This window comes from Metarhizium album, assembly GCF_000804445.1.
Source record: "Metarhizium album ARSEF 1941 chromosome Unknown scaffold_2, whole genome shotgun sequence".
NCBI classification, from domain to species: Eukaryota; Fungi; Ascomycota; class Sordariomycetes; order Hypocreales; family Clavicipitaceae; genus Metarhizium; species Metarhizium album.
Window position 1 is genome coordinate 1434868 of NW_024467576.1, and position 134629 is coordinate 1569496.

Here is a 134629-nt window from a genome sequence, read left to right on the forward strand (position 1 = left end):
GGTAATAAAGCCGTCGCCGCACTGACGCAATCGCTCATCTCCTCTCTGAACCTTCACGTATGGACGCTTCGGATTTAGTGACCTCCCAGCTGAGGTGGAACTTTCGCTTCGCCAGGCACACCAATCCAGGATCTGCGGCGAACCAGTTCAACCCGTGCCTGTCTCGACAGGGTTGTATTCATCCAGATGTAGCAAATGGCGGCAAGGCGGCTGGCTCTTCCGTTGCCGTGCCCATTGCCCGCCCGATACCCGCAGTGCGGATGAGACAAATCGGAATATCCGTCAAGAAACGTGGGGTGGGATTGACATATAAGACATTGGCGTGGTATCTTGGTCCCGTGTCTCAATGTGACGACTTGGTTTCCGGTGTCTCGGAGCTGATTAGTTACAATCTCTCCAAGCCGGTTGCGAGCGAAAGCTGCGACAATTCAATTGATTTGAAGCCGACTGGAGGCCCTACAACACACGGCCGTCATGTTGACGTCTCTCGGACTGATTGGGGCAATTGCTGCCATTCTCCCAGGCACATTGGCATGTGGCCACGATGATTGCTACGGACCGATTGACAAGGTTGAAAACGTTCGTCACGTCAAGCGCATGCAGCCCGGCGCTCCCAACGCCACATATGGGCCAAAAGCACCCCTCGAATGGGGCCAAGTCAATTTCCTCCATACCGTGAGTGAGCCGTTCGGAGGCTGGGCTAGGTTGTTGATTGTAGGATATCAATTGACGCAAAGTAGACCGATACCCACGGCTGGCTCCAAGGTCATTTGAAGGAGCCAAACTATGGTGCTGACTGGGGTGACTTTGTCACTTTTAGCCGCCGCATGAAGCAGACAGCCGAAAACATGGGAGTTGACCTGCTTCTTGTTGACACTGGCGATCTTCACGACGGCACTGGTCTGTCGGACGCTACTAAAGAGGATGGCGCCAAGTCGATGCCCATTTTCGACGAAATCGAGTACGATTTGTTGACAATTGGTAAGAATTCGCATGCAAATCTTGAATCTTGGCTAAGCCACACGCAAAGGCAATCACGAGCTCTACGTCAGCGAGGTCGCATACCAGATGTTTGACGACTACTCCAAGAAATGGGGAGACCGCTATGTCACGTCCAACGTAAAAGTTCTCAACCAGAAGACGGGCAAATTTGAGTTTGTGGGCGCCACACACCGTTACTTTACTACACCAAATGGATTACGCATCATGGCTTTCGGTGTTCTCTTTGACTTTACTGGTACGTCCGTCCTCTGGCATTGCTTATTCGAGAACCGAGCGCTTAAGCTGTAGTTGTCCTGTAGGAAACTCCAACGTCTCACAAGTCATCAAGGCCAAGGACATGGTGAAGGAAAGCTGGTTCACTGAAGCGCTTGCCAGCAGGATGCCTGTCGACCTTTTCGTTCTCTTTGGCCACAATCCCGTCCGCGCTACCGACACTTACAGCACCTTCAAGGTCGTGTTCGACGCCATCCGTGCTTCGCATCCGAAGACCCCCGTCCAGTTACTCGGCGGACACAGCCACATCCGAGACTTCGCCGTCTATGATGACAACGCCGTTGGCATCGAGTCCGGCCGGTACTGCGAGACGCTAGGCTGGATGTCTGTCTCTGGATTTGACTTATCCAACAGCGGATTTCATGGAGTCAAGAACCCTCACGGAGTGCCCAACCCTTCTCGACCTGCCAGAGAAGGCGCCAAGTCACCCTTTGTCTATTCCAGACGATACTTGGACTGGAATCGAAAAACCTTCCTCTACCATTCCAAACAATTTGATAGGACGTACGACTATCACTCTGGCTTGCGTGTCACGAACGACATCGCCAAGGAGCGTGAGGAGCTCAAGCTCGGCCAAGTGCACGGGTGTGCGCCAAAAGACTACTGCATCGACTGTGCCCCCTTCACCGATGACAGGAACATCTTCCCCGGGGTGATTTACCCTGCCGTCTCGGCCATTGTTTTGAACGAGACCCGCAAGGACAAGGCTCGCATTATCCTGGGTAACACTGGCGCGATCAGGTTTGACGTGCACAAGGGATCCTTTACTTTTGATGACAACTTCATTGTCTCGCCGTTTAGAGATGCATTTTTTTACATTGCCGACGTGCCTTTTGACAAGGCATCCAAGGTAATCGGCCAGTACGCCTTCACCATCCCTTCCACGGCAACACGTGCTCAATAGAGATGCTTTTGTGCTAAGGTTCCCGCAGACTCAACAAGAGAGTTGTGGACAAGCGTTTTGCTTCGATGCTCGTCGCGAATGATGAATGCACCAACCCGACACTCGGATCCATGAGCCGTCGTGATATGCGTGAACCTCGAGGCATTGTCCGTCGACAAGAAGTTGTCGTTCCCGGTTACAACACCAAGGACGACTGGGGCACTGATGGTACGCTTCTCCCACGCGGCCGAGTCTTTGACACCATTGCTAACGTCAAAATAGGCGATGACACGGAGCACTCTGAGATTCCTAGCTTCAGGATTCCCGGATACTGGGAGGCGCGCGCATCGTTCCCTAAAGACGGCAGCAATCCCGACAAGGTTGACTTGATTTTCTTTGACTTGTACGTTACCAATTATCGCGATTCGTGATTTGCAGCCTACTAAGCGCACAACAGTATTCAGCGCCGCGTCCTTGCAGACCTCGGTGCTGGTTTTACCGCGGACATGGTCCACTGCTACATCAACTGTAGCTTTACGTCGCAGGATTTTCTGTTGCCGTATGCCAAGCTTGCGTGGCAGGATGATGTAGATAACTGCCCCATTTGAGCTTTCATGCTGGGAGAGATGCGGCGTGGCGAGAAAAGGCATACGTTGTTGAAAGTGCGTATGGGAGTGGACGAAAAGGGGGGAATACCTGGAACTCTAGGCTGATATGAAAGGCATATCACACTCGCTGTATTTCGATGCAGTCCAAGGTGGAATTTGTCCAAGTATGGGCTACCTAGTAGTACACGTCACCTTTGATCAAGACCCTCCGAGGGCCGTACGCAGCAACTTGGCGGACAAGATGTTGCCGAAGTCTAGGCGGACGACGAGGCCGTTGGACGTCTTGGAGTGGGGAGGGGAGCAGCAAGTGCGCAGCAGCACAGCAGCACAACAGTCGCCGTTGTGCAACCTGTCAAGGGGGAAAGTGGAGACGATATATGACCTAGAGAAATGAGGGGTAACGTTATTAACTAGTTACTAACTAGTTATTACGGGGCGGACTCGGCCATAGAAACCCAGAAAGAACAAGCATCAATACTACGTTACCCAATGCCCATCCATCATGAGCATCAAAAACCCCAAGGTGCGCAGCGCATTCACCGCCTCCTTCTCCCACCGGCGTCAAGGTTTGACTGTCCCCCTCCAGTGATGCGTCCGTCTTGCATGGCACAAAAGCCGGCCGCCCCTTGTCTCGACTCTTGGGCACGCCTTGATGGCCTCGCGGCCCGACGGCGACGATTGGTCTGCGCCACTCCAATTTCCGGCCCCGAAACGCCGTCTGTTTGTCGTGGTCGCCTTGTTCAACATAAAGGCATGCACCGAGTACGGAGTAGAGTACGGGGTATTCATTGCGTCCATGTCCAGGCACAACAAGCACGCTCGGCTCTTTGGCAGACGCCTTCTTTGAGACTCTGGCCTCACGCCTCTCGCCGTCTTTGACTTGAATGCCGTGCGTCTTTTTGTCGGACCCAAACGCTGCCAGTACAGTACGCACCATCGGCATCGACATCAACCCAAGCAAAGCAGAGCAAAGCAAAGCAGGGCAAAGCAGAGCAGAGCAGAGCAGAGCAGAGCAAAGCAGAGCAGTGCAAAGCAAAGCATAGCAGAGCAAAGCAAAGCAGAGCAAAGCAGAGCAGAGCAAAGCAAAGCAGAGCAAACAAAAAGTCACGTCCTCGCAACCAGAATCACTCATAACCACTCGAATCCCCCTTCTATTCCTCTCCCCTTTGCTCTACTTTTCCTCGACACACAACCTCGACTCGGTCATTCCTTGGGCTTCTCTTCTCCCCTTGCTCATACCATACCATCCATCCATATACCCGCCGACTCAACACCACGCAGAATGCGCTTCTCGGCAGCAGCCCTGACTCTGGCCCTGGCCGCCACCGCCACCGCCGAGCTCGACGCCGTCAAGATCCTCGAGGAGATGATGCCCAACTTCAAGTGCAAAGACACCAAGGAGTGCCGTACCCCCGCGCAGAGCGCCCCCTTCATCGTGAACTCCATGAAGCGCTGGCAAGTCTGCAACCCCAACGCCATGGCCGCCATCGTCTCCCTCATGGCCTTTGAGTCGGGCAACTTCACGTACAAGCACAACGCGTTCCCCGGCCGCCCGGGCCAGGGCACCGCCAACATGCAAATGGCCAACTTTAACCTCCTGTACGCCCAGGACATCCCCGAGCTCAAGGACAAGGTCAGCAACATCACCGACGTCAAGGGCGCGTCCAACGAGACCCTCAACTACATCTTGTCCTTGGTCCAGCCGGACGAGTACAACTTTGGCAGCGGACCCTGGTTCTACCAGAAACAGTGCGACAAGGGCGTCCACGACGCCATGGAGAAGAACGCCGACGAGGGTTTCGCCGCCTACATGAAGTGCGTTGGCGTCCAGGTCACGGACGACAGGAAGGCCTACTTTACCCGCGCCAAGAAGGCCTTTGGCCTGGCTTGAGAGGGCTCCTCTGCTCTGCCCTGCGCTGCGCTGTGCGGGCAAGGCGTGGTCTCTTGGCTTTTTTTCACCTTTGAACCGAGTACATGTTCTGGCTGGCTCTGAATACTCGGTCGGGCACGACGACCCTGGTGGACGTTGAAGCGACTGCCGGTTGCAGTTTGCAGTTGGGAGGATGATGGTGGAGGGAACAATGAAGCAACTTTTCTAGCTCTGTTGACAAACAAAAAAAAAAAAAAAAAATGAAAACGAAAATGAAAATCTGAGCCTCCCCCCCCCTAAAGTCTCCAAAGCACATAGATCCCGATTCGACTTGACCAGCGAGCGTACATCTTTGTAAACAGCCCATGTGGTGTCCCCACGAGCCGTGACGACGTCGAGAACCTCGTTCATGACTCTGGGTCCACGCACCATCACTCAGGACTACTTGGCCAAGTCAATCAGCCCGGGCCGGTCGTTGGAAGAGTCATTCGTTATTCATTCGCCGTTGCTTTCGCTTTCGCTTTCGCTCTTGCTCTTTTTTCTACGCCTATTATACACTCTTGATATCGTGAGCATGTCATGTTCCCTTTGCCACCTCCATTAGCTACAGCTGTGTGTGTGTCGTCAAACGCCTGGCCAGACATGTCCCCCGTGTCGTTGAAATGCTCCTGTAATCTCAAATTCCATGTATATCCACCCTGGGTCTCTCCCGAAGACCATCCCCTGTATTCTATCAGAGCCAAAGAAAAGAAAGAGGGCGAGGAGGAGGAGAAGAAGACGAAGAAGAAGAAGGGCAAAAAAAAAAAAGAAAAAAAAAAGAAACCAGAACACACGCGCCATGGTACCTGTACCTGCCCCAGCCGGCAAATGCAATGAGAGAGAGAGAGAGAAAGTCAACAAGCGGAAAAGCCACCAAAACAATTTCGTCGTCTACGTCATGTGCGAGAGAAACGGACTGAGCATGAGCTCGTCGGCGCTGGGTCGCAGGTCGTGGTTGAGCTCAAACGTCTGCCCGAGGAAAGCCTTGGCCTCCTCGCTGGCGTGCTCGGGAATCGTCGGGGATGCCGTCCCGCCTCCAATCTTGAAGATGGCCTGCAGTTGGCTGCAGTCGGGGAAAGGGTGGTTGCCCGTCATCATCTCCACCACCAGGCAGCCGAGCGACCAAATGTCGGCCTTGAGCGTGTACTCTGTCTGCTTGACAACCTCGGGCGCCATCCAGAACACCGATCCCTGCAGTGACGGCCGGTGTCGGTTGTTCTTGGCGTTGCCCAGAATGTTGGACTGCTCCAGCTTCTTGGAAATGCCAAAGTCGGAAATCTTGATGGTGCCCTTGTTGTCCACGAGGATGTTGGCGCCCTTGATGTCGCGGTGAATAATGTCTCGGCCGTGCAGGTACGACAGGCCCATCAGGATCTGACGGACAAAACTCCGCACCAGAGGCTCGGGCAGCGCGCCATACGAGTTCAGCATCGTCTGGACCGAGCCGCCCGGCACGTACTCGAGGAAGATGTTCAGCCGGTCCGACGACGAGCTGCAGCCCAGGTACTGCACAACGTTGGGGTGCCGCAGGTCACGGAGCAGGTTCATCTCGCGGTTGAGCGCCTCAATCATGCCCCTCTTGCGAGTCTCGCTCTGGCCAGTCGCCCCGGGGGCCGGCATCTGGACCTGCTTCACGGCGAGCAGCTCACCAGTCACGGCATGGAGAGCCAGGTAGACCGAGCCGAACGAGCCCTTGCCGATAAGAGCTCCCTTCATCCACTGGTTGTCGTCCCACGAGTCCCCAGACAGAAAACTCTCAAGCTCCTCGTCCAGTTCACCGCCGTCGTTGGAAAGAGCTTGCCGGATCGACTCGTTGAAGGAGCCCGACCCCGTAGACCCATCGCCATCGTAGTAGCTCGTCATGGCCGTGTTGCCGTCCGGGTCGGTGACGCTGACAGTGGTGGGATCGACAGTGCCGTCGTCTCCGCTCTCGGTAAAGGACACGTACGACTTGCGGTCCGGCTCCAGGGGTGATGATTCTTCTTGGAGGGTGCCCAACGTGGACGAGGCAAAAGAATCTCTGTTGTAGATGCCGGGGATCCGTCCGTGGGAGTCGCGTGTTCGGACCTTGGCGACGTGGGCGGCACCGCTCAGCCACGAGTCGGCAATCGTCGGGATTGGAGGGGCGTCTTGTACGCTCGACGCCAGGCTGATGCTACTCGCAACGCTGAGTCGACTGTTGACCTTGCTCAGCCGGGTCGACCGCCTCATGGAAAGACGAGCAGTCCGGTCAATGTCCTCCCGCCGGTGGTCGGGGAAGTACGAGGTCAGATCAGAGGCGATGAGTTCACTGGGAGGTCGAAGCCCGCCAAACTGGCGAAGACCAGCCTTGCGACGTTGCGCAGCTCGAGCGTCATCAGCCGGATGGGTCCTGTCCACATCCCTGGGGATTTCGTGTGCAAGAGATCGATCTCGGTGCTGGAAGAAGACGGGAGACAGAGGCTGTTGCAGCTGGTCGTTCCACTTCTCCCCCAGGACCTTCTGGACCTTGAGCTGGCTTCTCTTGTCGACCGACTCGATGGCCTTGGTGTGCTTTTGCTGCTCCTCCTCCATGGCGATGGCAGCAGCGCGCTGCAGCTCCGACTCTCCGGGCTCGCCGGCGGGCACGCGCCGCAGAATCAGGCGGTTGCGTTCGGGCCGCCGCTTGTCCTTGATGATGCGCCACAGCTCGGTGTCGCCCAGACGTCTGCACTGACTCGGGTCGGGGTCAATGCCGGTCAAGACCCAGAAGCAATAGTTGCGCTCGTGGTCCTCGCGCAGAGCAAACTTGCGGAGGGTGACACGCATGACGTCTTCGCAAGTGGTGCAGTCAGCAATCTTGACCACTTTGGTGACGCCGCCGGTGGAGATGACGCGAATAACGTCCTGGCCCTGGGGCAGGGCGGCCATCAGCGAGCCATCCATGCTGGAATTGTTTCTCGTATGAGTCGGTACCAGGCGGCCAGCGGCATGGTCCGGAGCTGTTACTGCTGGAGGCCGTGAAGGCTGGCTCTGGCCGACGCTGCTAACGTAGCCAAGACCGGCAGGGAACCGAGCTTGCCGAGCTACCCACGTTTGCACAGTCAGCTGTGTATTGGCGAGTCAACCATGTGCCAGTCGGGTTTTGTCAGCTCACCAGTTTCCAGCGGAGCGGGCACATCGGCTTGCCGCGAGTATCGACGGTTGAGAGAGGAGGAGGCGGCCGAGCGAGGCACAGACGAAGTCTGGGCAGCAAGGGTGGTGGAAGGCAAAGAAGAGTAGGCATCGAGGCCGGAGAAGGAATCCTGGACATGGAAAGAAAAGAGAGCGTGTCAGTGTCAGCCAGCTGGCAGACCCGCAGCTGCGATCGTCTATCCGGTTCACTTCAGACTCACCCGATTGCGCCGCTTCTGATTTGCATACGTCTTGGTCCGCAGCTTCTTGATGCACAGGAAGAGGCGCACTCGATCGCCAACCTTGTCAATTCCCATCTCCTTCAGCACTTCCTTGTCCATTTCTAGGAGGTTCTCGCCGTTGATGTGGTTCTTGCGGAAGATCTTCTCGTAGTCCTCGCAGCTGACGCTTCGAAGGTATTCGCAGACACGGTCCTCATCCCAGCGCCTCACGGAGTCGGCGTCGTCGGCCTCGGAGGGGTCAGACTCGGTCGGGCTGGCGTAGCTCTGCGTGCTGCTCGACATCGGGGGCAGTCTCCTCGAGGTGGACAAGACAGACTGCAGGCTGGAGCCGGGAGGAAGATTCGAGGTGCTGAGGGCGGCCGGGAACGGCGATTTTGACGAAAGCATGGCCATGACGCAAATGATTAAAGCTGTGTATTAGGGGAGAGGGAGGCCGAGCGAGCCGGGTGTGATGAGATATACGGGGTATATCGGTGCGTCCGGGTCAGAGTCGGTGGCCAACCCGCTTCCTGCCAGACGCGAAGGCGGAACGGCGAGGCGACGTTGGCGACGTTGGCGACGTTGGCGATGGTCGCAAGGCCAGGCAGGGCCAACAGCGGGCAGCCAGGAGTCCAGGTCGCTGTCGCTGGATCTATGCTTCCCAAGCTTCTGTGCCGGCAGAGACTTGGAAACAGGGGGTACAGCGGAGCGGTGGTCTGGCCAGCACGGCAGGTCGACGACTCGACGGTGCGATATATAACCGACTTGAGGAGACGGCGGAGACGACGGTTCGTCAACGGCACTCGGGGACGGAGCGTGGATGGAGTATGGAGGATTGATGTGCCAGTTGCTAGTCTCAACTTCTCAAGCGCTCTCTCGGTGAGCAAGCGAGGGGCCGGCGGCAGGGCAGGCGGTGGAGGGGGGAGGAAAAGGGGGGGCAGACGGCTCACAGGGGGTTGCCAGCGCCGGAGGCCGCCACGAGTTGTCCAGACTCCAAATGCTCCAGTGGCCGGCCAGGTGTGCAGCAGCGCACAGCGCACAGCGCACAGCAAACAGGATGCAAAACACTTTGCGACAGGGGTCTGTTCCAGCACCGCCGGCGGCGGCAGCAACTCGACGCAGGGCCGGGCCCGACGTAGCCCGAGGCAGCCCAGCGCGATGGGCGTCTGTCTGGTCTGGGTCTGACAGTCAGTCAAGCCGGTCCATCCAGCCTTGGGCACGAGGCACGACGCGGCCGGGGACACGACGAGACGCCAGGACCGGCACCACCGCTCTCCATTCTCCATCCATTTCATGTCCCGTCGCCGCTGCCTCGACTGGCCAACCCTGTCGCTGCCGCACACCACGCGTCAGCATCAGCATCGGCATCAGCATCAGCGTCAGCATCAGCATCAGCATCAGTATCCGTATCAGTGGCGGGCCGCGGCTGATGGCTCGCCGTGGTTGAAGCCGTGGCCGTGGCCGTGGCCGTGCATCGCGCATCGCGCATCGTGCATCGTGGATCCGCGGAAAAGTTGAAACCCGCCAGCGCCAACGCGAACCGGCACCACCACAGCCGTTCAGACAGCACACGGACACACGGACGCACGGACGCACAGACACACGGACACACAGACACGGAGTGACGTTGTCGGCACGCGCTTGTGGCCGGGGGGCCGGCCATCTTTGCTCTGTTGGTTTGGTCTCGTCGTCGCTCGCTAGTGGCGCGTCTGGACCTGGGACCTGGGACCTGGGGCCTGGACAATAACAACCGCAACCGCAATCGCATGGGCGCGGGCGCGGGCGCGGACGCTCGGCTCTGGTCTCATCATCATCGGTGGCTTTCGGAGTATCATCCAACTACAAGAGCCCGACGTTGAAACACACACATCTGCCTACGATTCATCAGCAAATGTCGGTGAAGAAGCCCATGTGTAGAGGCCGGGATGTGATGCAATTCTCCTCCAGGCCGCTGTCATCTTGGCACGCCGCGGAACCCTTGGGCCAAGACGTCCCGGTTGTCGCATCCGAAGCATGCACGACGATCCTTCACATGATGGATGGACGGATGGACCGAGCACTCAGTAGCTACATACTACTGCCTGCCTGCAGAGCATCACCGATACGGAGTACAGCCGACCATTCCCATGCCCTGCCTGGCCCCTGTTGCTTTGGATGGGCGGCACATGGTCAATCCATGTGCGACGGCACTAACAATGGATGGCGATGATGACAACTACGGAGTACAGCGAGAACAACAATTACAAGAACAATAATATTGATCACGACGATGATAATACTGATACCCCTGTGCTGGTCGCTCGATCTCACTTCCGTGTTAGTGCATACCCGCCCATTCGGCCCTCGGGATGGGCAGCCACGGATTGGCACGGTTTCATGAGGAGAGCAACGTAAAGTTTAAAATGTAAAAAACATGTGAAGTACGTACCTAGTTGATGGCCCCTGCAACGACACAACGTTGAAACGTCTTTGTTGGCCGATGGTCCACGAGCCATCCGCCAGCCTCCATGTCCATGCCGTACCGTGGACGTGGTCGTGTTCGTGCGTGGATGGACTCGCACTCGTGGCAGATGGGGACCCCTGCGGATGCAGTTTCAGTTCTCTTACACACCGAATGCGTACCTAGGTACGGAGTAGGTAGGCACTCAAGGAAGTCTACCGAGTCCGGAGTACTCCCAGAGGTAATACGCGCAGTGCTCGCTCCGCCGTCACAGCCCTGCTTCAGGAGCCGCGTGTGGCGGTTCTATAACTACCTCGTGCCTAGCCGCCCCGGCGGCGCGCGTCATAGTCGGCCTTCTTCGCATCGCCACCTCTCGTGCCAGTTCACCCGTCATGGTCAAGAGAAAGAAGGGGAGAAAAAATTGTACTACAATGCCACCACGCTCGTATGGGCGGCCGCTCCGTCACACTACGGCTTCAGACCCTCAGGCACACAGACAGTTCCTGTCTCTTTGTCCAGCCGCCCTGGGCAGTCGCATGGTCGGCGTCCTGTCTCTTTGATTGCTGCCATGGGGAGTCATGGCTCGTGGCTCACGGCTCACGGCTCTTTCTTCTCCTTTCCGCCGCCTGCAGGATTTCAGGAGACTATTGGCAAGCGACGGCTCCTGATGCGACTCCAGCCCGGTCTGTTTTTCAAGTGGTTTTCCGGTTTGTTTTCTTTCATTCGAATGCCCCTCGGCCCTCGGCCCCGTCTCTGATCCTGTCAGCACTTCTTCCCGTCTCCCGTTCCAGTAGGAGCATCTCGCTCAAACTGCCGTGGTGTTGTACACACAACAAATCTGCACATGGAAAAAATGACGATTGACCACAAGATGCCCAAGACGTCCAAGTGCCCCCCAGCCCCACCCTCGCCCCACAATTGCTAGAGTGTCAAGACCCCCGTCTCCACTTGGGCGGCGTGCGCCCCGCCCCGCGAGGCTGACCAGGCACAGCTCTGCAAATGATTGGCTGCGAGCTCGGATAATATGAAACCGGCAGCGTTTCGGCCTCGTGCGCGGGTGGGCAAAGCTGACCGAGGCTGTCGCACTCGCGGGATTATTATTATTGCTGGTAGTATCAAAGTGGGGCCACGTAAGCCATCCGGCCCCCCTTTGACCTTTGGCCTTTGATCTTTCTACCTTGAAAGCATCTCGACGGCTGCATGGGGTGGCCGAACCCTCCGTCCTCACGACCGCACATGTATTAGTATTGCAGCTTGCAGTGGTAGTTGCGACATCGATAGATCCTGCGCAAGTCGACTATGCACTTGCGGCGTAGCATCAGGCATCTTATCTCCATGAGGACCTCACCTCGCCGTGTCATTCTTTTTTGCCTCGGCAGCTGCCGCCTGGTCGACACGGGAATGAATGAAATGCGAGCCAAACACGAGCTAGAACAGCCCCAAATCGCTGCTACGTTCCATTGAACTCTAAAACGTAAACTCTACTTGCCTGAAACTGAAGATATTCGGACATCTGGACCCTTCGAGATGGCTCCCATGGGGCGAAATCGGGCGAATCTCCAATCCGCGACTTGATCTTGGTCTTACCCCGGACACTTTGGCCCGGGGGATTGACCAGCTTGACGCGACGACGGGCTTCTTCACCACGGGGTATGGGAGCACGGAGTACTTGCCGTAGATGACTAGATCCGGAATACCAAGGTAGTTGGGTTGTTTTGAGTCTTGACCAATGTCAAAAATCTCCTACCGTGCACAAGGTAACTAGTTCCTGGCCCTATCAGGCGTGTGCCTATCCCGTTCCCGCCAACTACTACTAGTGTATTCCGGGGCTACATATCATTCATGTGCACGAGGAGTTGGATTCTAACCCGTGGCCTCCGCATGCCGTGTTCTTGCTTGGCTGCCCGACCAGACTAAACCAAACAAACGCACAAACGCCGGCGCCGGCCTCTCGGATGGCGGCAAACGCAGCCCGCGGCATCAAATACTTTCTCGTTGACCAAACACGTTGAACTTTCGTGTCCAAACCGGCCGTTGACGTCTGCACCAGTGGCAGCTCCGACGACGCGCCCGCCCGGGAATCAAACTTGACTTTCTCCACAGCGGACTTGGGCCCATTCGGCGAGCTTAAAATTCCGAGCGCAGAGACTGCAGTGCAGTGGCTTGTTACATCGTCACGTGCCATGTGCCCGTCATGCTTGGCTCTCTGCTTTTGCGCCTTTCTTTTTGCCGTCTTGCGCGATGGGCCAGCAGTGGCATCAATCTAAACGTTTGAACAAGGCTGCTCCCGAGTCGTTGCCGCTCCACCATGTCCTTGGAAGTTGAGGCCCGAGGGCCGAGATGGAAGCGTAATCGCGGTGTAGGGTACCTTGGCGGATTGCCTGTCTCGGCAATAGGAGGCGATACACGAGTGGATTGGCACGTGGTTCCTCTCATCTCAGGCACCACGGTGCTTTTTTCGTGATAAGGGCCCCGATAGAGAGGATGCAGGGAAATAGACGATGTACTCCGTAGATGAGGTTCCTTTTCCCTGACGACTGTGGCGCGCGCGCGGGCAAATGCCACCACGGCAACAGCGATATCGAGAATGCGACCCGACCCGTGTGATTGTTTTCCAGGCGCGCTTGTTGCTGGTAACGGGCGGAGAAATAGGGAGACATGCGAGAAAATAAACTTTGTCCAACCAGCTGCGAACCTGAGTGAGGCTGTGTGATGCCGGCGGTTGCCATTGATACTGCGGTAATCCGGAACTTCGTCAATGACCTGTCTGGAAACTCCCAACATTCTCGGAACGGTCCATCCGAACGTGCCCCGAAGTCGAGATGGTTGACCCTACAGTCCACAGTTTGCGTCGTATTGTTAAGGGGGAAAGTGGAGGAGTTGTATGACCTAGTAAAATAAGGGGCATTATTATAGGGCAGACTTAGCTAGAAAGACTAAGAGAGAATAAGTATTACTACTACTTAATACTTATTATATATATTATATTTTAGTAATAGAACTAAGACTTTATATTATCTATATTAAGAACTAGCCTTATAGGTAAGTGCGTGTAAGCATTACTAGCATGACATATAAACTAAAAGAGAAAACAAAGAAAAGAAGAAGTTCTCTGTTCCCCTTTTCTTAGACTATTATAAATGTATTAGTCTTAGTATATATTTAATAAGTATCGAATAAAGCGTAATAGACTCAAGCTTACAGCTCGAGTATACACAAGGCACTGCATTAGTGCCTTGTTGATTACTAGACCCTCTAAGCCCTAACTATTAAGCTGAAAGAGTATATAATAAATAAGCTGCCCTAAGCTTAGGGAGGTCATTAAAGGGATAAGCTATGTCCCGCTCGCTAGATTGCGCATAGCTTAGACTATAACATAAATTAGAATTTAGAATTATTTAAAGCTAGTAATAGTTAGTATAATTAGTATTATTAAAAAAAGTTAGTATTAATATTTAAGTTAATATTAGTTTCTCTTCTCTTTAAATTATTTAGTGGGAAAGTAAAGTAAGTTGTATAACTTAGTAAAATAAGAAGTATTATTATAGAGCAGACTTAGCTAGAAAAACTTAAAGAGAATAAGTATTGATACTACCTAATGTCTATTGAATGCATTACAGTGCCTTCCATTCTCCACTTGCGCGATATAGCTAGGCCGAGGCAAGTACTCCATTAACAGCTAGCATACCGGCTTCGTCGTCCTCCTGCTAATACGGTACGCAGGGCGTTGTCCACGACAGGCAACCTTTGAAGTCGGCATCATCCGTCAAAGAAAAATCCATCAGTAAGAACACAAAACGTGGAAGACGTCTCGTCCTGGAAAGCTCGGCCAACCTCGATTCTTGGGCCCGGCGCCTTTTTTTGGGTCTAGGTTATTTTGGTGTGTTCCCGTCAGTTGGGTCCCAGTCAAGCTCTCGCCATACATAGAGAAGGCGATTCAGGCCTTCGTCTCGTCTCAAACATCAGTCGTGGGGAACCTCTGATGTCAGTACCATGGCATCATCCCACGACCAGCCCGTGGTCAGTTTTCTGGGCCCTGTGGCCTCTTACTCGCACCAGGCAAGTTCCCTGACCAGGGCTCAACCAGGTTTGGGCCTCTTGCTGACTCCTTCACAAGGCGGTTCGGCAGGTTTTCCCCGAGGACAAATGGCACTTGAGACCGGTGAGTACCATAGACGGTAAGTCTCCATATCCGAGTGCAAAAGACAGCACCTGATCATCCAACCCTTTGGTCTGAGTTCTGAACCATCCCTATAGACGTGTTTGATGAGGTCCAGGATCGCCGGGTCACTGCCGGCGTAGTCCCTTTCGAGAACTCGACCAACGGATCTGTGGTATTCACCCTAGATAACCTGGCGGACCGGAATGGCCGATACAAGGACGTCACGGTCGATGGCGAAATCTTCGTTGACGTCCACCACTGCCTGCTTGGCCGCAAGAAGCCCTCTGAAAAGTTGGACCAAGCTCACGAAACTTCTGGAGCTTGCGCTCCCGCGGCTGCCAGTCCCAGTCCATCGGTGCTCGACAGTCTCAGCCACATCAGGCGACTGTATTCACATCCCCAAGCATTTGGGCAATGCAATGCTTTCATCTCCACCTATCTCAAGGGCGTCGAGATTATCGACGTGAGCTCCACCAGCAAGGCCGCTGAGATTGTGAGTCAAGATGAAACCGGCACATGGGCTGCCATATCGAACCACCTAGCTCTAAGCCTGTACGGCCTCGACCTGCTGGGCAAAAACATTGAAGATCGAGAGGACAACACCACCAGGTTTCTCGTAATTGGGACGAATCCCTCAGTGCCGGACGACTGGGACTTGCAAAAGCTGTCGATTGCTAGGTCGGGCAGTAAATCACTTGTCTCTTTTACTGTTCCTCATACCGCTCCTGGTGCCTTGGCCGACGTGCTTGGCTGCTTTCGGGAATTCAATCTCAACTTGACGAGCATTAATAGCCGGCCCAGCCTGTTGGCACCATTTCAGTATATTTTTTTCGTCGAATTTGAAGGTCACAGGTATGACGATGCTGATGGCCGAGTGAAGGGGGCCTTGGAAAGGATTAGCCAGGCGGCTCAGAGCTGGAGATGGCTCGGGAGCTGGGAGAGGTACAGGTAGCCTAGTCATCTTGAACAGCCAGACAAAATTAAAGCAAATCGCCAGGTTGAGAACGAAGTGTGCGGAGGTCAGCACACTTCAGAGCCAAATGAAAGCGAAGATGTGTTCTCGCAGCTCCCGCATTGACAGCTGGCGAGAACCTGTTGACACATGCAGGCAACTGGCAAGCCAAGAGAGGCCATGATAAAACAACCTCTTTCAACCATCCTGATGTTTCTTTCCTCCTCCTCCTCCTCATCTCACTCTGGTACCTCCAGCCTGCCATATCTTTCCCAGTCGTTAAGACATTGCTCTGGTCCTCTCCAGGTCTTCATTTTGCCATCAGCATCAACAGACAATATCACTATTGGGTTGCACCACGCTTACCGAAATGGCTATTGTTGATTTACAGTCTAGAGATCACAAAAGTCTTCTAGACTTGATTGACACGCTCCGCGGAAAAGGTGTCGCTCGCTATGTCCCGCTTCCTGAGATCGTTGTTGTAGGGGATCAATCAGCGGGGAAGAGTTCAGTCCTGGAAGCCATTTCTGGCATGTCTTTCCCTGCCAAGGACAACCTGTGCACACGGTTTGCGACAGAGCTCGTTCTTAGACGATCTACAAATGTGGAAGTAAAGATATCGATTCTCCCAGAAACAAGTCGCCCAATGCGCCAGCAAGAAGAGCTGAAGCGATTTCGCCCGGTCGTGGAACCCGGCACCCTGGACCTGTCGCATATTGTTGAACAAGCCAAGTTGGCAATGGGCATTACCCCAACCTCCAAAGCTTTCCGAAATGACACTCTGCGAGTTGAGCTTTCTGGGCCCGACCAGCCTCATCTAACAATGGTCGATCTCCCGGGACTGTTTCAGGCCGGCAACAGCCTACAATCTGACCAAGACTCCGAAACCGTGACGAATATGGCCATCAAATACATGAAACTACCAAGAAGCATCATACTTGCGGTTGTTTCTGCCAAGAGTGACTTCGCGTTGCAGCAGGTTACTCGACTAGCTAGGGGGTATGATCCGAACGGACATCGCACGATCGGCCTCATCACAAAGCCGGATACATTGGACGAAGGCTCAGAGAGCGAAGCAGCATATATTCGTCTGGCCCGAAATGATGACGTGAAGCTGAAGCTGGGATGGCACGTGTTGAAGAACCGTGATTACAAGATGACGCAGAACAAGGCAACCTCGAAGGAGCGCGACGATGCGGAGAAAGCCTTCTTTTCCAGTGGCCCTTGGGCAACGCTTGATCCATCTACTGTTGGTGTCAAAACACTAAAGCCGCGTCTCAGCAATCTGCTGAGAGACCAAATAGTTCTGCAACTGCCCGGCTTAGTGAAGGACGTCGAGTCTGGAATCAAGAAATGCAAACGTCAGATCGAAAAACTTGGTTCACCACGAGAGAGCATAGTCGAGCAACGAGAGTATCTCATCAGTGTGAGCCAGACATTTTCCGATCTGATGAAAGCAGCAGTCAATGGAAATTATACCGATGCATTTTTTGGTAGCTCCAAGTCCGAGGAAGGTTACCAGAAACGTCTTCGGGCAGTTATCCAAAGCTTATTGACCGAAATTAAGGATGAAATGAACGAAAATGGTTGCACCAGACAGATAGTCGATCCTGAGGACCAGCCAGATGATGAAAGCACGATTCTAAGCGACAACCAAGTGCTTAGATCGGCCTACATGGAGGACGTCTCCAAACTGATGGATCGAAATCGTGGTTGTGAGCTGCCAGGAACCTTCAATCACCTCATTGTAGGAGAGCTGTTTTTTGACCAATGCAAGCCATGGGAGGCGATCGCGGAAAGGCTTCTCGGGCAAATCTTGGAGTCAGTCCACCAAGCATGTACATCAGCCGGCGTGCAGGGATGACTGACTAGCAGAAGATGCATGTGGATTGATTGGCAGGGGCGGCACATGCCACTGACTGCCCCGACGCCATTGGCCACTGCCAGTCGCCAAGTCGCCAGCTCTTTCCCGACAGGGACTTGTGGCCCCGGCTGTCGGTGGTTTTGGGGCGAGGCCCAGTGTGGAGAACTGGGGTCGTCCATGAGGCAGGATGAGGATGAGGATGAGGATGAGGATGAGGATGCGGATGGATGAGAGTGGTAGTTGGTACGGAGTAACGAGCAGTTGGCGTGGGAGTCAATTGGCTTGCGGCTGTCGTATCTTGAGTGTCGAAATGTACAAGCGACTTGGACGGCACAGAGAGACATGCGGTTGGATGTGCGACCTCCGGAGTGTCCTTTGTGTACTCAAGTACTCCGTACACGGGACAAGATGTTAAAGGGGGCCGGAGGGCAACGTGGCCCATGGGGCACGCAAGGACGGAAGGGCAATTTCCGAATCTCAAACTACTACATACTCCGTACGCATGCCATGTACGTCGTAACTTGATAACTATACCCCAGTGGCTGCTTCGAGCCATGTTTGCCATCTTCTCATATTGCCAATTGGTCTTGGTATACGGAGCCCGGAGTACGGAGTATGTTGTACTCAAGCCATGTTGCACGGGAATGACGAGACTAAGCTGAAAGTAGCCGCACGCGCGGCAAGCTGGCGTTGCTACGGCTCCATGCTAGCTAGTATTTTGCCCTTTTTACCCCTCTTTCCGCCCTGAGGCACCAGGTCACACGCACTGACGCAGGCAGTTTTGGCGTATTTTGCCTCCCCCGCTCCCGGGCGCGATAATCGTACCTATCCGGTACAAGTATGTAAGAAGCAGGCAGGCACCCAGGTACGCCGCCACTTGGGACGAGGGATGGAGACACGGGCAGGGATCATGGGCCAGTCCATGGGGAATGGATTCACCCCAAGTGCCAGCCAGCACGGAGCCAGCAGCGTGCGGCCGCTGTTGAAAGCACAGCCAAAAGGCTGGGACGGTTCATCAGGCCTGCGATTGATGACCTGGGCAAGGACCTGGAAGCATCGTTCCAAGATTTGCTTCGGCCGTACCAAAACATACACGCAATCACATACAACGAAGCGCTCACAGCGCATGTTCAAAAGGCGCAAGCCGAACGACGACGTCGCAACTTGAAGGCTAGGCTTGACGAATCATATCCCGTTGAGATTGCGGGGTCCCAAAGGTTGACAGTAAGCCGACAAGCAATCTTGGACATGTTCAAGGCTACCGAGGACGCGGATATGAAATCCCATGCCAGTTCCTTGGCTGTGGATTACCTGGAGGCTTATTACAACGTAGGCAATCACACATATTCCATCCCGATAAAGTTGACGAATAACCATGAAATAGGTCTCCCTGAAGAAGTTTATCGACGACATCAGCACCTTGGGGGTAGAGTGTTGCCTGATGCAAAAACTGCGAACTGTCTTTGACCCTCGAGAAATTTACAAGATGAGCGACGCGGTACTTCAACAACTGGCTGCAGAGGACCCGGACGAAAAGCTGGAGCGCTCCCGATTGAAGGAAAAACTGAGCGTACTCGACAGTTGCTTGTACGAACTGAGGAGCTGTGATGGGCTCCGTCCCGGCGCAAAAGGTATTTGTAGGGCAGTGTCAGCCTGTCCGCCCGGTTCTGCAAGCATCACCGAATCCTGAGGACACGGAAGTCGACGACTGACTCGTAATAGGGCCGAAGTCGTTTCGATTGTTTACAAAAAAGCTGATCAAAAGGGAAAGGCCCAGTGAGTGAGGATTTGCATTGCGTTGTTTTGGCGTATTTCCAGAGAGAGTTGACAAGGTATGGAGATGGCGACTGAGCCTGGCATTGACGCACCACTTGGACAACTCACAACTCAACAGAGACGGGGAGGAGTGTTTGGAGAGCCCAATGCATAACGAGGAGTTGCGGACAATTGGTCTTTGAACATGACGAGCTTATGGAAACTCGAGAGAGGGGCATTGAAGTTTTTTTTTGGGTGGTGATCATTAGAAGGGCAATTTGGATCCGTTTGGAATTCAGACTAGATGATTAGTACTTGCTACACTCGGGACTTGGGACTTGCTATGGGCGGATAGATGGATAGATGGATAGATTGGATGGATGGTCGGGTCGAGAGGCGACGGTAGATTGAAGTTGCAGTCGAGTTGTTGACAATGACCTCCGATGATCACCAGACGTTCGTGATCTTCATGCTGAAAACGTGTAGGATGAGCGGCAGTGAGAAGATGTGCCCCGGCTCATCCGCCCGCCGCAGACGCAGATGCCCGGACGCCACGCCAAACGGGTCAAGATTGATTCAGATCACATTCACGATGATGAAGTGGATGCATCGGGTCGTCGGGGATTTGCATACCAAGCGCTCCGACTTCCGAGACCTTGCAACCGCTACCTGTAGTGGCACTGCCTACGGAGTACCAAGAACATTAAGTAAGTACCTAGGTAGGTACTTAAGTTAGGTAGATAGGTACTTCGGTACCTGGAGCTGCGATAAATGTAATGTAGCTCTATGTAAATAGGGAAATTGCTAGGACTTCTACTATAACTACTATTTCTTAGTACGCTTATGTATCTCTTATATCTAGGTTTCCTATTAGTTGACATCCTTGTTCGATACGAAAGTGGCACCCTCGCGCATTTAAAGGGATGGGACAGCTCTGGAAGCGACATGCATGTGTGGAGCGCCAAGTAGTACTACCGAGTAGCACCGTAGTACGTAAGTACTAGTTAGTATACGGATGTACTTCTCCAAGAACTTGGCAGGTGCGCCAGATCTAATCGATTGGAAGGATCGGTCGACAGGCACCGTAACCCATCATCACCCATCGCCCGTCTTGGTTTCAGCCCCCATTTCTCGACATGACGATGCAAACGGACGAAAGAAATGGCTCAACCTTTACGCACGAACACGACCTTCTGTACGAAGTGCCTGAGTAGTTGCTTCAGGGCCAACGGCCAACCTGTCCGCTAAACCACCTGACGAGCGGACGCGCCCCTCACAGCTGGAGCGGAGCATCTGATCGCCACGACTTCGCTACGACCTCCCAGACAGGGCGGCCTAGCATGCAACTCGCAGGACGGACTCGCTGTGCGCTTGACGCCGACACTCCCCTCCTTTAACATCTGGGTGTGGCTTGAAGATCCAGTCTTTTCATATTTGAAGTCTGCGTCACAAAGACTTGGTACTTTGACCAGCGCGCTAAGTGCGCAGCGACGGCCCGGTACCCGCTGTTCGAGCCCCATTCTGCTTTCCCTCGCTCCAACCTGACAACCGGCCGTTTTTCTTAAAAACTGAGTGTCCCCGAGGCTGAATTCACTCCCTCATTCGTACAGAGTTGTACTCCTCGGGGTTTCTTTTTTTCCTTCCAAAGGCGACAATAGTCTATTGCCTGTAACATTATAACAAGATGGCGCCTCGACCAATTTTCACAATTACGCACCCGCGCGCGTGTTCCACCGCCTTTGAACGGGTAAGTACTCGAATCTGTGTTTTTGCGACCGCTACCTTCTAATAACATGATTCCAGGTCTTCATGACCCGCAGAGACGAATTGGCTAGCCAGCATGAACCTTTTGGCGACGCATACTACTTTGGTCCGGAATGCGTCAGTGAGCGTTTCAAGGACGACCCTGCTCGCCGCAAAGGAAGTGGTGTATCGGACGCCACGTTCAAGAGCGTACTGGAAGGATTCGATGAGGTGACCCGACAGGTTCGCGCTCTTCCGTGTGCAAATCTGTGTTCTTCCGCCCGAGTTTCTGTTTTTTAACGTCGTGGTTGGCGGAACGTGAATGGCAAGAACAAGATCTCTGTGCCATTTGAGCAAGACTTGGTCCGGTCATGATGCCACCACCAAAGGGGCTGATACCAGAAGGTAAATACCTCAAGTGAGGTGGAGGATGCTCTGGAGTTCCGGCTCGCATCGGGCTGATCAGGGTCCGCTTTTGTTCCTCCGGCTGTACAACAAGCCCATGTGTTGCGTTGCGTTGCGTTGCGCGTCGTGACGGGACGTAGCAGTAGTTGCATTTCCATATCCGCTCTCTTCGGTCTGCCTCGCATGAAGTTGCATCGACGCCCTGGCCAGCAGGAAAACGATTTCCCCTCTCTGCTCTTATCTCGCATATACTATGCAAGATTTGACACCAGGGTTGGGCCTGTGATGATTCTCGAATAGGCAAATTTGGGCTCGCTGTTACGCCACCAATCTTCGAACACAAGGTCCAGCGACTGATACTTACCATGACATCCAGGGCAAACGCGTTTTCATCAAAGACATGGCCTACTATCTCTTCCCCGCCCCCGGCGAGAAGACCCGAATCGCAGCATCTCTTGGCGGCGGTGAGGAACCAAACAACCCCACCGTTATTCCTCTCGATATGCTCAAGAAGTTTCATTTTACCTTTCTCATTCGCCACCCTCGTCGCTCCGTCCCCTCCTTCTGGCGATGTTGTATCCCGCCGCTGAGAGAAGTCAGTGGGTTTGACTACTTTTTGCCCAGTGAGATGGGATATGAGGAGCTTGTCAGGTTTCTAGACTGGGCTATCGAAAGCGGTCTCGTTGACAAGGATCGACTGACAGTTGTTGATGCCGACGATCTGCTTGACAACCCAGAGGCTATGATCCGCAAGTACTGCGAGAGAACGGGACTCGTGTTCGACCTGAGCATGTTGAAGTGGAACGATGCTGACCAGGAGCATGCTCAGAAGTTGTTTGCGAAGTGGAATGGCTTTCATGATGATGCTCTCCAAAACAGGGAACTCAAGGCAAGAACACACGCTCAGGTACGGTATAACACAAGGAAGGGACAGAAGAATAATACGTGGCTTTACAAGCTAATCACGCCCAGAAAACACTGACCGTTGAAGCCGAAAATAAAGACTGGGAAGCCAAGTACGGAAAGGAGGCCCAGGAGATCATCCGCAAAACAGTCGATGCCAACATTCCTCACTACGAATACCTTAGGCAGTATCGCATCAAGCCACAATGAGCACAGGCTGGATACAGGACCCAAGGAAAGGGAAGTGATAGGGCCATCAAGGTACCAGGATGCGAATTGTTCCTGGCATATGCTCCGGCAGAGGCTTGACTTTACATATGGTACATGGATGACCAGCAACATCTATATGTTGGTACAATTACATTCCAGCAGCGTAGGGCTGCTGTTGGAAGCGGCGGATAGACATCGGCTCTCCTTTCATTTCCACGTGGCTTCGGCGACTATGTCTTCTCCTCATTTGTCCCGATCAAAGTTGGACACCACTTCTGCCTGCACAGCAACGTCTGAGAGTTCTCCTTCCTGAACGGCAGTTTAGACGAATGCCGCCCTAGGCCGTAGACTCCGCCTCGTTCCCAGAAGTGTAGGCTGGCTCATCCAAGAGCCCGTGCGTGACGTTCTTGGACCACGCCTCGGCGTAGTCCTTATCCTGATCGTTCGCCCAGCTAATAGAAACCTGAACAAGATGAGGCTGACCGTCGGTAACAGAGTTTGCTGTAGCGATTGCGTTCCCGTTTCCATAACCGGCCAAAACAGCCGCCATGTCAGCAATAGAATTTGTCTTTTGCGCGTTTAATGCAATTCCTCTTTCCGCTTTGCTTCGCACCGGCTTGTACTCGTTCCCCGCAGCCTTTTCGTCCGCAATTCTCTTCTCGTCTGCGGCAGTAAATTCTTGGGCCGACTTGTATCGAAATGCGTCGGTCCAAGACACCTCGTGCAGGTGCTTCAATTCGCGTAGTCTCTGGTAGACGGAACGCCCGACGGCCCCCCGGCCCTTGGGAAACTGAATCAAGGCCATTGGGGACCAGTAGTCTTTTCGGAGCTTGGCTGGCTTTGTCTTTTTGCCGTTGAAAGGCAGCTGCTTCAGTGCGTGGAATCCCTGCGGCGGCACCTGTCAGCATGAGCGAATTGGGAAAGTGAGGCGCCTGGAAGAGGTCAGATTGAATGACGTACGTCCAGCCTCTCCTCAAAAGAGTAGATTATTTGGTCGGATCTCCGGTGTCGAAAAACCCAGATCTTTTCTCCGTGGCCTTCGGGGCCCTGGCAGGCCTGGCTTCGACCCGTGTGCGCTTGACGAAGATAGGTGCGCAGTGTACTTGACCACCGGCCAAGCCGGGGTCGTGATGTCGTGTTCATCGCGGTCGGGGGTTCGCTGAACTCGAGTTTCGATACGGCGTCGACACGACTGGGCATGCCGAGTCAAGCTCGAAAATCGAGGCGTCCCCGTCCCCCCGGGGCTGGCGCGCAGTCATGTGATCATCGGAGCCTGAAAAGTGATTGCCAGGCCGGTGGTTCTTGTGCGAGGTGCCCCGTAATAACGGCCGGGGGTCGGGCTGCAGGCCAGGCGATGGGGTAGGCGGCGCTGTCCAATGAGAGAGGGGCAGCGCCCCGCGATACGAGTGACATCAGCGTCACATCACGAAGCCTCGCCAAGCTTCTGGTGGCTTCTGGCAAGCTGTCCAGGGACTCCAGGCCGCCCAAGCAGCTTCCAGCAGTTGCCAGCTCGCCTCCCTGCGCAGAAAGAGCTCTTTCTTGGCCCACACAGCCCAACGACAGATATAATATCTCCAGCCTGGATACTGAATCAAGTTTGACCTCTTGTTTCTTTTTTTCTCAATCAGACTTCAGACATCTAATACCCACGTTTTGTTCGTCGCTTTGCGCAAGAAGCTGAGCTTTTCGCCAAGTCGATCACACGCCGCACAGCTTTCACCACCACACACCGTGACATTTTCCGTCTACACATACACAAGAAGCTACGATGACGTCCCGCATGGATTTTACAGACCGGGCTCAAAAGGCTGTCGAAGACGCCATGAGCCTGGCTGAGCAGTACGCCCATTCACAGCTTCTCCCAGTCCATCTTGCCGTCTCGCTGCTGGAGCCGCCAGTCGACCTCTCAAAAGACCAACAAAATGCACCTCAAAACCCCACCGTCACACTTTTCCGACAGGTCATCGACAAGGCTCACGGCGACCCTCAACTCTTTGATCGTGCCCTGAAGAAGACTCTCGTCCGGCTTCCGAGTCAAGATCCCCCGCCAGAGCAGGTCTCCCTGGCGCCCTCCTTCCATGCCGTCTTGAGGAAAGCCATGGAATTGCAAAAGGTCCAAAAGGACTCTTACATCGGCGTCGACCATCTCATTACTGCTCTGGCCGACGATCCCTCGTTGCAGGCGCCGTTGAGAGAGGCCAGCATCCCCAAGCCGAAGCTGGTCCAAGACGCCGTGCAAGCCATCCGAGGCACGAAGCGGGTGGACAGCAAGACCGCCGACACTGAACAAGAAAACGAGAACTTGGCCAAATTCACCATCGACATGACTGCCATGGCCAGAGACAAGAAGATTGATCCCGTCATTGGTCGCGAAGAGGAGATCCGACGAGTGATTCGAATCTTGTCTCGACGCACAAAGAACAACCCTGTTCTCATTGGAGAGCCCGGCGTCGGTAAGACTACTGTTGTCGAGGGTCTTGCACAGCGAATGGTCAACCGAGATGTGCCCGACAACCTGAAGCACTGCAAACTGTTGTCTCTGGATGTCGGTGCGCTTGTTGCTGGGAGCAAGTACCGCGGTGAATTCGAAGAGCGAATGAAGGGAGTCTTGAACGAGATCCAAAACTCCAAAGACATGATTGTGCTCTTTGTCGACGAAATCCATCTGCTTATGGGTGCTGGTTCCTCTGGCGAAGGCGGCATGGATGCTGCCAATTTACTCAAGCCCATGCTTGCCAGAGGGCAGCTTCACTGCATTGGTGCGACTACCTTGGCCGAATACCGAAAATACGTTGAAAAGGATGCCGCTTTTGAGCGGCGATTTCAGCAAGTCATTGTCAAGGAGCCCAGCATAAACGAAACGATATCAATCCTGCGAGGTCTGAAGGAAAGATACGACAGACATCACCGCGTTACAATCCTTGACAGCGCTCTGGTTGCTGCCGCCAACCTCGCAGCTCGGTACCTGACTTCCCGCAGGATGCCGGATTCCGCCATTGATCTGGTTGACGAAGCCGCAGCTGCGGTTCGCGTCGCTCGCGAGTCCCAGCCCGAGGTCATCGACTCCCTTGAGCGCAAGCTCAGGCAGCTCATGATTGAGATTGCGGCTCTAGAGAAGGAAAAGGACGAAGCATCCCAGGTACGTCTTCAGCAGGCCAAGAAGGATGCCAAGAACGTCGAGGAGGAGCTGCAGCCTCTGCGAGAAAAATACCAGAACGAAATCAAGCGAGGCGAGGAGATCCACCAAGCCAAGCTCAAGCTTGATGAATTAGAAAAGCGGTTGGAGGATGCCATGAACATGGGCGACAATGCAAAGGCTGCCGATATCAAGTACGGGGCCATTCCTGAGCAGCAAGCAACCATCAAGGAGCTCGAAGCCCGCAAGGCCGCGGCAGATGCTGCTCTCAACGCCTCTGGCGGCGAAGCCGCGACAGCCATGGTCACGGACATTGTCACAGCCGACCACATCAACGAGATCGTCGCTCGTTGGACCGGCATTCCTGTTACCCGACTTCGCACTTCCGAGAAGGAAAAGCTCATCAACATGGAGAAGGTGCTCGGGAAGGTCGTCGTCGGTCAGAAGGAGGCAGTTAATTCCGTTGCCAACGCCATTCGTTTGCAGCGATCTGGCCTCTCCAATCCAAACCAGCCCCCCAGCTTCCTCTTCTGCGGTCCCTCCGGTACCGGCAAGACGTTGCTCACCAAGGCCCTCGCCGAGTTCCTCTTCGATGACCCCAAGTCCATGATTCGATTCGACATGTCAGAGTACCAAGAGCGACACGCACTCAGCCGCATGATTGGCGCACCTCCCGGGTACGTCGGCCACGATGCCGGTGGTCAGCTCACCGAGGCTCTGCGTCGAAAGCCGTTCTCGATTCTCCTCTTCGACGAAGTCGAGAAGGCCGCCAAGGAGATCTTGACCGTACTCCTCCAGCTCATGGACGACGGCAGAATCACCGATGGCCAAGGCAGAGTCGTCGACGCCAAGAACTGCATCGTGGTGATGACCTCCAACTTGGGTGCCGAGTACCTCTCTCGGCCGGGCACAAAGGACGGCAAGATTGACGCCTCAACCCGCGAACTTGTCATGAGCGCGCTTCGCAACTACTTCCTCCCCGAGTTCCTGAACAGGATCAACTCGGTCGTCATCTTCAACAGGCTCACTCGCAGGGAGATCCGAAAGATTGTGGATCTCCGCATCAACGAAATCCAGAAACGCCTCGAGGACAACGGGCGCAAGGTCAAGATTGACGTGTCCGACGAGGCCAAGGACCACCTGGGCAACGCTGGCTACTCGCCTGCCTACGGTGCTCGGCCTCTTGCCCGCCTGATTGAGAAGGAGGTCCTGAACAAGTTGGCCATCCTCATTCTGCGAAACAACATCCGCGATGGCGAGGTTGCCCGGGTGGAGCTCATCGACGATAAGATCACGGTGTTGTCGAACCACCCCGACAGCGAGATGAGCGACGATGATGACATGATGAAAGACGAGGACGATGCCGTCGACGAGTTGGTCGGAGACGACATGGATGAAGATATCTATGACTAAGTTGAGCGGCCAAGTGTGGCGTTGCGTTGTATCTCTGGCATGGGCATGGGCATGGTGCAGGCATTGACGGGAGGCTCTACTGATTGCGAAAAGGCGGGGCGTTTTGAGAATTTTCCAACTCAATCAAGTGTAACTTGGTAGATACGTACTATGGTTTCGTGAATACCACAAAAGTCTAGTCTATCCTATGACCCGGGACGTTTCGTCGTCGCCTCCACATCCGCCTCGTGAATGCAACTAGATGTCTGCCTAGCTGGATGCTATTAAGCTATAAATCGTGCTGTCATGTACGTGTGTGTATATCCATATTATTATGGCCAACTCAGTTTCCAGGCAAGCCTAATAAGATAGGATCGTCCCCTACCCATCCAAAGTCGTCCATGAACAAGGACCAATCTACATCCTGGATCGGGTCCGAAGACACGTTTCTTGGCTGTGCCGGGCTACTGTCAGATTGCGTACTTGGGGTGCAGTTTGCCCATCGGCCCTCTAAACGTTCGAGTTAGCGGGTTGATCTCCGTTTGCCGCCGTTTCCAGACTCGAGAGAGGCGGTCGATACTCACGCATCAGTTCCAGCGTCTTGTTAACCCTGTCTGTGCTATTCCGGGCGTCTCGCAGAGCCGTGCGGAACTTGTTCAGACACCAAAAGGTGACTCCTGCAGACGAGCGATCGGGCCTTGCGCCGGGGGCCGGGCCAAAGCTCGGCACCAGGTTGCGTATGCTCCAAAAGGTCTCGGTGATGATGCTCACGCGGTGGGCGAGGTCCGCGTCGCGCACCGAGGTGCGGAGGAGGGCGCCGCAGGCCTGCTGAACGAGGTGCTGGGCGTCGGGCTCGTTCATGACTGGCGAGCAGTCGGAGTGCAGAATGGAGACGATGATGCAGGCGGCGTCGATGTTGGTTCTGGTGACCCATTGCGGAGCGTGGGTGAGAAACTGAGTGCGGGATTCGAGGTCGAGGCTGTGCGCGACAAAGGAGCGCGCCGTGTTGAAGACTCGCACGGCGTGGGACTTTATCGACGGCACGGCTGTGTTGGGCGGCGCTATGAAGTAGCATAGCTGGATTTCGAGCTGTGCTGCCAGCAGGCAGAAGCGGGATATGTCTGGGAGCTGTCAGATACGTTTGAGACGAGGAACAAAGGCCGGGAGGGGGATATGTACCTGAGTCGTGTTTGGTAATGAGTGGTTTGAGAGACTCGAATTCCGTCTCCCACAATGCGACTTCGGATTCGTGGACGCCACCACGGGCCGTGATTTGAGTAAACATGCTCGTGTGGAAGCGGTTGAGGAACCGTTGGACATCGTGCATAATTATGAGGTCGACCCACTGCGATACGTCGAGGGCTGCTTTGACCCTGGCGTCGCTGTGCTGTATCGAAGGCGGCGGGATGCCCATGCCGCAGGCAGTTCTGCCATTGGCGTTAGTCAGGCGTGTGTAATGGTGGCTGTTTGAGATTGAGGGGAGGATAAAGGAGCACACCGTTGTGAAAGCATGCAGCACGCTAGCCATGTGGAAGAAGCCTCTTCGTCCGTGGCTTGGAAGTTCTGGCGCAGGCCGAGGAGAAATTGAGGATTCCTCCCTTGACCGGTGTGACATCCCAGCCCCAGCGCTGTGGTTGTCGCTATGGCGGCAAAGGTTGGCGAGGGATCTGTTATGAAGCGGATATTGGGCATCGGCCAGGTGCACATGATTAAGAGGGCGTGGACGGCATCAAAGTCCAGGGCGGGCGCCGATGACATTGTCCAGATGTTTCCCTCCAGGTGATCTGTCAGCAAGGGGAGGAGGGCGCGATCTCGGGCATAGCGTCGACAGGCGACGTAGATGACGAGCCAGAAGAGGGTTTGGTTTGCTTCGTAGCATTCGTCCGGGTCCCTTTTGCGCAGGACCGGCAGGAATCGATGAAAGTGTTGGAGGTAGCTACAGAAGTTGTGTGAGCGAGTATCTGGAAAGGAAAAAAAGAAAGGAGAGACCCTCATTAAAGGAAACTGACTTGGTAAAGTACCAATCGACATCATCACCCGATACAATGTGGTTTCCCAAGACACGCGCCTCCGCGGGACCGGTTTTCAGACGCCGCTCAGAGCTCTGCGCAGAGCGTCCTTGGCTGGTCGACGATTCCGGCCGAGCGGTTGCGGCCTGCGGTGCCGTCGTCGACGTGTTGATGACGGCGGCAGCGGATGCAGTTCCCTGGTCTGGTTGCAGAGCAGCGATGGCGGCGCGCGGGCTCGGCTGCGTCCAGACGGCGTCGGGCTGCACGACTTGCTTGATGCTCCTCAACTCCTGCTCGAGTTGTTCTAGCTTGCTGTGACGGGTGGCTAAGTCAACGTATGGACATGGATGAAGCGAGTGTGTCGTCGCGTGTCGGCGACTCGCAACTCGGCAAGCATCAATCGACAAGCTGAAAGCCACACGATGTTGCCAACGACCAACGCCAAAGGGACCATGGTCCGTCAAGAGCCGGCGTACCTTGTTTTGGTGACTCTCTTGTGAGACTTGTCAACCACGCACGATATCTGGAGTTTGGCACATCGTTGGCATGGCTGGCCGCCAACCGGACTCGTTCTGCATCGCACCTTGACCCAGCCCGCCGCCGCAGGGCACCGCGTTAGCCATCCGTCGACCCCATCGTCGGCCGGAAAAGGTCTCTCTCACTTTGGAATTGCGGCAATTGACGCACGCTACGTTGCGTCTTGTTCTGTTGTCAGGGCCGTTGCCGTGACCGTGGCCGTGACCAGGGGTCGAAGCAAACACATCCACCGAGGGCGGCGTCGGCGACATGCTCACTTTGCATGGGTATTCGAACCTCCAGGCGCGGATCCTCTCTTTGGTTTTCTTTCTTTCTTTCTTTCTTTCTTTCTTTCTTTCTCTCTTTGTCTTTGTTTTTTTTTGGTCTAGTAGATTGTCCTCCAAGTTGCTCCGATTATTCTGAATCGGAGAGCATGGGCGCGGGCTGTTGTTGAGCCAGACTGATCAGACTGGAGTGACATGGCGCGCGGCCGCTCTTTCCGCCGTCTCCTCCTTCTTGTCCTGGGACGGAGGGGCGAATGGGAGAAAAGGAAAGAACGACAGACGGCAGGCTGAAGATAACATCAACAACAACAACAACAACGACAACAACAACAACAACAACAACAACAACAACAACAACAAAAAAGGAAAATCAAATCAAATCAAAAATCAAAAGATGCCGGCCCCTACCGTCACCTGCCCGTTGTCTTTTCAGAAGGTCAGTCTTTCTTTTTCTTTTTCTGCTTGGCTGGGTAGGATGGATTTTCCCAAAAGCCAAAAACGTTCAAAATATACTTTTAGCTGACTTTGAATGGCCGCTAAACCCGCGGTGAAGAACGACTTTCTTACGGAGTACCAGTCATCCCTGGTCACGTGGCTCCTCTCCGCAAACCAACCAGCAAACCATCCGGAGCCAGCGTCTCGTTCGACCTTTGTATTGGAGGTGCCATGATGATGGATACTCTGGCACGATACAGTCAACACCCATGTCTTACCATTCTTGAAGCCTTGCATCTTGCATGGATGGTCATGGCACGCATGTACCCTCGATGACGTGGCCTCTGCAACTAGACTAGACAGAGTCTTGATACCAACCAAGTCACCTGTGCCTGTTTCCCTAAGCGGTCTCGTGCCATTCCTGTTAGGTTTACCATAACGAAGTCAAATTAGTATAGCATTGCAATTGTGCCTTGATGCTACCGAAGCCGGACGAACCCCAAATCCATTACACATGAGACACCGAGAAACCTGCGTACAGTCAGTGTTTCTGCGCCCTCACTTCACTTGCTCTTCTTGCTCTCCTCTTGCACCTCGCCCGTCATGCTTTCATACCCGGATACTGCAAATACAGCAGCCAACTTCCACAACACCCATGCAAAACCCAGCGACACAGCTGCTGCAGTCCCAAACCCAACCAACGAGACTCCATGTTCTTTCAGAACCGGCACCGATATGGGCGCCATGATTCTGTTTCCCACAGCTGGCCGCGGCGTGGCGTGCCAAAAAACTGTATTGTCACTGAATAGCCCGTCATAACCTAGTCGGCTTCTGTCAAAAGGATTGTTGGATAGGTCGGCATTGGCGCCAAGCTCACATGCCCAGAACACCGCTGGGTAGGGGACCTCAATGTCGACTTTGCCGCTCGCAGACGGTTCGAGGTACCGGAGATGCAGAGGCACCTCGGCCGTCCAAGTTTCCGCCTCGTTGGAGCTGGGGGGTGCTAGTTGCAGCAAGACACTGGAGCCCCATTTTTTTGTGGTATATGCTGGTGCTTCCAAGTCAACAGGGAGGCTTGTGTATCTTGAAGCCGTCAAATTCTTGGACGCTAACAAGAGCTGGTCGGCAAACTGGTATCGATCCGCAAAAAGCGTCTTGGGGAGGGTGAAGTATGCATAGAGGCCGCATTCATCTTCTGTGGGTGGCGGTTTGTTCGAGCTCACTGTCAACCGCAAAGTTGGGTGGAGACCCGTGGGAGAGACAAACCGGGCTGAAAACTCAGCCTCGGTCGCGCGATGCCGTGATGGGAAACCAAAAAGTGTTCCTGAAGGCTTCTTGTTCTCGCCAAGAACAGAGAGCAACCCTGATACTCCGACTTCGTGAGGCTTTTGGTTAGGCGGCGCATCTTTGGAAAACATGCCCACCTCCGTTCGCCTAGTGGGAGAGCCGGAAACGCTGGTGCTTTGCTCACTCAACGGGAACAGTGACGAGACCCTCAAAGTTCGACGTGTCGAGTCCCACGAAATGTCCAGACTCACGGCATTGGACAAGGCTGCTGCCCGGCTCTGGCAAACAGTGTCTTCCTTGGGGCATATCTCCTTGGTAGCCCAGTTGATAAACGTCGTCAGATGCTCGAGTTCTTGATAAAAGGTGGCAGCTGGAGGGTCAAAAGATTGCCCTTGACCCTGTGTAGTAAACGACTACGACGCCATCAAGTCAGAGAATGACGAGCTTGGAAAAGTCACAGGTCGGAACCATAAATGACAAACCTCTGTGGACATGCAGTGTATCGAGCCAAAGGCTTGTAGAAACGCACATAGCCTCACTCTGGAAGCCAATCAACATTTGACACCCGGACAAGATGCCAGATGGCTCGAACAGGAGTTCATTACTCACAGGTCATGCCCAGCATTATCGGTAGCAGGTGTAGAAAATACATGAAGACCTGGCGACAGCCGTGACACAAACGGTTCTATCGCATCATGGGCCAGCTCGCTGGCCCACCGAATGCTGACATCTCGGTGACTGTGGAGGAGGCGGGCGAGCTCGGGCGGTAGCTCAGCGGCCTCGACTGTTAGCCTATTTTCTCGGGCCGCCTTCACCGATGGGCCGTGAAACTGGTCGGCGCTGATTGTAAGGATGTCTGGGTCAACGTCGGCCCCTTGGGCGAGGAAAAACGTGATTCTCTCCTTCATGCTGCTCCAGCTTGTGTGCCCCTGATATGAGGAGACTCAGACCATGCCAAAATCCGGGGCCGGTGAGATTTGGCTAGCGGGGGCTGCACAACAAGACGAGCGGCGTGTCCAGAGTAGAAAGGACGGAAACAAAGGACAGGCGTGCTCAGGTCTGAGCACCACCATTAGTACGAGGTTGAATTTGGGCGACACGACCGGTGGTTGCACCTGTCGACCATAGATGGTAGTGCGGGTTGACGGTTAATGCCTTGTCAGAGCCTCGTCGTCCCGGTCGTTCGAGTTGGAGGTCCGTCGTCGACATGGGAGGCGAAAAGGGAAAGGTGGATGAGGCGACGCGCCTGGTTGGCTGATAAGCGGCGAGGTGCCACCCTAGTAACTGGCAGGTCCCGTCCCGTCGCGGATGCTCCTTGACGGCGAGATGTCACCACCACAACCCCGCCAGTGCCGCCACCTCCCTAGGCGTCGATTGCGCTAGCGTGGTCCACTAGCTTTAGTTGATGCGAGCTAAAATTTCACCCGTGGCGGTGGCCCGGTCAGTGAGCTTCAGTGAGCTTCAGCGAGCGCTTAAGTGGGGCGACAGGTTTTCCCGGTTCGGAAACAGCAACCGGACGGGATGTCGATGTTTCCATGTCAACTGGCTGTTTTCTCACATCCGTCAGACAATGACGTCGAGGGCTTCCCAAGGTGCAGGTGTATAAGCCTGGCTCAAGGTATCAAGGTATGTGTAATGTTGCAACGAGAAAGATAGAAGATGGACAGAAATACAGCCACTGTTGACTGCATACCGTCACCAGTGGCAAGCATGGATTTGAGTTGCTGGGCCTTGATCGAGGCCGTCTAGGTGCCATGTCGAGAACCTCTTTCATGGTCGGTGATTAGCCAGCTTTTGAGAATGACATACTAGCTGACGCACTAGCTTGACAGATCTGATCAACTCGTTGGACTGATTGAAGCCTAAAGGCTCAGGTGACCTAATCAATGACTCGTTGACACGCACACACGCGCTCTTGATGTCCCATTGCAGTCTACCGCCATGCATCAAGGTCTTGCGAGTACTATAAAGACTCAACAGTCTCCCCCTAACTGAAATGTGCCAACTTGGCGCTCAGTGACGCAACACGTTGCCCTGCGAAAATGAAGCTGAATATCGTTCTGCTCGCCTGTGGTCTCACCGGCGTTGTTGCTGAGACACCACGTTTCTGGCAAGGAGTGAGTCGAGGTCGCTCCCTCGCAATTGACCCAAAGCACACAGGCTAAAACCCTTCCTTGCAGATGTGCAATCCAGACAGCCAAAAATGCTATTACAGGGAAAAATATGTGACCGACGTTGGAGAGACTAACCTGGAAACAAAATGGAGATGGCACCCTGAACGATGCAGCCCCTTCTTCCCGGTACGTCACTCAGATCGGATATCTTTGCTTATTCATTGTGTCTAGATGCTTGAATCCTTGGAACCGGGATAGGCTGACTCCAGGAATCCAAATGTTTAGTGCAGGAGTATTGGCCGTGGCTGCGTAAAGGATATCCAGAGGGGACAAACCGCCTGCACGTAGGCGCGTCACAATTTCCATGCCTGACAACCTGCGGGTAGGACAGTAGTCAAGGGAGTGCTCGCGTGCGGATGTCGCGATATTCTGGAATCTGCATGTCTGAGGACATGACTTCAACTGCAGTCTGGACTCTGGACCCTGCAGTAGGCACCTGGCTGATGAATCTCCACATCAACGTTGAGGTCTCTGCCATTGCCCGTCATCCAGTTTCGTCGTTGTCTGTCTTGCATTTTCCTCTCCAAAAGCAGCTGCATACGCCAGAGTCTAGGTTCTCTAGCAGATGTTGTTGGGCGGCACATTGACTGGCCGGCTTACAAACGCCAGTATATATTATCATACTTGAGTAAATGAGCGTGTATTGTTTTGCCGCCCACCAAGCACTTGGAGGTAGTGAGTTGTACTTGAGTATCTGAATATGAAAGTACTTAAGACGTTGGTCAGACACGTTCAAGTGCTTTGTCCCGGGTCCATGTGCCGAGGTACGTACCGAGAAGAACAAGAGGTACCTAGGAGGGTCAATTTGTGTATTGAGAACGTGCACCTCCCAAGTACTCAAGTAGCCAATACTGAATAATACTTCCTCAGCACGCCTCGCCAATGTTGACGACCTCTTTGGGCGAACAGGTGCCCCGGTCTAGCCGTTTTGGGGACCGAGGACCCCATCCATGCATCGCGGCCCGCTTCGTCGTCAGACGACGGGTCAACCGACGAGTCGGCCAACTCACAACTCGCCATGCGTACCTCTCTCAACCGTCAGGCTTCTTCCTGCCTCGAGCGCCTGAGCGACTCTAACGGGATTCCGCGTACAATGAGCGTGCGTCGTGTTCCTGGGATTTCTCTCCCTCGATAACGGCTGATGACCATCATCTCCTCGTTCCAGAGGGCATCGCAGCCCGGGACCACGAATCGCATATTTCGCACCAGACATGACGCAAAAAGGCAGCGGATTCAAGAGCAGCACCATGGAGGACCAGCAACCTTACTATACAATCCGCTCTCGGAGGCCTGCTGGTGGAAATGGGACGAGGCAAGGAGAGTTTCTCGTGCGTCCCTCGGCGCCTGTCTACTGAGCGTAGTTGTTCAGATGGCACTAACAAATGTCCCAATCTCAAGCCCGCGAGTGCATCTGTCGATGGATTCGCAAGATCGGCGACACACGAAATCAGCCGCACCAGCTTCCACGTGAAACATATCGGCGCTTTTGCCCGGAGACTCGAAGATGTTGGTTCACTCACCCACCAACGCTCCTTGCCTGCACATGTCGAGAGACTGACAGCAGACTTGCCCAGTCAGCAGCTCGGGCATTTCCAAACAGGGGCCGCACTTCGCAGAGGTACAAACAGGTCCAGGCGCTTCTCTTGCACTGGGGCTCCGATGACCTCTTTGTCCTTCCGGAACTGGAAGATCTTGAAAGGTGTCTTCGGCTGGACTATGCATTCGGAACCGATGTATTTGCCATACCCTCGGAAAACTCGCATTTGGAGCTGATGATGCGCGTTGGCCAACTCATCAAAGAATACGAGTCACAGGATACCCTTTTCCTGATTTACTACGGTGGACACGCACGCATTGATGAGTCAAGACAAAGCACTTGGTGCGCGTAAGTACCGGAATCACAACTTCACGTAACAGATTTCCCTAACCACGCACACGCACATGATTTAGAACCCGTCATGCGGAATCTCCATGGCTACAGTAAGTGCGTCTTTGAACTTGCCACATGGTCTCAAGTGCTCTGATGCCTACTTTCCCAGATGGTCCGCTATCCAGACATTGCTTGAGCGATCCAAGTCAGATGTTTTAATCCTCCTGGACTGCTGTGCTGGGGCTGCCAGCGCAACCTTTCCCAATGGTAACAGCATCACCGAGACAATCTCCGCTTCAAGTTGGGATGCCATTGCTCCAGATCCCGGGCGCTACTCTTTCACAAATGCTCTGATCGAGGTTCTTCAAGAATGGCGCCTACGAAGCTTCTCGGCTGCCATGCTTCACGCCGAGGTCTTGGCACGCCTCAAACATCCTCGTCCCATTACCATCAACGGCAAGCATTTCGAAGCACGGTCAACGCCGGTTCATTTCATGATGACGGCCAACCACAAAGCCCCCAGCATTGAAATGACACGATTACTCGCCCCCGAGAAAGCCACAGAGCCGATGGCCTCTGGTCACGCACCGTCAACACCAACAGGGCGAGCCGCGGACTCGGCGGATTTTGTTGCTGCTGAGCTCGTGCCAAGCGAGCCTAACGAGGACTCACCTCATGTCATGATATCCCTGGCACTTGAAGACGACCAGCGGCTCGATATCAATGCCTGGGAGCAGTGGCTGAATGCTTTCCCCGCCATGGCAAAGTACGTCAAGGTTCAAGGCGTCTTCAAGAGTCATTCGACCATGATGCTCCTTTCCATGCCCGTCATGGTCTGGGATCTCTTGCCTGAAGATCCCGCCGTATCATTTGTCGCATTCATTCGGTCCAATAACTTGGCTCTTCAGAAACAGCAACTACCCCAGCGCATGGTTGTCCCGTCCTCTGTCCGCCAACCCCAAGGAGAGCTCATCAACGACACGTCTTCTTTTGTTACTGGCGTGTCGGGTACAACAGTTGCTGCTACAGAGCACGTGTCTGTCCAGCCCCCCTTCTGGCTGGCAGCATATGGTTCCTCCTCAAGAGAGCCTGCGTATGGCAGCTCACGTATTGCGTCTGCAAGTCAACCGACCACGCCGGGGAGGCCAGCCTCTCCGCCATCTTCATCCCCAGGCAGTCTTCAGTGGTCAGTGAGACCAGTTGCTTCTAGCGCATCACTCACGTCCCTACAGCGGCAGGCAACCGGCCCCCCCGTGAGCGGCAGCAGCACCATGATTTCTCGGCAAATGGTCATGAATCAGCAGCAATCCATGAGAAGGACCACGTTCGGCGACAACGTCCCCGAGCCGAAGAAATTCGCCGCCCACGTGGAGCGGCGACTGGAAGAGTACTATCAGGAGGAGCCGCTGCCCAACGATGCCCAGAGTGCTTTTATAGCGTCAAATTTGGGCATTGAACCACGGCACCTCGAAGTGTGGTTCCATCATCGCCGGGAGAGGGATTCGATATCCCACAAACTCGCCACCATGAAGCTCAAGGACGCCGTATACGAGGCCAGCCACGGGCCGAGAATGATTCTAGCCGCCGATCTGAGCCGACTGCTGGAAATCGCCCTACCCGGAGACGCACTTCTATTTGACCTCAGATCACCTGCCGAATATGAGCGATCCCATATCTTCAGAGCAATCCATCTTCGCATTCCAAGAAGTGTCCTCCGGTCCGCGCCCCTCGAACTGATTGAGCGTGCCATCCCCGACGAGCAGGGAAGGAGACAGCTAACACAATGGCCCGCGGCCAAGTGTATCGTCTTCTACGGACGCGGGCTGGAATACCCCTGGGAGTGCCCGGTGGCCGACCTCGTCGCTCAAAAGTTGTGGAAACACGGCTGGGTGGGACGGTGTTTCATCCTACGCGGCCATTACCGAGAATTCTGCCAGTCCTTTGCCAAGCACATCGTCGGTGCCAAGATGACACAAGGTGCCGAGGATTGGGTTAGCGGCCAAGCCACAGTCCGGGCGACAGACACGGACAGGCAAACGATTGAGCAGCAGTACTCGGCTTGGCTGGACCGCGTAGAGAACGAGGACCGGGCACGTCCATTGTCCGCATCTCCCACACAGACGCTGGAGCGGTTTGAGGCGCTGGAGAGGCAGGAGAAGGACGTCGAGGCCGAGTTCAAGGCTCGCTGCGGCGCTCTGTTCGGAAAAGCCGCGGCCGGGGATGACCTGATTGCCAAGGCCAGCATGGTGGAATATCTTGACCGTGTGCTAGAGAAGCTGCGCTGCGTGCAGGATGTTCCGCCAACGTCGTTCCCCTCTCGCCTTGCAAAGTTGCCCTCGGAAGACTACGGCGAGGGATGCTTCGGCAAGCGACAAGAGCAGGACTTTGAGGCGGAGTACGTCGAGGTGATCAAAGACAGCCCGGCGGAGGTAGCGTCCGTCTCTGGAATCCCAGACTCCCCAGAGTCGAACTCGCCCGCGGATCACTCGGGCCTACGCGGGGGCGGCCTCCTGCACAAGATGTTCCGGAGGTGAAAACGCCACATGACTTTTCCATCTGTCTACTTGTATCCGCGCAGGTTGGGAACGGTGAGGGACTGACCATGCGATATGCAGAGGCGTTATGGCGTACGGGGTTGGTCTCTGTCACCTTGAGATCGATGCCACCCTGGGGAAAGGTTTACATTGCTACGCATCACACGTGAATAAGGGGTTTGCAAAATCTCAGCAGCACCTTTGTCTGGGCTCGGGAACGGGCCAAGTCTAGGATTGACGGAGCACTTTGACCAGCAGCTTCTTCAGGAGAGGCCATTTTGCGTCTGCTTTCGGAAGCTCATCACATCCTGCTGCTTCCCTACTGAGTCCGTTTATCCGCACTGCCGTGTGGTAGTCAATGCCTCCATGTGACACGGGTCTACTGTACAACGCCTCGCACACCGGTAGACATGGTGCTTTTCTCAAAAGGAACTGTCCTCGCGTAAGTCTATCGGTTTCCGGTGCCGGGTAGTCATACGTCGCACGCCTCTTCTGTGCTCGTACGACCTTGTTCCCCGGGCCTCGACGATTCTGGGCCACGTCCGCTTGCGAAATACGGCTCACAGTTATCTGGCACGCTAAATTTATCCACGCCCGACATATCAGCAAGCACCGCACGAGGCCTTACTTGTGTTTACTAGACTTGAGGCATCTTGGCACTGTAACACCTCTGTGGTCCTGTTCCCGCCACGGTGTGAGCGGCATCGGCCGTTTGTTCGCCACCAAAGCCCGCGGTCATATATGAAAGGAGCCGAGGCCAGATCCAGAGAGCCAGCAGGAGCAGCGCCTGGCTTTTCGGCGGTCTGCGTGGAGGTTCATCCATGACCGTCGCGATAGTCTGAAGCTGCAGACATGGACGTCACCACCGAAAGAGGGTGGGGGGAGGCGATGAGTGACGGCGCAGAATCAGGCGATGCAGCAAACATTTCACAGCGTCATTTCGTGCAGCCAGCCTGCAGCAGAATACTATCCGATCTGCCGTGGCATAATCTGCCGGCAACGTGAGCCGTGTTGACGTTTTAGTTGTGCGACTCTGCCGCTCCGCTCACGAGGAATGGCACATGGCATTGCGGCGTACAAGGCCGAGACCGAGAGTCTCCTGGGCTTCGGGAGCTGGTTTCTCTGGCTGCCTTTGGCTTTTCTATGGGGCAGGTGTGGTAGCACGGTGGCTATTCTGGTGTTGCGTGTGTTGATATAAAGGCGCTGCCGTTTCGAGTACGCCATGGACATCGCGGGACGAGGGGGGGCGATTCGTATTCCAGATATTCGCGGTAGAACCAGTTCTATACGATACAGGCAGTCGGCGGATGCGTGTGTTACATGAGGTACAACGCAGAATTTCAATTCAAGGGCGTCTCTTCGTCCGAGCAGAGCTGGGCGCACGACTTGCAGAGCGGGAGCCAAATCTGTAGTAAAGCATTCTCTCTCCACGTCAGACATAGCTCCGGATCGCAGGCCGAGGTAGACCAATGACAAAACAGATGGGACGGTCCGCTGGTCATCGTATTTTGGAATACCACGCAGGAGCTGTAGTGACTGTCGTGTAGAGAGTGAGAGTGTGCTTCGATACGCTTCACAAACCATGCCGCCACGGAGCCCGTATCTGCTGCCGACTCTGTAACCTGTCACGCTCATGCCTCCCTGTCTCTCACACACGTGAGCTCGTGTCAAAGTACACGTGTGACGATGCACGCGGTTCGATCCTTGACATGGCGCATGCTTGAAAAGGGGGGCAGAGGGCAAAATTGCCATCCTTTTGTGAGACGTTGCACGGGGATGAGATACACGACGCAGATACCGGTGTCGCACCAGGCTCTCTATTTATTGTTGTTTTTTCCGTCCTGCCTCTCCATTCCTCTGCTCCCTACCCAGAAGAAAGAGCATTTTTTTCACCTTGAATGGCTGCCTCATGCTCTCGAATGATTCCTGGCCGACAACTGCCACAGTCCAGTTCGCGTCGTTGCTCTAGACTGTGGTGTCACCACTCACACCAAGCACTTCGGCTGAAGTGTGTCATTCATGTCAAACGCTAGCTCGTCTGTATGCTTTGTGCTTGCTGAGTCGCTCGGTACTGTGACCATGTATTAGGGAGTCGCGGTGAATGCCCTTTGGGTCCAAGTTTCTGGTAGAGAGGAGAACTACCAGCCGAAGTTGACGAGAGCTCATCTCGCATTGTGACTACAACCCGTGGGAATCCATGTTTGTTACATCATTCTGCAACTCTCTGCCTACGCTTCGACTTTTCAGGGTTTGATCCTGGTTTGAACGAAGTGCATCCCCTGGGCGAGGAGAAACGAGAAACGAGACACAAGTCTGGGGCTGGCTTTCCTGCCTGGCGCGTTTACGACGTGACGTTTCGGCCGAGAAAGTTCCCTCCTGAATCGCGCGGATACGACGAGTGCCACTGACGAATGTTCGATGACGAGCACGTGAATGCTCCGTATGACTGAGGGAGACGGCGACGCCGTCGGGAGTCCTAGCGGCTCAAGCCTCTATAGACTCTGGGGACCGCCGATCGAAACGCGTTGCGCATTTGTCGAGTCAGTTCTGCCGAGACGCCAGCCCATCGGAAGCGGAATCTGAACAGGGCAGCTGGAAAACAGATCTGAGTTCCGACTAGCGAACGAACGCCACTGCGGCGTCGAGGACCGCAACAAGCCTCAGAGTGCAGAAAGACAAAGACCATCAGACTTGGACCCGCTGGGAGCTGCGGGCTCTGCTAGATAGCTGCCTCATCCAGGCAACGGGTCGTATTTCGGCCTGGGTTGCCCAAACGATTGCTGGCCCCCTTTGCCCCCTTCAGTCGACCTTGCGAGCAGCTGTCAAACACACATAAGTGGAGGCTTTGTCCAAGATTGGCCATGGTCTCTCTTGCGTAGAACTGCCGATTGCTGAGCGTGTGAGGGTGACGCCGTGCGTCGTCGCCGTGTGACCAGCGGAGGGATCACCAAGCGAGACAAAGTATCTGAGGTATTCCGTAGTTGCTAGTGGTGTTCATCCGAGCATTTTGAGCCCCCCTGATCCCCTTGAGGCCTCTCGCACCCCCCCCCCCCCCTCCTCCTGGGCATAGCACTTTGCAGATCGACTTGGGTGCACGTTCCCGGCCACCGCCAGGGCGCTTATGGTGGCTCTCGCCCCGTGGTGCAAGGTGAATGCTGTTGTGGGTCGAAAATGCTCGTCATTGGCCTCGTGAAGCAGATGCCGCTGAACATACAGCTTCTTTGTGTCCGGCACGAGTGCGTGGAGAAACAGAAACAGGCCATTCTCTCGTCAATGCGCAGTCAGCCACAGCATGTGGGATACACGTGTAGTCGAGACGCCTGCTTCCCGTCAGCCATGGTCTTATTGTTAGCAACAGCCAATTACCATTGACGGCGCTGAGCTGCAAGCGGCCAGCCTGGCTGCCCTCCTTTGAAACTGTGACATGGCATGAATGCTGGGGTAAGGTTGTAGCAGGGCGCCCGTCGTACAAACAGATTGTGTGTAATGACAGTCCCAAGAAATGCCTGTCGTACTAGAACTCACTAGGATCACCTAGGCCATCTATCGAATTCGGAGCATGGGGTGCCGTTGTCATCATGCTGACCAGGGTCGACTTGAGCTAGCTACAGCCAGTGCCTTTGGCTTTTTGGCTCGACCTGTGGCCAGGGATCATGTGAAACAAGCAGCGAAGACTTGTTTACACCAAGCGGCTACGTGCACCCTGTAATTTTGTGCCGTAGACTGGTGGAAATGGTACCGAGGCATTCGTATGGCAAGTCTCACCAGGACTTCCTTTTGGGAACGGGGACATATGAAGTTATAGAAGAGGCCAATAGCGGCGCACGATAACTTGACGGGTGTGGCTTACATGGCAGCATTGTGTACTCCGTACCTTTTGCACAAAGACCCAAAATATGTAACGCTCCCCGGCCGCATTTAGATCCAGTTGGACATTGCAAGGGAATCGGGAGCGTTTTTGTTTGTGGCATGTCGACTCGGTACATGCTATGGAGTCTGGCAACAGAATCTTCTCCGGAGGGCACGGGATACGTGCCCGCGGCCACAAGGTCTAGTATTCAGCTGACAACGCTCTGCGCATTTGCCAACTTTTTGCGGCAGATTTCTGGATCTAGCAAAACCCGACGGCAGCGACTCCTTAGTAGCCTGACCACTGGCCGCCAAAGATGGCTAATTTTGACACGAATACCCAGCTTAAGGCTTGTTAGGTTCGCCGAGGCCATTGAAAGATCCACAAGCAAACTGGCGGGCTGTTTGCGGGTGGTTGCTGGGCCTCAGTAATTAATATGTACGGAGTACCGACGACTGCTTGGCTGGCAGCGGAGGCCACTCTTCAAGTCTCGGGTGGGTTCCACCAGATCTGGCACACAGAGATTAGTGATCGGACCTCATGACGGGAAACTCCGATGCTCCCTGCTCCGCGACGAGGTGTTGTGGACGGCTTCGGATGGAGTGACATGCGTCCATCATCGCCCATCGAAGAAAGGTCGGTTCTCTCAACGCGCCCCCCTCCCCCGTCGGAATCCACCTTGAGGCAGATGAAGGGGCCAGTTTGGATGATGCTTGTTGAACCATGGGTGCCCCCTGATTCCTTCATTAAATTATGCCAGAACTTGCGCCGACTTGTCGGGTAAGAACCAATGGCTATTGGTGTCCTCCGCAGAGACAGCAGTCTCTCGATGATGGGATTGGATGAGCAGGAATCGGCTCCCAACTGAATTGAAAGGGCGCCTGCTGATCATCTGTCGTCGTCGACACGCTTTTCGTTGTGCCGAGTGCTCGCTGGACATACAATACAGTGACTCACCGCTCCGTAGACGACAGCACATAATACTCGGCTCGTACAATGCAGATACGGCAGAAGACGTCCTTCCTGTTGGCAGCTTTGACCACACTTGGTTAGTATTATATCGTGACAGCTGTGTGGGTTCTGCGGTGAAGAGCCGGTGCATGAAATAAGCTCTGACCAAGCAAGCTGGATCTCTTTGACAGCAACTGTTCCAGAAATCTGGTTCAGATCCTCGGATATTAAACAATGGCATCCGGGGTCTAAAAGAGGCGGCACGCACACAATGAATCTTTGAGTTTTGGCTCGGACAGCTGCTCGTCTGGCAACGAATTCTGAAGCAGAAATAGCCGGGGACACGTGAGCCACCGGCGGGCTCGTGCGCTGCGATGAGAGACACGTCGGAGTGCTGCTGAATATGTGTAGTGTAGTAAGTGAATTGGTAAATGGTACGAAGTAGATGTTCTGCAATCGGGCCTGGATTGTTCCTGATTCCTGATTCCTGACTCCTGAGGCATGATGGATGGATGCAGTCTGCGTCTTCATTGTTGGGCGAAGGCGTAGAAGTAGAAAATATGCAGGACATGCAGGAGCTCCCATGTCCCCTTCCCTTTTGGTCAACCTTTGATCTGAAGCGTGACACAGCATCTGGTAAGTTACTCCGTACGCCGGATAGGCAGGCTTCTCTCAGGAAAGCGTCCATCCATTCATCTCAACCTCAACACATACACATACACATACACAAACACAAACACAAACACAAACACACCACAACCGCAAGCGCAAGCGCAACTGTGCATGGACATTGGCCCGTCGATCAGGCCCCATCGGTGCAAACCTTACCGTCACCTTTATTTCTGTGCCAATCCTCAGCACCGCCGACTGTACAAACAAAGTTCCCCGACGCATGCGTACAAGAGCACACAATACAAAAAATTCCGCAACGATCGACTATGCTCGACGTGCCGCCTGGAGCAAACTGGCACTGACAGGTCGTCCCACACGCCTCAGCTTTGCCCCGATTTGGAACAAGAGATCGCCGACCCCTCCTCCCTCTGTGTGGGTTGGTCGGTTTGACCGTCCAGTCGCATCTCGACAATTTCGCTGACGCAGCCCTCTGACTTGGCTGCCCGGATCTTGGAACGGCTGTCAACGCATGCAGGATTGACAGGGGCCCTCACCCTGTTTTCCTTGTCGCTGTCTTAGCGGCACGCCACAGATACAGAATCGACGACAATGCGGACTGACCCTGTCGCGATGCCGATTCCGAGTGGGATTGTCTCCAGATAACGTCGCAGCGTGGAAGTGACCAACAGTCTCTTTGACTTGACAGCCGACCATGCCACGCCATGCCGTGCCATGCCATGCCACCTCTTCCTGCTCAATCTCTCTGCAAGAAGCCCGTGCGAAAACTGTCCATGCTGACGAAACACATAATTTGCCCCAGTGGATGGGCCCGTCACTCCCATCTGACACCGCCAACGCAGTCAAGCAGTTATGAGCTGGGAGAAATCGCCGTACATGCACACACACGTACCTAGGTTACAGGTATATACATGTGTGCACCCATTTTTACCACACTCCCCTCATCGAAAATAGGGGCCGATGTCTGGGTATGTCGCTGCTGATGCTTCAGCACCGCAGCAGGGACGGGGATAGGCCGCGCGGGCATATGCTCGCGCTGGCATAGCCTTCCTGAGACAGTAGCTCGCTCCCGGCAGGGAAAGTCAAATAGCTGGAGACCGCTCGCTCACGCCGTCGACCCAACATCACGGCACGCGCACGGTGTGGCGTCGGTGTGGAAAAATTAGGGCAGGCCAATGAAATGGTGGGTTCGACGGAGCAAGTCAAAGTGCCGAATCATTCAACGACGGGACCTAAAAAAGCCACCGGCGGTGGGTTTTGATGAATGTTGACTTCAAGACACACAAAAAAAATGGTCACCGCTCGACGGGTGTGCCAAACATTCCAGAAACGCAAGGAGACGTCAGAAGACGTGACCTCCTCCCCTAGCGCGTCTAATCGAAGTGCTCAAAACACGAAAATGGTGAGACGGTGGGATACCTACGACGAGCTCGTTAAATTACTTCAATGTCTAGTCCCTTGCGAGCCACGAATATCCGAATGTCATCATTTCACAGGTCTCACAGGTTGTGCTTGACGATGCTACTCTACTGGTCTCGCTCATGCCACCAAGCACAAACTAGACATGCCAGGCTAATCAATCTCAATATGGAATCCTTATCATGGACCACCCTCAAATCTGCATGGAACTTTCAGATGTTCTTGCTAATGGCTGTGCCAAGCAACAACGAGCCCCGGACCGCCGGTTAAACAACTCTATGCGACCCTCCGCCCTTGGAAGAAACGTCGGCATATCTCGTCGTACGGTAGAGGCTGTTTCGGTGACAGGGGCAATGACAACATCACTGCTGGCCAGGAGGGCAGGGCGTCCCGGCGCCGCCTCTTTAGCGCCATGTCGACGACTGCCCTCAACCCCGAATTCAACAGCTGCCTTATACCCTGGTGGAGCTGACATGGTTCGGTTGACAGAAAGCAGAGGCACTTGGCACGCACCGGGTTCCTTTGTTTCCTGGCCCCGCCGCCCACGTCGACACCAAGCCGTCCGCCCTTCAGCGAGGCCTGGCCGCAAGGCCCGTGCAACCAGCCGGAAGTGCCAGGTCGGGTCAAGGTCGACGGCGGCGGTTGAGGGCTGGCACTGAGCAGTGGTCGCGCCCTGCTTGTGCGGCTGTTGTGCATCTCGTCAAGGTCCCGGCCGGGTCGTTTAAATACGTGTCAAGTAATAACCCGAAACGCTGGCGAGCCATGATGGTGCGAATTCTAGTGGACATGACCATGTCTCGAGAACTCTCGCCTCTATCGATGGCCCCGAGCTTCAGCCTGGAACTTGGAGCCAAAGGTCTTCGGCTCCAGAGTTCGCAGCCATTACTACGGCGGACTTGGATTTGATGCTGGCTCCTCTCCGAACTCCTGCCATGACATGCATCTCTCTCTAGACAAAACTGCGGAGATCAGGCCGCCGCTTGTGTCAACCCAAGAGCCTTGCTTGTCAAGACCCTGGCTGCCTGGCACCTGGTTATTCATGCTGCAGAGCCCCATCGTCTGCCCCAGTGGCGGGTGTCAATGTGACACTACAGTACTCCGTATCGAGGAAACTTCGTTGTTCGTCCCAGTGCAGTGTCAGGGCTCACTTCACTTGTTGTGTCGCACTTGCGCACCCCCTCCAAGACTTCCATCCCCACCTTGGCAGGGAAGGGCTCATCATGCCGTGACGGCCCTGGTGAGTTTGCTGGGCCATCTCACCCTCTTGGAGGACTTCTTTCGACTTTCCAACTTCTGAGCTCAAAACCGGCACGCCCCAGTTCTATTGTCGATTGTTGTGCTGCCTTACGGAGCGCGTACTGTCCCGTGTGCCCTTTCGGAAACCTGGAGACGTGCTCCGTACTCTGCGATACCGCGGCCACGGACGCCATGACGTCGTCGCTTCCTACGTCAGCGCGTCTTGGGTATGGAGCGATTCCTTCTGCGGAATGGCGCTCTGTTCTTGTTCCACGAGGCGTTTATGGCTCTGTCTATGCGAGCAGAGCTCAGGCAGGCGCGAGCGTTTGCTAGTGGTTCCGAGCCAGGAAGTGTATAATTCTTCATACCAAGCCCAACCCCGCTGGCCACGTTGATTAGTATCGGCTGTGGCCACCGAAAGCCACAGGTGGGTGGCACTCCATGCTCCATGCGTACGGAGGAGAGCCTGGCGCATCTCGAGGTCATGGCTCATTCCCCATCTATCCCACCAGATCCACTGGTTCCTTGGTCAGACCCGTCCTCGGCCGCTATCCGTCGTGGGGTTGTTGGCGCAGACCTGTGTGTGTGTGGCATGCCTACCATGTTGAGGAGCGAGCTGCGTACTAACGTTGGAACTAGTCGGAGTATGGTTGGCTTGCCGGTTCTTGTCTGTCGGCTGTTCTTCCATGACAACCTTGGCGACCTAACGTCCCTGGCCGACATACTGCTGGTTCTGGAGGCGAACTTCTCGACCACTCCCTTTCTGGATGTTTAACCCGGGCCCCCCGTGCTTTGATCTGAGTTTCCCGGTCTTTGGTCTGTCAGTGCCTGGGTCTGTCCGTTAGTCTCAACAGCGCATACCCCGGCACTCTCACTCACTCGCTACCTGGATATACAAAAAGACACCCTCACCCCCTTCCAGTCCCAACTCGGTGCCATCGGTCCGGTGACATCTTCAACAGATAACACAACACGTACATGCTGTCCACGGGATGCCTCTTTCTCGCCTAGCCTTTACGTCACCAAAAGGACCATCTCCAAGGCTACAAAACATCGAAATTAACCAATCCTCAACTCCGCCGCCAGAGGCCTAGCTGCACCAATACGTCGGGCTTCCAGCGCCCAACCCTTCCTCTTTGGCATTTGTTCTCGGCTTGTACGCTTTCACCCAGTATCGACCAGTCTTGTCGACGTAACGGACGAAGGACTCAGGTATTTTGGAACCAGCGCCTATTTGGCTGGATCGGTTGGGATCGTAGCCTTGTACGGCACACCGAATTTCGCAAAATCACCGAGCGCGACTTTCCCCGACAGCCAAAGATGTCTATTCTCGCAATGTCTGCCTCTCCGCAATATCCATTCAGAAATGACCTGCCTAGGGACTCCTCTCGAGCAACCTCTGTCTCTTCTCGCCCCCGTGCTGAGTCAAAGCACGTTGCCCTACCTTCCATACGTCAGGTATGCAACAACTCCATGTCGCAAAGCAAGTAGACTTCCGTGTGCTAATTACCATATTTTGAGCAAGACTTTTCCAGAGCTTCATCTTGAGGGCTCTCTAGCTGATGTGACTCCTATCATCACGTCCGTACATAAAGCTCCTCTGCACCTGGCTGGCTCCCTGGCATCACCTGAATATGTTCACTCTCCAAATGGTCATAAGAAGCGACGGATATCAAACGAGGACGAGCAGGCGTTTCTCAGGGCGAAACAGGTTCCAAGGCTCTATCGTAGCCCTGAGGCCCCTCCAGCGCGAGCGCTTTCTCCGGCTCGGGCTCAGCCAACACCCTTGGGCGCCAAGAATCCTTGGACAGGAAGCCCTTCAAGAAGCCACGCTTACTCTCCCCACATCACCAATCTTACGGCTGCCTCCGTGACCAGTCGAGCTGACCCACGGCCGGCTTTACCAAGCCTGCCCCCGACTCTTAAACTTGAGAGAGACGCACGGCCGATACACCGACCGCTGGAAACGAGCACAGGCTCGGCCCACAGTCCCAGACCTGGCGGAGCGAGCCCAATGCCGTCAACAATGGAAAGACATTCTTCGTATCAAAGCCAGGACTATGGCCATGCGTACCAGCACCCATCGCGCTTTCAGTCTCTATCTACAAGCTCAATCCGCTCGTATGGCCGTGGTCCTTTCTCAGCAGGTGCTACCTACGGACACCACTACCCGAGCATATCACGATATACCGATATCGGCAACCTTGGCATTGGTAGTGATGCCAAACAGCGCAAACGGCGCGGTAACCTGCCCAAGGAAACAACAGACAAGCTGCGGTCCTGGTTTGTGGCTCACCTACAGCACCCATATCCAACAGAAGATGAGAAACAAGAGCTGATGCGCCAAACTGGCCTGCAAATGAGTATGCTTCGCCGTGAATATACCACATAATTTTACTAGCTGATTATAATGCTGACAACCAATTCAGACCAGATTTCCAATTGGTTTATCAATGCTCGGCGTCGTCAGCTCCCGGCAATGATCAACAACGCGCGAGCCGAGTCTGACGCTATGAATGGCCGCTCCAGCGGAAGCAGCGGTGATGGTACCGTTTTGGCTTCCACAGAGCAGGGCTCTGACTACTCCGGACATGGAAAACGTGACGATGCCTTGCCGCTGAGCGATGGCGAGGGGGGCGGGTACGACGACGATGTGAATAAGCTGCATTGTCGAAGACCTGCCGACCGCTTGAGCTTGTGAGGTCTGCCCGGATATCAAGGAGGAATCCTTGTATATCTGTGTGCTTCACAGTGCACGACTACTTTGACAGTGTTGGACAAGTTGCGGCACCACATTGTGGCAAATTAATCAACTCTATCCTACCTGCCATGGCAGGAGGCCCCTAGCCGCCGAGCGCCCATTATACGGGCTTCTTTTTCTTTCTTTGACCAACTAGAGAGTTCATTCTTCTTCTTCCTGCAGCATTTGGGATATGCGCGTAATTGCCAACCGTTGTTGGGATACATTTTGTCTTTTTCTATTGATGGAGTTTGCTGGACATGACATGACGATGGATACCTTGGGTAAAGGACTTGGGACAGTCCTAGGATACTACAATTTCGGGGAGCTTGTTTGAGGTATTTAGTTTCCATCTTTGTCCTCTTGCCGATTTTTTTCATTTTATACTCTTGGGAGCATTTTCATGACGGTACCGCAATATGTGCTGTACTACAACATAGAGGGAGAAAGAATTAAGTTAGACTGCGATGTAAAGGCTAGAGAAAGACACAATAGTCATGGATTAATCCTTGGGCATGGTACCGCAGTCCTGAAATTTCCTCGGCATCAGCAGTATTTGATCGGTTGCCTCGGCCAACCTGGCCGGGAGGGAGGTGCGTTTGATTTTGATTGCACAATATTAACACCCCCCGGGGGATAAAGCATGCGAATAACATTTGCTAATAATGATGGACGGACTTCGTATTTATCTTGCCAATGCCTATTTGAGAATCACGAGATTCCACGTCCAGCCGGCAGGCTTGGTACTTGGCACAAACCCTGGCGTGGTCCGGACGTCTCTGTAGTATCGTCTTGCCTGCTGATTGTCAGGTTGGTCGCTGGCTCGGCGAGACACAGGCCTATCGGCGAGGTTTCGAATGACTGGGGAGTCGGGCCATTTGCTCATTTTCAACGACCGACAAAATGCGGGCCAAGAAGAAAAGCAGGCCGGAGCTGTCAGCCGTCGTTGTGGTGTAAGTCGGCATATTATCGCTGACCCCTAACCCCTGTAGCCAATGAAGGACAAGCACAGCATGCTCTCAAAGACTGACGAGACCACACCCCCATCTCCGCCCTCTTTTCTCCAGGACTACCTGTCATGGTGATTCATCTAGACTCTCCCCAGCGCGCCGGCCAAGTTGGTCGGCTGCTACAGGGGCCACGTCGGAAGCTGAGTTGAAGAGCTTGTTGGTGGGTTTCCCCTCTTCATCAGAGAGATGATACGGTGTCGGACGTCTGGATGTGCACGTGGACCTCGAAAAGCCAATGCGTCGCTACGTTGCTCCAATACACTTCGACTTCATGTTGGCGTTGTCCATGTTAACTTGCTCTCATGTCGTCGGCGTTGAGAGCAGTGACTGGCTGGAGGGCCAGAGGACAGGGGATCATATGATCCACAAATCCAGGCAGCCAAATAGGTCAAACCAGTAGGCAGGAGATTCCAGGCCCCGACTTACCCATCCAAGTGGTTCCGTGGGCCTTTTGGTGGACGCATGGGGGAGGTAGTTAGTGCCTTGGAAGTGACGTTTTCCTTTCAGTCAGCCCAGATCTGCGCTGAGCGGTTGATTGGCAGAGCGGATGCCAGGGGACAACGGAGCTTGCCACTGTGGCGGAAACAAACCCCCCCTCCCCCCCCCGACCCAATTATGGAGAGACCACATCTGGTCCAGGGAGACTGGGTTGATGATGACTGGCATTTGACTGCGCAAACAATGCCAATGTGATGGATAGCACCAGAGGTGTGCGGCGGCTGGTCCAGTAAAAACAACAAACACGAGGCTCGCCCGGCTCTGTGGTGGCGAACAAGACTTGCGTTACTCCCCATGGCCGAGGAAGAGACACTCGACTGTCGAGACGTGCGTGGTTGGAAATGTTGGACGGTTCGGTGTCGGTGTTTGATCTAACAATACCAATGTCATGGATAGCACGAGTAGCTTGGTATTTTGTTCACGGCTCGGATGACCTCAACCTGTCTCAGAAATAAGCAGGCAAAGGCAACTCCCATTTCTGACGACATGTCAAGACTGACGTGTGCTTGATTTGAAGACATGAAAAGGAGACGTCGACGTCGGGGGCCCGATCCAGCAGGTGTCAAATGCGCGCATGGGCAGGGCCGCCGCCGGACGCACGAGCTGGAGCTGCTGCTACGTAGCGTGAGCAAGACGCCACGCTGGTCAATGCTTGCCATCATCAGCCCGACAGGGGGGGGGGGAAGACTTCACGATTCACCATCATGCACAGCAGCAGCGTGCAGCGTGCTTCAATGTGGAGCCGCCGTGTCTTGTGCTCTTCGCGAGAACTCGGGCTACTTGACGGCCTTGGCATCAAACTGCAGACTGTCACTCGTCGGTCGTCAGTGGAGCGTAGGGTTGAGCGTTGAGCGTCAGGGTTAGAGCGTCGAGGCGTCGAGGCGTCGAGGCGTCGAGGACGTCTTCGTTGGCCAAGAATCCCCGGCGGACTTTAGAGTGGTTAATACCGACCAGAGCACGTCTTTCGCTGCCGACCGCGGACTCGTCCAAGGAGCCCGGCCCTCGTGAGTCGTCTTGGTCGGCGACTGTTGGTCGAGACATGGAAGTTGAAGGTGTGTTGCTGTCAAATGGTCAAACGATGCCCATGCATCCCGTTCCTGCCTTATTTCCTTCGTCTTCTCGTAGACGAATGGGCAAGTAGGGTCGGTTGGTAAGGGTTTAGTAAGGAAAGCGCCGCCGATGCCATTTGCCGAGAACGAAGCTCCAATGAGAGGCAGGCGCGCGCCTAACGCGAAGCGAGCGTGAGCCGTACCCTTCAACTATTCTGAGACTGCCTCAACCTCGAGGTTCGTCATCATGCCGTGCAAACCACCTACCAAAGCCTTGGCCTTTTGCGATACTCTCTTATCCCGACGATATACTGCCCACCTGGCTCAGCACCATGATCTGCCAGCCAGCAGGATGCTTCAACATCGTCATCATGTAGCATCTCCTGCTGTGCGAACGAATGCTTCCTTTGCAAAATGGTCCCGTTAGGCGTTCAGAGTATCCGATGATGCAATACGCGTTCTCAAGGCTGACGAGAGATTCACGTACGGAGTACTATGAGAGGCAAGCCACCTCTTTCTTCTCTTTTTTTCTTTCCCGAGGGCAGAGGATATTTGGCAGAGTCAGGCCAGCCAAAGCTCCCCAACTTTGAGATATCTGCTGAGCCACGGTCTAGAGATGCTAGTTACGCCATATTTACTGGCTCCATGGTTCCAAGCACCCTCCACCGGTAGTACCGGCCGGCACATGCTGTTTGTTTCAGACTTGAGGCCCCTTCGACCGACTTCTCCGTCACGGCCGGCATTCGAGCTTGCTACTGACATTCTTGACAATCATTTTAGCGCTTCGCGCCAACTAGCCGATACCAGACGATGAAATAAAGCCAAAGGCAGCTGGCGGATCCATAAACTCTGCCTAAGCGGAAGAGGTGAGTGACCTTAACAATAAACTAATAAATTGATCGTCGCTTAGCTCACTCGAACCAGCACCGACTACAACGTTGGAAATGGAGGCCTCTTAGGCTCCCATTGGTTCTGGACCACTACGTTTCGGCTACGTACCTGTTGGGTTAGAGGATCAACGCATCATTGGATTTCGAAGCGGGCCTGTCGCTGCGGCAGGGAATAGTGTCATAAAAGCCTGGACGGCTGTCTCGAACATGTAACCTCGTTTTGTCGGCCCAGCAGACACCAACCATGCCTAGTTGGTCTCTTGAGTCGCATAGCCATTCTCCATCCCAAAGCGTTTGCCGAAAGCTATAGTGAGGGATGGAGCCTCCACGTTCCCTCAGAGGCGTGTGTTTTTGTCTTGTCTGTACACGCGCATTGTCGTCAACAGTCTTTGTGGATTGTGCCCATTGCGCCGAAATTCCTGACGGAAGTAGCTGCTGGAGATGAGGACAAAAGAACACGACACATTTTCGACTTTTCCATTCCATCAGGTCATTGAAGTGCTTTCTATCAGCGTTAGACCTGACCCTGGACAACGAGCTGGCGCGACGACCGCCGAGACCAGTGAAACCATCTGCGTGTAGCATTTCATACCATTACTTAATATCAACCAAGACGGTGCCCATGGCGATTGCAAAATTGTAATCGTGCCCGCCCCACTTTATGTGGTTCGGCTAGCAAAAGCCCTCACCACCAAAGGTGGTGCTCGACAGCAAGGCGGGCCGGACTCTACCTCAATCTCCTGTACTACGTGAGGTAAGAATCCCCTTCCCACAGCGGTAGCGGTCGACGGGGCTCCCAACTTGCCGCCGCCGCCCCTGCTTACGCCTTGTCAGCACCCTCATGCTTCACCGCGAGTACTTCCCCTTCCTGCCGACCCCGGAGTCGGAGCCACGGGGTCCAGTCGACCAGCCCATGCTGGGGGCGCCCGCCCCCGAGGGCTGGTGGGACGACAGCTCCCGACTCCTCTTCGGCGCGGCAGAGCACATCGCCGCCATTCTACACGAGGCCTCCGAGTGTGGCGTGCATCTCATGACGCCCTTTGCCGGGTTCTGCGCATTCTCAGCCGGCTACCTCAACCTCTACGTGGCGAAATACCCCCGAATGAACCTGGGCCGCAGCCCGCGAGCAAGCGACTGTCTCAAAATGTGTCTCGACTACCTGGAAAAGTTTCGACTTGTCTGGAAAATCGCCGACGGATGGGTAAGCCGCCCGCAAGCATGACACGACCGTGGCCACCGTTGCGCTAACATTGAGAGGGCGGCACGCGCAAGATCAAAACGATACACCATGCATCCGTGCTCTACGAGCGAGCAACCGAGGACCGGACACGATACCAGGGGCGCACACGAGCAGACTTTGATACTCTACACCAGTCTGTCCACGAGTTCCGTGTCGTGGATAGATCCGACGCGCATACTCGGGAGATTCGGGGCGCGGAGCGGCCCTCGGCGCAGGCGACTTGGCCGGTTCAAGGGCACGAGCACGAGCACGAGCACGAGCACGAGCTCGACACTAATACCTTGTTGAACCAGCTTTTCGCGGAAGTCAGCAATAACCTCGACGAGCAGGGGGCCTGGTCTCAATGGTGGCCGGCGATTGATCAGGTGGATCTTTAATGAGCTGCGTAATTACATCCGGGGTTTTTTTTTTCGTTGAAGCTTCCAATGAATGAGTGACGACCTTTGATTTTTTTGATTTTTTTTTTAAAAAGGGCTGTAATATCTGGTTTTCTATACATGTCCTATTTTTATTTCCCGGTCTAGAAAAACAGTCAACAGATAATGCACCTCTTCATATGGCTCCCCTCCCGTCACCGCCAACAAATGCATACCTGTCGCGTCAACCATTCGCCGTTTCTCCTTCCAATCACGCCTTTGCAAAGACCTTTCTCGAGTTCATCAGGCGAACAGCAAGCATAAAGAGCATGCCGACAAAAGGCGCCACAACCACGCCAAGAGGACGTTTTTTGAAGCAGCTAAAAAGGCACGTAAATGGCGTCTGGATTCTGTACTAGATCTACTAGAAATTTGGGACGAGAAGGGTGTACATTATAGGCGAAGAGGTTAATAGCGTTATTAGGTTGAAAATTGGCCCGCCTTGGTGTCCGGCCCGCCTTGCTGTCGAGCACCACCTTTGGTGGTGAGGGCTTTTGCTAGCCGAACCACATAAAGTGGGGCGGGCACGATTACTTGATTGTGAGGCCAAAGCTGTAGATTCGGGCCAGCAATGTGTCCATATGATATGTATGTACGGAGTAACTGAATACACTTAAATGTCAAACCCCGTCGGGAACAGGAGACATGCTGCCCTGCCAGACCACTTGCGTATCAGCGTTTATTGGCCAGTCAATCTTCCCTGTCCATACAATGTTGGACGAATCGAGACAGTCATCCTGTCCCTGCCTCTTCACTCCATCTGAAGTTGATTGGCGATCTCGGGAAGAAGGATCATCACGCACTAACGACGAACAGGCCTCACAATGTCATTACGCCGACGCGCCGTCTCACATTTACATGCGCTGTGATGGAGCTGCATACGACTGACTAACTATTCGCCGTTCGGATCCACGATGATGCCCCTACGTCTGATGAGCTGCATCAAATGACTGGACGTGATACCACTCACTCCGCGCTGTGAGCCCACATTCTGGGGTCGGCCCAGAGGCCAGAGGGATTTCTGGCCCCGAGCAGCCTTGGTCTCCTGAAACTGGGGATTTGTCACAGTGACATGCTGCAGCCAAGGTGTCAAAATCAATAGCACAAACTCCATTCTCCAGATTAGGCACTGTCACAGGCCACTCCAAGTCCGGCCGACAGCTGACGACGGCGAGATCCTTGGTACGAGCTGGGCGTTAGACAAGCTAAGCTGGACAAGGGCATCATGACCAAACGGCCACGGAGTACGGCCACGGCGGTCTGCCTGATCGAGGACTTTGCAAACGGGTCCCGGCTGGCTGACTCGTCAGGGTAGGCATGTAATCATAACAGCCGAAGGGAAGCTAGCAAGTCGGTGAGGCGAGAAAGCGCCGCCGCACCTGTCGCATCAGTCGCATCTAGTTAATCTTGGTTGCTCAGTCAGTCAATTCTTGGAGGTCGTGGTCGCCGTTGACGCACCCCATAGGGTTTGTGAGCAAAATCTCGATGTGCTCGGGGCATCTCTGGCCTGTGCGCGTACTCGGTCGTGGGTAATGCGCAGCCAGCAACTATTTATCGTACTAGCATGTGCGCTGCCCTGTCTGGGGGAGGAAGCAAGCTTAAAGAGGGAAAAGGGAATTTCTGGGGTTTTGTGCCCTTTGCTCGAAGATAAGTTAGTAAAGTCCAGCCTTGGTGCCGGAAAATGTGTTCGGAGCTCGGAGACGGAATGGGCCGTGGGAGAACGAGTAACGAGTTTGCCTGAACGCACCTTAGTCATCGGAAGGCGGGAGCTCGCAGTCGGAGGAGCAGGAGCGACGGCCAGATTGGTAAGCAAGCGACTGCCACGCCCGGGTTCCCACAACCAGTTGCTCCGTAGCCTCGGGGAGTGCAAAATGAGCACCAGCCAACAGACGAGATCCGCGTCGCCCAGAGTCAACCAAGGGTCAGGGCGCGCGGCAGCATTGGACATTCTGTTGTCCTGCGGCACCGGAACGTGCTGCGGCTAAATCAGACGTCGACTCACCTGGCGACTGGTTGGCGGCCGACCCCGGGTGGCCCCACCTCCGTCAACCTTGGTCCGTGACGCTCCGTGGACCGCGGAACCACAACCTCACGACTCACGATTCCAGCATCGGATCGCCGGCGACCGACCGGCGACAGCCTGGCCATGTCTCCCGAGCCGCAGCCGCGGCCGGAACCGTGCGGCCTCAGTGTCTCGTCCACCCTGGAGCCGTTGGCCTGTGTCACGTGTAGGTCCAGGAAGCTCAAGTGTGACAGAGCCAAACCGTCATGTACTCGCTGTCGCAAACTGGGCGGCGAATGTGCATATCCAGAATCACGCAGGAGGCCAACCTTTAAGCGGAGAAATGTCAAGGAGATTGAGGCCCGGCTTGGTAGGTATATGCCCATCAACCATACGCCGACATTGGCCTGTCTCGTGCCGCGTGTGGTTCCTGCTGATGTGACGGAAGAGCCTCTTGCTGACAATATCAACCAGCCCAGGTAGAGAGTTACCTCAAGGAGGTAAACAAAGGGGTCGATGAAGGCGGGATTTCGAATGCATCGCGGCAGGCAGACCCGCCGCTTTGGCAACGAGACTTGGTGTTCGAGGGCGGACCGACAGGAAGTGATGCCGCTGATTCTCAGCAGCCGCAAGGAACTGCCTTCTCCTTTCCCGGATTTCCCGTGCCAGATGATTGTTGATCCATGGATAGCGGCGCGCTCATTGGACTGGGTTACTCGGAGACGCTGCCACCCCTCCAAGTTCAAGAGGAGCTGTGTGTTTGTTGTCCATGTTGCCTGCTTTACATCATGATGAACCCGCACGGCTAACCCTTCCCAGCAACAACACCTTTTTCCTCGTTCCATACCACTTCATCCCCATCATACACTCTGCAAGGTATTATCGGTCATTTTACGCAGGGCCGCTGCGAAAACCGCCCATGAGCCTGCAGTATGCCATATGGGCCATGGCGGCCAACGGGCATGCCGGATATGACCAGTACTCGCAAGTGTTTTATCAGCGAGCTCGTCAGTATATCGAGGCAGATGAGATGAAGGTGAGAAACGGCCGGCTCTGGGCCAAGTGCCGTTGCACGTATATGGACTGATGACGACGCATGCAGGATCATGGGGAGTATTTCATCACAGTTGCCCATGCATCAGGCCCTGTGCCTGGTGGCTGCTTTCGAGGCCAAGCGCATGCTCTTTACGAGGGCGTCCATGAGCTGCGCCAAGGCGGTTCGGCTTTGCCAGATGATGGGCTTGGACCGGCTTGACGGTGCGCGCGACGATTTGCCCCCGGCTCTCGGTCCACACTCCACGTGGGAGGAGCTGGAGGAAAGGAGGAGAGTGTTCTGGGGTGCCTTTGCCATCGACTCCCATGCCAGCATATCTACAGGCTGACCGGCCTTGATCAACCCCGATGACGTGAGGACGACTGCATTCAACGGGGCCTCTCCCAGCCGACGCATGCTAACGGCGCCGCCCAGGTAACGACCCGTCTTCCTGCATCCGAGGAAGCCTTTGTTTCCGGCGAGGAGGAAGTTGCCGGTTCTCGGCGCAGCGAGTCGGAACGTCGGCGCCGGGCCAAGAGACGGAGCGGAACACAAGAGGAGGAGGAGGACGTCGAGTCCGTCTGCTGGACCAGTGAGCACAAGCACGGGCGGCCCGGTCGATGAGACGCCAGCTCATGACCCGGCGCCCGCGTTCAGCGGTGCTCGTGGCGTCCACGTGCGGCATCCGCCGGGAGACGCGTCGTTCATCCTGCCGGACCGCACGAACTCGTCGGCATCCTCACAGGACGCCCTGTTCGCATCGCCCGTCCCCGAGGCACCGTTTACAATGGCCGGGATGGACGAAACGACGACGGGATGGGAGTCGTGGGACGAGACTGCGCCGTGGCAGGCGGACATGTCCCGGTCCTGACGCTGCCCGCCACCCACATCACATGAACAGGGGCATTCGTGCGAACCCGTCTTCTTGGCTAGGCGGCACGGCGTCTCGGCGTTTGTCAGCCAGAAAACAGCTGCTCATCCCCAACTCATGCGGCCCCGTCAGCCAAGCCAGGCCAGGCCATCTCACCCCGGCGACAAGTACAATGAGTCACAATGGTCCTTCTGGCCCGCGAGCCTGCGCGTTGCACCTTGAACCTCGTCGCTCACTCTTTGCCGCAATAAATGCCCCTACTTCGCCAGCTTGGAGTCTGCGCAACGGCTTCCAGGGAAGGCGTGGAGCGGCTCGTCCATCCTGGCCATCTGAATCTGGCATCTAGCATCTGCATCTGCATCTGGCATCTAGTCGGCAAGTGCCTACACGGCCTCTTCAACCCTCGCTGCATACTCCAGCCCAACCTGCGGTCGCGCCTTCACATGCGCACACGCTCACACTGCCCCGTCCACCGCCCCAGTGGCGCTCGGCTCGTCCTGGTCCCCGTGGATCGTGATGGCCAAAATCCCCATCACCAACACCAAGTAAACCAAGAAAAAAAATGGACTCGGGATACCGACCAAGAGTCGTATTGCTCCGCGACCAACTCAGCACATTCCCTCGCGTCCGCGCACGCCGACCGCAGCGCAGGCGGTGTGCCTCAGCCGTGGTCGCACGTCCGAGGGCGCAGTGTTTCCCGAGCAAGCGCAAACAGGGACGCTCTGACAGGCTTCGGCGCAGGGGACGAGAGCCGGATCGAGAGTCAGCATGTCCGTCCGTCCATCGGTTTGCTGCGCAATCCGTCCGAGGCGTCGCCTGCAAGTGCTCAGTGCGCGCCGTCCGCTGTAGCTGGAAGCGAGGGCGGCCAAGTGAGAGGCCGCCGTGTACAAGCACCAGGCGCGTCTTCAACCCAGGACACGTCATGTTGGCCCGTCGACCGCGTCACAGGCCGGGGGAGAGCCTACAGCTTGCCGACGTTGGGCGCCGGTGAGGGGCCGGGCCCCGGCTCCGGGGTGGGTCGAGCGCGGAGCGGTCGGTAATGCGGCACGGAGTCGGCGCCAAGGTCGGAGAGACATGGTTTCCTATTTGGGATTTGAGACACACGTGGGGGTGATGGGAACTCCGGTCATATGGTAATCTAAACGATCTAATGATTGGTTTTGGTCCGGCTTATAACCATAAGCCTTGAGCCAGTAACCACCAGTGTCATATCCGAGCCTAAACGCCGTCGCAATGCACTGTCCCGTATTTAGAAACCCACCCCCAAACCCAGCCCACGTATGCACACAGTGTTACAGCAACAACCTGTGCTTTACACAAGAGCCCCTGCCATTATGCATACCAAAATCATTGTCAATGATGGGAATGATGGGACGAGACTAGTCGCCGTATTGCCAGTCTCCAGGCTGCTGAACCTGCCACCGCCCTTTCCAGGTAACCCGGACGTCGCTTTGATGGGGTTGCTGGCTTTAATCGCATATGGTATGCTCGATCCGTTGTTAATTTCTACCTGGTTGGATGTTGTAACGTTGAACCTAGTATTGGCAAGGGCAATTGCGTTGTTGTCTGTGTCGTAGACCACGTAGGCGCTTCGCAGGAATGTGTCACCCAGGACACTGGGTGATTCCCCGGCTGGCAAGATGCCAAACAGACAGACTGGATCGCCATTCTCGAGAGTCAGCCGCCCTTCCGGCGTATCAGGCACGTCGAGAACCATTTCGTTCATGGGCACAGTTACGGACGCCGGTGAGCTAAAGTTGAACGTCAACGTGGCATCTTGCCTCTTCAGAGAGCAATCGACGAGGGCCACATCTTTTGCATCGACGTATGTTGCCCCGACCTCGCTGTAAATGCTTTCAACTATCGAGGCCGGTAGATATGACAACGAGCTGCCCGAGTCAAGAAGCACAGCGAGAGCCACGTCCCTGGCGACGTTGTTGGATCCAATGTTGAGTCCGGTCATTGTGATGAAGAACTCGCTATGAGCATTGTTGACTTCCTGAATAGGCACACTGACCAAGCTTCCGTCAAACCGTTCCCTGTCGACGCCGCCAAATAAAACATTGCCTGCTGAGGCATCTAGATCGTTCAGCCACAGACTGAACGCACTGGATGCCGTGAGTCCATCGGCTACCATCTTGGCTGGCAGGTTGTCGTACGGTTCCAGATGTGACCGCACCACTTGCACCTCGATGGCGGGATATCCTATGCCCAGAACATTCTGCGCCGAGGTGCTGCTGTAGCCGACTCCAAACTGAAACGATGTCATGCTGGCTCCGGCAATGCGTATTGTGTCTGTGGCATAGTCCCCTGCCGCGCCTGATCCATCGACGTAGGAGATGTTGAAGTCGTTGCTGACGTAGCTGTACGTCGATGAATAATTAGCCGTATATGTGAGAGACTCGGCGCAGCGCTGTTTCCTGCTCGAACAAAGGTCGGAGCCCGGAGTGTTCACCCACATGTCGCTGCTTCCAGTGTCAATGTGTAATCGGACGTTTTGTGGTGGAGTTCCTAGGGAGGCGTTTACGAAGTAGAGGGTTTGCTGTTCACGTGTGAGTTGCGCCAGCGAGTGACTGTTCATCATAGAGGGCGACGTACCAGGTTGTCGAGTGTCGCGCTGACGGTGCCACTTCGCTTCTGCATTCTGCTCCTGTCATGTGCGACGGGGTCTCGAATCTGACCGCGATGCAGCGGAAGGCCAACTACTCGCGGCGATCCAGGTTGCCGCTCTGATATCGCTAGACTACGCACAAAGGGCAGAAGAGCGGCCAAAACTACGAGCTTTATTTTGGACATCATGTTGACGATGTACGTGTATACTGCATGGATAGATTATGTTGAGAATGACAAACGTGCTTCGCCCTCGGGGAATATATAAGACGAGGCGTAAGAAGTCGCCGCAAGAGGGTTTGACGTTTGAGCCCCCCGTCCAAAACCTGACGGCGATTACGCAAGTCGAAAACGAATAACGTTGCCGTTCAGCCGAGTGGTTTAGCCCCCTTTTCGAATCACAGGTTGGCGTCGAGCCTCGCTAGAAGCCAGAAAAAAAAAAGGCGGAGAACCCAGATAGGGCGTATTCTATTGTGTATGCGCCGGCCCTTGGGGCTGATTCGTAACCTCGTGAAGTCGTCGATGTTTGAGGACGCCACATGCGGGCGTGGCATACGGCAGAGCGGCACCTCGTGTAAGTTTCCAAATGGAATGGATGGCTAGGTCGGGAGAATGGGTGTGCTGCGCATAGTCGGAGCGTGGCGAGTGACTTCGGAAGGTGTCAGGTGTTCAAGCAGGAACAAAAGACTTGCCGCAATGGGGGAATGGAGGGCAAGAACATGGAGAAAACGGAAATTGGACGCCAGTTTGCAAATGGAATAACAGAACAGGATGAGACAAACCCAACGTCTAGCTACTCCGTGATGCAGCAAGGCCCGAGGCCCAGGAGACTGATGGCGGCGGCTCATGCTGCAGCAGCGGGCTCCCGTTGCTCCCGTTGGGCGCAATGCTCTGGTGGGATGCCATTTCTGGAGATTGATGGTTCTAGCCAAGGCCAGCCAAGGCCAGAGATGGAGCAACCCCGCCACCGGGGTGAGCGGGAAGAACGATGCCGTGTCGAGGAGCCATGAAGTTTGAACGGGGGGCGATTCTGAGCGTGGTCCGGGACTCCGGGTTGAGGCTGCGGAGCCCCTGATTCTGAGACGCGCGGCCTGCGCCCATGTAAAACCCAGACACGGACAGCAAGAGATGTGGGACGAGTGTGACAAGTTGGAACCTAGAAAGACTGGTTCAGCAAAGTTGGAGACGCGACTCTTGGCCATGTCAGGGTTCATCCGTGAGAGCCGTTCTTGATGGCCCGTCCACTTGCACGACAAACTGCGCTCGTGTTGCTGTCGTTTCGGGTAGATGTGGTGGGTGTTTGTCGTCGCCGTTGCCAAGAGAAGGGTGGCCGCGTAATGTCGTGTAGCACAGACTTCAAAGTACGGAGTGCGGAGTGCTCCGAATCCACGGTCAAGAACAGTCCGAGCATTTCGAGCATTTCTGCTCTGCATGGACAATGGCCCCTCATTCAGCATGTGTTTCACTTCGGTCTAACCTCCAGCCACGTCCCATCTTTTCGGCGCCAGACGGCGCTCCATGCTGGCGTTTTTGAATCGCTCGCGCCGCCCACGCATGACGTTGGCAGAGCCAAAAAAAAAAAAAAAAAAAAAAAAAAAAAAAAAAAAAAGAAAAAGAAAAAAAGTGACCGTGAGATGGCAGTGCCAGGGCCCAGGGAGGGGCACGGCAGCGGCGTGTTGCCGCGTGGTTCTGTCAATGTCGATGACGCACCGCTGATGAGTTGGAGGTTGGAGGTGAGTTTTGGTTTTGGTTTTGGTTTGCTTTGACCGACAACCAACTGCATGCGACGTTGCGTCGTGATAGGCAAGGCAAGTCCTGCGGCTCCCGTGACGCGCTCCTTCCTCCTCTCATCTTAGCCCAACGCGGCAGACCAACGCGCGCGCCTTGATCTAGCCAATACTCCGTACTCTGTATTCTATAGCAACATCGCAGACGAGGACCAGGACGTCCATGGAACACGGAGCACCAGCCGATTGATCAACTCATTGGCGAATGCCTCGGCTCGCCTACCGCCCAGAATCCGGCAGCCAGCGCCTCGCCCTGCAAGAGCATCACCGTCATGTCATCAGTCATCATGGCCTCTTTTCCAGACTCACCGCCGGCCGCCTATTCAACCGGAGAAACCGGCCGGCCAAAATGTGCAACACGTACTCCGTACTTGACACGTTTTCTTGCCAAAACACACATGTGAAACCCGAGTTGACCAAATATAGCAGCATTACGACGTCCGTCTCAACATTGGCGTGGACCTCCGTTCGAAGCCAGTCTCGTGCAGGGCGCTTTTCAGCTCGTCATTCCGCATTCCCGAACCCAGGGCAGGGGCCACGTCTTCTCGAATACGCGCCCCTGCAACAGCTTTGCGCACGCGGACACGGTTAACTTTCTGTTTGAGACGACCCCGTTTTGGCTTTGACTCGCTTGACTGTGCGTACTCGGAGAAGCCTACGTCGAGGTAATGGTGTCTGTGCCCAGCAAGTACGGAGTAGCCCGCCTGTTGGGTCATGGAGTCATTTCGTCCGTGCACCGCCGAGTTATTGCATAGAGCCGTCTTCGCCAGGCACTGCGTAGTGTTGTGATGACAACTGACTCGACTACCGAAAGTGCAGGCCAACCAACCTCCGGGTAGGTCAGTCGTTGTCCTGGTATACATCGTCTTCCACACACAGGAGCGGCCAGATACATGGTGCGCCGAGCATTTTCGGACGAACAAGCACTCTCTAGTTCCTCCGTCTCTCGACTCGTAGAGTTCGAGGGGAACATGTCACCCAGATCAGCTCTCCGAAATACTGCATTCTAAAAAGACACTTCCAGACCCGCGCCTTGGTTCTTGACCCGGCGCTTCTGGTGGCCTACTTGCTCTCATGGTCGGCAAGATGCTCATTGGTTTTATCGATGGCTTTGGTGGTGTAACCTTTGGCTTGGCAAGCTACCGAGAGAGCGGCATGCATGACAAACAATGCGAGTCGGCACCGCCAGTTCAGCCGGCCGCAGGACTCCTCATTGTATACTCCGTAGTCAGACGGAGTCATTTGGCAAAGGTCGACTACTAGGCTACGGGATGTCTTGCGCAGGTAGGTCTACGCAGGCCGCGTCCGTGTCTTCACTCTGCTCGGACGTTGACGTGATTTAGCCAGCTCGGAGCTGTACAACATCCAGCATCATCGACGAGGCAGCAGGCCCGTGTCCAGAGTCCAGAGCGAACCCACCGGCCAATATACACGCTGCACATTGTTTTTGGCCTCTAGACATACTCCGTACGTGGCTCGGTTCCGTCACCGGCGCGGTCACACAGGCTGTCCATGAGTCGCGGCGCAGGATGTGACGGCTCACCTGTAACCTTTCGCTGTCAAAAGAAACTGGGAGGCTAGCAGCAGCAGATGGACAGTTCGGGAGGGCATATTCGCGCCATGACACGACATTTGGCCGTCTACATGGCGAGATATGGTACAATAAAGTGGCAAGTACGTAATAATGGCTGGCAAGCAAGTCTTCTTTGGGCGGTGGCTGTGTCTTCCTGCCTCGTACAACCACGACGCTGCGAAACGCTTGGCTCGCCGAAATGTCGGTGACGGCTCAGGGCTGGATTCGCTGCCGAGTACTCCGAGTTATCAGCCGTTGTGGCTTGTGACCGAGGCGTCCTGAGTGGTGGTGTTGACTCGCCGTGCGTGCACTCGTACAAGTGATAGCAGCCACGACAAATATGAATGCAATACGGAGTCGTTGCACGCCGCGAGGTCAGTGTGCAGCGAGACGCTGATGGCGACTCGGCCGTCCACGGACAACAGGTCGAATGTTGCGAGTAGCACGGCAGCGAGCGTCGAGGCCATGCAAGTCACGTCTATAAAAGCCTCGCGCCGGTCCGTATCCAATCACGCGAGCCTTTCAAAAGAAAAGAGCACTTCCCGCCGGACCAAAAATGAATGACCTGATTGCCCCTTGACGAGGTTCGCCAGCTCAACACCACAGACAGCAACGAAAACAACAAGAAGAAGCAAGGACAAGATGGAAGCACAGTCAAAGCCGCCAAGGAGAAGGAGTCTCATGTTGGGCAATTTCGTGCACAGCGAGACACGCGAACAGCTCGGCTTCCTTCTCGACGCCGCTATCGCCGTCGACGAGCGAGGCAAGATTGTCGACATGGACAACGGCTCAGACGATGTCAAAACTGCCAAGAAGCAGCTGCTGTGCCGCCTGGGCTGGGACGAGCACGACCTGGACGTGTATGCGTGCAGACGAGGCCAGTTCTTCTTCCCCGGCTTCGTAGGTAAGAAAAAAGAACCCCATCAACGGAGAGTCCACGCGCTCTAAGCAGAAGGTGCAACAATCGCCCCAGACACGCACGTCCACGCCGCCCAATATCCAATCGTGGGCGTGTTTGGCGAGACAAGCCTCCTCGACTGGCTGGACAAACATGTCTTTCCCTGCGAGCAGAGATTCGCAGACGACAAGGTCGCGCGGCAAGTCTACACGGCGTGCGTGCGGAGGACTCTGGCCCACGGCACGACGACGGCGGCCTACTACGCCACCACTCACGTTGCCGCGACCAAGTCACTGGCCGACATCTGCCTCGGTCTGGGCCAGCGGGCGTTCATCGGCCGGGTGTGCATGGACAGGGACCTGGGCCCTGCGGCGCTCCGGGATCCGTCGACGCGGGAGTCGCTCGAGAGAAGCGACGAGGTGACGCGGTACATCAACGGCCGGGATGCGCAGGACCGTCTTGTCAGGCCCATCCTCACGCCTCGCTTCGCCCTCAGCTGCACGCGCAAGGTCATGTCTGGGCTCGACGAGAGGCACAGGGAGCACGAGCTGCCGATACAGACGCACATGTCGGAGAGTCCGCGCGAGGTGGAGGACGTGGCCCGGCTGTATCCCGAGGCGGGATCGTACGCCAAGGTCTACGACGAGCACGGCCTGCTGACGGCCAGCACGATTCTCGGACACTGCATTCACTTGAGCGAGGGCGAGGCTCGGCTCGTCGGGGAGCGGCGGGCCAAGGTGTCCCACTGCCCCTGCAGCAACTCTGCTCTCGGGAGCGGCGAGGCGCGCGTGCGCTGGATGTGGGAGAGAAACATCGACGTCGGGCTCGGGACGGACATGAGCGCCGGATACAGCCCTTCGATCCTGGAGGCGGCCAGGCAGGCGGTCCTCGTCAGCAGACACCTGGCGATGAAGGCCCCGGACGAGGAGGCGCGCAGACGGGTCAACCTCTCGGTCGCGCAGGCCTTGTATCTGGCCACGAGAGGTATCTGGCCACGAGAGGCGGCGCCAAGGTGGTCGGGCTGGAGCACACCGTCGGCGGCTTCCAGGTAGGCATGGACTGGGACGCACAGCTCGTGGGCCTGCATGTCGTGGGGGGCGGCGGCGAAGGCGAGCACAAGGACAGCGGAAACGTCGACTTGTTCGAGTGGGACTTGTGCAACTGGAAGACTATCGTGGCCAAGTGGGTGTACAACGGGGATGACCGCAACACCAAGATGGTCTGGGTCAAGGGCCGACGCGTCCACAAGAGATGAAGATGGACCGTGGACGACGGCCGGTTTCGACGCCGTGCTCCAACGCTCTGGTGCCGCCGAACAGCTGTCTCGTCTCCTCTACTGGCTGTCCAGGGTCATGAAGACCACGTTGCGGCAAAGCGGTTGGCGAGGGCGGAGCGGCTCGTTCTGCACTCTGGCGTCGTCGTCTTACCAGCTCGAGGTTCGCTTCTGTATGCCGTCAAGGACGGTATTGCCGTTGCCCTGCTTGCCGCTCTCTTGCCATGGCATGTGTATTTGCTAGAAAAAAAATTCAATTTAATTTTTTTTTATTTTTTTTTTTAAAAAAGGAAGAAATCATACCTCATCACCAACGGCATATCCCCAACGCTTCTGCCTGACCACCACCACCACCACCATCACTCGTCCTCATTGGCGCACCACAACATCCCAAACACGTCTGCCTAGCCAGCATCATCCCCAGCATCCCACTGGCCTAATGTACCCCCCGGAAATGGCGCACGACCCCAATCGGACTCATCTTTCGCCGTCTAGGCAGCAGGCCATTCCCTCGCGGAACAAAGCCAAGCACACACAACCATCACCACACTTCAAAAGCCACGCCTTCTCGCCTCGTTTTTCGACACTCTCCCCCTCTAACAAGCCAGCAGATCTCACCCGTCGCAGACTCTCACACGGCCTCGACACCAACAATGGAAGACCAAGTCTTTGCCTCCCTAGAGCGCTGGTACCTCAACCCCCCTCCTCCTCAAGACGAAACATCCCGCCCAACCTCAGAAAGCAACACCTTGGCTAACTCCCACAGTCCCATGTACGCCGTCAGTGTCCCCATCGACAGCGCGGCGGCGCAATCCACCGCTGACTCACAGACCACAAGCGACAGTCCTTCTTCGGCGCAATGGGAATCGCGTCCGCCATCGTCTTCACCACATTCGGCGCCGCCTACGGCACGGCCAAGTCCTCCATTGCCATCTTCTCCTGCGGCGTCCTCCGACCCGACCGCCTGATGCAGAACACGTACGTCCCCCCTGGCCACCAAAGCACCCGCACCCGCACCCGCACCGCCGCCGCTAAAAAGGGCACACACAACGCGCAGTCTATGCTCCGTCATGGCCCAGATCCTCTCCATCTACGGCCTCGTCTCGGCCGTCATCATGTCCAACGGCATCAGGGAGAGGATGCCCGCCCACACCGGGTTCCTCCAGCTCGGGGCCGGCATGGCCGTCGGCCTGTGCGGACTGGCAGCCGGGTTTGCCATCGGCATCGTCGGCGACGCGGGCGGTACGTGCGAGAGCCCTCCTGGACGGCCACCACCGACCGACCTTGCCTCCCTTCTGCCTCCTGACGACTGACCCTGTCCAGTGCGGGCGAGCACCCAGCAGCCGCGGCTGTACGTGGGAATGGTCCTCATCCTCATCTTTGCCGAAGTCCTCGGCCTCTACGGCGTCATTGTTTCCATCCTCATGATTACAAAGTCTACTCTCGACGTCGCCGAGTGCAGGTACTGAGGCCGAGAGACGCCGTTGTCGGTGGCACGGCGAGAGAGACGAGGGACTTCTGGTGCGCACGTACTTCTCTGGCTTGCTTCCGGGCGTGACGTCGATGCATTCGGGTATACGCTAATCTGCAAATATCATACAATCGTCTTACCTCCCCCTTTCTTTCTACGCCCCCCCTGGCTCCTCTCACACAGCCCATTCATTCCGATTGTCGTCGGCAGATATGAGCGGCTCGTCTATTCTCTTGATGGCAAAGTCGCTGCATAAAATACTGCCAATAGTCAGCAGCAGGCACAAACTGATACACACACGCACGCACGCACGCACAGAGAGAGAGAGAGAGAGAGAGAGAGAGAGAGAAAGAGAAACTTACCAGGCCGAAGCCACCAAAGCATCGAGCTCAGCAACCACCGCCTCCCTCTTGGCCCCATTTACCAAGCCCTTGTGGATCTGCATCTGCAGCTGCCGTATTTTCTTCGAGTGTCCGATCCCAGAGTACTCGAGGACCTTTTTCCCCATGCAGTCAGAGTGGAAGGCGTGCTGGCAGGGAAACACAAAGAACTGCCTGCTGAGCAGGGGCAGTCCACAGACGTAGCACTTCTCTCCAGGCTCGACGATGGCGTACCGATGGTCCAGTGCCGCAATGTCCATCTTGATATTACTTGCCGTCTGCGAGGACTCGTCCATCTCTTTCTTCAAGCCATCAATGTTCCGGGAGTAGTCTTCCAATGCTTGACAAACCTCCTCTTTGAAGTCGTCAATCACCACAAAGTCAGGGAAGAACGGGATCAGATCTTCAATCTTGACGAGGTCGCATCTCCTGAGAAACTCAATCGCCGTCTTGATGCCGTCCGACTTGGCAATGACCTTGCGTGCCACCGCCAACCAGAGTCTCTTTCGGAGCTGCGGGTTTGACATGGGTCGGTCGGCAATGACCGCGGCCAGTTCAACCTCGCCGTGCGACAGGGCCAGGTCAACCGCTTGCAGGTACTGGCCCATGCTCGTGTAGATGTGCACGCACGACAGTGTTCTGTGGTTTTGGATGCACAGTCGCAGGGCAAAATCAGGGTCATACCGCGGCTCGTCACCCTGAGCCTGCAAATAAGAAAGCAGTCCTGACTCATCCTTTGAGGGGTGCGAGGCGTATATCGAAACGAGCGTGTTGTGGATGGCGGCATCGGTAGAATTCAGTTGGAAAATGACGTAATTCAAATACCGTACTGCCTGGTTCTGAGAGTTTGCGTCTCCAGAGAAGTTGCGATTGTACTCTAGCAATGCGGGGATGAGGCTGCGAGGCTGGAGCTCGGAATGCCTCATGAGAATCTCAACCATTTCTTGCGGAACATGGGTCATGAGGACGGTGCTGTATCGGTAGAAAACATCGACGTCAGTCTGCCTCTTGAGCACGTTCAAAACCTCTTCCCAGCGCTCTCTCTGTACCCAGTACGACAAGACGTAGTTGTAGTCATCTATCGCGTTTGCAAAGTATAGAAGCTCTCCCTCCCTTCCATGGCTGCCGATAATGTCGTACGCCGTTTTCCGATCCAGGTCGCCCTTGTACTTGTTGACGAAATCGTGGTATTCCTTTCGGACAGACTCCAGCATCATTTTGGACTCTGCTGGGTTCAGGCTCTCTGAAAGCTCGGCCTGCGTCATGATTGTGTCGTCGAGCGAGTTGAGCTTTGCCATGAATACCTCCACTAGCCAGCTGGCAACTATTTCTGTTTGTATGGTCGCAGACTTCTTTGTGCCGGCCAGCTTCGTCAGTAGAAACTGTCTCAAGGCATCCGGTTGATTATTGTCAATGATGCTGAGCGCGACGTCTTCGAACGGTTTGTTGCTGCGACCATATAGCACAGCCGCCTCGTTCCAATGTCCCCTTTTTGCAAGGTAGTCCCCGTAGCTCGCCGCAACGGTCTCCTTTTGCGCCTGGGTTTGGGCATACTGCAATGCCGATTCAAACTGCCCATTCTTCATCATTATCTGCCAAATGTTCCGTTCCTCATCTCGAGCGACTATCTCGTAAATTTCATCAGAAGTGATGAGCCAAAACGTTCGCTCTTGCATGTCCATGGTAAAAGCAACAGCCTTGTGACCGGTTGCAAGGACGTCATGCTCGGACACCGTGTTGCCCGTAAGACGGTTGGTAGCAATAATACGGTTGCCGACTAGGCTGAGCATGTGCCACTCGGTGAGCAGCAACGAATCGACTGTTTCCGTGGTCGGCTTATGCCTGCCCGTTGATTCCGGAGCGATGACTTGTGCTTTGGACAGGGTTTTCGAATCTGCAAAGACCTTGGATCCGAGGCTGCTATCTTTCGGGCTGTTCAGAAGCTTGCCGTGAAACACTCCCTGTGACGACAACCATGCGTACGCCCTGTCCGGAGCATTGTCTGCACGTCCGCCCTCGGGGGGATCAGGCGAGACCACCACTGCCGAATGGCCGCCAGACGAGCTTCGCGGGATCTCATGAATCACGGGCTGTTCCGATTCAAACACTTTGGTATAGACGGAGCCGCTGCCGTCGTGACTCCGCCCGATCTTGCCCACCAGATGGAACAACCTGCTCTGTGTGCCGATCATGATTCTTCGAATATCAGGGCTTCCCTTCAGATCGTCCACCCACAAGCCCGTGATGGGGCCATCAGGCAGCTTATGCAGGTTCTTTAGATGTTTGAGCTCTCTTTTGTAAAACTCGTTGGCGGTCTCGATGAATGCCTCGTAAATGTTGCCGTCCGAGGCACCAAGGATGATCTCCCGCGTCGAGGCGGTTGGAAGAGACGGGTTCCACGCCACACTCTCAATGGTGACGCCACGCAGCTGGCCCAACGGCCGAGGTTGCCTTGATTGCGTGTGAAGGTAGTAATTTTCGCCAAGCGCAGTGCAAATCAGCAAGTGGGAGGCAGTCGGGTCCAAGAACATGCGTCGAATGACGCCAATCTCGGATGCTCTTTTTGGTAGATCAATATCTGCAGGTGATTAGAAACGACGTCGCGGGCTTCGCGTGTAGCAGCAATACGACGACTGGGGGAGGTGGCGTACCATCAATGTCCTCCGGCCGCTTCAGGTCGATTCGCAGGATCCGACCGTTGGACAAGGCCAGTATCATGACGTTGTTTGCTATTTGCGCCGCGACGAACTCCGCCGTCACGGAGAACGCCATCTGGGCGCGTTCGACGTTGAAAATGGGTAGCTCGTCGATGCCCGGGGCACCTCCCGTCGGTGCGGCGGCCACGAAGCCATCATTGGGACTAAAAGACATGGCGGAGGTCTACAGCGGCATGGCCGGGTCGGCAGACTTGTCTCCTCGCGCTCGCAAGAGCGCAGAATAGAGCCAGGTCAGGGCAGCCAAGTAAAAGTCGAACGACGCTGGGCGTGTAGGACGTTGGTGATGATGATCAACTGGTGGTTGGAGCAGCTCCCCACCAGACACGCACCTTATCTTTAAGTACTCAAGTACCTGGGTACTTAGTCTCTAGTACCTACGGAGTACCTGCGTGGTATCCAGTACTTGAGCTGTGGAACTTGAGCCTGCCTCCAAGTGCCTCGTCTCCACATCTGCACGTATCTAGACACCTAGGAGGAACTTTCGGGGTTACAGCCCGCTCACCTCCAGCTTGCGGCAGTTCCACCGGAGCACGTCACGCTCTAGAACCACGAGTCGGTTTCCATATGGCCAATTCAGAGACTCGACATGAGTGTGTCTGCAAGGCAAGGCAGACCGTAGCCGAATTTGGTACACTCGACGCCTTCCTATCATTTCCCTACCAGTGCTCTGGCTGGTATCGAACTACTCCTGAGCCTTCATCGCCGCTGCAAAAAACCAATGGGGCCCGCCCCCCTTGAGAGTCGCAACAGCCCGTGTGTCCCCGTAACCGTAGCCCCTGCCCATGGCCATGTATCCTTCGAGTCTTCTCGCAGCCTCAATCTCATAAATCGTGTGTTTCTGATGACGAGTCACTTTTTCCTCCATCCACTGTAGTACTCTCGTCCGAGGAGCGGGCCGGCGCAGGAGATTCGTCCCTGGAGGGCTTTCTCGCCGAAACAGTGCGCATGTTCAGCACCATGGTCTTGCAGGATTCCGAGTCTTGCGCGCGACTGGCGATCTCTCGAGCCGTCTCGCGGCACGCCGTCTTGACAACGTCAGCGTCCCATCCCATCTGCTCTGTGAGTGTGCGCAGGCAGTAGGCCTCGATGCCATCCAGCCAGCACATGAGCCAGAGTTTACCCACGGTGTCTTCCTGCAGGTTCATGCGGAGAACATGTTCAGACACGCGAATGTCGACGAAGCCCGCCTCGAGCAGATATTGCCGGTCCAGATGAGACATGCCTCGTTTTCGGCCCGACTTTTCGGCTCCGGCGAAGACATCGTTCATCATGCCGAAAATGGGCGACTCCGAGGAGAAGCCGGAAAAGAACTGGATAGATCCGTCCTTGCTGTCGTAGTCTGTCACTTCAATCCAGCCGCCAGGCTTCAGTGAATCAAATACATCCTCGTAAATGCATCTCCAGTCGCGAAAGGCTCCCTCCAGACCTCGCAGGTGCACCAGGTCATAGTGGTCCAGAGGTCTGTCCCACTCTTCGGCGTCTTCGATTTCGAAGAAGACGTTCATCGGAACCCCTTGGGTCTCTTGTATGGCGGATATGTCGGTTCCCACGACTTCGCAATCGGGATGCAGTTCGGCGAATCGAATGGCCCATTCGCCCGTTCCTGTTCCGACATCCAAGACGTGCGTGGGGTCGCTCACGGGAACAAGTGTGAGCTCGCCGTCGAACGCATGCATAAGCACTTGGTGTTGTATAGTCAGGCGCAGCTGCTCGACCTCGTCGTTGGGCATGAAGTATTCTTTGCAGTAGCGACGGCCTCCGATTTCTCGATAGTCAAGCTCGCGTGCCCACAGAGACCGTGTGGACGCGGTCCTGAAAAAAGCAGCATGCATATTAGCCGACGGAGGAGCATGAAGACGGAGGAGGAGGAGCGTGACTCACCTATCCGAGTATGGCTGTCCATGATGGCCGTGGAAGATGAATGCTGTCGTCGAGTTGGTGCTTGGACGTCGCTGGTAAGTCCGTCCCGGGTAGAGTGACATAGCTTCACAGCCATAATCCGAGGCCTCATCTCCCGCGTCGGCGCCCACGTGGCGTGGGGACGCATCGTCATCATTTGGCGTAGAGCTGCTCACGGCGGCCTGGGCCCCATCGCTCGCAGCTCCGTCGTTTGGCGGTTGAGCCCCGTCAGAGATGCCAACTTCCGCAGCCTTGTCGATGGCTCCGACCGGCACCTGCGAAGGATTGGCGGCGGCGGGTTCAGTGCAAGAGGGCGACCTCGAAAGACGTCGTTGGTTGACCATTCTCTATCCTGGCTGACCTTCAATGGGTTGCGCAGGCCGCTACGATCTCGTGCCAGTACCGGTGCCTGACAAACGGCATGATACTGTAGATGGATGGTCCTCGGGTGCCAAGGAAGCTTAATGCCGTGGGCTTGCAACGAGGCAGAGAGCGCAAGTTGCAGACCGAGTTGGTGTTGGCGGGCGACGGACGAGACGATACATGCAAGTGCCAAGTCGCAATGCAGGGACCAGGGACCGTTGGCATGGATCGCTGCAGGGGTCCCTCCAACACTTATTATCATCCAAGGCGAGCAACGTCGAATGGACAATGGATGAGAAGACGGCGACCCGACTTTGCGTTGGCTGGCTGGCTGGCTGGGTCTGGAATTTGGAGCACCGAAAACGGCGTGGACCCTTCGGCACCAGTCGCGGGAGAGCTGAGCTGAGCTGAGCGGAGCGGAGCGTTGGTGTGTGGTGTGTGCCACTGCGTACTTGATTTGAGCGGTGACTGACTGGACGAGAAGTCAAACAGTCAACTCAAATGGCTCGCGGATGCTACGTGAACCGCTCAAGCTTTCTTCATGGCCCGTTGATATAGCCTCGGCCTTCCATTCCCCATGATGAACGGCACCCATGTCGCGGGCTTGTAACCGGAGCCTAGAGGCCTCCCGAAAACAGGACTCGAGATGCCATCAACATGACCTTATTTTTTGAAGTATTATATGCCCCTAATGTCCCTGCCGAATCATCGAATCATCCATGCCCAAAGCTGCCCCGGCTACTGTTCACCGTTCAACGCCGTTTATTGACCCATCAGCCAAGTCTCTGATAGCAGCCCCGGATATACACACCCTGCACCGTTCATAGAAAAGGGAAGGGAGAAGAGTGACCAAAACGGCAAAGAGATGATGAAACCTGTTTCTATCGCGTTTTCGCATTGCCACGTCAAGTCTACATTCCAGAAATAGTCTTCGTCTGGTCCATCCTGATCACGTCATTCATGTCTTTGTCGTCTGCCATCCACCCTCTCTGCTTTATGTATAGAACAGGCCCTGTCTCAGAACTTCTACGCCTCATTCTGGCCATTGACAAGACACTCATCGCCTGGTTGCACGGGGTCGTCCTTCGCCAGATGCTCGAAATCCGGCACAACTTCCCCTTTGCTGACCACTGGAAACGGCGTGAGCACATGGCTAATGTCCCCCCACCACGACTCTCCATATTTGAGGTACCAGTCTACTGTTGTTTCTAAGCCCTTTTCGAGACTTGTGTTTTGGCTCCATCCGAGCATGCGTAATTTCGTGCCGTCTACCGCATATCGCCGGTCATTGAAAGGCCTGTCGTGGGTATACTTGATCCATTTGCGGAGCTGCTCTGGCGCTGAATGGTCTATGCCCATTGTGTCTAGTAGTCTAGAACAGAGATGCAGGTTTGAGATTTCATCAGAGGAGCCCACGTTGTAAATGTGGCCAATGTGGCCCTTGTGTAGGATGGTGTCAAATGCGTCTGCGGCATCGCCGGCGTAAAGATATCGCCTTGTTGGGCTGCCGTCGCCATGCAATACAACGGGCTGGCCTCGGCTGAGAAGACAAGTGAACTTGGCAATGATTTCTGTAGATGTAGAGAATCAGCAGACTTTCCGGCAAGGGCCAAGACGCGAGCATAACTTCTGACTACTGAACTTACTTTCGGGGTACTGATGTGGTCCGTACACATTGTTACTTCGAACGATTATCGTGGGTAGCTTGAAGCTCTTGTGGTAGGACTGAACAAGCATCTCGGCTGCCGCCTTGCTCGCTGCGTAAGGGTTGGTCGGCGAGAGAATACTCGACTCGACCAGGTCGTCGTCATCCTCCTTGACTTCACCATACACCTCGTCGGTAGAAACGTGTATGAAGCGCTTGATCTCGGCTTTCTTGGCACCCTCTAGCAGTACGTGCGTCCCGTAGACATTTGCATGAGTGAAGCCGTACGAGTTGCCAAAGCTTAAATCTACGTGAGACTGCGCAGCGAAGTGCATGACCGTGTCAATCCGGTACCGCTCCATGCAGTCCAAGACCTCGGTTGGATTGGTGAGGTCCCCATGATAAAATGTGAAGTTGCGCTTGTCGTCCAACACGCGGGTATTGTTGAGGGACGAGCAATAGTCCAGCTTGTCAAATGAGACTATGTTGTACGCCTCTGGATACGTGAGCGTCAGGTGACGGACGACCCAAGAAGCTCTGCGACATGAATCGATTAGTCTAAGCGCGGGAAGTCATGTTCGGCACTTACATGAAGCCTGCGCCTCCCGTCACCATGACGTTCTTGACATCTGGCCGAGGTTCAAACTTCGTAGTGCCATGAAGTGTCGGCGCCCGCTTCCACACGTCGAGGTCTTGCAGGCACCTACGCGTCCCGTTGGCCACACCACCTGCGGCGGTACATCACGGTCAGCGACTTCAGATCCGTGCGCGCATCGAGTCGACAAAGACGGCAACTCACTGTTCCCACCATTGGAAACAACTGGTGCATCGACGTCCGGTGGGGAGGACAAAGATGACGAAGATGCCGCTCTGTCCTGCCTTTGTGGCTGGGGCAGGTGCCGCAGGCTCTTCAGGAGTTGTCGTGCCATGATGGAAGGCGCGGCCGACCTCACCAATGACCATGCATGTACGGAGTAGTGGTATGACAAGACTCAAGAGACCAATGAGACTGGAGGGCGTGGAGCACTCGAGGATGGGAGAAGACTCAACAGACAATTGCGGACTTGCGAGCTCGTGGAAGACTGCTCAGGCGGGGCCCCTCGTCGTCGGTCGAGTGCACGGCTTTATTGGAAAATTGGCGATTGCTTGGGACGCCGACGCTTGGCAGTCCGTGCCGACATTCGGGTGGGCGGTGGTGCCTGAACATTAAATCAAGTTACCAGGGACTTTCCAAACGCGTGGCGGCCTCCGGGGCACTTCACCAACGTAACGAAATAACTAATCTGCCCGGGATTCGGGACAGCCATCCCCGATAACATCGAGTGACTTCACTCGTTGGTGTGCGAATTTTGTCTCAACATCGACACGTCACACGACCCGACTTTTCTCCTATCGAACCGCTGGGAGATGCTATTTGCCCGTGACTATTTCCACGCTACAAGTTGAAGCGCTTGCGATCCTTCTCCATCTTCGCTTTCCACTCCCACTGGCTCGGATCCTCGCCCTCGCTGCCGGCCCGGCCAATGCCCTTGTCAACTCTTCTCAGCTTCAGCGTAAATCGCGGTCCGAGTTCCTGCAAGCCTGCGCGAATCCCCTCCACACCCTTCATCTCCTTTCCAACCGTGCCCACTATGCTCTTCTCCGTGGCCCGTTTCTCACGGAACACGTATCGATGTCGCCGGACAAAAATGTAGTCGCGCTGGTTGTGGAGAGTGACCACCTGACGACCCTGGAATTCGGGCCTGGGGGGGAAGAGCGCCTGGAAGAGCTTGGCCGTGAGAAGACCAAGCGGTGTCTTGAAATTGTTGAGAAGCAGTTCGGGATAGTGGTTGGTCGGGTTGCCATGACCAGGAAGTTTCCTGCCTTCAATCCAATTTGATATGGAGAAATGAAACGTCGGCCCAGACGGGAGATGGACAACCGACAGCCCAGTGGGCTTCTTCAAGTCTTCCTTGACGAGAAGAACAGCAGTGTAGTCCCTGTTTGTGGCAAACTTGCAAATTTCTCGCAGTGAATACTTGTGCCCATAGCGATGCGAGGATCGGGGGATATAAGTACTGTTCGGGAACAGTGCGCCTAGAAGCTGGGCTTCGTAATGAATGGTGGAATTGAGAGAGGTCGTGACGAGGATTTTGGGGTCTGGTGCAGGAATATCGCTGAATAAAGTCGGGAATTTCAGCGCCAGTGACGACGGTGTCAAGTCGAGGTTTGTGCTGGTGGTGGATGGCGCTATGCTGTTGTCTCGTTTTGCGCGTTTCTCTCGTTGCTTCTCACGCGCAGCCTGTCTCGCTTCGTCATCTTCATCGTCATCAGACTCTAACATACTGTCGCTGTCCCCGTTGTCCTCGTCCTTCATCCCCGTTTCAAGCGCCACCTGTGCGTCAGCTTCAGCTTCCTCCATTTGCCTCCGCCTCAACTTTTCCAAGTCGACCTGAGCGCCAAGGCTGTCGTCATCTCCATCATCCCATACTCGCTTCTGATCTAATGTCAAGGTCTTGTTCTTGGCCAATCGGGCAGCCCTGAGTTCGGGCTCTCTGTTCTCTTCCTTTCTCCGGCGATGTCGAGCTTCCCTCCGCTCTTTGCCGGACGCCGTTTTGTGCTGGATAAAGAGCGCTTGGCGTTTTAATTTGTTGGCAGCTTTCAGCGCCTGCACAGGGGGCTTTGTGAACCCCATCGTGCGGGTAAATTTGTTCGCGCTGATGATATAATTGCAGATTCAACAAGCAAGCAAAATGGCTGGGCTGGGAATTTTCCGCGTGGAGGGGCACGGAGGGAGGAGAAAAGTCCGGCACAAAACTACAAAAATTTTGGCGGTGAGGGTCAACCGCCGCATCTGATTGGAGGCGGCCAAGCCTTCCTGGGTCGCGGTACTGGTACTGGAGCTTCCGCAAGAACTTCATCCAGCCCGCTAAGAAACACAATAATTGCATACCGTCTTGATTGTGGCCCTGCGCAACGCGGTATCGGCCTAAGATGGTTGTCAATGGCAGCAAGAAGAGAAAGATAACTCACCCCTCCTCCTCAGACGATGGACCACACGCTCCCGTAACTTCGAAACGGGCCCAGAAGGACTTCTTCAAAAATGCATCCAACTGGAATCTCGAGCAAGACTACGAGTCTCGACCACGGAAAGGCAAGAAAAATGAGAGAGAAAATTCAAGACTCCCCATCAAGTCACAAGACGGTCGATTAGAACTTCTCAAGGACCTAGATCCAGACGATGATGCGGCCTCCATCAAGAGTGATGCCGAATGGCTCGAGGGTCGCGATGATGAAATTGAGTCGGGGAGCGAAGAAGCAGTGGAGTCGGAGGAAGCAGCAGAAGTCCCAGAGGCCCAGAAAATCCTGGAAGCACAAGAGGAATTAGCCAAGGCAGCCATGGCGCTCAATGAAAACCCCGAAGAAAACATCGCCGACTTGAAAACGCTCGCCAACATCAGCCAGTCCAAAATCCCCGTGATTCGCATGCTGGCGCTCATGACGCAGATGACGGTATACAAGGACATCATCCCAGGATACAGGATACGGCCCCAATCCGAAGAGGCACGCAAAGAGAAGCTGTCAAAAGAGGTCCGCAACACACGGCAGTTCGAGCAGTCCCTCGTGGCAGGCTACCAGGCGTACGTCAAAGAACTCGCCCACTGCGCCAGATCAGAAACAACCCCGGTCCGTGGCGGACAGAGCCTCTCCAGCGTCGCCGTCACATGTGCATGTTCCCTCATCACGTCCGTACCGCATTTCAACTTCCGCTCCGACATCCTCGCCATTCTCGTCGGCAAACTCGGCCGAAGAAAAATCGACCAGGACACCGCCAAGGTACTCCAATCCCTGGAAACTCTGTTCCGCGATGACGAAGAAGGCCGCGCCTCCTTCGATGCCGTATCTCTCATCGCAAAAATGATAAGGGCCAAAGAATTCGCCGTCCACGAAAGCGTACTCAACCTATTCCTCCATCTGCGTCTGCTCTCCGAGTTTTCCGGCAAGGCGTCCCAAGACACCGCGGAGCAACAGCGAACATCAAAGTCCAAAAAGAAGCGCGAATTCCGCACAAAGAGGCTACGGAAGGCGATGAAGGAGCAAAAGTCCCTGGACAAGGACATGTCCTTGGCCGACGCGCTCGTCAGCCACGAGGAACGAGAGCGAATGCAATCCGAAACACTGAAGCTCGTCTTCGCCACATACTTCCGCATCCTGAAGCAGCGGTCGCCGCATCTGATGGGCGCGGTGCTCGAAGGCCTCGCCAAATACTCGCACCTGATAAACCAAGACTTCTTTGGCGATTTGTTAGAGGCGCTCAAGGACCTTATCCGCCACAGCGACGAGGACGCCGAGCAGGGTCCCGCGGACAAGGAAGCCGCCGAAGTGGAAGAGGGTGAAGATACGGTACGGAACCTGAGCCGCGAGGCCCTGCTGTGTACCGTCACCGCGTATGCCCTGTTAGCAGGCCAGGATGCCCATAATTCGCGAAACGACCTACATCTTGACCTGTCATTTTTTACGACACACTTGTTCCGCTCTTTGCTTCCTCTGTCGGTACAACCCTGTCTCGAAAATGCCCGTCTGTCGGCATCCTCTGCCGCGTCCAAGATCAACGTCCAAACCACCACGGTGCTGCTTCTCCGCTCCCTGACGGGCATTCTTCTCCCTAATTACAACATTCGTCAAGTTCCCCCTTTGCGCCTTGCCGCGTTTACAAAGCAGCTTATGACCGCCGCACTGCAACTTCCAGAGAAATCGTCGCAGGCAATCCTCGCCTTGCTCAACGACGTCGCGCACACACATGGCAAGAAAATTAACAGCTTGTGGAATACTGAGGAGCGCAAGGGTAATGGTCAATATAATGCGTTGAGTGATTCGGTAGAGGGAAGCAACCCTTTTGCAACCACTGTGTGGGAAGGGGAGTTACTAAGAAAGCATTTTTCGCCAAAGGTTAGAGAAGGCGTCAAGGTGTTGGAAAATGGCATGTCAAGATGAATACTGTTATTTTTAAAAATACTTTGTCGACGTCGAAAGCAACACCTCAATAACGCCCAAGAGCCTGATGTAAAAGACATCAAGTTGCCAATGCTCCTCTTTGCAATTCATAACATTTTGAGACGTAAACAGACTTCCTTTTATTTTGCCGCCTATTATATTTCCGTGACGTTGCATACACGTAACACATAGCTAACACCAAACCGAGCAGTCAGGGCAAAATGTCTTGTACCTGAAAGGCATTCATTCTACCGTCAAAGGAGGTCTCTCCATTCGACGGCGAATTCTTCCGAGTGTATTCCTTATTCCGCAAGTGCATGCCCGCGATTTTTTCACCACAACTTGGTTTGTCAAACGTCCGCCAAATCAAACTTATAAATACGCAATGAATTTGGATGCTGTCGCAATACTCGTCCTGCTCCATCACCCAGACTTCTTTGACGGCTGGTGTGCCCACCTCGAGGCTGAAAGACCTTGCATTGGCTGTGGTTGGCGGCTGTCCAAGGTTGGAGCTGCAAACTGCGTTTCACACGTTGCTGCGGTTGATTCGCAGTACGTATTGGGCATTGGAAATTGAACTGGGAGCCAAATTGTATGAGTCAAAGGAAGCGCATGCGTTGCTTTCTCGGTCGCTGGCCAGTGTCCACATGGCGTACCATCAGAGGGTGAATTGAACTGACCGGTAAAGGGCAGCTTTTCTTCCTGATACTGGTCGTCATCCAATACCACGGCTCCTTTCGATGGAGGACTGCCTATGCCATCGTTAGCAGACTCTGCCCCAGTCGGTGTGAACACAGCTGCCTTCGGACAGAGTTGCTTGCTCTTCGTTGTAGCTGGCACCGTATTTGTGTTGAAGAAGTCAGGTTGGTCCGCCATATTTGACTGGTGACATTGATAGGCAGCAGTGGTTTCCGCGGCTTCCTTTTTCTCATCATGTTCGGCATCGCTGCGAGTCGTAGTGTAATCATTCTTGACACACGACTGCTTATCAAGGCCAAAGTGTTCGGACACCTCAACGTTTTTAGCTAACAGCTCCAAAAATCTATCCATGATATGCCCCGGACCATTTCCTGTCGAACTTCTTTCCTTGAAGGAGAAAGAGCTGAGTAATACGGCAAGCTGGTCAGCCTCTTGCTCATCAGCAGGCATTTGAGACGTGTCTGCTGGACTGCTATTATTCTTGTCACGCGGCCCCTGAATCATACTCTCGGGTGTCAACGGTGTACTATCACTATCTAATACTGGTGATCTGGGACCAGTAAAATTCGCAGTCATTTGCGAAGTCGCTGGAGTTCTGGTTAAAGGCTGAGGCGTCGCAGCTGGTGTCAGTGCCATGTCGCTTCGGTTAAGAAAGTCGAATACGGCTTTCCCTATTACTGCATCTTCAGCCCTAAGTTGTCCGATTTTCCAACCTTTGTCCAGAGCATCGCTACTATACTTCCTTTGAGAAGGCTGAACAAATCCGGTAGCATCATATTGTCTACTTCTTTCTGGTCATTGGTTAATATCAAGAAAGTCAAGCAACGACAATTGGCTTGTTATACATACCTGCGACACGCCCGAGCTGGGAGTGCCTGGCAGGATCGTGATGCTTCATGCCAGTGATTGATTCCGCTCCATGTCTCTCAGAAAAATCGATTGCTTCGGCTCGTGCTCTGGATTTACCATGTCTCTTTTCCTTGAATTGCCCGGTTTTGAAGCTCGCGGCGAGGGCGATGGCATCCGCCAATTTCTGGGGATCATTGAATGCGGCCATTTCTGTCGTTTTTATTAAGAAGGGCGAAATGTTTTGTTCAAAGCAGGAATGCCGACATCGACGAGCAAGGCGGGATGCAAGAGGAAAGGAAATAGCACGAAGCGTGGACGTTTGTTTTGACAGTTGCGTGTAACGTGACAGCTGTCTGGCACCTGCCAAGTCCGAGTGGTGATCGTTGCATAAGTATTGCTTAGCTGTCTGCATAACTCACGACACAAGTTGAACTTTTTTTAGCTTCCGAGTACCTTCCTGAGTTAGTCAGTTTCCGATAACCGGGTACTCCTTCGAATAGGCACTTGTCTGGAGATTAGAAGAACTCGACGCAATCAGTGAAAGGACAAAAGTTGCTGCGGAGAGCTAACGCTGGTTCTGGAAATTCTGTAACTGTTTACCGCTCCGAATGTAGCAGTATGCTAACGTGAAGTTTAGTATAATGATACTCATGGCCGTCGTTCAATCTAGTATCCACTCTGTCATGGTTCTGGCTCACACTTGCCACCTTAGCTCCTCCTTTCGGATTGGAAAATACCCGCTACCTAGGGAGTTTTGTTTTGTTTTGTTTTTTTCGCACCAAGCACAGTCTTGACGGAGCTAATTTGAGTCGGTTGATAATGTGGAGGGTTGATGCCGTCCAGCCACTCAGCATCAATGGTCGGTACGTGTTCTTGGACAAACGCCCAGAGAGCATCGGCTCCGGGGGCATCTCTGGCGATAGCAAGGCAAGACACCCTGACGACGCCTAAGGATGAGCTCAGCCTATCCGAGCAAGGTTTAGAGAGACCAATCAATTTGATATTGTGCTGCAGGCCGAGCTTATGGGACGAGGTAGCAACCATCCTTGGGAAGTGGCAGTTGAAAGCCGCAGACTGATTGCCTCGACTCACGAACACCATAGAATATGGTTTCCTTGAGATGCCCGGTTCAACGTCTTCCGTGGACTTGGACTTGGAGATTGACTCGAGGCCCCTGGTAATTGCGTTGAATCCTATGTCGACATGATTACATAGCACAGGCTTTGGAGGTCTGGCAATATTTGGAACCGAAGCAGCGGGATTTTCTTTTAACGATTCCGCTTGGCGCTTTGCCGCTCTTTTGCCTCTCGAGGGCTTTATATGTGTCCTTCTATGCTGGCCAATGGGACTCAGAAGACTGATAATGAAGTCAGCGGAGAAGATATCGCGAGTTATAAACCTGCTTACTTGCAAAGCAACTCCAGGATGGTGTCTTGGTCATCAGATGAGATTTCGGGCCTTTCATATTCATGAGATCAAATGGTAGCTCAGGAAGGATGGGAATTCCATACCATGATACTTTTGAGAAGGGCGTATCGAGATGATGAACCAGGCGATTGCGACCAGGTGGTGCAATTGGAGTTGTCATGCTGTGCGCCAAAATGTATACGACGAGCGGATCAAACGACCAAGGGAGGTTCAGGCTCAGGAGATAATCACAAATCTTCCCATGTGTAGCCGGGAGGTCTGAGGGTGAACATTATCAGCTCTGATGTCGTAGTTAGACCTATAATGGGAAAAAAAATCGAGGTGGGGCAGCGCACGGTCAAATCGACATGGGTACCTCCATGTGAAATGAATGTACTCCGTACGGAGTAGTGCAAATCTAACACGGAATGTTCAATAACTTGCTCCCTCTGTAACACCAAGACCACTTGAGCGCCTGGTGGTCAGTGATGCAACAGGGTATGACCACAAAATGTTCCATCGGCGAGACCACAACATCTTGGTAATGATGGCCAAGCCCTCAATTATCCAGAACGACATTTGTCGACCATGGCCAAGAGGAGGCTGTACTTGAGAATATTACTCAAGTAAGAACTTTAGGGTAAGGTGGGGGCTTAGGCGCGAGTTACACTTAAGTAGGTGCAACTCCGTACAGCCTGGAGTAAACTTTCGCAGTGGTCAGAGTTGACAACTGTGGCGTCTAATCGTGCCCGCCCCACTTTATGTGGTTCGGCTAGCAAAAGCCCTCACCACCAAAGGTGGTGCTCGACAGCAAGGCGGGCCGGACACCAAGGCGGGCCAATTTTCAACCTAATAACGCTATTAACCTCTTCGCCTATAATGTACACCCTTCTCGTCCCAAATTTCTAGTAGATCTAGTACAGAATCCAGACGCCATTTACGTGCCTTTTTAGCTGCTTCAAAAAACGTCCTCTTGGCGTGGTTGTGGCGCCTTTTGTCGGCATGCTCTTTATGCTTGCTGTTCGCCTGATGAACTCGAGAAAGGTCTTTGCAAAGGCGTGATTGGAAGGAGAAACGGCGAATGGTTGACGCGACAGGTATGCATTTGCATTTAGTTGTTACAAAGCGAAGTACCTGGAAAAGTTTCGACTTGTCTGGAAAATCGCCGACGGATGGGTAAGCCGCCCGCAAGCATGACACGACCGTGGCCACCGTTGCGCTAACATTGAGAGGGCGGCACGCGCAAGATCAAAACGATACACCATGCATCCGTGCTCTACGAGCGAGCAACCGAGGACCGGACACGATACCAGGGGCGCACACGAGCAGACTTTGATACTCTACACCAGTCTGTCCACGAGTTCCGTGTCGTGGATAGATCCGACGCGCATACTCGGGAGATTCGGGGCGCGGAGCGGCCCTCGGCGCAGGCGACTTGGCCGGTTCAAGGGCACGAGCACGAGCACGAGCACGAGCACGAGCTCGACACTAATACCTTGTTGAACCAGCTTTTCGCGGAAGTCAGCAATAACCTCGACGAGCAGGGGGCCTGGTCTCAATGGTGGCCGGCGATTGATCAGGTGGATCTTTAATGAGCTGCGTAATTACATCCGGGGTTTTTTTTTTCGTTGAAGCTTCCAATGAATGAGTGACGACCTTTGATTTTTTTGATTTTTTTTTTAAAAAGGGCTGTAATATCTGGTTTTCTATACATGTCCTATTTTTATTTCCCGGTCTAGAAAAACAGTCAACAGATAATGCACCTCTTCATATGGCTCCCCTCCCGTCACCGCCAACAAATGCATACCTGTCGCGTCAACCATTCGCCGTTTCTCCTTCCAATCACGCCTTTGCAAAGACCTTTCTCGAGTTCATCAGGCGAACAGCAAGCATAAAGAGCATGCCGACAAAAGGCGCCACAACCACGCCAAGAGGACGTTTTTTGAAGCAGCTAAAAAGGCACGTAAATGGCGTCTGGATTCTGTACTAGATCTACTAGAAATTTGGGACGAGAAGGGTGTACATTATAGGCGAAGAGGTTAATAGCGTTATTAGGTTGAAAATTGGCCCGCCTTGGTGTCCGGCCCGCCTTGCTGTCGAGCACCACCTTTGGTGGTGAGGGCTTTTGCTAGCCGAACCACATAAAGTGGGGCGGGCACGATTAATGCCCATTGATTGCTGCCAGCTCAGGGCGGTCGATGATCCATCGATGACACCTAAGCGCTAAGCCAAGTCTGTACCATGCTTTACTTTGTACTAAATTCAACCAGACAAGACAAGCGTTGAACGGCGACGGGACCCGGCTCAGGCTAAGCGCCCTTTGTTTGTGAGCCATGACAACTTGATAAGCTTGTTTAAATGATACAAGCCGGGTGCAAGTCCACGGAGACTTGTGGCATTCTATTTTGACCCTTGCTTCACTCAAGAGCCTTGGCGACGAGCCACCCCGCGCGAACATAAGTACTTCAGTACACAAGAATAAACTCCCGTAAAGTACCGACTTCTGAGGTTTGGGCAATGGTACCGAACAGACGCACGTAGTAGCTTACTACTTAAGTACCAAGTACTGACTTAGGTTGTTCGTAGTGAAGAGACGCTCGTGTGACGCTCGGGCAAGCGCCTTATGCAACCAAGAGCATACCAAGTCCCTCATTAAGCGCGAGTGATTGTAATGAGCTTGCTTTCTTTTTTGGCTTGGATACTCCGTACAGGGTGCATCTCGGTACGTGCCCAGGAGCCATGCAGACTTTGGGACGCCTTGCAGTGGAGCTTTGTTCAAGTTTTCTCAAGTAAGTACTCAAGTGCTTAGAGATAGTGGGCGGTAGCCAAGTTGGCACTGTACGTAATGAAGTGGCGAGTGTTTGCATCGCCGTTCTCGAGTTGCAGACAATGTGTCTGGAAGTGCCTTCTCCCGGTGTGTACGGAGTAGTTGGTTTGACATGTCCATGTCGAGGAGCTACTAGCCTCACCATGACGGCATGACGACATGACCCCTCGGCACCCCCTTGGCAACTTGTAGTGGACACCTTGACACATCCATTGCCTGGGACTGTGCGGGTGGTGAGTACATGTGCCTGGACCTGCTCCTAAGTGGGCGCCCACATACCGATCTAGGTCCCCATATACGTCTTGCCCGCACTTTGGCACTTTGGCAGCTTGAGCTACCCCTCCAACTTTTTTGAACTTCCAGTGTCGCCGCCCCGTAACCATCAACAATCCGCACGAGCACCGCGTCGCGCCGGCCAATCCACGGCCGTCCTCGCCTCCAGGTACACCGACCTCCCCGTACAGTTGGTACGTTTCCAGGGTACTCTCGGTACGTACTTGGCCTGACACTCAGCAACTCGGCACCAGGCACCTCACCACTTGAGCGCTCGCTTTGCACGCACTTCACGGCTTTCGCTCGTCCTCCGCAAGACGCATTTTTCACCAGCTGTCTCTTTACTGCCAGACTTTTAAAATCCTTATCACCGTGTCAGCCCTGGCCCCTATTGGCCCTTGGAGTCGAGAGGGCTTCTGGCCTTTTCTTTCCGCACCACACATGTTAATTTTGTGCATCTGCCGCCCTGCCGGCCCTCACGACGTTGTGACGTCTTTACCTCGAGCTTAGCCCTTGGTGCGAAGCAGAGGTATCTGGTCAAGATATCGACTTCCAACGCTTCTCAAGGGCCATCGACCCGCTACGCTGCCGAGCCCGAGCCGGGCACCCAAGTTGAGCTGCCAGGTCGAGCTGCCAGGACTTGATCGCTCGAGCACTCAACATGGAGAACGACACGGACAGCCAGACGGATCAGCCCGCGAGTCCGACTGGCAATGTTGCCGCGACGACCTCGCCCAATGGCCCGGACCATAGTCACGCCCCTTCCCCTGATCCGCCATCTACTCGCCCAAATCCCTTTGATGACAGTGAGCTTTCTGCCCGCAAAAGACGTCGAACATCGGGCTCTGCGTCACCCCCACCAGTATCATCATCAGCATTAGCATCCGCCCAAGCATCTGCAAGCTCGGACGCATCGACGTCTGGGGATGGATCCGCAGACGACAAGTCGGCCGTCAAGAATTTCAGCAACAACACAATGACTACGGACCAGCAGTCTCAAAACGCGGCGACGCCTTCTGCGCCCAAAACTGAGCTCCCATGCACACCAAGAACACCCACAGACAGCGCAAAAAGCAATAGCCCGACGCCGCTATCATCCAGCAAGGTCACCATCAATCTGCGAAAAACCACCAATCCCGTCACCACTAAATCTGCAGAAGCTTGCTTACCGTCATCGAGCCACGACGGGGTTCCACCAGTCATCTCAGACGTCACGAGCGATGACCAACAAAGGATAGCTGTGGAGGAGCGGCTGCACACCAGGTCAGGAGAGCAGAGCCCCCAGAAGTCAGACTCTGCAAGCCCGCCAGTTGAATTAATCGCCATCTCCGACGATGAAAACGAAGAAAGCGATGACGAAATGGCCTTTTCAGTAGATGAAAAAGCTACTGGGATGCTGAGTCGCGAGCATGTGCCTATTGACCCTACTCCGCAGTTTCCTTATATACAACGCAATGAAGAGCCATCCCTACCGCTGCTTCGATTTATCCATCATTTTAGAACCGGTATGCCCCCCCCTTTTTTTTAAACTGACTTCATTTCTTTACCAATCCTTTTGTCAGTTTCTCATTTCGCAATAGCCGTGGTTGATACTGAGGCCGCTACAGATTCTCCCATCAGCCCTGAGGCTCTGTTCTTACTACAAGCCTGGATGCAAGACTATCTGAGGTTTGCCAAGAATGCCGACAAAACCGCGGTCCTGGACTCTCGGCAAGCAAATAAAAGGTTCTGGTCGATACTCCCCGAATCAATGCTCCAGTTGTTACTAAGAAGGTATGTGCCATGGCCGTCTCTCCTCTCTCGCCTGTCCTGCCTTTCCCAATTCACTGTTTGTCTTTGTCTTCAATGTTACCACCTCTTCAGGTTGGACAATTCCAAAAAGCCATGAATGAAAAAGAGTGGCCGACGTCCTAAACTAACGATTTACAAAGTTCTGAACTTGTCAAGTCTCCAGAGCTGCGCAGCGTCATAATCGGGGTCTATTCCGCCTTCGCCTGTTTAGCGGCGCGCATGGCTGCTCTGGATATGGTGGTACTCCGAGAAATGCAATCCACCATTGGGGCGACAAATGAGGGCCCTCCCGATCTATACTCCGCAAAGTACCTTCAGCAGCTTCATGACATAATAGTCACCGATGTATCCTCAACAAGTAGCGGCGGAGAAGGATCATCCCCCGGCTCAGAATGGGTTCAGAACGAAGTCGGATCCTACCTACTTGCCAAACTACAATCTAGCCAGGGAGGCAGCGTGACAGCCCTGTCGCAATTGGCAGCTGCATTGACAGCCTTTGTTCCAAAGTTTCCAAGACTGATGGAACATCTGGCAGCTATCGCAAGGATTCTCGCTAGTTGTTTGCGAGAATCCGTCAGAACGCTTGCCACTGGTGGCGACAGAGTCGCGCAAGCACAGAGCCAGCTAGAGATAGGGACGACTGCTTGGGATACTATTTCGACTTGCCTGGAAATGATGATTGAGAAGCACGTTACTCAATTAAGCGTTGACACAGCTACAATTCTAATCCAAGCTTTGACGGATGTTTTGAAATGGACGCTGCGTGGAGAACACGGGTCAGCATTCGATACCGTACGCCGACACCTTCAAAATTATTCCGATCTACCTTGCGTTCATGGATTTGAAGCCGTTGCGTGGCAATGGAGGCTCGGCATTTTGGACCGGTTAATCCGTTCCAGCCAAATGCAACTTCGTGTCATGGCCATTACCAGGCTGTGCAACGACCTCGTCTCGGTATGGAAAAGCACCATGACCGCCAGCGATGAAAGCAGCAATAGATTTCTGGCATTTATTGGGGAATGTTTACTGGAGACTCGATTGATCGACTACATACTGGGCCCGAATTGCCATCCTGAGATTATCGTGGAGAGCTCGAATGTGCTGGGCTTTCTGATTGTTACCAAGCTCTACAGACAGTATCATACCGATCGTTTGTGGCAAAACATCATGCTATGCCAAGATCCTCGCATTACGGAGGCTCTAGCACGCATGGTAACAAGTATAACCAACCTGTTTGACTACGACGGTTTGCTAGGTTGGTGTCAAAAGTTCCAAACCATGCCCCTTGAGGCGTTCTCGCCGGCGATGCGCACCCTTTGGGACAATATCATGAACGAGCTGATATCGAAATGTCAGTCAGAACGGCAAACACTGTCATTTGAACCCTTTGACCTGTGCTTGAGGCTACTGAGAGAAGCGTCGATTTGTACGGCGGGGTCGCAGGTAGCCGATCCGGATTTGCAAATGGCTGCCATACAAAAATTGAGGGAACTGTTAAGCACTGCGCGCCCCGACGATCTGGATATTCTGCACCTGAGCTGTCTGGATGACATAGCTAAGAAGTCGCCTACAGCTCTGGGAAGCTTGTGGTGCTTGTCCATGACCATGCGAGGAAACATCCCGAACGAAGTCGAAAATCTTACAAAGAACCACGACCTAGCAAGGCTTGTTGTAGAGGAACTAGATCATGCAGTTCGTGCAGGGCGACAAGCGGGTGCGTTTGCCGTAATATCTGGCACGCCCAATGTACCCAGAAGGGATCTAATCGCCAGCCTCATCCAATTTCAGCCAGCAGCTTTGAACAACGGGTTGGGCCCCATACTATTGGATATCATTGTTGGCCCGAAATCGCCATGTCCTGATGACAGAAAAGCTGGCTGGTATGTCATCACAAATGTAATGAGAAAGGCATCGATGAAAAACGCGTTTTTGCAAGCCTGCTTCTCCAGATACCTGCCTGGCCTTCCTGCGTCCTGCTTCTCGGATGGCATGCTCGATTTCGTTCGAGAGAGAGTCCTGTACCTGGCCGGGGATGGCAATAATTTTGCCTTGGATGACGCAGAAGCGCTGTCGTACAGTGGTATTGAGCAACTTTGGCGTATCATTCTAGAGGCTGAAGACCCTCTCTTGGTGTCGCGGGCTATCTCTACGCTCGCAGTCGACTTATACTTGGAGAGTAATGCCATCAAGTCATATTCGGTCTGTCGTTCGAGGAACGTGCACACATCCCTGGTCATTCGATGCTTGACCCAGATGGAACAGGCGGCGAAGAAGCTCAAAGGGTCTACCGAGGCCGGCGTTGGAGAAGACGATGAATCAATGGTGCTTGTTGCAACTACTGAAGATGTCCAGAAACAGGAGCGAATTTTTGGACGCTCTCTCCAGTTGATGAGGTTTTTTCTGGGAAAATACCAAGTGAACGGTCGATTTTCCGTTGCGGACTTCAGACCGTTGATGTCAACGGCGGTAGAAGAGATAAACGGCGAGTCAGCTTGTTTACAGTATCAAGCCTTTGACAATAATGACCAGACTGACATCAAGCCTATAACTATTGGTCTTGGAAACTCCATCGCTTCACTTTTGACTTGCCTGAAGACCTTGACCGGCTTTGACAATTACCGCATTTATTATCGGGGACAGCCGCTTCTTCCCAAGGAGCATCAAGCTACGAAATCTTTAGAAGAGCTCGGCATACGTGATGGGTTTATTCTAGTCAAACGGGATGAAGGCGGCGCGTCACTCGCAGGATACATAAGACCCGGTTCATCACCGCTGGAGATTGAAATTCTAGGCCACTTCAAAGACTTATGGGAATACTTGAGCATGGGTGAGAAATTGGCCGAGGAAGTGAGTACTGGCAGCTTGGGGCGCGATGCAAGCGAGACTAACGCGCGCAGGTCTACGACTTTCTCGTCAAACTCCCGGCAGATGGCCACTTCATGCTGCAGTTCGATTCGGATCAGAGTGATCATTCGCGAGTGTTCCTCAAAGGACAGGCGTTCAAGACACTATACGGTCTCCATGCTCTAAATGATTACATCGAAGCTGCTCAACATTCCGCATTTGCAACGAGCCATGATGAAGATTATATGGGAATCAAGTTGACATCTTACCAGCAGGCCCTTGTGAGAGGCTTGCGCCTGATTGTCAAGGCTATAGGCGATCCCGAGATGCTAGATGACATGCCGGCTGTCCAGCAGCTACGAATTGCAGGGACATTCCTGCAAGCTTTCGTGAAGCTTTTCACGGGTTAGAGATGGTATCCTTTCCCCCTTTTGAATCATTGTGACACTGACTGCTTAATTAGAAGCTGCCAGGTACAAACCATTATTGGAGCTCGGTGACGACGTGCTGCCACATCCTACTCGACTCGTAGACATTCTGGCTACAGTGGAAGGTGACACGAGCGACACAAGCTTGGCGTTAATCGAAAGCGCATGCACAGCGGTCTTACGTGTGGGCTCTGTGAATCGGGAATTTTGGAACACAGTGGTGACTTCCACTTCTTTTCTCGACATCATGAAGAGCTTTCTGTTGAAAGACCCTCGCAAGGCCGTGAGGCAAACGATTGTCGAACTCATCGAGGACATCACGGGCCCAGAAGCTCAGATTCTAACACCAGACAGCGGCAATTCTGTTTATTCCAGCCAGGAGACCAAACCCGTTTTGCTTTCCATTTGTACTGCTCTGACCGAGGGCCTGCCACTTTGCCTCGTCAACCAGTCTCAGCCTGAGGAGTATTTCAGAGCACTGCTCCATCTAGTTGCTCACGCATGTACGACGACTTCTCAAGCAGTGGATATTGACCTACTCGCAGTAGTGGCACGAGACCTTTTGCTTAAACACACCTGTACAGAGGTAAGATCAAAGCCGCGTCATTGGTCAGTAACGTTAGGGTCTAACACAGGTTATAGACGATTGACCGACCAGACATGGCAGATCCAATCGCAGCCGGTCTGGTAGCAGTACTGCATATTTGTGTCGAGAATAGCCAAAGTCTAAGCAAGTCCAGAAATTTTGACGAGTTAGTTGAATCATCCGTCCCACTGCTTTCACTCAAGCTGTGATAATGTACTGAATGAAGTAGAAACGCAATCTCTCGGTTGTTTTGGCGCCATCTTTTCCCAAAGAAACGACGTGGTGACAAGGACAGCGTTCCTCGAGTAATTCTCAACACGAACACGCGAAGTAAGCTCTATGATGTAGTTTTTCGCTGCGTGAGATACGATTTGAATTCTTTCGTCCACATGCTTGATACCTTGAACGGTCTTGTGCCGTTTTACGTGGAAGAACCCGGTGAGTGTTTGAGAACCCCCACTAGAACCAGCGTCATCTCATACGGCTAACTATTTTGTGCAGATGATCCTTATATCTACGATCTTCCGTATCAATTCGACCGGTCCAGAGCAATACGAGCCCCTTGTGGATATGTTGGACTACGAAACCTCTCCAATACTTGCTATCTAAATTCGCTCCTTACTCAGCTGTTCATGAACACTCAATTCCGAAGGTTCATCATGTCAGTCGTTGTACAAGACCCACAAGCATCGCAGCAACTGCTCTTCTACACCCAGAAGCTTTTCGGTTATATGCAGGAGAGCTTTCAACGTTTTGTGGACCCATTTGACGTCGTGGCCTCGATAAGAACGTATGATGATACCCCCATTGACATTCATAGTCAGATGGATGTCGATGAGTTTTACAACTTGCTTTTTGATCGGTGGGAAGGGCAACTCCTCAACAAGGACGATAAGAAACGGCTGCGTTCATTTTTCGGTGGCCAGTTGGTCCAACAGGTGAAGTCGAAGGAATGCAAACATATCTCGGAGCGTCTCGAGCCATTCTCAGCCATCCAGTGCGATATCAAAGGCAAAGCCACACTTGAAGAAAGCCTTCAAGCTTACGTGGATGGCGAGGTGATGGAAGGTGAAAACAAGTACAAGTGCTCGACATGTGACCGTCATGTTGATGCGGTGAAGAGAGCGTGCCTGAAAGACGTACCGGACCACCTCATCTTCCACCTCAAGCGTTTTGATTTCAACTTGCGAACGCTACAAAGGAGGAAAATTAATGACCACTTCACGTTTCCCCAGACTTTGGACCTTGCGCCGTACACAGTGGAGTACCTCAACGCCGAGAAGGATGCAGCTCAAAGCGATATTTTCGAATTGGTTGGCATCCTCGTCCACTCTGGAACAGCCGAGTCCGGACACTACTATTCCTACATTCGGGAGAGAAGGTTTGGTGGTCAGCCAAGTTGGGTCGAATTCAACGACGACTCTGTGCTACCATGGGATCCAGCCCTGATGGAAAGTGCAACATTCGGCGGCCCGGATCCCCAGTCGTCCCTCCAGGACATAAATGGTATCGTTTACGACAAGACTTACAGCGCCTATATGCTCTTCTATCAGCGTGCATCATCTCAGCGTCATGATTCGCCATCAGGCGGTGCGACGATGAATGACCGTCCGTCGCCTGTTGAGGTCCCGCCTGCATTAAAGGAGCATATCGTCAACGAAAATAGAGTACTGCTTCGCCGACAGTGTCTTTTTGACCCGAGCCACAGTGGCTTTGTTCAGCAATGTTTTGGCCACTCAATTTACCTCGGAGAAAACGAGGCGGCCAAGCTTCGCGGGTCGAAGTACGATGGTGACAATGACGACGAGTTGGGGAGGGGCGCAAGCTCTGATCTGGATACTTCAGCCCACACCTTGGAGAACTTGGCCATGGAAGTGTCTCTGTCTCATTTCGACCAAGTGGTTTCCAGAACCAAGGACGCCACGCTGGTGGAGTCCTTCACTTCAATGCTGAAATCTGCAGTTACAAAGTGCTACGATTGCGCCCTTGCATTTTACAACTACTTCCAGGTGCGCCACGGGGCCATTCGTTCGTTGATTCAGCGAAATCCAGATGCAGATATCAGAAGCTTTACTGGTAAAACGCTTATACTTGCAGCCACGAGGATTCGAAGCGGTCTTCCGCGACTTTACCATTTTCCCGTCCCAACAAGAACAGCCTCCCACTCAGCTAGTGTGGATAGCGAGGATGACTGGGACGATTCAGAGTCTCCGCCATCAGTGCTGCAGGGAATGATGAACATGTTTAACCATCTTTGGAGATTCTTTTACGTACACATCAGGTCCTGGGATGAATATTTCGGCACAGTGCTCGCCTTTGCGAGGCTTGGAGATCTCGAGGTGGGCCGTCTCTTGGCAGACAACTTTTTGCTCAGACTACTTCAAATTATCAGTGCGGACCCGATGACGATGGAGTTGCAGCCCAACTATCAGCGCATGGTTAACAACTTGACGCGGCGCTTCAACTCCAAGCCGGCTTCCTACACTGCGATCCTGGCACTCATCGACTACCTCATGGCGCAGTTGGAACCTACATTGAGCGCAGACGTGATTGTGGACGAGGCAAAAGATAGATGCGATGCGCGAAGGCCCTTCGCTTGGACGTCAGAAGAAGTCCAGGCTGTTCACAGCCACCCCGATAGCCCTACGACTAGTGTTTTCACGGAAAAGCTCCTAGAATTGGATCAGGCACCAGCGTCGACAAACAGCATCATTGGACAATTGGTCGAGAGCGGAGAAGAATTGGATCTCAGGGTGTTCAACACTCTTCGGAGGAAAATTCAAGGGGAAACAACGACACAGCCCATGGACTCGTCCATCAGGGCGGCCGGGCGATATGCTGAATGCAGCGAATCGGTGGAGAGAGTGCATATCCTCATCAGGCATATTTGCACACAAGCACGCAGTCTCCAGCACAATGAGGGATCTACATTTTTGGACTTTGTAGACCTGATGCTGCGCTCGCGCCGACCCAACGAGAGTCTGGCCTTGGCACGGAGAAGGTACATACTTCAAGCGATTCCCATGTGGGCGCCATATCTGCTGGTGTACAGCGACGAGCACACAAGAGGCGTGGCGGAGCGGCTTATCAACGATAGGCTTTTCCCGCCCATGGGACTCGACACACTTGATAGACAGGAGGACGATGCTGCGTTGGAGTCAGAGGCACTAGAACACGTTATCCGACAGCTCGGAATAAAGTGCCTAGTGTATCTCCGAGACGTCCATGTCAAGGGAAGAATACAGCTCGAGCGCAACGCAGCGGGCAACATTCTACGTGTTATCGGTAACTGCGTTCCATTTTACGAGGGAAGCGACGAGATGAACGACTACGCAGACGACAGCGCCGAGTTCAGAGCCATCCAAGGGGGTATGTGAAGCAACAAAAAAACGGGCTCCAGGAACGATGTGCTAACCATTGTTCAGAGATAACAAGTCCCCTGCAGAGACTACTTGTGGACGAGATTGAGGATGACGGGTCTGGTATGTTGTGCTTGCCCGTGCCACCGATTGGAGACATGACTAACGAAGGAACAGAATGGGATGGCTCTTGCGGCTCATCGGAATTCATGGACGCCAACGTAGGCACGTTGGCGCAGACAGGAAATCATGTACAAGACTAAGACCATGCAGAGGTCAGTGACGGCACAATGCACGGCGTTGACGGACATCTATCTCGATGCGAAACCCCTTTGCCATGCTTTCTCTCTCTCTTTTGGGGGGTTTTTTTTTTAAAAAGAAAACTTTTTTTTCTTTGTTTCATCTTTGCTTTGATTGGAGACGTCCCTTCTCAACATTCGAGTCCCAGCATCCCAGATACAGGAGGGCAAATGATATTATGAAAGACTTAGATTAACGCAACAGAAACAGGCTGTCGACACGAGCAGCCTCGTGTTTCATGCACATAGCAGCGGTGTTTCGGCGTATAGAAGGAAAACAGGGTTTCTCTGTAAATGACGATTTGACGGGGCAGCTTACGAGCGATGGCCCTGTGGTTTGAACTCGCAGCATATGATGTGCGTGATATGGTCAACAGGTCAGAATTTGGAGTAGGTTGATAGCAGTGGTAGAGATGGCGATGAATGACAGCGTTGGCAGGGGTCAAAGATGGTTCCCTTTTTGCAGTTCACGTTTTGTTCCCCTGATCTGTTTTTTTTTTTTTTTTTTTTTTTTTTTTTTTTTTTTTTTTTTTTACCAGACTTGCCGCTCCGCAAACGCATGCATTCCCCGACCAAACTGATGTGCACAGCTGCAAACATGGGTGGATGGCGGGACGGCAAGCGGGTTCGAGATGCGATGTTCGGAGGCGTGGGAAGCTGTGGAGCCTGACCCCAGGGGCCTCGACCTGCTACAGGGAAAGGGAGCCAATCACAGATGAAGGTCACTGCCGACAAGACCAAAATAGCACGTAGCCGCCGATGACGACGCCGGATGAGGGACGTGATTGGCTCCACGGACCGGACCTGCATTCCTTGCTGCGTGGCATCCACTTGCCTTGTGCGTGGACGCTGGCTGCATATTGCATAGTTATGTAGTTACGGAGTACTCAAGTACTTGAGTGCATATGCATGGTCACACGCACGCCATGGCATGGCATCGTGGAAATTCCATTGTACCACCACTCCATGCTTCGTTCCATCAGTCTACCGGCCGACGTGACCGGTGACCCCAGACGCAGACGCCAGAAGTTACAACCTCAGCCTATTGTTCTTCTGATGGAAATGCCATCTTGGCCCTAACGGGCAATTGAAACGCCACTGATGCCGTTCTTGGTCTGCAGCATCCCTTCCTTGCTTCTTTCTCCTCTCCCTAGCCACGTTTGGGTTTTTACATGTGCATGCCAACTAACTCTACCTACCAGACATCCTTTGCGTTGACGGTCACATTGATGACGAGACGCATCCATCTCACACCAACCACATGGCTGCCTGGCCGGGCCTGGCAGGGCGCGACCTGCTCCCACGAAGCTGAAGACTGAAGACTGTCACGCAGTGTTTCTGCGGCCCTGTTTCATCGAGGCTCCCGTTTCAGAATATGCAGGTTATCGCGGTGCGCCTCGTGACTGGTGATTGGGTGTGTGAGTCGTCACCAAGGCCACGCTGACGTCTGCCGCATACCTGGGGTTGTTGGCAAGTTATATATCCCACATACTGCCTGCTTGTTTGCGATCCAGTTCGATCCAGCGGAGGACCTCACCATCTGCGTTTCTGGTGATTTGTGCTCACTCTCTGGGTGGTCCTCCTCGTTTTTGCTTCTGCTTGTCTTGGGATGTCTCGGTCAGGCCCGGAATGCTCAATGTTGCCCGTGAAAGCCCCTGGGGAACGTCTTTCGCCTGGCTGTCTCTGAGCCTGTCACCACTTTATTGTCCCTGATTTTCTGTGCATTTCCATCTCATTTATTCTTTCCTTTTTTCTTTTTTCTCCTTCTTTTCTTTTTCTTTGCCTACTCTTTTTTTTAAAACTCAGACACAAGTGTCATTCTACCGCCCTTCAACACCATGACCCTGAAAGAGAGGATTTCTTCACCCCTCGAAGCTGGTCCGTCCATCCTTGATGCCCATCGTCTTCCCCCTCACTTGACGCCCGCTCTCGAATATGCCTCGTCTCGCCTTGCCAAGAAGTCTCTCCATCTTACCCTTGTCGTCGTCCGAAGAGACTACCAGCTACCCAGCGTTGTTCCTCCTCTGAGATCGCCGGGCCTGTCTGCTCCAGCCACGCCCGCCTCTCCGCCCTCTGCCAAGTTCGGCTTTTCTACCGGCCCTGTCGCGGCCCTGAAGCATCTTGTCCGGACAGCATCACGACAGAGCTCGCATTCGGCACAGTCCAACGGCTCCAAAGGTGCTGTGTCGTCGCCGGCTACAACCACCCTGGACTCTCCCGGTCCGAGACTTCGATGGCCTCTCTCGCCTTGTACGCCTTTGTCTCCGCCTCCCATGACGCCATGCACACCGTCCTCTGTTGCGACGGACTACACTGGTCCTATGACACCAGCCGGCTGGGGGATTCGCTTGATACACGCATCTGATTTGTGTGCCAAAAATCAAAGAATCCAGCGGGCGGTGTTTACGAAAACTGCACAAAAGTTTGGCCTGGGGTAAGCTTTCGAATTCAACCAAGCAAAAAAGCAGGAGCGGGCGTCAGATCCCATTCACGCTTACACACTAATTTGTCTGGGGGAAAAAAGGTCTTGTCTCTCACCCGCCGTCGACCCCTCAACTTGTGGCCTATCCGCCCATCTCATCGCAAACTCCCTTATCCAAAACGAAGTCCTCTTCTCCTCCGACGGGCTCACTCTCCTCTCTCTCGAGCGACTGTACAGCCTCAAGAGCGCTCTGTCGAGTTATTCCAAAACCAAGGCCCATTTACGTCTCGAGGACGCAGTCGACGAGCTCCGTCGGTATATTCTTGCCAACAACGGCGCCAAGGTCACCAAGTCAGATTTGCTACGCTCCTATGAGTGGCTGAGCGCAAGTTCGTCTGCTGTGTCAGACCTGGACAAGATGTACAGAAGGGCGTACGGAGGACCCGGCGAGGTGGGCGCCATATCCGGAGTCGGGCCTCCCTCTCCCACGGTAGTCCCGCCTCACGCACCCGAGCCGGTGGTTCGCCCAGACGAGGATTGCGAGTTCCTCACCGAGTATGACGACGATCCCGATCTGAGCCCCACGCAGATTGGACTCGCGGTAACCACGTTTGAAATGAGCAAGCCGGCCTCGCCCAAGGGCCCGGTCTTGAAGATTCAGACGAAATTCAAGACAAAACCTATGCTGCGGAGAAAGCCGGGCTTTGGACCAGACCTCGGGGGAAGGGACAACAAGGTCGAGGGCCCTGAGAAGAAAGACGGCGAGGAGGGCGGCGATCGGCCGGCACGGCCTCTCGAAGCGGCATCGGGGGGGTGCACACCTTGGCCAACATCGATAGACAATGTCCTGAGTGGAGCCGTGACGAGTGCCGACGCGAGCTCCGCGTGCCTAGTGCCAATGACCCCCAAGGAATATGATGATATTTCGCCCATAACGAGAGGAGAATGGGGCTTCTTGATGGTTGACGACGCGTTTCGGGGAGGGCGGACCGTCGCAGTGGAAACGTGCTGACCACGGGAAACACGGGACGAGATTATGCCGTCATGTATGCTAGACCATTTTGTCTTTTTCTCCTTTGGGTGCGGCAGACTATGCATTGGGAAGCGCAGAATACGAGATTGAACCCGAGTCGTGTGTCGCTTCTTCCACATGAAGAAAACCGCTTCGTGCTGCGTGTGTATCTGGGTGTCGTGGAGATGGATTCGCCTCTGCCCTACCAGCCGTATTTGCTACTCGTGGCCTTCTTGTTGGTCCTCGCCGTGGCGAAGCTGTCCTCGAGCGCGTCGCGCTGATTCTGCACATTCTGCACCAGCTGCTTGAGGGAATGCTTGCCGCCGCCTTGTATGGAGCGCACGGCCTTGTGGACCTGCTGGTCGCCTGCTGCGCGGACGCTCTCGTTGTGCTGGTACTCCTTGTCCATGTTGAAGTTGACGACGGTCTTGGCCGCAGAGTTGCCCGCGTCGCGGCGGCCAAAGAGCTCTCTCCTCGCCGCCGCGGAGAGGTTCAGATCGCGGGCGATGGCGTCGAGAGATTCGGGGTCGGATTCGGGGTTGGGATTGCCGTTGCTGTTGCCGTTGCTGTTGCCGTTGCCGTTGCCGTTACCGGGCGTGTCGTCGGCGGCAACGGCACGGGCGTCTGGCTGGTATGCCGACTCGAAGAGAGGTTCGTAGGCGCCGGCGGATGAGGAGGCGAGATCCAGCGGTTCCTGTTCTTCAGTGTGCATGGGGAAGAGGGATGTTTTTCTCCTTGGTGCTCCCGCCGGTGCTGGTGCCCCATCGGCGTCTGCCTTCGTTGATGCATGCGGCTTCGGGGTCGCGCCGGCCAGGGACGATTTAGACTTGGCCTTCTTGTCCCCCCTGGCGACGAAGCCTACTGATAGGGGCCGGAACATGAGCGGCCTCCCGACCAGCGTGACTTGGTCGGCTGGCTTGTGGCCGAGCGGCATCGACGGCGCGGCGGCATCTTGGTTGCTTGCCGCCGCCGGCGCTTGCTCGTCGGCATCGCGGCTGAAGCCTGGCGCTGCGCTCGTCTTCAGGTTGATGCCGGGCCGGGGGGGCGCGCTGCCGGACGGTCTGGAGCCGGGCTTGCCTGTGTTCTTTGGCGGCGGGAGGGACGAGTTGAGCCCGGAAAAGAGGCCGCCTCGTGCTGTGCGCGCGCGTTTCGCGGGCGGTTCGTCGGGTCTGCGGGAGCTGGAGCCGGAGCCGGAGCCGGAGATGGTGGCCTGCGGCAAGCCGACGACGATTTTGCCTGGCTTGGAGCGGTCGACTACTTTCTGGAACGGCCTCTTGGGGGTGCTCTGTGAGGACGGGGGCTTGGGGGGGGCTTCCGGCTCGGAGCCCGAGTCGGATTCGGAGTAGTCGACGAGGCCCATGGTGCGGTGCGGTGCGGTGCTGTGACGGAGATGTGAGGTGAGGATTTCGAGTCCAAGGCTGTATGTAGTTACTTAAGTAAGCACCACTTATTATCATTGGCGTTGGTGGACTCGGGACTGCACTGTGCCTCAGCTGTGGGGCGCCTGGCTTGGCTTGGGGCTTGGGGCGGCTGGGCCCTGCATCTCGCCCGTCACAGGCAGGTGGGTGCCGCTGGCTCAGCCTGCCGGAGCACTGAGACGCACCGAGCCAACGCCCCCGTCGATCCGCTCCGTGCGTGCTGCAGCCAGCAAGCTGTCGTGGCGGCTTTGCTTTCTTCGGCTTCCATGTCTGGTGCCAACTTCGAGCCATCCATCCCCTTCTCTCACCGCTTGGCCGGCTGCTATGCTCGTCAGAGGCGATTCATGCCAGCAGCCGAATAGGTGAACCTGATTCAACAGGCATGTAGACACGGGCTTGTGGCACATTCTTTCTTGAACCTGCGCCGACGTCAACATGTCCGTCATTCAGCTGGAAGAGTAAGTCTACCTCGGAGGACCGATGTGCAGTCAGCAAGAGCAAGAGCAAGAGCAAGAGCAACAGCTGACACTTGGCCGCCCCCCAGGCTCATGTCCTACCAACTGCGGACGAGCTATCTCGATGAAATCGCAGACGGCGTCGGCGAGCGACTGCTCACCGTCAACGACAACTTTCTCAACTCGGCCGCATTCAAAGCCGCCGGGTGGCGTCCCAACCGGTCCTACATCAAGCGGACGTACTCTCCTCCGATCCCCACGGCCGTCGCGTCCGAATACTTCCAGGCGCCACGACAACCAGGTCTCACGCTCGAGGATGGCGACGAGGACGGCGGCATGCTCACCGGCGGAGGGGCCGACACCATGGGTCCCGGCGTGGCTACTAAGAGGCGCAGGCGCCGGGAGCAGGTGGAGGAAGACGACAGCAGCGACTTGTCGGACGAGAGCGACGAAGAACAGGAGCAACGCGCCGCGCAGCAAATCAAGTTTTCAAAGATGCCAGTGAGGCAGCGGGCAGGGTCGTCGCCGCTACAGGCATCGCCCGTGAAGCCCCAGACGTCGCCCCGGGTGCCGAGGCGTGGGTCTCAGTCAGCCCTCGAGACGGTGCGAGAGCGCCGGCGCAGGGACACCGTCACCAGCAGCGACATTTCCTCCGAGAACGAGTTCGACGTGCCCGCTGTGCTGAGACACCGGGAGGCAGCACGCGCCGCGGCAAGGGCTGTGCGGTTACAGGACAAGATCAACGAAGAACCCGCGCCCCCGCGTCTCGAGAGGGCTGACACTCAGCTTCTGCCCGAGGAAGAGGAGGACGATTCGGACGAGGGCTCCGACATGTCTGGCGACTACGTGGGGAGCATGGATTCTGCTTCGATTCTGGACGGCGTGGAGAATCCCATCAATCCCTCGCCCACCCAACAAGTCGTGGGAACGCCGCCTCGAAACTTCCCGCGGCAATCCATGGTTCGCAAGTCACAACCACCAGCAAAGCCCGTGGTCCTGGAGGCTCTGCCTCCGCCCCGGCCCATGAGCATGATCCGGCCGGCCAGCTACGTCCAGCCTACGAGTCTGCTCTCGGCGGCACTGAAGGCGCGGGAGCACAAGTCATCCGTGCCCTTCCAAAAGTTTGCTCATTTCAGCGGCCAAGGAACACAGGGGTCCATCGCCGTGCGCATCTACGCCCCCTTTTGCAGGACGGCGAGCAAGCCTTTCGAGGTGCTCATCCGCCCCCGGGTCCACGACGGGCAGGGCGCCGAGCGAGTGGTTACGGTCACCGACCTGATTGGGCTGAGCCTGTACCGGTATACCGAGGAAAAGAGGGAGCCGCAGATATCGCCCGGCAAATACAGCGTGAACTGGTGGACGCTCAGAATGGTGGAAGACGGCGAGGTCGACGACGACTTCCCGCCGTTTGAGAGGAAGAAGCCGCTGACTTCATTCACGACGGTCAACAATGCGAGCGCCAGGGGCGGAGGCAGGATGCGGTCCAACTCGGCAGCCTACGATGAATTTGCGCTGGTGCCCGCCTCGGAAGGTGAATACGAAGAAAACAAGCGCCTGACACCCCAGCTAGACGATGACGAGGCCGAGCAGGCGCAGGGCCAGCAAGCAGCGCCGCCGCCGCCGCCGCCGCCGCCGACCGTGAGCCATCTCGTGAGCCCCAACGAGGGTGATGACGATGATGCCAATGATGATGCCGCTCGTAAATACTCGCCCGCACCGCCACGTATGGACCCCCTGGCGGACAACAGCCGGCCGAGACAGAACCCCATCGTGACGACGACGTATCGGCCAAACACGCCCCTGGCCGACTCGCCGCAAGTGCCGGTGACGGTGCCGAACACGACACGCGGGCAGCACAAGCTGCTCCGCGTCCACATCATGTCCTCGGACGTGGCGGCGGAACAGATGGTCACGGTGGACGTGACGACGGACACGTACCTCGCCGAGGTGCTCGACATTGTCTGCCGCAAGAGGCAGCTGGACAAGGCCAACCACGTGCTGAAGCTCCCCCGGTCGGGGGCCGTGGTCATGATTGACCGGCCGGTGTCGTCGATCGGCAACGTGTCCGACCTGGAGCTGTACCGGAGACGGTTTGCGACGGACGGACCGCTGAGCGTGGCCGGCTCGCCCAGCAGCTCGTCTCCGCGGACCATGGGCCTCCCCAGCAGCCAGGGCGTGTCGCAGCGGAGGGAGCACAGGAGGGACAGGTTGCTGGGGCCGCACCCGCTGGCGCAGGAGGCGCTCGAGCAGGACGAGTTTGGCAACGCCAACTACAAGAAGTACACGGTCTGGCGGAAGCAGCCGATGCGCCTCGTGGGCATGAGCGAGCGGATCCTGGTGATTGACGGCGAGTACATCCACATCGTGCCCGCGTCGGGGGGCAAGGCGGTCCACGACGGCGGAGGGAAGACGACGACGGTTCACTTTAGCAACGTCGTCGGGTGCAAGGTGCCGCGAAAGCACCCGACAAACGTCAAGGTATGTGTGTGCGCGCGATCCATCCGTGGCTTTTTCTTTCTTCTTCTTCTTCTTCTTCACCTTTTGCTGCCTTTGCGAAAGAGGAGATTCTCGACGCATTCTCGCAGCTGCGAGAGGCGCGTGGGCAAAGGTGACGACTGCGTCATCACGTCTCGTCCCGTCCTGCGGGGGTTGGCGGAGCAGAATGCTGACGGGGATCCGGGACCCTTGCCCTCGGGGTTCCAAAAATAGCTGGTGATCTACAAAGCCACAGAGAGCAAGCGATACGATTTCGAGGCGCGCGGGGCCGACGAGGCAGCAGAGATTGTGGCCGCGCTGAAGAAGGGCATCTCGCCGTACAGAGAGGTGTAGATGCAGACGGGGACGGTGGCGGCGGCGGCGGCGGCGAGAATCAGCCGGTGCAAGCAACCACTTGACGGCTTACGCACGCCAGGAGGCGTAGGGTTCTGGCGGCGGGTGGCTGAGCCGCGAGCGAGCCGCCATCCGAGGCCTCGAATTGCTTCGGTGCGGCGGTGCGGTGCGTGTCGATCTCCGGGGACGGACGGGCGCTCCGAGAAGCTGATCTGGCGTGGGATGCGATGACGTGGACGTGGAGACGTGGAGACGTGCAGGCACTCGGGCACATTATGACGAGGCACTGGGCCGTGACGTGCCGCTCAAACAGTTGGCTTGGAAGACGGAGGAAAGGGTGTCGTCATGCGCATCACGATGCACCTGGCTGCATCGTTTGCAGTCGAGCCGCAGCTATGCAGTCGAGCCGGGGGGGGAGGGGGGCTCAGACGCGGCTTGCTCGTCGTCCGAGACGCGGTATGTAGTTGCGCTCATCGAGAAGAGACTCAACTTGGTATTTCGCGTCCCAAGGGCAGCGTCGGGCGTTGGGCGTCGGACGTTGGGCGTTGGCACGGGAGACTGATGATGAAATTTCCCACGGTGCCACGCACGCCCATTTGGTTTTGCGGCCAGTTTCATTGTTTCACCCGCGTTAGCAATACAGGTCACACAAACTCTCTGCTGCCCGTACGTGTCCCCCGGCATCTCCCCAAGCAACCGCGCGGACGGAGGGAGCACATCAACATGGGTTCGCGAGTTCATTGTCCTTCCCGATCCTGCTTCCCTGCCCGCCGGTTCTCGCAGGGCCCACCGTGACGCAAGACGACAAGCAAGGTCGAGGAGGGAAGCCCGGCCCTGGTCGACCTTGCGAACGACGAACGACGAACGATGAACGACGATGCACAGGATTGTCGCGGACGACGACCTGCATGGATGCCAGGCCACGCCAGGCCACGCCAGGCCACGCCAGGGTAGCAGCTCCTCCGTGCCGGGCTCGGCTGCGAACGCCCCGAAGTGACGCCCCCGGCAGCGGTGGTGGGACGACGATGCACCAGCAGGGCACTGAAACGAGCACACGACAGGTGCCGTTCCGACGGTACACGACCCCCTGCAGACAGTGTAAGTGTAGTACGAGCCGTTGGCGTTGGGGCAATTGGGGCGACCGAGTCGAGTCGAGTCGAGTCGAGTCGAGTCGAGCCGTTGGTCTGGCACATGCCTCCGCCGTTGGGCGACGTTTGCTGCGGCGCACGTCGTGAAATTGGCCTTGTGCGACGGGGTTGCATCACCCCAGCCCACGACTGCTGTTCCTCGTCCTCGTCCTCGTCGACTGGGAGACACACGGGGGCGCGGGCGCGGGCGCGGGTGAATCCAGCGCGGCCTCGTTTCCCTTCCACTTCTCGGCGGCCTGGCTGGCGGCTGTGGGCTTCGTTCGAGGAGGCAGCCGGCCGGCGATTCATCGGACTCCCAAACTCAATCGCGATCAGGCACTACGCGGGCGAAACTAAACTTGCGTGCGTGGAACTAGCGGCGTCCCTCCCTCGCAGGCGAGCCGGACCCTGGCTGGCTGGCTGGTCACCCCGGACCGTGAGCACGGAGCAGCTCGTGAGGTGGACGCAGCGGCGAGGGCGCACATTGGCGAAGACGGACACGACTGCGGGGACGGCAAAGGCAGAAGCCACGCCGAGATTAGAAAGTGGACTCGTGGGCTCGTGGGCTCGGGCCTGGGCTTGCCAGGTTGGGCCGGGGTGCGGGCGAGCTGGTGACGATATACTTTGAACCCAGCCGGGATGGGGCGTCCTTCTTGGATGCATTCTTGCATTCTTGACTCTCGAGGCCCTTGAGGCGCAGGCCGGTGATCGCCGTGTCGACCAACGTGCCCATGGGACGGCGTGGAGCAGGCGAATGCTACAAGTACTTGAGGCGCCCCGAGTTCCTGGCCCTCGCCGCCGTTGACCTTGGGAATCTTTTCCATCCTGCCACTCCCACTTGACCTGTGTCTAAATCTACTCCGAAGCCATCGCTTTCCAACTCCAACAACACCCTTCGACTCTTGACATCAACACATCACATCCCTCGCCGTCATGAAGCTCTCCAGCACTGTTATCCTGGCCCTCGCTGCCGCCGTCCAGGTTCGTCGCGTGTCCGCACAAACAAACCCCCTCTTTCCCGCCCCCTTGACTGACCAGCCCGTCGCACCATGCAGGCCGCGCCTGAACCTCAACCCGACCTCTTGAGCGACGTCACCAGCCGCGTGGGCGGCATCGTCTCGGACGCATCGACGTTGGTCGCCGGCGCCTCGAACCACGCCGCAGAGGCCACCAGCGAGGTCGCCGCCAAGGCCTCCAGCCTGAGCCAGCTCATCGCCACGGCCACGGGGTCCGCAAAGTCGAGCGCCGAGAGCGAGCTCTCAGAAGTCACCAAGGACCTGACCAAGGCCACCGGCGAGGCTGGCGCCAAGGTCTCGAGCCTCAGCAAGCTCATCGCCACGGCCACGGGGTCCGCAAAGTCCAGCGCCGAGAGCGAGCTCTCAGAGGTCACCAAGGACCTAGCCAAGGCCACCAGCGAGGCTGGCGCCAAGGTCTCGAGCCTCAGCAAGTTCGTCGCCACGGCCACGGGGTCCGCAAAGTCCAGCGCCGAGAGCGAGCTGTCCAAGGCTACCTCCTCTCTGGCCGCGGCCACCGGCTCATCCTCCACGTCCACCAGCCGCGGCGGTGGCGCCCGCGGCCCGGCTCCCACCGCTGCCGTGGCCGTCGGCGCCCTCATGGGCGGTGCTGCTCTCTTGGCCAACTTTTGAGAGGGGAGAGATGCGAGTCTTTGCTGGCCTTTCTCGTGGCCTCTGTATGCTGGGGAAATTAGGAACGGGGGGGCGGGCCTGGCGTGGCGCAAATGGGATCCAAGGGCGTGAGCCCTTCACAATGAGCAATGTAAAAAAATACTGTTGGCCCGGCAGAATCCTTGGCTGTCACGGGTCTCTAGTTGGTGTAACGGATGAGACGAATAATAGCCCGACTTTGCCTGTGCCCCTGCCTCGCATTGTCTGTGCTCCGTATCGTGCGTGCCTGCCGGATGCCTGTAGCAATCGACACGGTGGCTGCCGGTTGTTGAACGATGCCAGACCCGAGTGGCTTCGTCATGTAACAAGGCAAGCAACATGTTGGTGCGTCGAGCGTGATGTGATAAAGAGAATTGACAGATCAACAACAGGCTATTCTATCATCCCGACGCCAGTTGCTTGCTTGCATCCTGGAAATCTATGCCTTGGGCTGCAACTCCGCCCACAGCTTGTCGATAGTCTGAAATACAGCCGTCACATCCCTGATGACGTCGCCGTCCACCTTTTCGCGCAGCTTTTGCTGCACTTTATCCGGGTGCCAGCGGACTCGCTCCTCCTTGAGCTTGGCCCTGAACGCCTGCTCCCCAATGTCGTCGAGACCCAGTCCGCGGACCAGAAACGACCGCACATCTTTGTCGCCCAAGTCCTTGCGTTGTCCGCCGTCGACAGGCCAGGCCAACGTATCCAGCGTACCGTCCCACGATGCCCATGCATTGGTGTATTTCTCCCACTGCTCGGCCCACCGGCGTCGCTGCCGCCGTTCTTCTCCACGCCGCAGGCTTTGCTCCATGTCTTGGCGCAGCTTTCGGGCTGTGCGCTCTTCGTCCTGCCTCTGTCTTCGCCGGTCTTCGCGCTTTGCCCTCTCCTCGAGCAGCCCCGCATGTGTCTTTTCCCACATCTTTTGTCGCACGTACGCCGCATACTCGTCGTCCGTCATTTGCTCCAGCTCCCCGGTCGGGCCGCTTCTTTCATTGGGGTACACGTGGATGGGCTGGCCGTAGACGGATTCCCAGTACGCAGCCCCTTCATCGTCAGCCATTGCATCAAACAGAGATTCTCGAAATGCAGCCTCCGGGTCGAGTGGCGAAGGTTCGAATGGATTCGGCGGCGTTGGCGAGCGCCGTCGATGTCGCCGTCGGTTTCGTCGGTGGTGGTGGTGCCTGCTTGGTCTTGAAGACTGCGGCTCGCCATCGCCGTCGTGGTCCTCGTGTATTTCACGTCCATCATGTCTCTCACTGTTTCTGCGTCCGCTTCTGGACCGGCGACGGCGAGACTGGTCTGATTTGAGCCTCAGTCGTGACCGCCGAGGTCTGGTCGAGTCACCGCCTCCGTCTTCATCCTGAGTATTTCGCCACGGCTTTTCCATGACGGGAGGTGATGCACGCGAGGTGTCTCTCCCGTGATGACTCGAAGCCGCCCGGGTAGTCGAGCTTGGTTCGTCTTGATTTATCGACGACAGGACGTGACGCCGCTTTCGCGATGGGCTTGCATTTGCCATGATGAGGAAGCGGCCATAGTCACTGCGGCCGTAGCAGTAGCGCCAAAAAGAAAAAAAGAAAAAAAAAAGAGGAAGAAAAGGAAACTCAAAATTTTTTTTCCCTGACGGCCTCTTCTGGCAGTAATCACACGGCCATGCTTGAGTAGTTGGTTGTTCAAACGAAACTCGACGCCGCCATCGGTTGGTTATGGGTCGACCGCCATGACCGGTGGAGCTTGGCCGCCAGGGTGCAAGCGGAAGGAGCGATCTTGAGCCACCGAGCACCGAGCAGGGCAGGAGGGAAGAGGGGCTCCTGGCCGAGCCCGGAAATGTGACCGGGGTGTCGCAACGACCACGAATCCAAATTTCTGCCATTGAAATGCGGAAAACCCAATCTGCCCTCTCTCCCACGCTCGACCATCTTCTTGCGCTGCGCCTCCGGCATTCTTATTCCTCACGCAACTGTCTGTACGACTTCCAGCTATTCGTCAGGCACGATGCGCTGGTAGCCAGCTTTCCATTTCCACCTTGACAAGCCACTGTCGACCACAACCTCTGCGACATACGCACCAGCCTGCGTCATGGCCGGCATATTGCTACTTCTCGGCCTCTGCGTAAGTCCATCCGTTCTCGGCGACTGCACACTTGGTTTGAACTCGGACAGCTTAACCAGGCTTGACTACAGGTGGTAATGGCCGTTGCGTAAGACGGCAATGAGAAGCGCGCCCGCAAAACAGGACAGAAGCTAATGACACCTGCAGGTCATTCCTCGCCGGCGCCCTCCCACTCTCCATGACATTGTCACAATCACAGCTACGGCTAATATCCAGCATTGGTGTTGGGGTGCTGGTAGGGACGTCGCTTATAGTCATTATACCCGAAGGAATCGAAGCCGCTGCGTCATCCCCTACCACATCACCGCATGCCCACAAGCTACGAAGTCTCTCGCGTCGAAGCCCGTGGAACTTTGAACTCCAAGAGAGAGAGGTCATCGAGCAAGTCGCCGCAGTTGCGGCCGTGCGCCGGGTGAGCAAGGACGACGGCGAACCGTTGCGCATCCTCGTCTCTCCGAGTACACCGAGCCCCAGCGAAAAACGAAATGAGCAACCCTCCAAACGTGCGCCCGACTCGCCCGAGAATGAGGGCGAGAAAAACAAGGAGGAAGCGCACGTGGAAGTCCCAGCTTTCGAGGTCGGATTCTCCATGGTTCTCGGCTTCATTCTCATGTTCCTGATTGATCGGCTGCCAAAACATGCCTCTGATGGTCTGCACTCGGGCCCGCAGCCGCAGTATTTCAGTTTGGATAACTTGGGCGGCAACGGCGTAGAAGCCACGCCGGCAGATGAAGAGCAAGGCTTCTTGGCTTCGCTGACGCCAACGCCAAAATACACGAGGAGCCTGGCTACGACCATTGGATTAGTCATTCACGCTGCTGCGGATGGCATCGCCATGGGTGCCTCGTCGGCCACATCCAACGTGAAGCTTGGATTCGTAATCTTCATCGCCATCATGATTCACAAGGCTCCCGCGGCCTTTGGCCTGACCTCGGTGCTTCTACGGCAAGGACTGTCGAAACGCGCGGCGCGCGGCCATCTGGCCGTCTTCAGCCTGGCCGCGCCGACGGGCGCCATATCGACCTGGCTCATGATCAAGTTGCTCGGCGGCCAGCACCTGGAAGGCGATGCAGGCATGTGGTGGACGGGGATGTTGCTCCTCTTCTCAGGCGGGACATTTTTGTAAGCTTCACGACGCCGCAAGTCGGCCCTTTTGGGCCCTTCTAAGTTCTAACGCTTGTTCCCCTCGTCAGATACGTAGCGATGCACGCCATGCAGGATGACGCTTCGTCCCATAATCACGAGAGCCACTCCGGTACCAATGGATACGCGGACGGCACGCCGAGTGCTCAGCGGAGAACAAAGGGGCCCGACATCCGCGATACCTTGGCCACCGTCGCGGGCATGCTGTTGCCCCTCCTTACGCAGTTTGGACACCACCATTGATGCGGCACTTGCGACAGACGATAGAAGGGCCGGAGACGGAGGACACTGGAAGCGAACGAGGGACGGCCCGCAAGGGCGTCGTCAAGTTGCTCGATTGCGACATTGTCAGCCGTGTAGAAAACAGGGCATATTTGCGGAATATAACGCATGAAGACTAGCAAGTAAGGACATTACATTAAACTAGACCATAGCGCTGCGGATTCTATATATCGCGAGACTACTCCGTACTATTCGTCCCATTTCATGAGCATCGGTCGCACGGGCCGAGGCAAGGCTGACCCGAGAAATGATTGCTAGACAGCTACCCAGCCAAGTGCCCGAGCAGTGAGCAGTCCGTCAATTTCAACTTCAGAGGGCAACCTTCACGGAGGGCTCGGGAACTCGGGCCATTGTTTCAAGACCAGTCCATGCGCACTGGCCCGCCACGACACGCTGCCGCCATCAAGGCACGAGACGACAAGTTGCGCATGGTCTCTTGACTTGTCGGCGCTCACGCCTGCATTTACGTCCACTTCAGTCGTAGATTGGCGTGCACGGAGCATGAAGAGGGATGGAGAGAGCAAATGAGCCATTGCAGGCAGCCCTTGGTTGGGGGCTGCAGAGACACCCGGATTCAGTGGTTTGCATGGAGCCATGGTCCAAGTGATATATTTACGTGCTCGACTTGTTCATACTCTGTACAGATATTCTCCGTCCAGATGAGACGTGAGAAGCAGAGTATTCTGCACAGAAGGGTAAGACATTGGAGCGGAGAATACAGGGGGTTCAGAGGGTTGGGCCGGGTCATTATCCGACAGGCAGGGTAGATAGATATCTGCCGTGGCGCGGCAATGGGCCAAAAGTTTGAGATGGTGAGAAGAGAGGGACGAAGAACCCACGCCAGATGTTCGGATCGTCGTCCAATGGTAAACCGTGCTGGACATAGGAACAAACCAGGTACGACGAGATAGCGTGTGGTGCGAAACAAGGGGAAACTATGCTGGAGAACAGCCAACGGCCGACCAGAGTTCCCGCCAAAACACTTGCATTCTCGAAACCGCCAGGAACCACTTACAACTGGATCCGCGCTTGATTCCGCGACCGCGAGTGTTACAGATGGCGGCCAGGGTGCGCACCAACCCGAGGTTCATGCCTCGACGGCTATGCCGGGTTGGTGATTTTAGTCGTCTTGCGATGCGTAGACGTTGATTGGGGTCCGTACGCCCCGCGGCCCGTTTAGCCAATCCACAAACCCGGGGTTGGTTGACGTACGACAAGTAACTACGGAGTAATGTGTGTGGGATGCCGCATACGGACGGGGACGATTTGCTTGTTGCAATGCACGTCGTCTCCAAGCACAGGCAGGGCCTTGGTACCCCACGCGCCATGGCGGCTTGTCGGACCAGTTCTTGTTGGACATGGTTCACATTCTTTTATACGGCTGTTTAACTGCTGCTCGGGGACATCGGTCAGGTGAGAGACATGCATGGGTCGAGTTATTGAGACGGGTTGAGGTCAATCGACCGGTGGTGAAGCTGTCCGATCTGGGGTCCGGCTAGTTCGGAAGCTGACAACTCGAGACCTCTACCGGGTCTGGGTAGGCGATATTCGAACCCAATCTTGATCAGAACATTTGTCAGACAAGCAGGTGTAGGAAACGGGCAGCCCAATGCATGGTGTGATTTGGTACCTCGGCAATACGTGTTAGGCTATCAGTTGCGATATTGTATTGTGCAGTCAATATTGTACAGCGGCCGGGTCCGGGTGGCAGCAGGCCAGGTCGCCGGCCCAACTCTTGGGGGCCTCACACGTCACCGACCACCGACTGACTGACTTTGTTTGACGTGGTGCTGCGGTTTGCTTTTGACTGATTGTCATGGGTTGCCGCCATTGGCATAGATATGGCCGTCATCAGGCAGCACATGTGGACGAGTTTCGATGCGTTGAGGCCTGGATGGTTCACATTGGAATTTGGGAAGGAGCTTGGGCGCACGGTGAGGCGAATGCCAGCTGCTCCTTCTCCCTCTCCCCGTTAAACTGATGCCTTTGATGGGCGATGGACGGCAAATTGTCGGTTCTGGCCCTGGCCACGACTCTTTTGTGGCCAAGGATTCACGACGTGTGTACGGAATACAATCTTTATTTACTAGACGCATCAACAGTAACACTGGATCAGAATCTGCAATCACGGTCCAGAGGTTCCATGATTGCTACGCTGGGAGCACCACCCTGGCTCCCTGCAACCATGCCGTCCCTCTTACTAGCACCGCTTCAGACACAGCTCAGCATCCCATCCGCGAGCAACGACTTGCCTTTTCTCGCCCAAGGCTGCCCCGTCTCTCTTTTTTTGCCGGGTGGCTGTTGGGAGTCCTGTTTGTCACCCAAACCCGCTGAGACTCAAAATAGTAATTGGTAGTTGGCAGTCGAGACATTCATTCACGCCGGGTAGCGAGTTACAAGCAACGTTGATGGCCTGATTCCGCCGATGTGCTGGCCTTGGCCTCGGGCACGAACATCTCTGGCAACAAACCCGTCATTTTGGGCTCGTGTAGGTCTGGATGGACGTTGGGGCTCAGCACCATCTAAACGCCCCAACCTCACTTCGCGTACTCTATAATTCCAAGGCGAAAACCCAGCGTCCAAGCCGTCGGCGGTCCTCAGCTCGTTGGACCCCATGGTTGTGTATGACTTGTTCACAAGGTCCTCCATGCCTTGTGCTGGAAACGACTCGAAACTGCGTCCTGGCCATTACTCATGCAGCCCTAGTGCTACTGCAGGTTCCCACCGTTTCCTAGACCGCTGAACCTCGAGATGCTTTTTTTGACCCCCAAGTCAACTGTGGCTTGTCGTCGGCATATTGTGGTTCTTCAACACAGCTTGGCAACAACCCCCAGTCGCTCTCGCTGTTCCAAACGTTCTGCTCCGTACTCCGTACTTGAGATTGGTTCACGACCTGGTCGAGTGCGGCACCCCCAGCCAAGGCTTATTGACCAAGACCAAGGACTTGCGCTGGCCAACTGCCCCGAAAGCCGCGGCTGCACCGGAAATCGACCATCCCTGGGTGCAAATCTCGCCAATCTACTCCGTGCTCGGCCCACATGATCCCGCCTCCCTGAAGTTACTATTGTGCAATAGTACGGAGTAGTCCTACCCAGCAAGTTCCCGAGGGCCAATGTTGCTGGATTGGCGAGCGCAAACGAGCACAAGAACAAGCACGAGGGACCCCCTAGGTGGCCATCGATGCGTCTGCTTGCTTCTTTTGTAGCGGCCACGACCGTCATTGAAGGAAGGGATTCGCCTGCGCGACACTTGACCCTGGCCAATGCTTGCTGCAGGCTGTCCAAGTGAGTGTGTTGCGTTGCCCTTGTCCAGTTCCTTGCCTCGAAAGCGTGCATAACGTTCCACTCTTCTTCCATCACCGAACGTTGCTCCATGCTGAACTTCGGGCAGTTGTGTTTTTCCCTTGTCCTTTTCCTCCTCGTCTTCGCCCTTGCCCTGCCCCCGCTGCTCGGTCGAATCTGGATGAGCCTGAATCACGTTGATGTCCTTCAAGGCCGCCATTTCCATTTCCAGCTTCGCAGTGTATTTCGACAAAATCAAGGGGTAACGGTATTCACGCCAACGTGTGCGCTTCATTACGTGTAAGTCTGGGACTCTGTCGCCATGGGCCGTACCGTACCCTGGCGCGCCTTGACACACCCCTCGTGAAGCGATTCATCCTCGGGTCGGGTCCTCGTCTGGTCCTGTTCCTCTGTGCCCCTCCCTAGCACGGAGTAGTAACTACCTAGGTACCTAACCTAACTTGCTTCAAGTACTACTTACTTATTAAGTAAGTACTTAAGCAACTTGCAGGCCTGGCCGCTCGGGCATCCACCCCCGACTTTAAAGGCACGGCATCCAGCCTTTTCTTCCATCACCATCGCCGCGCTCCCTGGCCCGCGTGCACCACATCCCATTCCCGCCTTTCCTTCTTGCTATCTTTCCGTGCTCTGCGAATGCGTGTTCGTATGCTACCAGTCCGCGTCGGGAGCTGACATGACCTGCTCGCAGGCTTAGCTAGGCCCGTCCTTTGGCTCTACAACCCCCCGTCCGCCTTTGCACGACGCTCCCATCCGGCTCCTTTCCAGGCACGCCGTATCCTCATCCATCTGCTCACATCCTCGTCCTGTCTCACGATTCTCCTGGCCCTGGTAAAAATCAATTCATCCACGACGCGGATACAGCGTCTACCATCATGGATGGCTATAATCGACCCGTTGGCTTCTCCGAGAGAAGGGGGAGCATCCTGACCGAGGAGTTGGCGCTCAATACTGGGAATGCTGCCATGAGCAGCCCCAGGATAGAAAAGCTGCCACAGCAACACGCTCGACCGATCAGAGGACCCCCGACCCCGAGCATACCCACGCCGGCGACCGACTTTGACCAGCAGCTGACGGGCTCACCACCACCGCCTCCCACGCCGGCGGCATCTCCTGGCCCAGCGCAATGCCAGCCGGATTGGAGCGATGCCGCAGATGATGAGGACTTCTTTCTCGCCAAGGTTCGCCAGCATTTTAAGAATTGCTCAGGTCCTCAGCGGACGAGGGTGCTGGCTGACTTGCTCAACCTCTGCACCAGCCAACAGCTGAGTTTTGTCCATCAGTTTGTCAGTCCGCTTCTCAAAAAGGACCCTTTCACCAGCCTACCGGACGAATTATGCTTGAGGGTAAGACACGACAGGACGCTCTGTGCCCGCTTTGTAACTGTGCTTGTCGTGAGAGCATGGAATTGGGTATTTGACTAATCAACTTGACACAGATTTTGTCCTTTATTGACGACCCCAAAGTTTTGGCTCGAGCCTCGCAAGTATCGAAACGATGGCGAGACCTTCTCAGTGACGATATGACATGGAAGAATCTCTGCGTCAAACACGACTATGACCGTCGCCTATCCGAAATCAATACCCCTTCAGCCGGCTTACCAATGAAGTCGGTTGCTCATTCTCTGGCAAGTGCCGATCACGACATGGTGACCAGCAGCAGTTTCCCCGGCTCGTGTCCGCTTTCCGGGCGTGGCTCTGGCGCTAGAAGCTACGACGGCACCCACAGGCTGCGACCCAAACTGCGATCGTACAAGTCTCACTTCAAACAACGATATTTGGTGGAGGCCGCTTGGAGGTCCGGCGGCACCAGTGTTCACAGAAACGTCACTCAAGAAGGCGGCGTCGTTACCAGCCTGCATCTGACTCCAAAATATATCATTGTGGCTCTGGATAATGCCAGGATTCATGTATTTGATACCAATGGGGACTCTCAGCGCACCCTACAAGGGCATGTGATGGGCGTCTGGGCCATGGTACCATGGGAAGATACCATGGTCAGTGGTGGTTGTGACCGTGATGTTCGCGTCTGGGACCTGAAGACGGGGTATGTGAAACTCGATGGTCGGAAAGGCTCAAGCACGCTAACCCTGTGACTGTGTAGTGCTTGCCTACTCACATTGCGAGGCCATACCTCTACGGTCAGATGCCTCAAAATGGCCGATGCAAACACGGCAATTTCTGGCTCTCGTGATACGACCCTTCGCATCTGGGACATAAAGACGGGATTGTGCCGAAACGTACTAGTTGGACACCAGTCCAGCGTGCGCTGCTTAGAAATCAAGGGCGACATCGTTGTGTCTGGCAGCTATGACACCTTTGCAAGGGTGTGGAGCATTTCGGAAGGACGATGCCTCCAGACATTGCAAGGCCACTTCAGTCAGATCTACGCCATCGCTTTTGATGGCAGAAGAGTAGTCACTGGCAGTTTGGACACCAACGTCAGAGTTTGGGATCCAACTACTGGGTATGTGTTCACGTGACCAGCGGCGACGATGAGTAGCTGCTAACCTTTTTTCTAGCGAATGTCTTGCCATTCTTCAAGGTCACACATCTCTGGTTGGGCAGCTGCAAATGCGCGGAGATACTCTTGTCACCGGAGGGTCTGATGGGTCCGTTCGGGTCTGGTCACTGGAGAGAATGTGTCCCATCCATCGCCTTGCAGCTCATGACAACAGCGTGACTAGTTTACAGTTCGACGACACCAGAGTTGTCAGTGGTGGAAGTGATGGCCGTGTGAAGATTTGGGACCTCAAAACGGGTCATCTTGTCCGAGAGCTTATTGCTCAGGGAGAAGCAGTCTGGAGGGTTGCATTTGAAGACGAAAAATGCGTCGCCTTGGCCTTGAGACAGGGCCGCACTGTGATGGAGGTGAGCAACACGCTTCACTCTGTAGATTTCAGGCGTGAACAAGACTGACAGTACCATGTAGGTTTGGTCGTTTTCGCCACCCGAGGAACAGCTCTACGACCGCCCGCTTTCCCTTCAGCAGCGCCTTCTCGAGGACTCCAACAGACCTTTGAGCGCCATGGCTCTCGACTACAAGGCTGGAGACCCAGTCGTAGCAGGTCCAAGCCGCGAGAACCAAGATGTTGACATGCAAGACGCCGGCCCTGCTGCAGGCCCATCTACCGCATCATTACAGGACCGAAACAAGACCTTTTTCCATGACGACTAGTGACCTTCTCCAGCACAAGTGGGTGTCTCGACGACACCATGCCAGCAGCTTGCGCTGTATGATTCGTGCATGACATATAATTGGAACCCAGGTTATACGAAAATTTTATTCTATTCGTTTTACCAATTTTGCATGAGTTCTTAGCCTTCGCGTTTGGGCCTAGAGCCGCCGGGCTTTTGACTTGTTTAGATCTGGACAGTCTCCAGGTTATAGAGGATGGCAAGGCTTTGTGGGAAGCATTTTACAATAGGCATTTTCACATCATTCAAATCGTGCGAGACCTTTGATTTTATCATTTGTGGCTTTGGGGGATATCGCAATATACAATACGCATGAGGATATTGGAGAAATATTGGGTTCTAGGGCACAGGGTCAAGCTGAACATGGGGATGGCGGAGTAGTACAAGAGACGAGACTCCAGGCAGCGGGCCGGGATGGCCCATGCAAACGCCAACTTTACGGGTAAATGAAGTCATTATTAGCCATGATACCATGATATGAAGCCAGGCTGTTCCAAGATATGACTAGCAAGCTGTAGTCGGAACGGCGTCTGAACACGTCCGTCAGTCTTGAGAGAGGCTGACTGCCAGGCCTGGTCGGTTCTCCTCCCACGTTGACGTGTTCCCTCACCTTACCCATTTGGTCCCTCGTAGCATTTCTGCTCTGTCAAGCGGGAACCTCCAACTGAACCCCTGCAAGTAATTCGTACATTGCCGGCAACGGCTGTACCAAAATGGCGTGGTGGCCCCGATGTCGCATCACGTGCATAACACTCGAGCACTATCTGGGACTAGCGCGATCCAACAGAGCTCTCAACGCTCAACACCGTGAAATTTCGGAGAGCTCCCTGTCGGCGGGCTGTGCAGACTGCCCTTCTCTTTCCAACTCCATCATCGTCTCACTTTCCCCTTGGAACAGAGGCCATCGCCACATCGCCAGCGCCATGTTCTCCAGAGCCCTCAGAGTCCCAAGGGCGTTGCCTCTGCACGTCAGGATCCAGGCACCCTTCGCCCTGACCTCGCGATCTGTCACCACTGACGCTGCCTCTGCGTCCCTTCACAACTCCGTCCCTCAGGTAAGTGCCTATGTACTGCCTGCCACGGGTGTATTTGCCAGGACTACTTGGAGCCGAACATGCCTCGAAGCAATCTACGCTACGAATTGCCCTCCATTTTGGTGATTGGTACGCTGACGAGTTTGCCGATCCAGTCCGAGGACGAGCCATTTCAGGTTACCCTCAGCGATGAGAGCTTCGAGACCTACGAGCTGGACCCTCCTTCCTACACCGTTGATGTGACTAAGAAGGAGCTGAAGCAGATGTACTACGACATGGTCACCATCAGGTACGGTTAGATAGGCCCAGTCAAGAATGGGAGCTTACGTTAAGACTCCGCATTGTGCTGATGATCCTGCAGACAGATGGAAATGGCCGCCGACCGTCTGTACAAGGAGAAGAAGATCCGTGGCTTCTGCCACTTGTCTACTGGACAGGAGGCTGTTGCCGTCGGTATCGAACACGCCATCACCAAGCTCGACGACGTCATCACCGCCTATCGATGCCACGGTTTCGCCCTGATGCGTGGTGGTACTGTCCGATCCATCATTGGTGAGCTGCTTGGACGACGTGAGGGAATCGCCTACGGAAAGGGCGGCTCTATGCATATGTTTTCCAAGGGGTTTTACGGTGGGAATGGTATCGTCGGTGCCCAGGTTCCTGTCGGTGCTGGTCTGGCCTTTGCCCACAAGTACAGGGATAGCAAGACCGCCAGTATTATTCTATACGGCGACGGTGCCAGTAACCAGGGCCAAGTGTTTGAGGCTTTCAACATGGCCAAGCTCTGGAACTTGCCTGCCCTCTTTGGTTGCGAGAGTGAGTGGTTTTTTCTTTCCTTCTCTTGTCCCCACCGCGGCCCCCCCCCCCCTTCTCCACAAACCCGAATGGTCTCGGACTTGACGTGATTTCTCCAACATGCCCGTCTTGACTGACTTCAACATTAGACAACAAGTATGGTATGGGTACCTCGGCTGCTCGATCATCCGCCTTGACCGACTACTACAAGCGTGGACAGTACATCCCCGGTCTCAAGGTTAACGGCATGGACGTCTTGGCTGTCAAGGCTGCTGTCAAGTACGGCAAGGAGTGGACTGCCGCCGATAAGGGCCCCATGGTCCTCGAGTACGTCACCTACCGATATGGAGGTCACTCCATGTCCGACCCCGGCACTACTTACCGTACCCGCGAGGAGATTCAGCGCATGCGATCCACCAACGACCCCATTGCCGGACTGAAGCAGAAGATTTTAGATTGGAAGGTCACCACCGAGGATGAGCTAAAGAAGATCGACAAGGAGGCTCGAAGCCATGTCAACGAAGAGGTCGCCATTGCCGAGGCCATGGCCGTTCCGGAGCCCAAACCTTCAATCTTGTTCGAAGATATCTACGTGAGGGGAACCGAGCCCCAGTACGTCCGTGGCCGTACCCCTGACGAAAACTACTACTTTTAAACGCGCCCTGCATAAGTTTTATTTTGTGTCTTGACACGGGACCTATGAGAAATTGACACCTAAGCACGGAGTAGTGGCGGTGATAAACAGCCCATCTATGACTGCTCTTGGGACTTTTCGCCTTTTGTACTATAATCCTTGAGATAGAGGGGTGGAGAGCTCGAAAACAAGCCTTGTATTCTTTGCAACTCCAATTGAATAGACAGCAGAGTGAATTGGATATACATTAAGACGAGGCATGAGGAAGTCTGTTTTCTAGTTGAACAAATCTGAGTGATTACAAGCAAAGGCTCAAGGGTGACCTAATGACAACTAAAGTACCCAGTACCTACTCGCCAAGTTACTTTGGAGCCCGGGGGTTAACTCTGTAGCTGTCCTCGGCTTGACCAAGTAAGTTAGGTAGGTATGTCATGGGTCTCAAAACAGCTCACTAGTTGTCTACCAGCACATGACAGTTTTTATTATTTCATGACAGTTTTCACCGGTCTCGCCATAGCTCTGCTGTGCTCAGAAGCAAGGGCGCGCGTACGCAGGTCCCTACAGTTTTCAAGGCAAGGCAACGTACCAGGTACCTCGGCGCCTGGAGAGTTGTCAAGCGGGCCTCAGCTCAGGCAGGCGTTGACAAGCGCGCCGTGACACGTGACTCCGCCTCGCGACGTGCCTTGAGCTTCTGGGTCGCGAAGCCAATTAACGCGCCGGAGCGCGTCATGGCAACTTCATCATTGGCTTCATCCACGACGCCGCCTGCCGAACTTTCCTGGTTTCTCATTTAGTTTGACATTCAGTTTGACCATCCATCCTCGACACCTCGTCTCATGGTAGCCGCTCGAAAGAGCCTGGGAAGCATCTTGCGCCGGTCTCTGGTACCATTCGCACCTCAGAGACGGCGTATCATGGCGCCGCCGAAGCAGGCGACCTTGGGGTACGTGAAGGGTGCTCAGAGCACTCTGGGGTGCGTGAATTGGTGTTGAAAGCTTGGAGGCGCCAAAGGCCTTGTTCTGGGAAGTCCCTGCATACAAATACCGAAACACTAACGGGATCGTGTTTCGCCGATTGTAGGAAGTTCTTTGGTGCCAAGGACCCGCCGCCGCAACAGCAGACGAAGCTTGCATTTGGAACGAAAGCCCGTGCCGTGGAGGGGGCTGCCAAGGACGCGGGTGCAAAGGAGAATAGAGATTTTGGTCACGGTGAGTCTCTTTGTGAACTGCGAGTCCAAATGCGGCGCTATGGACGAGAGCATCGTTGACTCGGTTTGTTTAGATTCCAAGAAGCGAGCCCATGTGCCGGGTCGGAATGGTGCTGTGGAAGCCGAGGACGACGAGGACGATGGACCTGTGGTCAAGCGAGCGAGGAGAAGTAGAGTCAAGATTGAAGATGAGGATGACGAACCTGCCCAGTCGAGGACCAAGAAAGAGGAACACCGTTCGGAGCATGACACGATCAAGCAGTCTGTCGAGGAGACTTCCAAGGAGGAAGAGGGACATGTCAAAGATGTAAACATGAACAAAAAGGAAAAGAAGAAGAGCCAGAGCCCTGATTCAGATGGCAAGCCTATCAAGGCGTCAGATGATGAATTCAAGGATGAGGCGGCTTCGGAATCCGGCTCGGAGGCCCAAGAGGATGCAGACGTTGAGGAGAAGCCAGGAGTTGCTGCAAAGGCGAGGGAAAAGGCGCAGACACAACTCCAGTCCAAGGCTGCTCAGCACCCTTATCCTGACTGGGAACCGGGTAGCCCTGTCCCGTATGCAGCGTTGTGCCAGACGTTCTCGCTGATTGAGATGACGACGAAGCGGCTGGTCATTATGGGGCATTGCTCCCTGTTTCTCCGGCAAGTTATGCGGCTCACCCCGGACGACTTGCTCCCTACCGTCCTCCTCATGATCAATAAGCTTGCGCCTGACTATGCGGGTATCGAGCTTGGCATTGGCGAGTCTCTCATCATGAAGGCTATTGGCGAGACGACGGGGCGAAGCTTGCAGGTCATCAAGGCGGATCAAAAGGAGATTGGTGACTTGGGTCTCGTGGCAGTCAAGAGCAGATCTACCCAGCCGACCATGTTCAAGCCCAAGCCGCTCACGGTGAGAGGCGTGCACCAGGGTCTGATGAACATTGCGACTGTGACCGGCAACGGTGCTCAGGGCCGAAAGGTCGACGGCATCAAGAAGCTTCTGTCTGCTGCTGATGCCCGCTCCACTGTCAAGGCAGACATCACCAAGGACAAGGGCGGCCCGAGTGAAGCCAAGTATATCATCAGATTCTTGGAGGGCAAGCTGAGGTTGGGTCTGGCTGAAAGAACTGTGCTGGTCTCCCTTGCCCAGGCCATCGTTTGCCACGAGGCTGAAGTGAAGGGCAAGATCCCCAGCACCACCGACATGGAGAATGGAGAATCCATCCTCAAGACGGTCTACAGGTATGTAAAGGCGACGACGGACGACCTTTGCCGGGTGCTAAACCGCGAATAGCGAGCTGCCCAGCTACGACGCCATCATCCCAGCAGTTCTGTCGCACGGAATCATGAAGCTGAGAGAGTGCTGCAAGCTGCGTCCCGGCGTGCCCCTGAAACCCATGTTGGCCAAGCCCACAAAGGCCATCACCGAAGTCCTGGATCGATTCGAGGGCCAAAAGTTCACTTGCGAATACAAGTACGACGGTGAGCGAGCCCAGATTCACTACGTCGCCAAGGACTCGGAGCAGCAGTTGAGCCAGGCAACCGCGGGAGCCGCCAAAGCAGCAGCCGGCGGCGTCGCCAGCATCTTCTCCAGGAACTCGGAAGACTTGTCCAAGAAGTATCCCGACATTCTCGCCAAACTTGGCACCTGGGTCAAGAACGACACCAAAAGCTTTGTGTTGGATTGCGAGACGGTGGCCTGGGACGTCGCGGAGAAGAAGGTGCTCCCGTTCCAGCAGCTCATGACGCGAAAGAAGAAGGACGTCAAGCTGGAGGACGTCAAGGTCAAAGTATGCGTCTTCGCCTTTGACTTGTTGTATCTGAACGGCCTCCCCGTCGTCGAGAGGCCGCTGCGCGAGCGGCGAGAGCTGCTGCAGCAGTCCTTTGCGCCGGTCGAGGGCGAGTTCGCCTTCGCCACCTACATGGACGGCCAGGAACTCGACGAGATCCAGCTCTTCCTGGACGAGAGCGTCCGGGCATCCTGCGAAGGCCTGATGGTCAAGATGCTGGATGGGACCGAGAGCGGGTACGAGCCCAGCAAGCGCAGTCGAAACTGGCTCAAGGCACGAGCCCCCCTGCCGCCCCGAAGACGACGGACGCCCCCCCTGCTGACAGCCCGCCCAGATAAAGAAAGACTACCTCGCTGGCGTGGGCGACTCGCTGGACCTCGTCGTCCTGGGCGCGTACCACGGCCGGGGGAAGCGGACGTCGGTCTACGGCGCGTTCCTCCTCGCCTGCTACAGCCCCGCCGACGACACGTACGAGACGGTGTGCAACATCGGCACCGGCTTCTCGGAGCAGGTCCTCGAGGACCTGCACGCGCAGCTGTCCGAAATCGTCATTGACCGCCCCAAGCCGTTCTACTCGCACTCGGCGGGCGGCCAGCACCAGCCCGACGTGTGGTTCGAGCCCCGCTACGTGTGGGAGGTCAAGACGGCCGACCTGACCCTCAGCCCGCGCTACAAGGCTGGCTGCAAGGAGGGCGTCGACCCGGCGGGCGACAAGGGCATCAGCCTGCGGTTCCCGCGCTTCATCAAGATCCGCGACGACAAGAAGCCCGACGAGGCGACGAGCAGCAGGCAGGTTGCCGAGATGTACAGGAAGCAGGAGAGCGTGGCCAAGAACAAGGGTCCCTCTGTGGACGATGACTTTGAGTACTGAGGGGATTCAGGGGTTCGCGTGGGCTGGGCGGCCACTGACGGACGTCTTGACGTGGCAGCTGGCGTTTTCCAAGTCCGCCACCGCAACTTGACATGTATTTCGTACAAGGCGTCGTGGCTCACACGGCTACGTTATGAGATGACTAGAGGCGAGGGCTCGGTGTAATGTCAAGCAGGTGGTGTAAATGTGTACGTCTAGTCGTTGCATGATACACGGCCGATCAAGAGGCTACAATATACTCGCCGCATCATCTGCGTCCTCGACCCTCAGCAACCCGTGGTCCTCGCCGCTCTCCTGCGCACGTTGGATGCCGCCCGGACCGCCGGCCCGTGTGTTCCCTGCCGGCGCGGTCCCCGTCCTCCTCGTCTCGTCTGCCCCGTTGAGGACGTACCAGACGTCCTTTTTGGTGAGAATACCCTGCAGGACCCCCCGATCAGCAAAGAGCACGTACCGAAGACCGAGCTTCTGAAAGTACGTCACCGCAAGATGCAGGTTCGTGCGGGACGGAAGCGTCAGGGGGGTCTGGTCCATCCACGGACGAAGATCAAGTGTCGTGCGGGGGTCGGCGAGCGGCTGGTGCGAAAAGAAGACTTCCGTCTCCGCGGGCAAGGAACGCGGCGCCTGCGTCGCAGTGCGGATGTTGTAGCTCAGCTCTGCGCGAGAAATGTATCCCAGCAGGATGGCCTCGCGGGGGTCCGAGATGACGGGGAACCCGCGGTGGGCGTGCGCCCGGAGGATGGTGTTGAGGGAGGCGATTGTGTGGCCGGTGGCGGTGAGGACGTTCAGATCCTCGATCCGGGTCATGATCTGGGATGCGGGGATGTCGGGGATGGTCATTTCTTCGGAGTTGTCCAGGAGCGGATACTCGTTGAAATGGATCCACGACTCGTAGATGCCGCGGCGAGAGAAGGCGTCGCCCACCCATTTGGACGTCATGACGGCTACCATGATGGGCAGGACGTAGGTCAGGGCGCCGGTGAGCTCAAACATGATGACGACAATGGAGACGGTCATTCGAGTCACGCCGGCCAGGGCGGCAGATGCGCCGATGATGGCGTAGGTTCCCGGGGTGATGCAGGGGAGGTCTGGTGCGCAGGAGGCGAAGACGAAGAACTCGGGGTGGTTGTGAGCCCACATCTCCATGACGATGCCCACGGCGCGGCCGGTCAGTGCGCCAATTGCCATGGATGGAAGGATGATGCCGGCGGGGATTTGGAGGCCAAAGGTGATGCTCGCGAGAAAGAAGCCCAATACCGCAGCAAAAATGAGCAGCACGACGGTCCCTGCCGACGCTGTGCCCGTCCTACAAAGGCCGATGGGGTCGTCAAGGACACGGGAGCACTCGGAGAACAAGCTCGAGACGAGTTCTGTAGACTGGACTTTCATGTAAAAATTGGGATAGTTGATGAGAGCTGTGAGGAGGGCCACAGCAAGGACTTGAAAAACCGGCCCAGGAAGCCAGCTCTGCGTCTTCCTCCAACGCGCAACGGCCATGTTGGTGCGAATGAATAGACCCCCGTAGACGCCCTGTTGATGGTCAGCTCAAGATTTCGATGCTGAATGGGGAGGAAGAGGGAGGGAGGGAGGGAGATGTACTCCAAAGACGCCCAGAATGGCGTAAGGGACGATTTCAAAGCCGTGCCAATCCACGCTGTACTTGGTCTGATACAGGACGAGCTTGCCCGACCGGAACGGATCAAAGGCCTGCAAACAGACAGCCGCGGTCATGGCACATACAAAGCTCTGCCACATGGTCTTGTCCGGAAAGTAGTACGAGAGTTGCTGCCAACCACGTCAACACCGGGCGTATTGAGACCTGGACATGGCGAGGAGAGGGGAGCGAGATTCACCTCGAGACTAAACAAGACCCCCCCGATAGGTGAGCCAAAGGCCACGGAGATGCCAGACGCGGCAGCTGCCGAGAGAAGCTCTCGTTTGCGAGCTGATTCTTGTCAGACCGGAACGCGAGTGCGGTTCGACGTGAGCGAGTCTTGCCTTCATTTTCTCTGATGTTGGCGAACAGCTTGATGAACAAGTTGGCGCAACAGCAAGCGACGTGTACCAGAGGTCCCTCCTTTCCGAGCCACATGCCAGACGATACAGCAAGAACCTGCGAGTAGAAAATCCATCAGTGCGCAGCTCGCACGGGTACAAACGAAGAACGCGTACCAGACCAATGGATTTCGTGATCAACGTCCAAGTTCCCAGGAATCTTCTCATGACAAAGCCACCCAGGACTGTCTTGAGCTCGGGGATACCGCTATGCTTGGCATACATGGCGTATTCCTGCACGAGAAGCGCAGCACAATATGCTAGTGTTGTCTGGTAGTTTGGTAAGCCGATGCAAGGAAAGAGACAAGACGACAACAACAACAACTACATGACGAAAGATGTGTCAAGGTGCTTACAGAAAAGAGGAGATAGAAAATGTACTCCACAACCCATCTTCCCCCGGCAGCACGCACACCGAGAGCCTCGCTCCAATTCTTCCATCCAGCACACTTGGAGCCTTGATCATAGCCGTAACAGCAAAAGTTCTTGTTGAGATAGAAACGGCCGCGCTCGGGGCCGCTGGAACAGAAGCCCAGCTTCAGGTCTCCAAGCCAGTCGCTCGATACGTTGATTCCCGCGGCAACTGCGCCGACGAGCAGACCGGTCAGGACCAGTACGAGCCAGACTTGACTGGCGTCAACGAGGTGCTGGAGGCAGCCCGTGATTCCGCTGGCGTTGGACGACAGCACACGCATTCGCTGCCGTTCTTTGGTGTACTCGAAGATCCAGTCAATGGCCGTCATGTCCTCGTAGGCGACTCGTCGGCCGGGGCCTTCGGCGTACCAGTCGTGGGACCCTCCATCTTTGGAGCCGGCTCTCGGCGGTGAAGCTGTGGTGACGGAAATGTTTCCACCGCGCTGGTGCCGCTGAGGAGACGAGGCGTCTGGTCGAGGGGCCGAGGGCGAGCCTGCGAGGGACGAGAAGAAGCGTGATGGGCCAGCCGGCGCAGGCTGCTTGGACCTGCGCTTGAAGGACAATGGGGCGCTCAAGTCTTGGCCAAGAGGGCCAGGGTCGAGGGCGTGGCCCTGGGCGGCAGTATCGTGGTCACTCCCGTGGTTGTTCTCGTGGTCGTGGTCGAGGAGGTCGCGGTCGTCGGTGGACGGCGGCGTGCGCGCGTTCGGGGGCGAACGGGACGAGGATGAGGCAGAGGCGGAGGCAGAGGCGGATGCAAACTGATGGTGCTGGGCGGCTCCAGACATGATGCGCCCCATCCCATCTTGCAACGGCCGTGGGTTGAAGCTGGGACCGATGAATGTTGAGCAAGTTGAGAGTCGCACTGCGGGCCCTGGAACAGCTGCTGACATCTGGACGCTAGCGGCGGCTCTACAGCGGTCATTCACTGCCCCTCGGCGGAAGCCGTCAAGCCGCTCAAGTTCGCTGCGCTGATTGGCCGATGTGTCACGTCGTCAGTTTTCACCCATCAGCCGTCGCCACGCCCGCCATGGCCATGGTTCCATCAAACCTCGAGCACAAACGCAGTAACTTATTATCAATTTGCTCGACAGTTCAAAGGCGACTCGTCGCCCCGGCGAGACTATGAATACAAACGACGCCACCTAGCTGTCCTCTCCTCCACTTGTCGAAAATTCACCTGCAGCACATCGTGTCTGGCTCTCGAACGGAAACCTCCTGCGTCGCGCAACCTCATCAAACCAAACCAACATGGACCAACCAGCCGCCCAGCCCAGCCAATCCTCACAGGACGTCTCCCCAGACTCCCCAAACGCCACAGTCTCCCAAATACAGACGTTTCTCAAGTCCAAGGATGACACCCAGCGCTTCGTCGGCCTGGCTCTGCTCAAGTCCGTCCTCGACAACACCCCCGACCTGCGGCAAGATGAACAGGTCGTCGAGACCCTGTGGGACAGCATATCCCCCAGGTTCCTGGGCCGGCTCATAAAGACAGGCTCCAAGGTCTCTGGAGAAAACACCAAGGAGATGCTGGACCTTGCCGTGTCCGTCATGCACACCTTTGCCGCCCTGCTGCCCGCGTCGGCGAGGGGCGACGACAAATTCACGCAGAGAGTACCTGGACTGGTGGGAGCTGTATTATACAGGTATCTCGTGAGATGGACACATCCGGAAGCCCGCAAAGCCTTGCTGACAGTCTGCAGTTCCGCCGAGACTACCGCAATGCTGCTGCAACTGCTTCACACTCTGGTCAGCACGCCAGAGGGCGCAAAGGCATTCATCCAAGTCGGTGACGTCAGCGCCCTGAGCGAGATCGCCCCTACGCACGCCATTGTCATGGACATCTTTTGCTTTGCGTGGCTGAATGGCATGGCCGGCGTTGTGGAGAAGCACGTCCTGATCAGTCAGGTTGTCGATACCGTCCAATCTCTGGTCTCTTCCTTCTCGGGAACCGACGCCGTCACCCTGCTCGAGTTCCTGGGCACATTTCTCAGACAGGCAGACCCAACTGCACGCCACCACTCTCTCTCTCCCGCTCTCTCTCCCGAACCTGCTCTCCAGAAGACAAATCTAACGACCGTGGCAGGTCCTTCCCGTTGAGCCCGCGTGGCTAAAAACAGTCGTCGGCTTCATCCAAACCCTCGTCACCAGTCGTCCCAACGCAGCCGCCAGATCAGCCTACACCAACGCCGCTGCCTCCCTTCTCCAGGCCTACCCACAATCAGCACCACAGCTGCTGTTCACCGAAGACCCGACGGGCGACAAGCCCTTCGGGTACCTTCTGGTCAATCTCATGCTCATTGACATCCGGTCATGTGCGCCGACGCTTCTCGGACAACTAAACAGTCCCGAGTATGCCAGACTCTCCCGTCGACTGGCGTCCGCCTTTGACGTGATTTCCATCTTCATCGGCCATCTTGTCCGCTGTCTCCAAGACGAGTCCCTAGACACGCTTATCATGTCCCCGGACAATCTGTTGAGGTTGCGCAAGGGCATTTCGGAAACCATGTCCCTGGCGATGGAGTACCTCCGCGACAGGTGGGACGCCACATTTGCCGGTGCAATGGGCCTGCACCCCGATGCGAGAGCCTCCACTGCCGAAACGGTGTCTGGCTCGCATCGTACATTGGCTTGGGACTCCATGGTGAACACAGCCGACGAGGATCCGTTGATCCTGTCGGCCGTGAGGGCGCTGGCGCTCTGGCTCAGGGAAGACGAGAACGAGATGCTTCGAAAGGAAGCAACCGGTCTGATTGACATGCTGATGGAGCTTTACCAAAGCAGCTCTTCAGAGAAACTAGACTTCCGAGAGGCCATACTGGTCGGAATGGAAGCCTTGGTCACCCTCCCGCAGGGGCGACAGGTGTTCCTCCACAACGACGGGTGGAAGATCCTGAGCAAAGATCTCGCGAGTCTTATTCACGGCTCTGACGGGGTCGTAAATGTAAACGCTTCGAGGGGCGTTGAAATTGTGCGGGTTTTACTATCCGTGGCCGAAGACGAGTCCTCGGGTACATCAGAGGAATGGATGGATCTCGTCACCGTCGCGGCAGCATGGGACGTCCCCTGGCAGGACATACCGCCACAGGCACGGGAGTTGCAGGTCGCCGTTTTGCAACTATGCTGTACTTTGTTGGTTGGCGCTGGCGACGGCATGCGCAACCGATACAAGCAGTCGATTGCTGCGATTCAGAACATGGCCGCTCAGCTGAAGCGCGAGGCCAGCAAGGACGGCGGGTTGGCAGAGGCCATGGAAGACGTTGTAGATACGTTGAACGGGGTGACGGTGGCGCTGCCGCTGCGGACCTACTAGAAGGCTCAAGTCATATATTTTCGGGGGCAAAAAGAGGCCACCCGCGTCCGTGTCGTGAGCTAGTTTGTACGTGTAGGCTGTGTCAGGCAGCCCTGACATGTCCATCTCGGCCCAGCGTAGTCGACGCCTCCCGGTCCCTGGCCTTGCCGCGTGCAGCCTCCGCTTTGGCCCTCCTCTTCCGCGCTCTCCTCACTTCAACCTCAACATGGCGCATTTCCGCATTGACAGACGCCAGGCGTGGGACGACGTCCTCGACGGCCCTGATGGCATGGCGCTGAGCAGCCCGCAGCGGCATGGGCGTGAGAATGCCAAACCACCGGAGGGGATCGTCAATCTTGGTGCCGCCGGCCTGTCCTCGCTCATCTTTTGCTTCCTCTGCTCCCTCTGCATCCGGCGACTCGACCGGCTCGTCATTGTCAGCCGCGCCGTAGGCATTCTCAGCAGCCTGCTTCTCTTGCACGCCGCGTCCCGTTTCTGCAATGGGGGGAGGCTCTTTACAAGTCGTCGTCGTCACAGTGAACCCGGGGAGCCCATTTTCAGTAACGGCAATGCCAACCCGCCGACTCGCTCTCATTCTCTCGTCGTACTGGTCCTGGCCATATCTCAGGCCGCGTTCGCCGGAGAAGTTGGCCCGGGCGATGTCGTGGTACACGTCCGCCTGCAGCTGGGAGAGCTCTTTGCGCAGCTTCGAGTACTCGTCCAGCAAGGCGAGATAGCGCTCCAGGAGCTGGTCGATGTCATCTTGGCTCGAGGACATGGCGGGCTGGATGGGTTCATGACCCGGACGTCGGGTCAAAGGTCGAGGTTGGAGTCCTCCGAGCTCAAGTGGGCCGGCTGCCTGTTTCTTTCTCACCGAGCGCACGGAGTAGTCAGCAGGGCGGGCGTCCGATTTCTGGCACTTTATCCGCCTTACTACTTGTTACACACACACGTCACCGTGGAATCCAACATTTTCATTCATCATCATGTCCGAGGACTGGCTCCTACCGGCCCATGATGGCCAGAGTGACTTGATGCGCAGCACGCCGGCGGCGCTTCTTCCACAAGGGCGGCCCTCCAATCAAGGTCGCGCACAAGACTGACGTGACGGCCGAGATGATTGCCAAACTCCATCCCATGGTCGCGAATCCTGCACTCTGGCTGACGAATCCGCCCAGCAGAGGCCCGGTCATGACCTCTGCTGCGTAAGCAATGTTGTACAATACATGGTCCAGAGCAATGGGTTTTGCTCCCCGGTCCGCGTACCGCTCTTCCGTGGCAAATGTAATTTCGGCCGTGACGGGGCCGAATGTGAAGGCAAAGCCGATTCCGCCAGCCAGGAGACCACACAACATGACTACACGCGCCGTTGTATCCCCTGTCACGAACCGAAGGCACACCAGGAACGGGGTGTACAGGATGAGTCCGAATGCAGACAGCCAACGAGGACCGAACCGGTCGCACAAGCATCCCGCGACAGGGCCAAGACAGGTAGGGGCGACGAGCGGAAGAAATATAAGCCCTGCTCCAACGGAACCCCAACGGAATGACTTTCGGACAAAGGCCAGCACAGCAGCCTCTGCCACCGTACCGGCGACACGCACAGCTGACACTACCAAAAGAATAAAAGCCACGGATGAGCGGGTTTCCAGGAAAAAGGGCTCCTTGTCACCATCTCCCATACGCTCGAGATGGTCATTGTAAAGTCCTATCCTGTCGAATTCTTCAATGTAACCAGAGTGAGTATATTGAAGAATTCAAAGAAGGAACAAAACTGGTCCATTCCAGGGACAGTCATTCTATGATCCCTTCTCCTCCTTGACGTCACTGGTTATCATTGATGTCAGAGTCCAATCGCAAAAGTCTGCGTCTGTAAACGTACTCGAGAGAAGAAGAAGGAATGGCGCGGATGGCCGTCAAAGGACAACAGCAGAGAAAACAAGAGACGGTCTCGGACATGTTAATATCGTCGTACCACGGCGATGGATTACGGCACTGGACGGTTGTGAGCACAAGTCGGCGGATCCCGAAACCACCTTGGGTATAGAACAACTGCATAGTGGATCAGCACGCACCGTGGACTATGAAGGACGCAGCAGAGGAACCTGAAAGACGGGTTCGGGGCCGCCGAATTTCGCCTGCGTGTGTGTGTACGCGGCTCACGGCCGTCCGCGCGGCTTTGTTTCGGGTTGGTGCCGTGTTTCCGGACCGTGACGCTCGAGACGCAAAAGTATATACATCCTCGTTCGGCCATTGCGCAACCTCTCGGAGAGAGACCATGCAACGCAACGGTTCGTCGGGGGTACTGAGGATTGTAGGCGCCAAAAGCGAATGTGACGGAGATTTTGTCTTTGAGAATGAAAATCGTGTCAAATGGTCCCAGAATTGCTCTCCAGGAAGGAACGAGCAGAGGCCCAATGGGACCGACTTGAAAAAAAATAACTCAACTCTGAGCTGGGGAATGATGATTGCATGCAACACCCTGCTTGGGCCTCGTTTGCGGCCCCTACTGTCCTGTTTCCATAATTGGATCTCATCGAGTCTTTGGAATCTTCTCAGGAAGAGACCCTCGGAACGACGGCACTCATTCGGCTTTCTGCCGTGCGAGTCTTCATGGTGCGGCACCCATCCATGGTCCAGAAGTCCACACACGCACGCCACCCCCGGCACATGCACAGCCAAGTCTAAGTCGAATGTCCTGAATGCCGGATGGCTTGCTTGCGGTACTGCATGCTCCGGGCCCCGGGGTAACAAGTCGGCACGGCACTTTGTGTGCCACACCGGAGACATTCGACCGAGACGCACACGCACAACGCTAACAGGTAAAGTACGAGCCGCATGCCAACTCCGTGGCAGATGGCGGCATCCGCGGATGGTCAGACCCCGTCGCATTCTGTGGCGAGAAGGCAAACCCCGAGGTACTTGGACAATGGTCGAGCGTAGGCTGGATGGATATACCATGTGCGGCCACTGTCACCCCGGAATATCATTGCCTCTGGTCGAAACATATTGCCTTGCGTCATCGGGTATTCGGCACGACGGGGCCTAGCTTTGGTTTGAGCCTCCTTTTTTCGGAGGTAAAACAAAATTAAGCCGCTTACTTGCCTGGGTATATCTGGGTGTTGTTTGCGAGCCAGGCATTGTGGAACGCCTACTCTTCGTCTTGCTACTTGACGCGGGCGAGTAGTTGCTGATAAAGAGCAGTATTCAGGGATATCGCTGTTCACGTTTCCCTGCATCATGGGAAATCCCAGCAGTGATTTTCCTGCCGTGCGATCCGCCACACGGCTCCTCCCCGAGCCAGTCACCACTGGCCGCGTAGTAACAATTCGTGGTGGCATTGAGAAAGTGTTCGAAAGAGCATCGAACGACAGATACGTGGCCAGACCATGACTTCATTGCAGCCTCGGATTTGTACGACATGACTCGACGCGGATTGTGTACAAAAGTACTCCGTATATTGTGTCCATGAAGCTCAAGTCTCGCAACGTACTCCTTTGACGCAGAAAACAGTACGCTTCTCGTGGACCATGATGCTATCAACTCAACTCGGTGTGTTTCTGATGCAAAACGACCCCCATTCCAATGACGCAATAAACCCGAGTTGGCCTCTTGCATTTCCGAGGGTTCTATGTCCTTGCTACTTTGCCGTCGGCAACTTTATATTGCTTCATGGGCAAACAATTATATCGACTTGTCTTGCCATGTGTAGACCCAAGCGAGGCGCTGATGCAACAACTCCTTTGGTGACAAAGGTATACTCCAGAGCACGATGGTTTAATGAAGGACCATTGGCAAGGTACAGGATTGGATGCGGCTTGCATCCATGCCTCCTTGCCCAGCTGCAAACGTTCGGCGGCGAGTCCTCGAACGAGTCGATTGAGTCCCTAACTTCGGCCGCCTCTTGTTGACATTTTGCGCCAACGGATGCCTGCCTCGTGCACTACATCTTTTTGTAGTGCGGTCTCGGGCGGTGGATATCAAGCACCCTTGACCGTAGGTTGAGGCCTGCCGATATTACTCGTGGCGCTGAGTATGAGATGACAATGAGGCCATCGTGCATACAATTGATTGACCTCTGCTAACCTCGCCTTGCTCCATATAATAGAAATAACTTCGAACTGTTAAATGACAAGGACTGCTTCATGGAAATGTCAGCGCATCCCATGGGAACCATTCACGTACGGAAACGATTAGACGGGTATACATACTGTTTCTGGCGAGATGATTATGCAACTGGGTATGGAGTATGTAGGTATATACTTACTGAATACGAAGTATGTCGCCAAGCTTACGTACCTAGGGATGTCAATATATCACATCGTGCCATAATATGCAACCTGCGTGGTGGTACCAGCTCAGGGTAGGTTAAGGTGTGGCTTTGCCCCTAGCCGCATTTCCAGCATGATACGATATTGACCGGGGCCGGGGCCAGCTTGCAAACATGTAACCAGGGAAGACAGCAAGCGTTTCGTCACAAGAACCCAACTGATGGAATGAAGCGTCCAGGTCGCCACGACTGTTGGATTCCCCCGAGCCCTCAAGCCTTTTCTTGGACACTGTGGCAAACCTAATAAACACCGAGTGTTCTCGCGGCCCGCCGAAGCAGAAGTAGTAATGGAAACGAGGGCCCCGGACTCCGTGTCAAATACTCTGTAAGTGGCAATGTGACAATGCCCCTGGGCTGAGGCTACTCATTTCGAGTGCTGAGCTCCCCTTGCGCAAGAAATGTTGACCGGCTGCGTGTTGGAACAATGTAAACTGTTGCTTGAGCAAAGCCGGGCAGTGTGCTATCCGATTGGCGCTGTCGGGCTGGTGATAAAGTCGAATGCTTTTGCGGTAGCTATCCTCGTGGGCCGTTGGAGGCCGGTTAATCAAGGCGACCAAGGATTGCCATGCCGAGGTCAAGACGACTGCCATTGCTTCCTGGCCGGAACATACTCAACTCAACTTTGGTACAAGACAAAACGGGCCACCTTGCGAGGCATGTCGAAGTAACTTTCAAACAGTTCATGGGAATCGTGATCGGGAAGGGTTACCCCTTGAGATTCGACGGCCGCCCGCCCACGTCTTGACGTGTCGACTGGCTCCTTCCGCCATCGTGCATACTTTGAGTAGGTACTTAAGTACCTAGCTAGGTACGTACCTACCTAGGTACTAGTTAAGTTAGGCATGGCCTGACCGCATCGTGCTTGCCAACTTGCCCAATGAATGTGTACCTACGTACCGAGTATTGCAATATTGCACATGGTAAAAAGTATCCCACGCCTCATAGTCTTCGTCTCCTCGTGCCTTCACGCCACCTGTGTTAAAAAAAGGTCTATCAATGTTGTATCCGACGCCCTGCAGCCAAGCCACCAACCCGCCAAGGAGTTTCACGGACTCGGTCGCGAGCGGCTTCTACATACGTCACGGGCCACGGCACTGCATGTTGCACCTGCCCGGGGTCTGCCAGATCTTTGCTCGTCCATGGACCATCACACTCCCCGTTTATGCCTGGCGCCGCGCAGCCCAATAACCGGTTCAGAAGAGGACCGGGGCCCTTCTTGCGCAGGTCGTTGGTCGGTCCACAACGCCAAAAACAGCACGCACTCTCGGTGCTGTTGTTACTCGGAGCTCTCGCAGCTGCCCCGCCCATCTGTCACACAAAAGGCCTTGTTAGCTTTGAGTATGGAGTAAAGGAAAGGAGCCTGGAAGACAACTCGACCAACCGGTTCCGAGAGGCTACGAGAAGAAGCGTAAGGAAATCACAGAGTCGTCAAAGCTGCCCCCGCGCGACGTTATCAAGGCTCACGCTGGTGTTCAAAGACTTTTAGTTAATCTGTGTTGCGGTTCTATTGCGCAAGACTGCTAACTACTAGTCTACTACTCCGTACAATGCGGAAACTTGGAGTACGCGCAATAATAAGCTGAGACAAACATTATTATCACCGCAGCCACCTTCACAAGCGTCAGGGCACTACAGGAGAAAGAGAGAGACGACGGCGACGGCTGATACAAAGCCTTGCTGGCAAATTGGGACGACGATGCACCAGGTGTACTGATTGCTCGGTACCACGGACTCTCCATCCCAGGGACAAAAATCAAAATGCTTGGGCGGTGCAGGGGAGCCAAAGCCAACCACGGAAGATTGTATTGCATTGTTATGCGGCGTACGCGGACGGGGTAAGAGGCGAGCGCGGAAGAATTGCCCTGGTTTCACGCAACGAGAACAGAAGAGTACGTAGCGCCAAACGCTGCCTGCACAGGCACATGTTGGGCTGCTGGGGGTCTCTGTCTTTGATGACGCCATGGGCTGTGAGTCTGTGACATCTGGGTAAGCATCCAGACAAGATGCCGACAGAGATGGATTCTACAATACAGCGGCCGACGACTAGGTTTGGGAAACATATTGCGTACGACTAGACCGCCGTGCGCCGTGCTCTGTACATATTAGAGTGGTTACGGAGTACTCCGTACATGACAGCAAAGACAATACAACACCGTACAAGATGCAACGCAGGTTGAACGAAGCAGGTCGAAGCGGGTGGGTTCGTGTGCCATGCCGCCGAGTTTGACATTGCACGTCAAGTCTGTTTGCTCGCTCTCAGCTGCGCGCTCGTTGTTCCGGGGAAGGAGAGGGAGGGCCTCTTCTGCCATCTGCCAATCTGGGGCATGGTTGGACTGTGTTGCTGCACCTGGACGTTTGTGCAGCGCCCGTTCCGCCTGGATGGGG

General features: G+C 55.2%; 39 protein-coding genes across 39 annotated transcripts; 23 read left to right on the plus strand and 16 right to left on the minus strand.

Annotated features, from left to right (window-relative positions):
- Positions 1–474: 474 nt before the first annotated feature.
- On the plus strand, positions 475–2766 carry MAM_01549 (uncharacterized protein; the record flags this gene model as incomplete). Its single annotated transcript, XM_040820348.1, has 7 exons — positions 475–675; positions 741–981; positions 1031–1237; positions 1302–2136; positions 2208–2386; positions 2441–2561; positions 2616–2766. 7 exons carry the CDS (start codon positions 475–477, stop codon positions 2764–2766), a joined length of 1935 nt encoding a protein of 644 aa, XP_040681836.1.
- A 1282-nt stretch (positions 2767–4048) lies between these two features.
- Positions 4049–4657, plus strand: MAM_01550 (uncharacterized protein; the record flags this gene model as incomplete). The annotated part of the gene is made up of 1 exon (XM_040820349.1): positions 4049–4657. One exon carries the CDS (start codon positions 4049–4051, stop codon positions 4655–4657), a length of 609 nt encoding a protein of 202 aa, XP_040681837.1.
- Positions 4658–5566: 909 nt separating this feature from the next.
- MAM_01551 (MAP kinase kinase kinase Ste11) lies at positions 5567–8442 on the minus strand (the record flags this gene model as incomplete). The annotated part of the gene is made up of 3 exons (XM_040820350.1): positions 5567–7719; positions 7791–7938; positions 8029–8442. 3 exons carry the CDS (start codon positions 8440–8442, stop codon positions 5567–5569), a joined length of 2715 nt encoding a protein of 904 aa, XP_040681838.1.
- A 6019-nt stretch (positions 8443–14461) lies between these two features.
- MAM_01552 (Prephenate dehydratase) lies at positions 14462–15582 on the plus strand (the record flags this gene model as incomplete). The annotated part of the gene is made up of 2 exons (XM_040820351.1): positions 14462–14630; positions 14726–15582. 2 exons carry the CDS (start codon positions 14462–14464, stop codon positions 15580–15582), a joined length of 1026 nt encoding a protein of 341 aa, XP_040681839.1.
- Positions 15583–15952: 370 nt separating this feature from the next.
- Positions 15953–19226, plus strand: MAM_01553 (interferon-induced GTP-binding protein Mx; the record flags this gene model as incomplete). The annotated part of the gene is made up of 4 exons (XM_040820352.1): positions 15953–17329; positions 18398–18775; positions 18831–19033; positions 19169–19226. 4 exons carry the CDS (start codon positions 15953–15955, stop codon positions 19224–19226), a joined length of 2016 nt encoding a protein of 671 aa, XP_040681840.1.
- Positions 19227–20885: 1659 nt separating this feature from the next.
- MAM_01554 (uncharacterized protein) lies at positions 20886–22462 on the plus strand (the record flags this gene model as incomplete). Its single annotated transcript, XM_040820353.1, has 4 exons — positions 20886–20948; positions 21005–21187; positions 21726–22256; positions 22322–22462. The coding sequence occupies 4 exons, from the start codon at positions 20886–20888 to the stop codon at positions 22460–22462; spliced, it is 918 nt and encodes a 305-aa protein (XP_040681841.1).
- Positions 22463–22799: 337 nt separating this feature from the next.
- MAM_01555 (uncharacterized protein) lies at positions 22800–23662 on the minus strand (the record flags this gene model as incomplete). The annotated part of the gene is made up of 2 exons (XM_040820354.1): positions 22800–23360; positions 23423–23662. 2 exons carry the CDS (start codon positions 23660–23662, stop codon positions 22800–22802), a joined length of 801 nt encoding a protein of 266 aa, XP_040681842.1.
- Positions 23663–24230: 568 nt separating this feature from the next.
- Positions 24231–27011, plus strand: MAM_01556 (heat shock protein 101; the record flags this gene model as incomplete). Its single annotated transcript, XM_040820355.1, has 1 exon — positions 24231–27011. The coding sequence occupies one exon, from the start codon at positions 24231–24233 to the stop codon at positions 27009–27011; it is 2781 nt and encodes a 926-aa protein (XP_040681843.1).
- Positions 27012–27500: 489 nt separating this feature from the next.
- On the minus strand, positions 27501–29787 carry MAM_01557 (uncharacterized protein; the record flags this gene model as incomplete). Its single annotated transcript, XM_040820356.1, has 5 exons — positions 27501–28111; positions 28170–28417; positions 28489–28926; positions 29000–29311; positions 29687–29787. 5 exons carry the CDS (start codon positions 29785–29787, stop codon positions 27501–27503), a joined length of 1710 nt encoding a protein of 569 aa, XP_040681844.1.
- A 1010-nt stretch (positions 29788–30797) lies between these two features.
- MAM_01558 (protein pbn1) lies at positions 30798–32015 on the minus strand (the record flags this gene model as incomplete). The annotated part of the gene is made up of 2 exons (XM_040820357.1): positions 30798–31934; positions 32004–32015. The coding sequence occupies 2 exons, from the start codon at positions 32013–32015 to the stop codon at positions 30798–30800; spliced, it is 1149 nt and encodes a 382-aa protein (XP_040681845.1).
- Positions 32016–32126: 111 nt separating this feature from the next.
- Positions 32127–32429, minus strand: MAM_01559 (protein pbn1; the record flags this gene model as incomplete). The annotated part of the gene is made up of 1 exon (XM_040820358.1): positions 32127–32429. One exon carries the CDS (start codon positions 32427–32429, stop codon positions 32127–32129), a length of 303 nt encoding a protein of 100 aa, XP_040681846.1.
- A 2477-nt stretch (positions 32430–34906) lies between these two features.
- Positions 34907–38099, plus strand: MAM_01560 (tyrosine-protein phosphatase non-receptor type 6; the record flags this gene model as incomplete). The annotated part of the gene is made up of 5 exons (XM_040820359.1): positions 34907–35023; positions 35094–35201; positions 35270–35580; positions 35646–35675; positions 35735–38099. The coding sequence occupies 5 exons, from the start codon at positions 34907–34909 to the stop codon at positions 38097–38099; spliced, it is 2931 nt and encodes a 976-aa protein (XP_040681847.1).
- Positions 38100–47520: 9421 nt separating this feature from the next.
- MAM_01561 (homeodomain-containing protein) lies at positions 47521–48886 on the plus strand (the record flags this gene model as incomplete). The annotated part of the gene is made up of 3 exons (XM_040820360.1): positions 47521–47643; positions 47711–48548; positions 48615–48886. The coding sequence occupies 3 exons, from the start codon at positions 47521–47523 to the stop codon at positions 48884–48886; spliced, it is 1233 nt and encodes a 410-aa protein (XP_040681848.1).
- A 4327-nt stretch (positions 48887–53213) lies between these two features.
- MAM_01562 (uncharacterized protein) lies at positions 53214–53989 on the plus strand (the record flags this gene model as incomplete). Its single annotated transcript, XM_040820361.1, has 2 exons — positions 53214–53573; positions 53630–53989. 2 exons carry the CDS (start codon positions 53214–53216, stop codon positions 53987–53989), a joined length of 720 nt encoding a protein of 239 aa, XP_040681849.1.
- Positions 53990–56976: 2987 nt separating this feature from the next.
- MAM_01563 (binuclear zinc transcription factor) lies at positions 56977–57412 on the plus strand (the record flags this gene model as incomplete). The annotated part of the gene is made up of 2 exons (XM_040820362.1): positions 56977–57066; positions 57158–57412. 2 exons carry the CDS (start codon positions 56977–56979, stop codon positions 57410–57412), a joined length of 345 nt encoding a protein of 114 aa, XP_040681850.1.
- A 1834-nt stretch (positions 57413–59246) lies between these two features.
- On the minus strand, positions 59247–60577 carry MAM_01564 (candidapepsin-4 precursor; the record flags this gene model as incomplete). Its single annotated transcript, XM_040820363.1, has 2 exons — positions 59247–60476; positions 60533–60577. 2 exons carry the CDS (start codon positions 60575–60577, stop codon positions 59247–59249), a joined length of 1275 nt encoding a protein of 424 aa, XP_040681851.1.
- Positions 60578–64546: 3969 nt separating this feature from the next.
- MAM_01565 (guanine deaminase) lies at positions 64547–66057 on the plus strand (the record flags this gene model as incomplete). The annotated part of the gene is made up of 3 exons (XM_040820364.1): positions 64547–64808; positions 64878–65590; positions 65656–66057. The coding sequence occupies 3 exons, from the start codon at positions 64547–64549 to the stop codon at positions 66055–66057; spliced, it is 1377 nt and encodes a 458-aa protein (XP_040681852.1).
- Positions 66058–66728: 671 nt separating this feature from the next.
- MAM_01566 (vacuolar ATP synthase 16 kDa proteolipid subunit) lies at positions 66729–67544 on the plus strand (the record flags this gene model as incomplete). Its single annotated transcript, XM_040820365.1, has 4 exons — positions 66729–66854; positions 66920–67053; positions 67133–67317; positions 67399–67544. The coding sequence occupies 4 exons, from the start codon at positions 66729–66731 to the stop codon at positions 67542–67544; spliced, it is 591 nt and encodes a 196-aa protein (XP_040681853.1).
- Positions 67545–67721: 177 nt separating this feature from the next.
- Positions 67722–70797, minus strand: MAM_01567 (vacuolar protein sorting protein DigA; the record flags this gene model as incomplete). Its single annotated transcript, XM_040820366.1, has 3 exons — positions 67722–67806; positions 67909–70504; positions 70578–70797. 3 exons carry the CDS (start codon positions 70795–70797, stop codon positions 67722–67724), a joined length of 2901 nt encoding a protein of 966 aa, XP_040681854.1.
- A 667-nt stretch (positions 70798–71464) lies between these two features.
- On the minus strand, positions 71465–72886 carry MAM_01568 (uncharacterized protein; the record flags this gene model as incomplete). The annotated part of the gene is made up of 2 exons (XM_040820367.1): positions 71465–72455; positions 72525–72886. The coding sequence occupies 2 exons, from the start codon at positions 72884–72886 to the stop codon at positions 71465–71467; spliced, it is 1353 nt and encodes a 450-aa protein (XP_040681855.1).
- A 1045-nt stretch (positions 72887–73931) lies between these two features.
- MAM_01569 (dTDP-D-glucose 4,6-dehydratase) lies at positions 73932–75479 on the minus strand (the record flags this gene model as incomplete). Its single annotated transcript, XM_040820368.1, has 4 exons — positions 73932–74476; positions 74552–75087; positions 75140–75278; positions 75350–75479. 4 exons carry the CDS (start codon positions 75477–75479, stop codon positions 73932–73934), a joined length of 1350 nt encoding a protein of 449 aa, XP_040681856.1.
- A 506-nt stretch (positions 75480–75985) lies between these two features.
- MAM_01570 (Brix domain containing protein) lies at positions 75986–77224 on the minus strand (the record flags this gene model as incomplete). The annotated part of the gene is made up of 1 exon (XM_040820369.1): positions 75986–77224. One exon carries the CDS (start codon positions 77222–77224, stop codon positions 75986–75988), a length of 1239 nt encoding a protein of 412 aa, XP_040681857.1.
- Positions 77225–77523: 299 nt separating this feature from the next.
- MAM_01571 (nuclear export protein Noc3) lies at positions 77524–79524 on the plus strand (the record flags this gene model as incomplete). The annotated part of the gene is made up of 1 exon (XM_040820370.1): positions 77524–79524. One exon carries the CDS (start codon positions 77524–77526, stop codon positions 79522–79524), a length of 2001 nt encoding a protein of 666 aa, XP_040681858.1.
- Positions 79525–79947: 423 nt separating this feature from the next.
- MAM_01572 (uncharacterized protein) lies at positions 79948–81280 on the minus strand (the record flags this gene model as incomplete). The annotated part of the gene is made up of 4 exons (XM_040820371.1): positions 79948–80102; positions 80181–80276; positions 80334–81014; positions 81073–81280. 4 exons carry the CDS (start codon positions 81278–81280, stop codon positions 79948–79950), a joined length of 1140 nt encoding a protein of 379 aa, XP_040681859.1.
- Positions 81281–83358: 2078 nt separating this feature from the next.
- On the plus strand, positions 83359–84071 carry MAM_01573 (uncharacterized protein; the record flags this gene model as incomplete). Its single annotated transcript, XM_040820372.1, has 4 exons — positions 83359–83387; positions 83433–83537; positions 83595–83655; positions 83712–84071. 4 exons carry the CDS (start codon positions 83359–83361, stop codon positions 84069–84071), a joined length of 555 nt encoding a protein of 184 aa, XP_040681860.1.
- A 2169-nt stretch (positions 84072–86240) lies between these two features.
- MAM_01574 (Peptidase C19, ubiquitin carboxyl-terminal hydrolase 2) lies at positions 86241–94850 on the plus strand (the record flags this gene model as incomplete). The annotated part of the gene is made up of 10 exons (XM_040820373.1): positions 86241–87084; positions 87160–87352; positions 87511–90217; positions 90268–90619; positions 90678–91228; positions 91285–91394; positions 91458–91666; positions 91730–94597; positions 94654–94710; positions 94765–94850. The coding sequence occupies 10 exons, from the start codon at positions 86241–86243 to the stop codon at positions 94848–94850; spliced, it is 7977 nt and encodes a 2658-aa protein (XP_040681861.1).
- Positions 94851–96724: 1874 nt separating this feature from the next.
- On the plus strand, positions 96725–98320 carry MAM_01575 (uncharacterized protein; the record flags this gene model as incomplete). Its single annotated transcript, XM_040820374.1, has 2 exons — positions 96725–97320; positions 97411–98320. The coding sequence occupies 2 exons, from the start codon at positions 96725–96727 to the stop codon at positions 98318–98320; spliced, it is 1506 nt and encodes a 501-aa protein (XP_040681862.1).
- Positions 98321–98522: 202 nt separating this feature from the next.
- MAM_01576 (Mitotic checkpoint protein PRCC) lies at positions 98523–99680 on the minus strand (the record flags this gene model as incomplete). Its single annotated transcript, XM_040820375.1, has 1 exon — positions 98523–99680. The coding sequence occupies one exon, from the start codon at positions 99678–99680 to the stop codon at positions 98523–98525; it is 1158 nt and encodes a 385-aa protein (XP_040681863.1).
- A 493-nt stretch (positions 99681–100173) lies between these two features.
- MAM_01577 (stress activated MAP kinase interacting protein Sin1) lies at positions 100174–103022 on the plus strand (the record flags this gene model as incomplete). The annotated part of the gene is made up of 3 exons (XM_040820376.1): positions 100174–100196; positions 100283–102671; positions 102903–103022. 3 exons carry the CDS (start codon positions 100174–100176, stop codon positions 103020–103022), a joined length of 2532 nt encoding a protein of 843 aa, XP_040681864.1.
- A 2176-nt stretch (positions 103023–105198) lies between these two features.
- Positions 105199–105795, plus strand: MAM_01578 (uncharacterized protein; the record flags this gene model as incomplete). The annotated part of the gene is made up of 1 exon (XM_040820377.1): positions 105199–105795. The coding sequence occupies one exon, from the start codon at positions 105199–105201 to the stop codon at positions 105793–105795; it is 597 nt and encodes a 198-aa protein (XP_040681865.1).
- Positions 105796–106252: 457 nt separating this feature from the next.
- MAM_01579 (uncharacterized protein) lies at positions 106253–107200 on the minus strand (the record flags this gene model as incomplete). The annotated part of the gene is made up of 1 exon (XM_040820378.1): positions 106253–107200. The coding sequence occupies one exon, from the start codon at positions 107198–107200 to the stop codon at positions 106253–106255; it is 948 nt and encodes a 315-aa protein (XP_040681866.1).
- An 802-nt stretch (positions 107201–108002) lies between these two features.
- On the plus strand, positions 108003–109311 carry MAM_01580 (Zinc/iron permease; the record flags this gene model as incomplete). Its single annotated transcript, XM_040820379.1, has 3 exons — positions 108003–108013; positions 108073–109047; positions 109119–109311. 3 exons carry the CDS (start codon positions 108003–108005, stop codon positions 109309–109311), a joined length of 1179 nt encoding a protein of 392 aa, XP_040681867.1.
- A 4213-nt stretch (positions 109312–113524) lies between these two features.
- On the plus strand, positions 113525–115826 carry MAM_01581 (WD domain and F-box domain containing protein; the record flags this gene model as incomplete). Its single annotated transcript, XM_040820380.1, has 5 exons — positions 113525–113995; positions 114088–114695; positions 114753–115115; positions 115171–115519; positions 115581–115826. 5 exons carry the CDS (start codon positions 113525–113527, stop codon positions 115824–115826), a joined length of 2037 nt encoding a protein of 678 aa, XP_040681868.1.
- A 733-nt stretch (positions 115827–116559) lies between these two features.
- On the plus strand, positions 116560–118330 carry MAM_01582 (pyruvate dehydrogenase E1 component alpha subunit; the record flags this gene model as incomplete). Its single annotated transcript, XM_040820381.1, has 4 exons — positions 116560–116901; positions 117036–117169; positions 117242–117696; positions 117825–118330. 4 exons carry the CDS (start codon positions 116560–116562, stop codon positions 118328–118330), a joined length of 1437 nt encoding a protein of 478 aa, XP_040681869.1.
- Positions 118331–119223: 893 nt separating this feature from the next.
- On the plus strand, positions 119224–122159 carry MAM_01583 (DNA ligase (Polydeoxyribonucleotide synthase [ATP]); the record flags this gene model as incomplete). Its single annotated transcript, XM_040820382.1, has 5 exons — positions 119224–119282; positions 119390–119517; positions 119591–120740; positions 120793–121495; positions 121623–122159. 5 exons carry the CDS (start codon positions 119224–119226, stop codon positions 122157–122159), a joined length of 2577 nt encoding a protein of 858 aa, XP_040681870.1.
- Positions 122160–122387: 228 nt separating this feature from the next.
- Positions 122388–125410, minus strand: MAM_01584 (Chloride channel, voltage gated; the record flags this gene model as incomplete). Its single annotated transcript, XM_040820383.1, has 5 exons — positions 122388–123686; positions 123756–123941; positions 124222–124269; positions 124329–124481; positions 124568–125410. 5 exons carry the CDS (start codon positions 125408–125410, stop codon positions 122388–122390), a joined length of 2529 nt encoding a protein of 842 aa, XP_040681871.1.
- Positions 125411–125873: 463 nt separating this feature from the next.
- MAM_01585 (DUF1941 family protein) lies at positions 125874–127935 on the plus strand (the record flags this gene model as incomplete). Its single annotated transcript, XM_040820384.1, has 3 exons — positions 125874–126268; positions 126326–126581; positions 126709–127935. 3 exons carry the CDS (start codon positions 125874–125876, stop codon positions 127933–127935), a joined length of 1878 nt encoding a protein of 625 aa, XP_040681872.1.
- Positions 127936–128017: 82 nt separating this feature from the next.
- MAM_01586 (uncharacterized protein) lies at positions 128018–128692 on the minus strand (the record flags this gene model as incomplete). Its single annotated transcript, XM_040820385.1, has 1 exon — positions 128018–128692. One exon carries the CDS (start codon positions 128690–128692, stop codon positions 128018–128020), a length of 675 nt encoding a protein of 224 aa, XP_040681873.1.
- Positions 128693–128918: 226 nt separating this feature from the next.
- MAM_01587 (uncharacterized protein) lies at positions 128919–129269 on the minus strand (the record flags this gene model as incomplete). The annotated part of the gene is made up of 1 exon (XM_040820386.1): positions 128919–129269. The coding sequence occupies one exon, from the start codon at positions 129267–129269 to the stop codon at positions 128919–128921; it is 351 nt and encodes a 116-aa protein (XP_040681874.1).
- Between the last annotated feature and the right edge of the window lie 5360 nt (positions 129270–134629).